The 141,302-nt window shown below is 49.3% G+C and overlaps 3 protein-coding genes and 1 pseudogene across 4 annotated transcripts; 2 read left to right on the forward strand and 2 right to left on the reverse strand.

The window, feature by feature from the left end:
- The first annotated feature begins 4,924 nt into the window (after positions 1-4,924).
- Positions 4,925-93,698, forward strand: Pitpnm3 (PITPNM family member 3). Of its 2 annotated transcripts, none has more exons than XM_029484174.2 (20): positions 4,925-5,036; positions 20,754-20,849; positions 28,871-28,978; positions 48,819-48,866; positions 66,319-66,395; positions 66,710-66,945; positions 69,787-69,976; positions 70,365-70,487; positions 70,886-71,070; positions 74,076-74,251; positions 75,699-75,869; positions 77,033-77,227; positions 78,023-78,171; positions 79,691-79,807; positions 82,335-82,451; positions 82,748-82,896; positions 83,112-83,261; positions 84,966-85,149; positions 89,237-89,365; positions 89,842-93,698. In XM_029484174.2, exons 1-20 carry the CDS (start codon positions 5,015-5,017, stop codon positions 90,145-90,147), a joined length of 2,928 nt encoding a protein of 975 aa, XP_029340034.1. In that variant the 5' UTR covers positions 4,925-5,014; the 3' UTR covers positions 90,148-93,698. The 2 variants fall into 2 exon arrangements, with proteins under 2 accessions (XP_029340034.1, XP_021032370.1); XM_021176711.2 differs by having other exon boundaries at positions 74,079-74,251.
- A 679-nt stretch (positions 93,699-94,377) lies between these two features.
- Pimreg (PICALM interacting mitotic regulator) lies at positions 94,378-98,157 on the reverse strand. Its single transcript, XM_021178250.2, has 5 exons — positions 97,843-98,157; positions 95,949-96,226; positions 95,465-95,560; positions 94,845-94,898; positions 94,378-94,548 (listed from the first exon to the last, which is right to left on the reverse strand). The coding sequence occupies exons 1-4, from the start codon at positions 98,128-98,130 to the stop codon at positions 94,865-94,867; spliced, it is 696 nt and encodes a 231-aa protein (XP_021033909.1). The 5' UTR covers positions 98,131-98,157; the 3' UTR covers positions 94,378-94,548; positions 94,845-94,864.
- Positions 98,158-103,673: 5,516 nt separating this feature from the next.
- Positions 103,674-112,036, forward strand: Aipl1 (AIP like 1 HSP90 co-chaperone). The gene is made up of 6 exons (XM_021177953.2): positions 103,674-103,769; positions 104,341-104,520; positions 109,499-109,687; positions 110,507-110,683; positions 110,762-110,903; positions 111,834-112,036. Exons 1-6 carry the CDS (start codon positions 103,674-103,676, stop codon positions 112,034-112,036), a joined length of 987 nt encoding a protein of 328 aa, XP_021033612.1.
- Positions 112,037-118,448: 6,412 nt separating this feature from the next.
- Positions 118,449-118,551, reverse strand: LOC115032716 (U6atac minor spliceosomal RNA; annotated as a pseudogene).
- Positions 118,552-141,302: the final 22,751 nt, after the last annotated feature.

The following is a 141,302-nucleotide window of genomic DNA, read 5'->3' on the forward strand; positions in this document are numbered from 1 at the left end:
CAAAGCACAGGCCCACCTGCAGAAAAACATGAGGGGTAAAACTGTGGGTGTCATTCCATGGTCAGGGAAGAGGGGGTCCTGGTATAGCCAGCTGGACAGCTGCATGAACTAAACTCTCTCTCTACCATCCTTCAGTTTATGTCTGCTGCATCCCTCCACCCCTCCACCCTCCACTCCACCTGTCTCCCCGGATACCCTCTTGTTTTGAAAAACTCACCCATCACCTCTTGAGACCTCCTCTCCAAAATCTTATCTACCAGCACCACCCACTCAGTCAGATGGAAGACCACTGATGTGGGGGGAAAAAATCCCAGTTCCTGAAGTCAAATCCTGACAGAGCACAGGTGAGATGGGTCATCCATTACTGGATGCTTGCCAGGGATGCTGGGTGACCTCAGTGTGATCCTTGGACCCAGCAGAGTGGTGGAAGGAGAGAATGCTCAGTATGCTCGCCGTGGGTGTGTGGCATAGGCCATGACAATAAAGAATATTTATGTGAAGCGTCTTACACTTACTTACTTTATTTCATGAGTGTGACTGTTTTGCTTGCACGTGTGTATGTGCACTATGTGCATTTGTGGTGCTCACAAAGATCAGACGCGGGCATCAGAGTCACTGGAACTGGAGTTTTAGTTGTGAGCCATTATACAAGTGCTGGGGACCTTCTAACCTGGGTCTCTGGTTAGTTATATAGTTAGATAGCATATAACTATATATCATATAGCATATATGTTTATTATATATTGTATGTTTATTTATATATATATTTAAAAATCTGATAAGATTCAGCTCAACAGGTCTGTCTTCCTCCCCTTTCTCTTTCTTCCTATTCCTTCCTTCCTTCCTTCCTCCTCCCTTCTTTCCAGCTTTCTTTAAATTCTTAGGATGGTAGCCACATTTGGCCAGTTCAACAGATTCAGCAGGTTGTCCCCAGCATCCTTTGAACACACAAAGTGTGCATGTAGCTTCTAGTGTCTGCAGCCTTCTCTGGTGGGAACAGTGTGAAGGAAGTCACTAATCAGAAAATACATTTGGCTTCTCTATGAGGTAGGGGTCTGTCTTGCCTGCAATCCTCACACACCGGGATCTTGGTGTTGATATTAAAAGAATCTTTCTACTTCTTCAGGAGCCTCTGCATGCCACAGGCCTTCCTTATGGTATCTGCCTTGAGGGTAAGGCCATGGACGCCCACATAACTAGGGAGATGGCCCTCACCATGGAAATTAGGACAGGCATGGTTCTATCCTTCTTGGGATGAAGGTGGACACACACAGTCAATAGGTCCTAGTTGTCAGGAAGGAGAGGAAGGAAGGACACAAGGATAGGATGCACTACACTTTGCCCCGGACTCCAGGCAGAACTAGGGCAGCCTAGAGTGAGAGATGAGGACGAGAACAGGCTGGCTACTCCCAGAGCTGTCCCAGGAGTCCCTAAGAGCAACTCGGTGTGGAGCTGTTCTGTGACTGAGGCAGTTCCTGTAGGCATGAATGGCGGTTGAGGGATCTGAAAGTCTGGGGAGTAAGTAGTAAAGAGAAGCTGACAAGGGCTAAAGCCAGCCAGAAGCCCCTGAAGAAGGGATCTGCCAAGGGTAATGATGCGTTAGTGGCAAGGAAGGGCACTGGGGGAGATGAGAAATGGGGCTGTAGAAACTTCCAAGTGGCAACACAAGCTGGGAGCTTGGGAGAGACATGGAGAAAGGGTACCAGGCCTCAGATGTGCTTGCCCAACTTTGCTCATCTCATCTTGGCTGTGGCTCAGAGTCCAAGTTTCCATGAACCTGCCACATGGCCCCCTGCTTGCTGGTCAGGTATACTTTTGCTAACAGGCATGATGGGGCCCCAAGGCCACCACCCAATAGAGTCCGTTCCAGGGTGACAGAGACACAGTGGCTCTATTGAGTGACTGACTGTGTTGTTTTGAGAGTTGCCATTGGAGAGTTGAGCAGACGCTGTAGCCAAGCCCAGATGGTGTGGCAAGGCCCAACTCTTATCAGCCTTTACAATCAAGTCCAGAAAGAAAATGAGCTGGGCCCTGCCTGCCTGGCTTTCCTTGTGGTCATGCTGGCTCCCAGCTCTTGTTTATTATTCCAAAGGCTTGAATACCATTTCTCCACGACTGGTAGTCAAGCCTAGGGTCTGGCTAGTGAAGGGATCATCCCGACACCAGACCCCTCTGCCTACCTACCTGGACCACATCTGTGCCTAAGCCTAGTCTGGCCCCTGTTCCCTCTCTCCAGTTATCCAGGTTTTAATATTTGCCTGGGCTGGCTGTAAAGTGGTTGGCCACTATCATGGCAGAAGCACTGTGAACCCAGAGAAGGAAGCCCAGAGACAGTCACAGCCTCATTAGGAGCTGGAGGCCTAGGAGACACCACAGGCTCCAACTCCTCCCTCCACCAGGCAGTGAGGTCAGCTGCTGCAAATTGCTAGTTATTCTCTTCTTCAATTAAGGACAATTCTTCTGATACAGGAAGTCAACTCCCACCAGCTAATCTAACAGCCTTGAGTCCCGATGTGTCTGCTCTGTCTGAAGGCAGACCAGAGCCGCCTTGACAGTCACTCCAGGTCTGTGCAAAGAAGCTGCCTGAGAGAGGCCAGGCTGTGCAAGCCCTACTGGGCTCCATGCCCACCTCTCAGGGGAGCCTCACACTGGGTGGGGTTGCAGGGAAGGCTTAGAGGGGGAGTCAGGTAGCTTGCTTATAGAATGGGAAGGGTAGACTGTGAGCTGCTTTGCAAGTACCTATCTGCTTGGCACCTCACCTGTATGGTTCACCCACCCCTTCCCAAGGCCAGTAGTCTAGGATTTGGGATGGACAAACTCAGAGAGGAGAGTCTTAGGGGCGCCTATCACCAGCAAGCAGATATGTTTTCCTGGGTCTGTGTCCATGTGAATATGCACACACTACACACACACACACACACACACACAGAGCTATGCCAGGAAACAGGACTGCTGTCAGCCTGTGGTCACTGTTCCTGCTGAGAGCCACAACCTGGGGAGGTACTTAGGCCTAACTGTGTTCCTTCTGTGACAGGTTCATTATGTCTTCTGTAGTCAATGGTGTCCACTGTCACTACTTATGGACCCACAGACCAGGTGGCCAAATGGAGACATTATACAAACTGCTAAGCTTCTGAAATTCCCAGAGCCTCAGGGAAGTGTAAGGAAGAGGAGACCCAGAGGGACAGAGCTCAGGCCTGAAATGGAATTCTGTAGGACAGTGAATTTTCTTAGCCTGTTTCCTCTGCATAAAGTGGGGTGACACAGTACACCCCAGAGGGTACATCCAGACTTAACAAAAGTTCATACAGAAAGCCATATAGACTGCAGTTCCAATATGGGGGAGCACTCCAGAGTTAGGGGTAGAAAGGTGGTATCTGTGCCCTCCCTGCTAGTAGCCAGTGGCCTGAGATGGTGAACAGCGTTGGATCCAGGACTTTGGGGCTTCTGAACTTCCATGTCTACAAGATGTGCTGCTGTCCCATTCTGGAGTCCTTGGGACTAAAGGGTTTCTTGAGAGGTAAGGCAGTCGTAGCTAAAACTAAGATGGAGAATCTTTGTCAAAGCATGCTGGCTAGCTGTCGTGAGTGAAGGCACGTTGTTCAGTCTGCACAGAGGACCCTAGGAAAGCCTGGTTTGGAAGATGAGGCATCAGAAAGCAGGGAGAGGTCCATGAGTAGGTGATACAGACTTCCTTCCGCTGAGGTGAAGAACTTTGTTGCTTCTAGCTCTGTGCAAAAGTTTCGGGAAGACTCTTGCCTGAGGCTGAGCCTTTGATAGAATCAAGAGGGAGTGTAAGGCTGATTAACCTGGATAGACTGAAGGAGTCAAAGCCCAGAAATGGGTGTGTCCCGTAGAGGCCCCTTGTGTGCTTTGTTTCTATGGGGCAGTGGATGGGACACTTAAGTCCTGGCTGGCCCAGGGGTGGAACTGTCTAGTGCACAGGGTGGGTGCTTGGCTGCAGACTGTGGGAGAAAAACAGGCTTCAGGGAAGGCCCAACAGTCCTTTAAGGAGCCTAGCTCTCACCCTAACCGTCAGCAGGGAGGAAGTGGCCTTGCCTGGAACTGAGCTAGGGAGACGACTGTTCTCTCCAGGACCCTACTTTCTAGGCCCCATCTAAAATGACTGACCATCTCCTGTGGATCCCCTGACTGCAGTGGGCAGAAACCACAATTTAAATGTCTCCGGAGGCCTGCTAATTAGAATGTCAGCACTTCTGTGAGAAAGTGTTAGGGGGACACACTGCTTTCTGCCAGGCTCCCCACAAACCCTGCTTTAGCGTGGACTGGCAGGTGGGGTTTGCAGGTTTAACAGATCCTTTAGTGCTAAAGGACAAAAGCTCTCCTCTCTTGAGACTAGAGCAGATGCAAGCATCCAGCACCCCTGGAGTTGGGAGCTGATGGAGAAGTCCCCTCTCATCTCTTCTAGGTTTCTCGGTCTCTTGGGTCCTGGTCTTCCTTGCTCTTTCTGTCCTCACAGACTCTAGCCAGCTCCGATTTCCTTGAATTTCTCTCTCTCCCAAGGGTGTTTCTGCCCTAGGAGCGTCTCTTTCTGGTGCCTTGTCTCAGGGTCACTGCGCCCCAGGCTCTCAGTCCATGTCTTCATCCCTGCCTGGCCCGCAGCGTCTCCGAGCTGTAATCCGGAGTCTGTCTACGTCTGTCTTTCCGCGAGGGTCGGGGTCTCAGTGGCCGCAGTCAGTGGGCTGCGCCTCCCGCGCGCTGCGGTGGCCGCGCGGCTCGGGGCGGGGGTGCGGGCCCGCGGGGGCGGTGTCGGGCGCCTTCCGTCGTCAGTCCCTCCCCGGCGGCGCGGAGGGGGGGCGGCGCGGTCGCCGCTCGGCTCCTTTAAGGGAGCGGGAGGGAGCGGCGAGGCGGCGGCGGTTGCGGTGGAGGCGGCCGAGCGAGCGGGGCGGGGGCGCGGGGCGCGGCGCCCGGAGAGTCCGCTCCGGCCGAAGGCGCCGGGGCCGGGCCGGGAGCGAGCAGCACGGGCAGCACAGCGGAGCCCGCCGCCCGGGACATGGCCAAGGCGGGCAGCGCAGGTGAGCGCGGCGCGGGGCGCTCGGCGGGTGGCGGGAGGGATCACTCGGCCCAGGTGAGCCCCCCAACCAGGTGGGCGGAGGCACAGTGACCGCGGCGACCCGCCCGGACCCCGGGCGTGCATAAGGGGCTCCGCGCGCCCTGCGTCCTTCCCGCGCCCCCAGTCACCTCGTGGGACACCGCATCCCGCTTGCCCCGCTGCACTGGGTCAGGTCTACGGCTCCTCAGTCCAGTCGGCAGTTCGGAGCTGTCACTGCCCTCCGGGAGACCCGGGGAGTAAACCCGGGCACCGGAACCCAAAGGGGATGTCCCGCGGTCGCTGATCCATCCCACGCCCAACAAACCAGGACGCGCCCCCTTGTCCTGTCACTATCTTGGATGCGACAGTCCCCCGCCCCTGCCACCACCTGGGTAAAGAGACCCAGATTACTGGTCCCGTCGCTGGAGGGGTACTCTATGGCTGGGGAGCCACCCCGCCCCCCACCTGACCCAGAGGCAGAGCCTCAGGTGCCGGGCTAGGCAGGCGGGGCCTCTGTTGGGGTCCCATGGGCTCGGCTCTCCTGCAAGCTCAGAGCTGTAGCCCAAGGTTCCCAGGGAGTAGGTGTTAGTCTCCCTTCATTCATCCAGTCAGGCGTTCATTCACCAGCATCTGCTCTGATGTCAGGCCCTGTGAGTTGGCTAGGACCTGGAGGGGACCAGGTTTAGCCCCGGACTCCCCACTCTGTGCTCTGGACCCCTACAGTGCCCTAAAAGGCCAAGTTGAGGAAAGCCTGTGTGCATAGGGCTGGCCACAAATGATGAGGCTGGTCTCAACAGTCCTGAGCTTGGGAGCTCTGGCGTGTGAGAATCTGCCATGAACTCACTCCCAGCCTGTGACGTTGGCAGGTGCCATGCCATCCCCGTGGGGCCTGGTGTGAACCCCACTTCTCCACCCATAGGCATGGCAAAGATGGAATGAACATAACTACCTGCCCTCACTCTAGATGTGAGTGCCATTGAACTGCCTGCGACCCTGGGACAGGTCCCAATCCTTGGCATGGACTGGCCTTGTGACTCAGGTGTGGCAGAGGAATCCTGTGAGGGAGAGGCTGGTTGTGTGAGACAGCATAACCAAATGCATCTAAACACCCCCTTTCCCACTTCCCTCCCCTTCCCTCCCGAGGGAGGCACAGTGAGATGACACCAGGAGGCTGGAAAAGGCTCTCTGCTCCCTTCTTTCTCCTGCCTTGGTCCCTCCCCACCCCTGCTCTTCATAAAGGAAGAGCATGCGTCTCTGCTACCCATTCTACATGTGCTCATGTGTGAGCACAGGTCTGGACGCCCGGATCCAGGTCTCTTGCCAGGGCACCACAGTAGCAAGAGTAGTTAGAGAAATCTCTTCTTGACCTGTGTACCAGGTAACATACTCAAGCCCTTTACTGCCCCATGATTCTGAGAAGTAGGAAGGCACTCCCCTTTTAGAGCTCTTGGAAGCAAATAGCTCCCTGAAGATGCCTGGGAGGGTCCAGGTGAGCCTGGATGCAAGACCAAGGTTTTTTGTTGTTGTTGGTTTGGTTTGGTTTTTTTGTTTTGTTTTGGTTTGGTTTGTTTTGGTTTGGTTTTTTTGGATGCTAAGGAATCTTTCTCCTCCCCTCCTCATTCTGGGAGAAGGGCAGCCCCGGGTCCTATGAATTGGATTGTGGGTCTTTTGGTCCCTAGCTGAGATCCATGGGGAGAGTACCCTGCAGAAGGTGAAGAAATGGCCAGGCCTCCCAAAACTGCTGCCTGGGGCTACAACTTTTCCATTTCACAGTCTCAGTCCTTTCCCTCAGAGCAAGCCAGACTTCCCTCCTCTGTGACCACCTGCCTGGTGCCTCTCTGTCTCTTACTCAGCTGCCACCCCCAAGGAGCTCTGCAGATGACCTCTGGCAAGATCTGACCACGCTTCTCAACTCTCCTGGGCAACGTGGCACCCTGCAAATATCCCTTCTCTTCTTTAGCTGCCTTAAACCCAGTGACTTAAGGATGCACACTATGGAGGAATGCCTGGCCTCTCTCACCAAGCACATTTACCTTGAATTATATAGTTTAAGTTTCTCTACAGAGGCGGCCAAGTTCTTCTATTCATAGCTGAGGAAACTGAGGCCCAAGAGAGAAAGATGGCAATTCAGTACCATACACAGCCTAAAAGGCAGAAGGATCAGCCCTGTACCCTGAGAGGTGAGAGGAGACTAAAGGGAGGTTGTAGGAAATCTTGCCTGCAAGTGAGGGGGTCTGCTTCCGGATTTGTGTGGGATTTCTTCTGAAAACCGGCCAGTGGTCCGGCTACTGAAGGAGGAGATGGGCTTTGGGTCCTGGCGCTGTTGTAACCGATGCCAGGCTGTACACTGTACAGTTCCACCATCACGTCGTCGTGGTGAATGGTGGTGCTGGAGCGGCACCATGAACATCCTGAGCAGCCAGCCAAGGCTACAGCAGCTGTGCCAGGAAGGCAGTTCAAGGACTTTCATGTAGCTCGGAGAATCCAGGCACAAGAGAAAATGTAATCAGATCCCAGACAGGATGAGATTCATTTGCAGAGAGTGGATCCAACTTGATTATTACCAGCCTTCAAGCTTTGGGACAATCTCAGCCACACAAAAATCAGAAGAGTTGACTGTCTCAATACTTGGAAAGGAAGAACGCTCCTTGGTCTTGTTCTGTGGACAAGAGAAGACAGGATGAAAACCAGAGGAGGAAGGAAGGAGAAGAGAACTGGAACTCTATAAAGGAAATGAGAAGTCTGTGCATAGAGCCACCCATGGTCATAGGGAGCAGCAGGTTGGAGCAGCGAAGGCTGGGTTCTCTAGCTGGATCTTCAAGGCTAGCAGAGTTTAGACAGAATCGTGGCAAAAGCCAGGCTGCCTGGTTCTGCAGAAGCTTAAGCAAAGGCTGGGGATATGGATAAAGGGGAGAGAAGGGGCTGCGACAGAAAAATCCAGCTGGGCTGGGGTGCCAGGTTCCTAGAGGCTTGGTGCAGAGGTCAGAAGGAACTCCAGAGAGCACCGGGGCCAGAAGAGAGGTGGTAAGGATTGTGTGTTTGGATAAATCCCTCTGGCACAATGTGAGGGCTCTGGAGGCTGGAGGGCTGCCAGCATGGGAACTGCCTCTGTTGGGAAGGGCTTGCTCTGCCTCTGCCAGCAGCCCTGCCCCTCCCTTCCTGTGAACCTTGCAATGGCCCTTCTCTCTGTCCCCCAGTGGGACAGCAGGGTGGGTTTGTCCCCAGCCAAGTGTAAGTGGGAGACCTGGATCCTTAGTTGGGTCAGGCAGAGATGTAGCAGACAACCAATAGAGTTTGTAGAGCTCTAGGAGAAGGGCAGGGATGTTTGGAGAGCCCAGAAATCATTGCCACAGGGCTGGGCAGGAATTCCAGGCTGGAGGAACCAGTTTATGCCATTTCCAGGTGTTGGCCTCTGCTCTCCAGAGGAGGAACTGGCTGAGGGGGACAGAAAGCCTAGTCACCAACAGCAATTAAAAACAACAACAACAGCAACCAAAAAAAAAAAAAAAAAAAAAGAAAAAGAAACCCAAAAAACAAAAAACAAACAATCTGATGTGTGGGGGCTGGGCAGGGGACTCCTCATTTGCAGATCCTCAGGTTCAAAGCCTTGATTACCAAGGGGGACACTGAAGGCCTAGGTGTGTGCTCAAGGTCACAGGAAATGGTAACAGCAGGCATGAGTGCTCTAGGAGGCAGCCCTGCTCCCTCTGGCAGGGACCAGGGATCTGTGACCCAGGAAAGAAAACAACCAGAAGTTAGGGGAAGGGACCAGGACTGGGAGTCTCTGCACTTTGGAAAGATGCCAGAAGAATTGAGGCACATGGAGAAACTCCCAGGCCTAGGATACCAGGATACTGTCCCTAAATATCTTGGGAACGCCATCACCTCTGCAAGAGGACAGCAGTACCCCTTTGCAATGTCAGACTCCAGGACTTCCTCAAACTCTGCCTCCAGGAAGCCTTCCAGGACTTGCTGAGGTCAGGCAACACATAGGTTCACAGCGGCTGACACACAGGCTGCAGTTTGAGACCCTTCCCAACCTCTTGGTTGTGGCCCTGCTTTTCACATATGACCATGGGCCTGGAGCTCCTTACTCCCACTGGAGACTCCTGTGCCTTGGTCTGCAGAAAGGAGGCCAGGACTAGGGGTTTGCAACTGGCATTGCTTTATGGAAGCCCTCAGGATTATTTCCCTGACAGCACTTCTTGGCAGGGGTGGGGGTGGGGATAGGAGGGGTCCGGACGGAGGGATGGATACACATACAACCACAGTGTTGTTCCTATTGCATAGATGGGAACACTCAACTCCAGAAAGGTTGAGTGTCTGGTGGACTTGGAGGCAGACTGGAACTAGCAAGTAGGACTCCTCCATTCGTGGCTAACTTGGCCTAGGTTGACCTTGAACTGCCCCCTCTGAGACTTAGCTTTTGCATCTGTAAGAAGGAATGGGGAAGGAAAGTGTGGGTTCAGGAGGGACTGGAAGTTCTACGCAGCTCTAGCTGAGCTTTTTTTTTTTTCTACCCACCCTTTCCCTGGGGTCTGTCTATCTTTGCTGCTCTGGAAAAGGGCCTCGCCTCTCACCTCACGTGGATGGGATTTGGAAGAGTTGAGGATTAAGGAACCCTGGGGGAATCAAGGACTTTCACAGCCTAAGTCTTCTAGGGGGTCTCAGACTAGCTTGTCACCAGGGCCTCATGGAAGGGTGTGGCCAGCCGCCCTGTGCCCCTAGGGAGAGATTAGGGGTGGGGGTGGGGGCTGGTAGGAGAGAATGCATAGCAAATAAGTTTGGAAATCAAATGAGATCTGAGCTCCCCACCCACTCCCTCAAATCTCTCTACTCGCTCTCTTTTAAAATTCTTGTTTTCTAAAGAGAAAGAGAAATGCTAAATTGCACCCCCTTTCCCAAGGAATGGGAGTCTTAGTGAGTCACTCCGGAGGTAAATGCCACCTCCAAGGTCCCACGTGTGCCTGTGGAGGCCTGCACAGCTGTGTGGTCACAGCCCCCAACTAGGGTACACATGTGGGTAGGGTGACAGGGACCTCCTGCTTGTCTTGGCTCTGGGGGGTGGGGGTAGGGGGAAGGGAGCTGGGTCTCTGCAGGGGAACCTAGTCAGTTGGCCTGCTTCCTGCAGTATAACCCAGATGGGACCAGGCTTTGAGCCAGTGTGGCAATCAGCATTCAGTTTGAGGCTGGTGAGGTGTGTTTGGTGGCATGGTGGGGCTGGAGTGGGTTGCAGTATGGGTGCATTCGAGGCGCCAGGGGATGAGAGATCAGCCCATGTAGCTGGCTGTGGGAGGCTGCTGGGGGGCTCTCCTGGTATCAAGCTGGCCTCAGCGGGAAGGTCTCACGTCAGGGTGGGCGGGGCCAGTGAGGAGGTGTACCATCTCCCTGTGACCCATTATTCTGGAGGGAGCAGAAGTAGTCCGTCTGTTGGCTGGGGATGCCAAACAAGGGTTGAAAGCAAAAATAGAAACTCACTGGGCCCATCTGGGAGGGGCGCTGAGTTCTGGTGGCTCGAGAGTCCTCCTCTGAGCCGGCTGTTGCTGACGCTGTGTTTGTTCAGCTCTGGGTATTTACAGAGTACGTCACTGCCCTGCTGCCCTCCTCAGGGATAGACTTAGGTCTGCAGACTTTGTGACCGGGAGCTTAAGGTGGGCTGGCAGCTGGAAGGCTCTGAGCATGCTCTAGGATCTGTCTTCATGCCTGTGTTGGTTACACGTTTGACCTTTCTTGGACTGTTTTCAGATTGGTCCCCAGTGCCATCCTCCTGGATCAGAACTCCCCTTGTCTCTGCTGTGGCTTCCCCTCATGAGCCTGGTCTGAGCTAAACAATTCTGGAGTCACCCCTGGTAGCATAGAGAGCTATTTTTGAGCCTCCCGTTAGGGCCTGGTGTAGGGAATGTGTTTATCTTTGCGGTGTTTTGTTTCTTTCTTGTGTATTATAATCTGGGGCAGGGATGGCAGCATTATCCAGCCTGCTGTCAGGGCTTCCCTGTCTCACTGGCAGTTCCTGGCACCGTGATTTGGCACCAGATCGAGGGGCCTGAGGGCAGAGATCACCTTGAGGTTCATCTTTGACAGTCTGGGGGTTGCAGGTGGAATGGGGTGTCCATGTGAGGTCACATTGGTCGTTACTGGGGTGTGGTAGAGAGCTGGTCTCTCCTGCCATCTGCTTGATGCTGAGGGCAGCCTTTGATGGATACCCTTACCAAAAGCTCACTGAGGTGGTGGTCTCTGTAAGGATGTGCAGCATCAGAGTCTCTGGCTCTGCCCTGGCCTCCTTGTCCGCTGGCTTGGTGCATAGATGTCAAATTCTTACTCTCTGGTCCCCACAAAGGGGTCCTGGGATGATTAGGGAGGATGCCATCTTCTGTGTCAACACTCCAGGGTGTCCCATGTCCTCCCACCCGTGGGACAGTGGCAAGTGCTGTGGAGGGTTTCCTGTGGCTTAGAGGAGACAGCTTCTGCCTTCTGGAGCAAGAATCTGGAGGGACATAGGGGGGGACATCTGGGCCTTGGGGAAACTGTTCCAAAGAATTCAGAACTGTTGGGAGCCTAATTGGCAGAGCAAATGAAAGTACAATAGATAGCCAAAGCTATTAATCACTCATTATCTCCTAAATAAGGTAATTAAGGGGTATTTAAATGGCATATTTATAAGATACCAGCAGGTCTTCAAAAGCACATCGTTCCCAAAGCAATTGGTTTGGCCAACTAGGCCAGGCACAGAGACCAAAGTTCTGGTCCTCTCATTCTTCCCACCCTCCCCCTTCCTCCTGAACTTTAGGGATCCTAAGTCCCTCTGCAGGGACATACCTGCACTGTGGGAAGGTGATAGGTCACAGAAACCCCTGCAGTTATGAAATGCAGTATAGCATCCAGAGTGTGCTGCAAAAATATTCTCTAGGTATGTCCAACCCTAACATGGTGGCATGGTATTGTCACTTACAAAGTTAGAAATCTGTGCTTGCGATCTATGCAATGGAGTTACAAAATAAAAATCTCCTAATACACTTACAATGTAGTGTTAGAGCATAATCATTGCTCTCAATTGGCCACTTGTGGTCTGTGGGCCACAGGTTGGATATGCCTACAAATTATTTGATATGGCCCTGGATCTAGACTGGATGCCATGGCCTGGGCTGAGTTTCTCCTGTGTCTGCGATTGTCACTTGTCATGTGATTGGATTCAGACTGGGGATGCAGTCATGGTCTAGTTTGAGGCTGGTCTGTGTTAATGACGGAGGTCAAGGTTTTAGACCATGGTTGGTTTAAGGACCTCGGTTGCTATCAGGATGATTCTGTATCTTGAGGGTTCAACTCCATTCCTTGAGCATGATCCCCATGGACTGGGTCTAGTTGGTTGCCCTGAAAGCCGTTCCCTCCTTGGGTTCTTCAGGATGCTGGCTCCCGTGCCTGGGTACCATAGCCGACAGTCCCTTTGGGGTTCCTGGCAGTCCCCTGAAAGAGATCAGCACATAGCTCATCAGTGGCACATCTAGCATTTTAGGAGATAGTTAGGACTGTTTCTATAGCAACCAACCCCCGACCAGCACTGGCTTCCTTCAATAATGCCTTTTTCTGGAAGCAGCTTCTCTTGGCCTCTCATCCCTCCCTGGGTGGCCACACAGCCCCTTCAAGGCCATGCATGAGTTGGTTGGCTCTGGATTGCATGGTCCCCGTTCTTGCCCCGACCCACAAAGGGCATCTGAGGCCACACCTTGGTTTGTGCTCTCCAGAGAGCAACCTTCCTCAGGCCCTTCCTGTGCTGTTCCATGTGGAGCCCCAGGAGAATGCTTACCGTGCAGCAAGAGGTGATGGGCCTGGAGAGGGTTCCTGCTAGGCGGCTGCTTTGGGGGAACCCGTAGTCCAGAGGGCAGGATGACAGAGGTGCAGACATTAGCTGCCATGGGATGCTGGTGAGAAATCAGGCACCAGTCTGGCCTGGGAACAGGGAACCCCCCCTCATCTAGCAGGAATGAGGTGGAGAATGGAGGCCCCAGAAAAGGCCTGGAGGAAGAGGGAGATGCATGGAAGGTTCTGGCTGGGGCCAGATGGTGGGAGGATGGGCTGGGAGCAAATGGAATGAGGGGAGGAAGAGAGAGGAGCAGCTCCCATTCCAGGGGCCCCAGGAGAGTGGCCTGCACTTAAAAGTTTCCACTTAAGAAATAAGCAAAGAAAAGCCCTTTGGATAATCACGATTTCTTATTCCACTTAACACACTCCTTTACTTATTCATTTTCTTCTTATTTATAGTGTGTGTGCCTGTGTGTGTATGTCTGTGTGTGTATCTCTGTCTGTGTGTGTGAATATGTGTGCGTGTGCATGTGTATGTGTATGTGTATCTGTCTGTGTGTGTGCGTGTGCATGTATGTGTGTATCTGTGTGTCTGTTCATGTATGTGTGTGTCTATGTGCATGCATGTGTGTGTGAATCTGTGAATGTGTTTGTGCGTGTGCATGTGTGTGTGTGAATGTGTGTGTGTATGTGTGTGTGTGTGTTTGATGAGTATAGAGCTCAAAGGATGATTTGCAGGATCTGGTTCTCTCATTCCACTATGTAGGTCCTGGAGCTCAAAAAAGAGTCACCAGACTTACACAGTAAACCAAGCCATCTTGACAGCCCCTTAACAAGCCCTGTTATGGCAGCAATGGAGACTGGGTACTGTGTCGTACCCTTCTCAAGTCAATGAATATTCATTTATTGCCTTTATTACTTGTGATGTAGGTATGGCCATTATCTCTGTTTTACAGAAGCAAAACTGAGGCACAGAGTAATTGGTAAATATCTAACCTTGGAACCAGGCCAATGGAAGTGGGCAGGTTCCCTGGAGGGAGAGGAAAATAGCAGAGAAAGAAGAGGATGGGAGGAAGAGGGGGAGGAAGAGAAGAAGGAAGAGGAAGAGGAGGAGGAGGAGAAGGAGGAAGAGGAAGAAGAGTAGGAGTAAATGGTAGCAGAACCAGTGGTAAGGAGGCAGCTTCCTTGGAGTTAGTCACCTGTCAGTCTGTGAAGCCTCCCCCAGGCCATACTCCACATGCTGCCTCTTGACTTTGAGGCCCCAGGGCTGTTGTGAAGATCAGTGATGTGTTTCTAAGTGTGTGTGTGTGTGTGTGTGTGTGTGTGTGTTTTCCCAGGCCAGATCATTTCAGACACACTGATAGCCAGGAGTTAGACCATAGCACTGACTTATAGAGCCCACCCATCTCTGTGTGTATGGTGGTGGGGATGCGTGTGTGTCTAAACCCTGTAACATCACCTCCCTGACACCTTCTCTGCTCACTCACTGGTGTCCAGTTATCAGTGCCACCAGGACAGTTTCAGTTGCAGTGGGGCACTAGTCACAGGCAGGCAGGCAGGCAGGTGTGGGTATAGACAGGCCCAGGGCTGTAACCCAGGCCATGGGCACTAACTTCACCCTGGGATCTGGGAATCATGCATGTTATTCTGATACCCTCGCAAATGCCCATAATCCTTCCCTTATTCTGACATACTGACTTACCTGGGAGTTCTGTGTCCTCTTTGCCTGGAGATGGCTGTCACTGTGGCCATGCCTTTCCCTAGCTCCACTCTGCCTCAACTCACTTCTTCCTTAGAGGTTCAGCTTGGGACTCCTCCCCAAGAAAGAGCACTATGTCTCTTCTTGGGGTGTGGTCCACCCCTGTGTGACCCTGCCTGCCCAGAGACTACTTATATGGAATCTGACCCAAGGACCAAGCACCTTGCCCTGTGCTATGTGCAGGGCAGAGCAGGGCTGAGCCCTGAGCCAGAACTCCCAAGGGCCAGGATGGTTCCAGTTCCTCTCTTCTCCCCCTCCCTCCCCCCAAACACCATCTGGCCTAAGGTCTGTCCCAGGAAGCATTGGCCTATGCTTCTGCCTCCTTCCTGTGAGGTGGCTCCACTTGGACAGGGCTCCTAAGTATGAGGCAGTGTATCCTGAAAGAGGGGCTTAGGCAGGGCTGACCTGAGGTCCTTAGGACAGACCAGAAGGCTCCTGTCTGGCTGTGTGTCTGCCTGTCTGTTATAGATGTGGAGCCTGAGATGGAGCCAGTGATCTGACTTGGTGTCTGGCTTCACTCATGTAAGAGAAACCCTGTCACAAGTTCTAGAAGACCACACTGGGCCTGCAGTAAGGGGCTGATGAGTCTGGAGGCAGATTGGAGATGGTTCGAACAGCCCTCCCCGCAACACCTGCAGGGCCAGCTCCGGCCTGGGAAGCAGCAGTACTTTCTCCATTGGCAGTGCTTAGGCAGTCTTTTCTTGATGCTCATTTTGGGGGTTAGGTAATTGTGGTCCTTAGACAGAGACAAGTCGAGCCTTGGCAGACATAAGCCTGAGGAGTCCCCTGGCAGCAGCTAGAAACTTCTTGGGTATTCTTTCCCTGCCTCAAGCCTTGGTTCAATGGATAACAAAGGCCCCCTGTAGGCAGTCAGCTAGAAACTCTGGTGGCTGATATTAAAGTTAAACCTTATAATGGTAAGGTAAGGGTAATGATACCCATTTTAGAGATGAGAAAAACTGAGGATCAGAGTGGTTCATTTGCTTTGAATCATAGAGGACTGAGCGAATGCAAGGTCTTGTCACTCAAAAGGTCATGTTCCAAGCTCTGTGCAGAACTTTTACACACACATACTTTGTGTGTCTGGTCTTTCTCATCGTTCAGCTCTCAGCTTGTCTGATCTCTTTTCCAAGCAGTCTCCTCCACAGATGACCTCATGGGCTTCCCCCCCCCCCCCCGTCTTTGAAATATCTTTACCACTTGCTAGAAGTCAATGTATTGAGGGTCAATCAAAAGACTGTTCGCTCCCATCCGGAAGCCAGTTGCTTCTTTTAAGTTTACTTATTTATTCATGTGTATATGTGCATACACAGGCATGCACATATATGTGTGTAACATGCATTTGCCATAACTTTGAGGCAGGAGATTCTCTTCTACTGTGTGGGGGTCTAAGACCAAATGTAGGTCACCAAGCTTGATGACAATCACCCTTACCTGCTGAGCTATCTTGCTGGCCTTGCTGGCTGCTTCTTAACATGTACATTGTTCTAGGTTTATTTTTTTTATTTTTTTAAAGACAGGATCTCTCCGGGTAGCTCTGGCTGGCCTAGAACTCACTATGTAACAAACTGGTCCAGAAATGACAAAGATCTATCTACCTGCCTCTGCCTTCTAAGTTCCTGGATTAAAGGTGTGCTATCACACGTTTAATTGTCACACAAGTTACTTTTATATTAGGTATATATAGCTGGGGTTCCCTGTTGCTTTTACAGAGGTTGCTCTGGGTAGACACCCACTAGGAGAGAAGAAAGGCCTGGTGTCTTCTGTAAACAAACTTACAGCACACATTAAAAACATGCAGGCAGTGCAGTTTGAAAGCAAAGTGGGCAATCATAAAAAGTCAGAATGTGCAATTGGAAATAAGCCCAGAGACGTATTTTGAACTCAGAGGAGGCAAAAGACTCATCAGAGAGGAGAGTTGCTGTAAGCTGCAGAAGAAGGAAGCTGCTGGGTTGGTTCACATGTAGAACTAGCAAGGGCCACCAAGTGCTTTTGATGAGCGAGGCTAGGTGACAGACCCATGCATTTGCCAGCCTGTTTCTCAGGCACCGATGGCACTGTTAGAAACTCTTGTGGAAGGAAGACTTTAAAGGGACAGCTCTAAGTTGGTAGTACCTTTTCCCACCGGGGTGAGCTTTGTTCCTTAGGTGATCCAGGTGGCCTTTCAGCAGCCTCCGGAGAACTTGTGTGTGGTGGAAGTCCCATTTATTTATCCCGGCAGACAGCAGTCCTTGCAGTGCCTGTGGGAGGGGAGCTTCCTTTGATGCCCACCAGCCTCTTCATTGCTCTGTTCCAACTAGAAGAACGTGCCCCCTCTGAAAGAGCCTCCCTGCCCCCACCCCAGTGCTGACTGGGGACCTTCAGAATGGTGCCGTGACCACTGATGATATGGCTGGCGCAGGGGGCTGCTGTGATGATGAACCCTCTTCTCTTTTTTTCTCAGGCTGTAGCACACACTGGAAGCAGGGGGTTGGCAGGAATGCCCATGCCTGTGCACTTGTGCATATGGTATGTGTGTGAGAGCCTCCGTGTGCAGAGGCAAATCACTCATCTCTGGCTATTCAAACTCAAGGACCACAAAGACCCTAGCAATTCTCCAGATGGTGATGTCACCACACAAGCTCGTAGTGTTCACTGTTGCAAGTATACAGGAGCTGAATAGACAAGGCTGACAGCACTTTTCTTACCGTCTAAGCAAACTCTTGCTTCTTAGGAATAAAATAGACTTGGATAGTAAGAGATGTTTGTATATCAATATGTGGTATGTATTTATATGAGCTATAGGATAATTTTAATAACTCACATCTGTTTCTTGAGAAAACTGCATTAATTAACTTAATGTAAGTTTGGGACAAAATTCAAATGATTTTTTTTAATTAAAAATTTCAGATTTATTTTTATTTTCGTGTGTGTGTGTGTATGTGTGTGTGTGTGTGTGTGTGTGTGTGCACGTGTGCATGAGCGCGCACATGAGTGCAGGGCCTTTGCAGGGCAGAGGAGTCAGATTCCCCCTGAGCTGGAGTTATAGGTAGTTGGGAACCTTCTGATATGGGAATAGAAATTGGGCCCTTTGCAAGAGCAGTATGTGTTCTTAAGTTCTGGTACATTTCTCTAACCCTATTGGTTGTGTTTTGGAGTCACCAAACTCTCTGCATATATTTGAAGATGAAAAGACATTTATCACATCACAAAAATACTTAGGTACAAATGAAGTTCTAGCTGTTCATTATTGGAGTATAGGAACACAGTGGATTCTTGTGGACTAATCTCTATTCCTGCCATTATGCTGTACACTCGGGCATTAACTCTAGCAGATTTTCTTTCTGTAGACTTTTGGCTTTCTATGTAGACAATCGTGTGATTTCACAATAAACACGGGTTTGTTTCTTGTTTTTCAATTTTTATTTTCCACTTTTCTTGCCTTATTGCACTAGCTCACAACTTGCACATACATTTGGAAAATAGTCTCATATCCATGGTAGAAAGTCACAGTTATGGCACACCTATATTCAGACCTCCTCTCAATAAACCCAGGGCTTAAGGGTGGGAAAATAAGTGCCCCTGCCCTGCTGAAGTTTCAAGGGGCTCCACAGAAAGTGTGGGGCGGAAATAATTTTGCATCTAGAGGTGATCCCACACTGGTGTTCCTGTGACCTCTGCCCTTTTGTGTTGTAGAATGTTCTCTCTCTTTGCTGCAAACCATAGAGCATAACTCGGGTATGTGTCTGGGAGTCTGTGCTGGGCAGGGCAGGAGGGCTGGCCTCTCCTGAAACTGTTCATGCACACTGTAGGAAGCGATGCTAGCATCCTGCAGGTTGGTGGGTAGGGTGAGCTGGGGCTGTGTAGCAGGTCTCCACAGACTGCATCATAAGATGCCCCCTGCCTGAAGCTGGGGAGATGTGCACCTCTCACAGTTCTTGGTACCTACTGTGTGCCAGATGGACTCCTCAAGATCCAGAGTTTCCGCCATGGAGGAGCCTCTGTTAGCTTTCTCAACATACAGATGGGTAAGTGGAAGCAGAAACATTGTTGATATTAGCACCTAAGTCTTTGTGGGGACAGGATGTGAGAGACTGAAGGCCAAGGCCTCTACCTGAGGGAAGATGTACCCAGGTGCATGGCGATTTCTCTGTTTTTGATTGAACGTGCCCTAATGGCAGGATGCAGCCTTATTTGAATACCAATGAGGAGAAGGGATAAATGACGCTACTTAGCTTATGATGTACCAGTACCTAAGTCACCACCCAGTTCTGAAGATGCTAGTGTGGGGAAGGAGTCTCTCAGAACGGATACATTAGACCAAAATCTTGGTAGGCATATAACATTACATATGCAGCGTCAAGACTGAGTTTCCTCTTTCCTCTGCCTCTTATCAAATTCCACTCCATAGAGATAATGTTTATAAATGGCATCTTGTGTGTGTGTCTCCCAAACATGTTAACAGCTTGGGAAGTATATTTATGTATTAATTACTGTTCCAAACACTTTTATCTTTGCAAGACACGATGCTAAGCTTTTCAACGCAGTTTGTTTAATCTTTGCAATAAGCTCCTAAGGCTGGCATGGGTTAGCGCCACAGCCGAGATGAGGAAGCCAAAGCACAGAGAGGAGAGGCAACGTACCTGACATCACACAGCTTCTAAGAAGCAAGGCCTGAACCTGAACCAGGCCTAAGCTCTTAACCAAATGTCACACACACCCCTCAGTATGCAGGTCTAAGTTATTTAAAACAAAACAAAACAAAACAAAACAAAACAAAACAAAACAAAACAAGGTCACAAAATGTTCTGGAACCTTCTTGTGTGTATTTTTGCTAACCATACTCCATGGGCATCTTTCCATGTCAGTGCCTAAAGCTCTACTTCATCTTTGCAACCGTTGCTGGGAATCCTCTCATATGACGGTATATGATGTGTGTTGCTCAGCTCCTGCAGACGAACACTGGGGTTTCTCTTGCAACGTAGGTATCACTGAAACACTATGACAATCAGTTCACACCTGTGTCTTTTAGAACTTCCCCAGGAAAATTACCAGGTAATTACCAGGTTGTTGGGGTTTTTTTTTTTTCCTACCTCTTCCATTGTTTTCATTGTATAATGAGATTGCAGTCTCCCTGGCATCTCTTGCATCTCATACACCTCACAGTCTCTGCATGCATGGTGAGCCCATGTGATTCCCACAGTGCTGAGTAAGGAGGACCAGAGAATGGGGGTGGGTACCAGCTGTGTTCTTGGTCTACCTCCCTTCGGCAGTAAGTTGCAGCAGAGTTTGGTGTAAGGGACCACACTTGGTGTCCATGTTTCCTGCCTGCTGTGGAGGTCCCTGAACCCCGCACGCTCTTCTCTGAGCCCCACACGCTGTTCTCTGAGACTAATCTAGTTGCTGCTGCCATTGCTGAGTCTCCTGACATGAGACATAACTTCTTATCCATTCAGCTGGAGATTGATTGTCTCCAGGGGGAAACTGAGGCTGGGATGGAAAAGGAAGGGCTTTTCAGATTGCTGGTGACAAAGACAGGGCACATTCTCAATCATGCCCTTCCTCACTTGGATGTGTGTAGTGCTGAGTCTTGCTGTGGCCTACATGTGCAGTGTGTGGCTGACCTCTCTGGTGGTCATCAGGATGTCTGGTCTTTCCACGTGGCTTGTGTAGGCCAATGAAATGTGGGCAAAGCATGACATTTCTGGGCAGGAGAGTTTAAAACCAGGCCTGACTTTCCATTTCTTTGCTTCGTCGGACCTTGACATCTCATTTGGAGATGGTGACATCATGAGGTGGTGGCCCCTCCGAGGGAGCGTGATGAAAAGAGCCTTCTCTGACCCATGAAGTGGAAGTGAATCACTGTTGCTATAAGCAGCTGAGATGATTTCTTACCACAGTTCAACTGTGGACCATTACACCATCCCTTTGGCTGAGTCTCTTAGCTACTACCCCCAACTCAGTCCCTGTGGAGCTTCCTCAGAGAGAGCTTTTGGACTTAAGTGAAAACACGGTGGTGAGGGGGATTAGTGTGGTTGGAGGCTACAGAGCGGGAGAACTCAGATATGGAGGATGTAGCTGACCTTTGTCTGAGGGGCCTCGGCCTGGCCCCATCATATTGGGACACCCTCTCAGCCTTGGCTGACACTCATGTTTTCTTTGTAGGTGGCCCTTCCCCGGGTGGTGGCGCCCCCTGGCACCTTCGGAATGTCCTCAGTGATTCGGTGGAGAGTTCAGATGATGAATTCTTTGATGCTAGAGGTAAGTGAACTTCATCTCCACCCCACCGGCTGGGGGATCTTTCTAGAAGTCCTGCAAAGTGAATCACTGTTGAGGACTAGAGCAGTCTCCACCCACACTTGCAGTTTCAAACTCCATAGACAGTTGATGGGAGTGGGGGCTCAGTACCCACCTGTTCACTCTTTGAAATATTTTCAAAGCTCCGAATATGTGCCAGGTACTTGGGATACCATGGGATACAGTGGGTTTGTTTGATGCTCTCATAAGCAGATAGTCTAGCTCGAGAGCGAACATCACAAGAGGATGCAGAGGAAACCCAGTCACTGGTGAGAGTGATGTCATCTAGCCCAAAGTACCAGAGGACATGGGAGAGAATGTAGCCAGGGCACTGACTCTGATGTGGGTGGGATCCCCTTTCTGTAGAGCCAAGAGGTAGGAGCTTGTCAGGTGAGGAGAAAGAAGGGCCTTCTGGACAGATAGGGCAGCAGATATGGTGGCTCTGACCTAGGAAAGACTGAAGACTATTTCAGGCTCTGAAGGGAGACCTATGTGGTGGGGGTGGTGGGGTGGTTTCCAGGGGGAAAGGAAGGATAGATGAGACTGGTCTAGGATGCCAACAGTAGCTATGTGGCTTCTAAGACAGGCCGCACAGATATGGAGAGAGCCACCAGTGATACTCAGGGGAGCTGTGACAGAGAGTGGGGATCCAAATGGTACCCAGAGGGACCCCAAGAGTGGTATTTCAGGTAGAGAGAACACAGGAGCCAAGGTGTGATTACACTAGGCAGATGCAGAGGCAGGACGTTAGTAAATCTGGAGTTAGGAGAGAAGACAGGGTAGCCGTGCTGAGCTAGGCTCAGTGGACAAAGAGATCCTGGTGCCTTCTAGCCTTGTGGGTCATCACCAAGATTAGGAGGTTGACTTGTTTGAGACGGGGCTGGTTTGCAATACTCGGTAACTATGATCTTAGGGACAGACAGATGGTGATAAGCAGCCTGTGGACCCAGGACAGGCCAGCAGGCACTAGTCTGAACATGACCTCCACTTTGGCTTCAGGCATGGTGTTCCCTTTCTGGGGTCTGAGTTTTTTATTAGCTCTGTATGTTCCCAGCTGGAGAATATTCCCCAAATACTGGGGTTCAGGGGATTTCTAGGGAAGCCTGACTGGATGCCACTGGGCAGTCCCCACTTAGCCTTCCCCATTCTTGGCTCTGGGCAGAGAAGTCTCTCCCCAGTAAAGTCCCTAAACCAGCCCGTTGGGGGCTCATTTCCCATCTTCCCTTGGTGTCTGATTGGAGTGGCTGCCAGGGCTGCTATTCTCCATAGCAACTAACCCACAGTGTGACAACACAGCTTCAATATTTTGATACGCAGAAGAGTTTCATTTCAATATTTCTGCAGTTCATCAGGGCTGTTTGTCCTTAGCTGCTATGACGGCATGCTGCAGGAGGCAAGCATCTGTGGGGTCAAATCTGCCTTGGGCCTGTCTTCCCTGCGAGCAGCTGAAGAACCTTCCTGCTCCCATGCCTAGGACCGTTGTCTCTCTCAGTCTCCCTCAGCTGTGTCTGCCCTCCCTTCCTGAGTCTCAGAGAACTTGGCTTTACCATGTGTTCCCGTCTCCACAGTCTGGACACCTGTTTGTTCCTCCTCCCTTTGCCTCATCATCTCCTTCTTTGCCCTCTCCATTCTTCCAGAACACTAGGCTTCTCCTCAGGGTGTGGCCTCAAACCCAGATCATGTAAGAGCTGGGATGTCCCTCAAGAGTGTGTTCCTCCTCAGGTCCGGGATTATAAGCTACCCAGCATTTTATGTGTGTTTTGGGAATCAAACTAGGTCTTCATGCTCACACAGCAAGCGCTTTACTGGCTAAGCCTCTTCCCAGCCTCCATCCCATTTCACAAGGTGAGAAGCTACAGTAGGGCAGGGATTTTTACTTAGGGCTGCAGACTGTGGCAGATCAGGGGTAGAACCCTGCTTCACGTATCCCTTCTGTCACAAGCACTTATTATCTGTGTAACCAGGGTTAGGTCCCATCCTCAGTGTGGAGACTGAAAACAGGTCTCATTCCTGTCCTCATGGGGCCATGGCTTGGAAAGCAGGTTGAGAAGAAGACAGCGCACAAGCAAATGACACATAGTGAGAACTGCTATAAAGACAACACACAGCAATAGGCATTTCACTGCAGAGGACGTTTGAATGGCAAACAAACATATGAAAAGCTGCTCAATACTACCAGTCATCAAAGAAAGGCAAATCAAAACTGCAAAGAGGGGCTGGGAGGGTGGCTCAGCTGGTAAAGTGCTTGCCTTGCAAGCCCAGGAACCTGAGTTCAATCCCTAGCACTCACGTGAAGACACTAGGCATTGTAATCCCAGAACTGGGGAGGGGCACGAAGGAGTCCTCAGTGCTCATTAGCTAGCCAGTCTAATTGATGAGCTCCGGGTCCAGTGAGAGACTCTGTCTCAAGAAAATGGATGATGGTGTTTCTGAGGACAATGCTGAGGCTGTCCTCTGGTCTCCACACGCACGTGTACATACATGCAGACACTAGAAACAAAACACGACGGTAAGGATGGGTTGGTGAGACGGCTCAGCAGGTAAGGGTTGCTTGTTACCAAGCCTGAGTTTGATCCTGGGAACCAGGTGGTGGAAGTAGAGAACCAACTCCTGAGAGTCGTCCTCTGACCTCCACGTGTGTTTTGTGGTATATGAGCACCCCTCCTCCAGATACATACAAAATAAACAAGTATAAATATAAGAAGTTGTCTGAACTGTAGTGATACCACTATGTACCTATTAGAACGATTCATTAAAATATCTGGCTGCAAGGTGGAAGAACAGGGTCCTTTCACACTATTCTTGGGGACAATGGACAATTTCAGAAAATTGGTGGTAGTTTCTAAAGAAGGGTGGGAATGTAGCTCAATGTCTAGTCTCCCAGAATGCACAGGGGCCTAGGTTCCTGCTGCCCCAGCCCCTAGTCTCGTGACCCTTATATTGCTAAGTGTTTATTCAAATGAAGCAAAATGTTATCCCAGTTTGATTTATTCTAGCCTCAGTCTGAAAGCATCCCAAATGAAAACCAGTGAGCGAATGGGCAGGCAGAGTCTGTTCTAGAAGACAGGAGTGAACTGAAGCATGCAAGAGTGTGGACAACATCAGAATAAGTCACTCTGACAGAAAACAAGTCCGACCGAAGCAGAGCACACTGGGTGACTGCCCTGACAAAAAACTCGAGAAAATGCCAAGCAGCCCACGGGGACAGGAGCAGATCAATGGTCTCAGGGTGGGAAGGAGAGCAAAAACAACGGGAGAAAACTGGGTGTGATCACTGCCTCACAGCATCTACAACTGTCAAAATGTTACATTGGGTTTCATTCACTCATTCATTCATTCATTCCCCTCACATTTTTATTAGGAGATTTAAATGCATACAACACAAACTAATAAAAGCTGAAAGGCATTAAGATCAAAATAAAAATGGCTAGGAACTGCCATTCTTGTGGCCCATGAAGTCCTGGCATCTTCCGTCACTGTTCCCTTTGGTTCTAAGTACCCACCCCTCTTTCTATGAATATGCATGAGCAAGCTGATCTTGGCTAGTGACTGGGGAGGCGAGGGGTCTGGAGCCTGATTATATTTAGGTACACTGGCACTGGGAAGTCTGACCAAGAACAAAGCAAAGGGACGCCCTCCTCCTCACTGGTTGCCAACCTTCTTTATCCATCTCTGTTCTCTTTTTCTTTGGTGCTCCTTTCCTTCCATAGCAACTTGGAAAAGATGGTGCTCAGATTAATAACCCGGATTGTATAGAAGACTAAGGCAAAGTCAGGTCCCATAGCTGATTAGAGGCTTAGACTAGATCTTCTTTCCTTGGTTGGGCTTCTGCTATGAGCATATGGCCTCCCAGAGACTTCAAGTCGGGACAAGAGGAAATAATATAAAGTGGAGTCTGAGGGCCCAGATCTTCATCATGGTAGTGCTATTGAATGGCTGCCATCTGAGCTCAGACCAGTCTCAAATCCCTGGCTGGAGTTCTCCTCTAGAAGATAATAAGGATGTAGCCGTTAGCCCATGGGTGAAGAAGGAGAGGAGTGCAGTTGCTGGACAGAGGAGCTATTATAGATGCAAGCCTCAGCAGTCTCTAAGGTCCTGCCCTCATCTCGTATTAGGGGAGGTGAGAGAGGGAGTGCCTTTAAGTTTCTGGGAATGGGTGGAGTGGGGACCATTCTCACTGTGAGAGAGAATTAGTAGAGTTAGAGAAACCCAGGGGATGGGGTCTATGTTAGGACAGAGTGAAGGTGAGGACCAAGCAACAAGCACTCAGGTCCTTGGAAAGACTGGTTCTGTGGGCCTGATGTGGATGATATTGGACAACCAACTAGAAAAGGTGACAAATAACCTGGTCTTTGAGCTGGAAGCACAGGAGAGTCCCCAAGCCCTGGGAAGGAAGACAGGCTCCCTGATAACCCTGGAGGCTGGGCTTGCAGGGCTCTCCCGGGCTTTGGCTTAGAGCAGAGTCATGCTGGGTTAAGGTTAGAGTTGTACTGATGGTGAGTGAGGCTCCGCATGGAGCTTAGCATGGGGAACAAAAAAAAAAAATACCCCAGGCAGTCATCCAGATGTTCCCTCTGGGGTTCTGTGTGTGCAGTGGGGAGGCAGCTCTGCTGGGAGAGAAAGCGGAGGGAGGCTAGGGTTGGGTCTTGTGGCCCCTCTGTTAGGAAACACTTTAAGTGGAGCAATTGTGCATGCTGTGCACTCCCTCCGTGTGTGTGTGTGTGTGTGTGTGTGTGTGTGTGTGTGTGTGTGTGTTTGCATGTGTTTTCTCTGTGCCTCACAGGGGACAAAGCCTATTGTTTCCAGAATGAAGATCTGAAGGATGAATGTGAAGAGTGGGGGACAAGCCAGAATTCCAGAGGGAGGGAGAGACAAAGCATTTTGGAGGGATGAGCTTGAGCAAGTGGAGAGGGAGAACAGAGTGAGATTCCAGGAGAGATTCCAGATAGCAGAGGGAAAGGAAGCAGGAGGGAGAGAGGAAAACACACACACACACACACACACACACACACACACACACACACACACACACGCACACACGGAGGGGGGTGCATGGGGGGAGGGAGGGAGGGAGGGAGGGAGGGAGGGGGAGAGAGAGAGGGAGAGAGAGAGAGAGAGAGAGAGAGAGAGAGAGAGAGAGAGAGAGAGAGAGAGAGAGAGAGAGAGAGAGAGAGAGAGATCAGCCTCACACTCCTGGGATGGAGCTCCACGAATTGTAGAAATCACTAGTTTGTACTGAGCACCTACTGCCTAGCACCAGACCTTGCACCCTGCTCTTTGGTCTTCCCACACTGGAGTTCTTTATAATGGTGTCCTTCACATCACTGGCTTCCTGTGGGACAGAGGTCACATCTTAAACACACATTATGTGCTTAGGAGTCCCTTTGCTGCAGGATGAATGTTGGAATGGGCAAAAGAATACCCACTTGCTTGGGTAGCCAAGTGAGCCAGAGTCAGAATTAAGGCCTGAGCCCCGATGCCTGGCTTTAACCTCTTTGTGGTTCTTTTAAGGATAAGCCACCTTGTATTTTGCACACCGTTTTTAGCTTGTGTGGTTCTTTTGAATCTATGATATTATTTGTCCCTGTGGCAGCTTGCTAGAGGACTTAGAGAGCTAGACATTTTATTGCCATTTAAGGGACAAGAAAACAGAAACAGCAATGGAGGGGGAGGGGGCATGAAAAAACAAAGCTCACAGCTTGTACAATCTGCACGGTGACCTGGTCAGATCTCTGCCCAGTGTTGGATGCCACTTACAGGTGTGAAATCATCCCCAGAGAGGGCTCATGTGACTGAGGAAGCCCTTCAGGGTGTGGGGCCAGCCAACACAAGGGGTACAGGACAGGGTATGGGAGGGTAGAATGTCAGGGCTTTCTCTACTCTTTTGTGAGACAGATTCTCACTGTGTAGCGTAGGTTGGCCCCAAACTTATTGATCCTCCCACCACAGTCTTCCCAGTGCTGCAGTTGTAGATGTATGCCACAATAGCAGGCTTAAGGCTATCTGAACCTACCCAGTGCCCAGAATCCCATTTGCTAGGCAGAACTCTTGAACAAAGATTTTTCAACTACAGTCTGCTTCAGTTTCCTTGTCTACAAAACAAAGATATAGCAATCATTGTTCCTTGAGAGAGAGAGAGAGAGAGAGAGAGAGAGAGAGAGAGAGAGAGAGAGTTATGTTGTGTTTGTGGCATGTATTTGTTATTTGTTATTGTGGATTTGTTCATATGTGAGCATGTGGAGGTCAGAGGTTGACGTTGGGTGTCTTCTGTGACGACTCTTTATCTTTACTGTCTGAGACAGGATCTCTCACTAAACCCGAAATTCCATTTGACAAGGCTGTCTGGTTAAACAGCATCAGAAAGCCACCTATCTCTGTCCCACAACTCCCAGCACTGGGGTCGCAAGCATGGGATGCCATCAATTTTTGTTGTAGGTCCTGGGAATCTGAATTCAGGTATCTACACTTGTGTCGCAGGATTTTACTGACAGAGCCATCCCTAGCCCCATTATTTGTCCCATTTTTATGAGAATAGAATTAATGTTTGTTTTTTCTTTATGTGGTTTGAGAGAGGGTCTTATGTAGCCCAGGCTGATCTTAATTCACTATGTAACCAATGCTGCCTTGAACTTCAGATCTCTTGCCTCCACCTCCTGAGTGCTGGGATTACAGACATGCACTACTACATCTGGCTTATGAATTAGTATTTGTCAGTCACTTATACCAATCTCACTTATAAAAGTTTTATAAGGACTGTTAAATCAATCAAATAAATAACACAATAAGACAGGAGGCGTTGTTAGAGATAGGATCTGGACTACTGAGCACTGGTGTGAATCAGAATGCTGGACAGCTCCCAAAGTTTTTGGTCCACCATAGTGGTTGCTGGAGATACCCTCGGCCAGAGAGCAGATAACAGTCTTTATTCTTCACTATCCCAAACTTGGGGATTCTCTTCAACATCCTTGCCATATGTGATGTGAAGGAAGGCACAAAGCTCTTCACCAGGAGGGCTTATCTTGAGGTGGAAGGTAGAGTGAGAACCATGTCCGATCCCACAAGTATGCTGTAATAGAAGCATCCTTTCTCTGGATGAGGGTCTGTGTCTCATGTGTGGTGTTGGAGACAGGGAACCCTGTCTGGTGTGTAGTATGGACAGGGGGTACGGCCCCACCAATTCTTCCCAGAATAATTGTTAAAGACAGAGGCACAGATAGGGGGAGTTGAGCAGGCAATAGAGGCATTAAAAGGTTCCTCTAGTTGAGATGGAAACTAAGGTCTCCATGTAGCATAGACAGCTTAGAACCAGAATGCTTTCTCTACGCTTACCTCAGAGCTGCTTTTGTGCCCATCCAGCTCCAACCAGCCTACTGATCTGCTGGTGAATTACTTGTCAGGAGAAGAACTGGGCCCAGTGGCCCTTATCTTTGGGTCCCCTCTGTACCCTGAGGCTCTGACACACTTCATCTCATTTGATCCTTCCCAGAACTCTATGAGTTGGACATTGCCTATCTCATTTTACTGTTGGGAAAACAGAGGTTCACAGAAGTCCAGTCACAACATTCCTAAAGGGAAATAATAGGAAAATAATGAGGTTTAGGTTTTGGTCCTTTCTTTCCAAGAAATGCTAGTTTCAGTGTTAGCAGTGATGACAGCCTCCTTCTCACTTTCTCTTGCTATAGCATGCAGGACCCTGGTGACTCACGGCATCAGGCCCTTATTGCAATGACGCATTCTTCAAAAGTTTAGTCCTCTTACTGAAGTAACTTTCAGCAGTCAAGGTCTTGGGTGGAGGATGTAGCTCAGGGGTAGAGCACTTGTCTGGCATGTCAAAGGCCCTGGGTTCCATCTCTAGCACTGCAAACAAAATGTTGAAGTCTATTTCAACTTATGGGTGAAATGCATACCCCACCTCAGACACCAGCTCTGCTTAGGGCTACCTAACCAGCTCTGTCTGCTAACGCCCATCTCTCCCCATCCCACAGAGGAGGTGGCTGAAGGAAAGAATGCCATCCTTATTGGAATGAGCCAGTGGAGCTCCAATGACCTGGTAGAGCAGATCGAGACCATAGGGAAGCTGGATGAGCATCAGGGTGAGTCTTGGCCTCTCCCAAGCCTGGGCTATGCATGTGCGTTACAGGTGGGGGTGGGGCTGCCCATTGTGCCTGGGACCTACAGGAACTCCCTGGATGGCAGAGGGTCGGGGAGGGGGTTGAAGGGGTGAGGCTCTATGGGGCTGCCTGGTTGGGGCAGGGGGACAAAACAACTCCAGGGCACTTCCATAGGACACCTCCTTTGTTCATCAAGTGGCATTCAAGAGCATGGATAATTAAGGGTAATGGAGGCCAAACTGTTACATTCCAGGTCTATGGGACTGAGATCATTTAGATAAGATAGGCTCCAAGGAACTAACCCACTCACAAAATTTGTACAAATTCCTTCCCAAGGCAGCCATAGCTCAATCACTTCCTACCAGGCTCCATCTTTAAGAGGTTCCACTGTCACCACGCTATTACATTCAGTGCCCAGCACATGAACCTTTGGGAACAGACACACCCAATCCATAGCACTCTTTTCTTTTTCTTTTTCTTTTTCTTTTTCTTTTTCTTTTTCTTTTTCTTTTTCTTTTTCTTTTTCTTTTTCTTTTTCTTTTTCTTTTTCTTTTTCTTTTCTCCTCCTCCTCCTCTTCTTCTTCCTTCTCCTCCTCCTCCTCCTTCTTTCTTCTTCTTTCCTATCCTTTCTTGGCCTTGACACTAGACAGTTTTAGTCTGTGTCAGAGTAGCTAAGTGGCTATAGCCGTCCTATCAGGGGCTGTCTAGCGGACGTAGTGCTGACCCAGCTCAAGAAAATGATCATCTTGCCCAAGCACCCAATCCTTTTCTTATCCTCCAACCTCTTCACTTTTGGGCCAGAGCTTGTCCCATGCAGAAGAACCCATCCTGAGAGATGGGTAGGCCCAAGCTGCTGTTTTCACTTTATGAATGAAGAAGCTACGAGAAGCTGGATCTGAGTCTCACTTAAGGTCCTTCTAGTCTAGGACACCATCTCTAAATTGGCCTTAGGGGCCAGATGCAGACTGTCCCCTTCCTTGAATGTGACAGTGGTCCAGGGAATGTTTAAAGACTGGGGCCTTCTCGGTTGACTTGTGATCTGGGAGATAGTGCCCCAGCCACATATTTGCAGATGGCTCCTCAGTCTGCTCTTCGCTTCACATCCCCAGGGGCTCAGAAGGAGTTCAAAATGGGCCATATATTCTGGATCCTCCTCTCCAACCATGCTCGGTAGCCACAAAAAAGACAAAGCCAGGTTTATAGTCACCACTCAGTTGGCCTCCTCTCCTCCCGCCCACCCCCACCTGTCTGCTAAGGCTTGTATGACTCAGACTCAGTGTGAGCTCAGCAGGGGTGGGGGGAGAGGCAGGGTGAACTGTGAGGGTGGTATGGTGGCTGGGGGAAGGGTGTAAGGAAGCAGAAGGAAGGTCTGTTGGACAGGCAGAGGCTCAGAAGTCTAAGGTCTGGACAGGAGCTTCAGACCTGCTGTTTCTAGCACCTCTCTGAACCTTGGTTTCTTCAGCTGCAGTGTGGGGTACGAGTATTAAGGGTGTGAGAATTATGAGATAATACTTGCAAAAATGCACCCAGTCACAGGCCGTTGTAGTGGTGGAGTGAACAACCTTGCATACGCATAGCTGTAGTGTAGCAAACGCCTTGTGCTGGCACAGGATCAAATGAGGGAAGTGAGTGGTCTGACTGCACGGGCTGATGCCACGGCGCCCACCCACCTGACCCCCAATACAGAACGTGGAGCACGGAGCAGAGAAGGAAGAGGGTATTCAGAAGGGCAAGCCAGTTGCATTTCTGGCTCCCACTTTCCCGTGGATTCATAATGCGAGCTGCCATAGCACGAAGGGACATACATGTGAAATAATGTCACTTCAGACATCAATTGTGGGGCCTCTGCAGGAACCTAGCCTTGTGCTAGATTCAGAGGAAACAAAGATGGACAAAATTGCACCTTCATCCTTGGGCCTGCCCCACAGTGGCAAGATGCTGTGTAGTGAGGAAGGCTGAGCAGAGGGCTGAAGAGGGAGGCTCTGGGGACTATTCCAGGCAGGATTTCTGAGTGTGCTTGCTGGAAAAGAACTGATGATCTAAAAAAGCTGATGCTCCTGCCTGCTTCAAGCTTTCTACCCTTCCCCTCACAGCTCATCCCAGGGTCCACCTTCAGCTAAGACCTCTTAGGAGCTCTAGACTTCTGACTGTTGGTAGCACCCTGTCTGAATGACTCAAAGACCCACATGCTCTTCATCTTCAGAATGCAGTTGACTTTCCTCTGCCCCTTGAATTATCTTTTGCATTTCATCTTTTCTGTCCATCACAATTTCTATTATGCTACACAGGCTTGCCTCACTCATCCAAACATCCAGTCCTTGAGGGCACTGACTCTGAGGAGAGTGCAATGGTGTGCACATGCTCCTGGGCCATAGTTGTTTCCTCCTTCCCTCCTTTCTTCCTTCCCTCCTTCCTTCCTTCCCTCCCTCCCTCCCTCCCTCCCTCCCTCCCTCCCTCCCTCCTGTCCCTCCTTCCCTCCCTCCCTCCTTTCCTTCCTTCCTTCCTTTCTCCCTTCCTTCCTTCCTTCCTTCCTTCCTTCCTTCCTTCCTTCCTTCCTTCCTTCCTTCCTTCCTTTCTTCCTTCCCTCCCTCCCTCCCTCCTTTCCTCCTTTCCTTCCTTCCTTCCCTCCCTCCCTCCCTCCCTCCCTCCCTCCCTCCCTCCCTCCCTCCCTCCCTCCCTCCCTCCCTTCCTTCCTTCCTTCCTTCCTCCTGTCCCTCCTTCCCTCCCTCCCTCCCTCCTTTCTTCCTTTCTCCTTTCTTTCCTTCCTTCCTTCCTTCCTTCCTTCCTTCCTTCCTTCCTTCCTTCCTTCTTTTTGTTTGTTTTTGGTTTAGAGACAGTGTGCTCTGGCTGTTCTGGAACTCATTATATAGAACAGGCTGGCTTGAACTCACAGAGCTCCTCCTGCCTCTGCCTCCCAAGTGCTGTGATTAAAGGTGCGTGTCACTGCATCTAGCTGGTCTTTTTTTTTCTTTCTCTGAACTGGAGGGTTTCACTCACCTAGAATATTCTTTTGCTAAATTTACAGTTCACAGTGTCTTCTCCCTATGGGTGGTGCAAATTTAGACCCCACACCCATATGTGGCTCAGGCTTAAGGTGTTAATTACTCATGGGTGACTTTTTCTTTCTCACTGTCTGTGAATGGTTTTTTTGCTGCTGCCCCAAAGGAATGGTATCTGAGTGTACATGTATGTGTATGTGAGTTTGTGTGTATTATGTTTGTATATGTGCTTATGTATACATGTGTATGTTTGTGTATGTTTATATTGTGTACATTTGTGTATGTGTATGTGTGTGTGTTTAAGTGTTTGTACATGTGTGTATTTGGGTGTGTATGCACATATATGAGTGTTCCTTTATGGATATCATATCCCTTCAAGGACACACTTTAGCCCCTCACTATCCACAAACTGAGGTCAAGTCTGGAGTTGGCAATTTGTACTCAGCCATTAGCCTGGACCCTCGAGCCATGGGCTGCCAGGTTTGCTCTTTGCAGCTGTTGTCTCCTTTTCCAGTGCACCCCTGGGTTTGCTTCTGTCCTTTATCAGTCACCAATCTTTATTGCAGGCCCAGCTATATAGTCACCTACCTGGTGATATGTATTCCACTAAAAAGACACCCTTCAGCATTAGCCCTGTTCAATTTAGTTATTATTTGACTGTTACTTGTCCTGTTTTAACTTAGTAATTTTTACTGTAATAGAAGCCACATAACTTGAAATATACTTTTAAACATACATTAAGTATCTGGTTCAGAAGTGCTAGGTCACACTGCTGTCTGGCTGTCACCATGCATCTTAGGAACTTTGTTACCATTCCAAACTAATGCTGCATTGAGCACCAATCCCCACCCCCTGCCCCTGACAAGTAGCAGGTTGCTCTCTCCTCCAGGTCCCTCAGAAGCAGGCTCATGCAGCATTTGTCTCTTCGTGTCTGGATTTTTTCATTAGCATAATGTTTTTTAGATCCATCCATGTTTAGCATGAATCAGGACTTTATTCCATTTTATGGCTGAATAACTTTCCATTGTATATGCCACTCAGTTTGTCCACTCATCTGTTGCTGGACTTCCAGGTTGTTTCTGTTTCTCACCTATTGTGACTAATGTGACTGTGAATATTAGAGTACAAATATCTGCCTTCTTTCTTGAATACATTCTTGTTGTAAGGAAAATCCAACAATAAAAACAAAGCCAATGTCTTCCTTCCAGTCCCTTCCATGGCAGACCTCATTGAACAGCTTTCCAGTGTGCATAGTTCAATGGCTCAAATTAGACATTAGTGCTGCAAATCACTTTTTCAAAACTTAACAGTAGTCTGGAAGAGCTTTTCATAAGGAAACAGATTCATCCCATTCTTTTTACTTTTTATTAATCCTATTCTGACTCGCACCGTTGCATGACTGTCACTTGCATACACATTCTGATGCAATAGACATTGACATATTTCATTATTAAAGGAATGCTTAAACTTTATTTAAGGTGATATATACCTGTGTATGTCTCTGTGTATGTGCGCATGAGTGCAGGTACCCATAGAGGCCAGAAGAGGGCATCAGATCCCCTGCAGCTGGAGATACAGGTGGTTGTGAGCTTCCGGACTTGGGTGCTGGGAACCAAAGTCAGGTCCTCTGCAAGATCAGTGTGCACTCGGAGCTGCTGAGCCCACTCTCTAGCCCCTCTTCTGAATTATTGTTGTCGTTGTTATTAGTGTGTTTGTGTGCATGTTTAAACAGGGTCTCTTTATGTGACCCTGGCTGTCCTAGAACTTACCATGCAGACCAGGTTGGACTTGAACTCACAGAGATCTGCCTGCCTCTGCCTCCAGAGTGCCTGATTTTCTCTTCCTTCCTTCCTTCCTTCCTTCCTTCCTTCCTTCCTTCCTTCCTTCCTTCCTTCCTTCCTTTCTTTCTTTCTTTCTTTCTTTCTTTCTTTCTTTCTTTCTTTCTTTCTTTCTGTTTGTTTTTTCAAGACAGGGTTTCTCTGTATAGCCCTGGCTGTCCTGGAACTCACTTTGTAGACCAGGCTGGCCTCAAACTCAGAAATCCGCCTGCCTCTGCCTCGTGAGTGCTGGGATTAAAGGCATGTGCCACCACGCCCGGCGCCTGATTTTCTTAAACACAATTTTTTTTTGCTCATCTTTTATTAGAATATCTGCCCTTTGCTTCTACTTATAAAGAAGCCTTTACATATCCTAGATGTAGCTCATTTTCTGTTATTGAGTAGTTATTGTTCTCATGAGTGTGACCCATTACCAAACAAGAGGCAACCTAAAGGAGGAAAGATTGATTTTGTGTCAGGAGATGCACTCTATCATGTCTGAGAAGGGACCATCTCCCTCAGTCAAGAAACAGAGAGCAACATGCCTGGACTCAGGTGGCTTTTCCCCTTCCTTCCCTTTTTAAACAAATCAAATCAAATCAAATCAAAACAAAACAAAACAAAACAGGTGTATATATGTGTGGTATGTGCATGTGTGTGTCTGCATGTTTACATGTGTGCATACACATATGTGTGTGAGAGACCAGAGTTTGATTTTCAGTGTCTTCCCCAATCATTTTTCTGCTTTCTATATTGAGGCAGGGGTTCTTGAAGCTTAAACTCACTTGTTTAGTCTGGCCAGCTAGATTGCTGAGGGCTGCCATACAGGCTATCTGCCATACCCAGCGACATTTCTGTGAGTGTTGAGGATCTGACACAGGTACCCACACTTGCATAGCAACTGAGCCATCACCCCAGCCTCTCTTTTTGTCCTGTTCATTTTGTCTGGAACCCCAGTCCATGGGATAGTGTTGCCCACAGTTGAGGTTCATCCTCAATTAATCCTGTTTAGAAACCCTTCATAGAGACCCTTAACAGATCCAAAATTGTGCCTCACTAATGGCCTAGACTTTGTAGTGCACTAGAATTGACAATCAAGATTAGCCATCACAGCTGTGTATTTGAAATTTTGCTTCTTTGAAAGCTTGCACCAGCACTAACAGTTTGTCAGCTGACTCTTTTGGGTTTTTCAATATGCCATATCATTTAGAAATCTTAGCAGTTATATTCTTGCCAATATTTATACTACTTATTTTTCTTTTTAAATTGCATCGAGTATCTGTCTTAGAGTTTGCCTCCATATTTACTCCCATCTCCATGATAGGGTAACCCACTTTAAAAGAGGCTTGTTTATTTATCTTTACTTATGTATATATGTGCCTATGTGAATTTATGTGCAATACGTGCATGCATGCGCTTACAGAGGCCAGAAGAAGGCATCAGATAACCTGGAACTGGAGTTACAGATGACTGGAAGCTGCCATGTGGGTGCTGGGAACTGAATCCAGAGCCTCTGGAAGAGCAACACAGCACTAAGCCATCCCTCCAGTCCCAGGGATCCATGTTTAATGCCAAAAATCACAATTCACAATAAAATTGTTGCATGTATGAGGCTGGAGAGATGGCTCAGCAGTTAAGAGCACTGACTGTTGTACCAGAGGTCCTGAGTTCAATTCCCAGCAACCACATGGTGGTTCACCACCATCTATCATGGGATCTGATGCCCTCTTCTGGTGTGTCTGAAGAGAGTGACAGCATGCTCACATACATAAAATAAATACATCTTTTAAAAATATTTTTAAAATATTGCATATATGTACAATAGGCACTTGAGTTGTTGAGCATCTCTAGGTCATGACCTGGGAGCAGAAATGCTGGCAGGCTTTTGTTTGATTCTGACTGCAGTGAAGTATGGTACTGTCACCCACTTTACCAGTAAGTACAGCCCTAGACTTATGGTTTCAGAAATGTCCATTGGGTTGAAAAAAAGAAACTTTCTTAAAAAAAGTCATGTTTTTTCCCTGTTTCCTTTGTTATGCACCTATTCCTCCTTGTCATTCTTAATCTTTCGGGCAAAGACTTACCAATTTTGGTTTTTAAAAAAAGGTTCTTTGTTTTATGTCTAATCAGCTCCACAATTAACTCCTTTTCCTATTTAATTTACATAAATCAATCTTACTTTTATTTCAGGACATCTCCCCTCTTACTCTCCATGTGATTCGACTTAGAGAGAGACTAGAGGACACTCACTGGTCCTTTCTGAGACTTTGGAAGAACTATTTTTCAGTGGAAAATTAATTTTGCAACTATCAAACTTTAGACGATTTTTTTTTTCTTAAAGGGACCCCCCAAACTGTACAAGTTTCAATCACCACAAAACATGTATCCTGCCTACTGGTCCATTTCACAGCCTGAATAAGGAGTCTCTTCAGCCAGTTATGCCCAAGGGGTTCAAAGCCTCCATCTTCTTCTTCTTGATCTGAGTGTTGAGCACCATTTATAAAAGTCTCCGTGAATAGATCGTTTTGACTGTTTGTGATTTTTAGTATCTTGTGGTTTAAATGTTTGGGTATTAAGTATTATTCCTATGAAGTTCTTTCTTCGCTAACATGTATTTCCCCTCTCTGAATATTACATACAATTTTTGGTTTTTGAGACAGGGTCTCTCTGTGTAGCTCTGGCTGTCCTGGAACTTGCTATGTAGACCAGGTTGGCCTTGAACTCACAGAGACCCATCTGCCTCTGCCTCCCTAGTGCTGGGTTTCCATACATGCTTTTAAAAATAAACTTCCTCTGCTTGTAGGTTCTAGTCTCCCTATTTATTAGGTCAAACATATCAATCACTACAGTTTTCTCCTTTCAATTTTTAAATGCCTTTGATTGACATAAATAAATTTTGTGTATACCCTCTTTTCTGTATTTGTAAAATTTTACATTTTTAACAGTTATTTGTGTGTGTGTGTGTGTGTGTAGACCAGGATACAATTTCTCTGAGTCTGTTTTTTTTTTTTTTTTTTTTTTTTTTTCCCCACTGTGTGGCTTCTGGGAACCAAACACAAGTTGTCAGGCTTGGTAGCAAGCAGTATGGCCCCAAGACATCTAGCCTGTTCCACAAGTCCTTGTGCTTCTAAGCATACCTTTGTTTAGCCTTTGAAAGCACCGGCTTTTCTTACGTCCACCAGATCCTTGTCAGTGGCTTCTTGGCGTGCAGTATCTCCGATGAGCAGTTGGAGGTCAGTGTAATCCTTAGTCCTGTGTGGATAGCCCGGAGTTCTGTTCCAAAGCTGTCACTGCTCCAGTGTCTTCTCTTTATGTTCGGCTTACACTGCTCCTGAGTGAGATTCCCTGGCACCCGGATGCACTCATCCCTGCTGGGAACTTTCCTTTTCACTGTTCCTTCCATTCAATCACATCTTCCCTGTTTGTTCTTCCAGTGCTCACGCTAGACAGATGCAGAGATTCTTGCAGCAGCATTTCAGCTTGTCCTTATATCCCCTCCCTACCCTTTCTGCCATTTTCAGAGACAGGGTCTCACTATGTAGCTCTGGCTTTCCAGGCTGGCCTTGAATGCACAGATCTGCCTGCCTCTACCGCCCTGTGCACCAGCACACCCGGCTAACTTGACTATATTCTTATTTCTTGGTTCTGTTTGGATTCTGGGCATTTTTCCTCACTCTAAATGACAGCTTGTCCGTTTGTTTCTCATCAGCGCTTTCTATTTTTCGGGTCAGCATCCGTGGCGCTGGTTTTTCTTTTGGCAATCATCTTTCTACTTTCTTCTGCTCTCATCAGTTTTGTTGCTTAACAACCCGGCATCGACTCAGAGAGAGCACAGGTTCATTCTGTGTTTTCTGAAGTCCCCCTTTGTCTGCTCTATTCCATCTTAGGGTTTTCTGTTGATTGGAGCTGGGTGAGAACAGACCACACACTTAAGGCAGGATTAATTAGCCTAGGATGGAAAGTGAGATTGCAGCACAGGGCAGTGGTAGATATCTGATTCCATTATCTAAGAACGTGCAGCCACTGTTAATGCTGCCCAAGCAACCATCTCTGGCCAAGTTCTATTTTTAAATCGAGGTATAGCTGGGCGGTGGTGGTGCATGCCTTTAATCCTAGCACTTGGGAGGCAGAGGCAGACGGATTTCTGAGTTCGAGGCCAGCCTGATCTACAGTGTGAGTTCCAGGACAGCCAGGGCTGGAACCCTGTCTCGAAAACAAAAACAAAAACAAAAACAAAAAACAAATCGAGGTATAATTCATATGCCATAGAATTCTCTCTTTCAAAGCGTACGTCCCAGTGGCTTTCAGAGGTCTGTGTGTAGCCATCACTGTTACCCAGTTCCAGAACATTGTTCACCAAAGAAACGCCATTCAGGTCAGTAGTCACTGCAAGCCTTGTCAGCAGGATCCAGGAGAGGTGGCCCTTTGTGTCTGTCTGCTTTCCTTTGTGATGTTTCTGAGTCTCACCTATATAGTAGTACTTAACGGCTGCATGTTACTCCGTGGTGCAGATACGCCTTATTCTGCTTATCCACTGATCAGCATTAAAATGGTTTCACTTTTTGGCTATTGTGAGTAATTGTTTCTGTGTGTGTGTGTGTGTGTGTGTGTGTGTGCACACGTGTGTACATGTGTGTGTGTGCATGATCAACTCTCTTGATACAGACTCTCTCTTAGAATTTCTTAAATTAATTTATTAAATTAATTAATTAATTTTTATTTATTTATTTTTTTTACTTACTCACTTTACATCCCGTTGACTGCCAGCCTCCAAGAGTTAGAATTTTTGTTCATTTTGTTTAACCTTTTAGAGCAGCCCCCGTTTCACATTACCTGGGGTGAAAGTGCCCCGGCTCTCCAGCCCCTCATTGATGCTCGTCTCCTCTGCCTGTTAGGTTATAGCCTCCTAGTGAGTACTTAAATTTTCACTTCCCTCATGTTATCATCTTTTCATGTGTTTATTGGTCACTTGCTTTTCTTTTTTGAGAGCTTTCTATTCAAATCCTTTGCCTACTGGTCGTCTTTATACTGTTGATCTGTAAGAGCTCTCCATGCACTGGAATCTTGCCAGATACATGAGTTACAGATATTTCCCCATCTTACTGGTTGTTGTTTCCTTTCTCCAGTGCTGTCCTCTGAAACACAAATATGTAAAATTTTCTTGAAGTCCAACTAATCCATTTTTGTTGTCTATGCTTTTGGTCCTGTATCCAAGAAACCATTACTTAACCCAAGAGCATGAAGATTTATGTATTTTAAGTATTTTATAGTTTTAGTTCTTATGTTTAGCTATTTTTTTTAAAAAAAAAAATCAATGTGCTTGGAATTTTTTTTTTTTGGTTTTTTTTTTTTTTTTGGTTTTTTTTTTTTTGTTTTTTTTTTTTTTTGTTTTGTTTTGTTTTTTGAGACAGGGTTTCTCTGTGTAGCCCTGGCTGTCCTGGAACTCACTTTGTAGACCAGGCTGGCCTTGAACTCAGAAATCCGCCTGCCTCTGCCTCCCGAGTGCTGGGATTAAAGGCGTGCGCCACCACGCCCGGCGGAATTTTTTTGTATGATATGATGTAGGAATTCAACTTTATTCTTTTTTTAGATTTATTTATTATTATAAATAAGTATACTGTAGCTGACTTCAGACACACCAGAAGATAGCATCAGATCTCATTACAGATGGTTGTGAGCCACCATGTGGTTGCTGAGATTTGAACTCAGGACCTTCAGAAGAGCAGTCAGTGCTCTTACCCACGGAGCCATCTTTCCAACCCTCAACTTTATTCTTAACTGTTTCTTATTTTTAAAATTTTACAGCCGGGCATGGTGGCGCACACCTTTAATCCCAACATTCGGGAGGCAGAGGCAGGCGGATTTCTGAGTTCGAGGCCAGCCTGGTCTACAAAGTGAGTTCCAGGACAGCCAGGGCTATACAGAGAAACCCTGTCTTAAAAAAACAAAACAAAAAAAATTTTTTTTACATGTATCTCTGTGTGAAGGAGGCTAGAGACATCAGGTCTCCTTGAGGTGAAATTACAGTTTCTTGTGAGCTGTCTGGCATAGGTGTTGGCACCCAAATTCAGGTCCTCTGTAAGAACAGCAAGTGCTCTTAACCACCAAGCTGTCTCTACAGCTATATTATTTTTCATATAGGTAACTAGCTGTCCCAGAACTATGTACTGAAATGACTTCCCTCCATCGTGAATTGTTTGGGCATCCTAGTCCAAGTCAGCTGGTCGTAGGCATATGGATTTAATTCTAGATGTTACTTCCATCTTACTCTGCTTAAATATACATGTGCCAAGAAATTCTGTATAACTATAAGAAGTTTGAAATCAGATGTGAGACACTGACAACTTTGTTTTTCTTTTGCAAGATTGCTCTGGCTAGTCTGGAGTCTTACCTTCATGGCATTATCAGTCCTAACCTGTTAATGTGGACCGTCCTTATATTTACCTAGGTCTTTCTTTCTTTCTTTAAAGCTGATGTGTGTGTGTGTGTGCATGTGTGCACATGCATGTATAGGTGAGAGTGTGGTGTATGTCCACGTATGTGCACAGAGGCTGGTGGAGGGTGTCAGGTGCCCTGCTCTGTCATTCTCCTCTGTTGCCTTGAGGTAGGGGCTCTCACTGGATCTGGAGCCGGGCTGGTTATGGGCAAGCCCAGATTCCTCCTGTGTCTGCCTCCTGCAGCACTGGGGTACAAGCACACACTGACACTCTGGGTTTCCCGTGGGTGCCAGGATTTGGAATCTGGTCCTTCTGCTTGCACAGCAAGGGTTCTTACCTCCTGAGCCATCGCTCCAGCTCCCTCTTCTTTAATTTCTTTCAACGATGTTTTATAGTTTTTAATAAACAAGTCCAAACACTTGTATTATTAAATTTCCTTCTCAGTATTTTCTTCTATTGTAGCTGGAATTGTTCCTTAATTTCATTTTCAGACTGTTCATTGCAAGTACGTAGCAATGCAACTGACCTTCTATGTTGATCGAATATCCTAAAACTCTGATAGACTTACCTCTATGTGTAAGTGTGTGTGTTTGTGTGTATATGTGTAAAAGTGTGTGTAATAGCAGAGGTACTTCTTAGTATTTTCTGTACATAAGATCCTGTCACCTCCAAATAGAGGCAGGTTTTGCATCTTTCTTTTTCCCCAGTCTGATTACACTTTATTTCTCCTCATTGCCTTGTTTCCCTGACCAGGTCCTTGAGAATAATGTTAAATAGAAGCAGAAAGAACAGGGTCTTCTTGTCTTATTCCTGATCACCTGGGGGTGTTTTCAAGCTCTTATCGTTCATATATTTATTGCAGTATTTTCTGGATTTATTTTTAATGTGAATGAGTGTTTTGCTGCATGGATTTCTTAGTCCCACATTTGTGTCTGGTGCCTGCAAAGATCAGGTCAGGGGAACTAGGACAGGAGTTGTGAATGGTTGTGAGCCTGTATGTGGGTGCTGGGAATTGAACCCAGGTCCTCTGCAAGAGCAGCCAGTGCTCTTAACTGCTGAGCCATCTTCCCCCCCCCCAGTTTTGTTTTTTTTCCCTCACATTCCTAGACTTTTGGGCGATTATTACTATTTGTAGGCATTGGGCTCAGATGTTGAGATGCTGATAGGGTTTCGCATCCTTGGATCTGGCTCTTTGGTATATTTGACTTTTTAATACATCGAGCGATCTTTTGAGTTCCTTGACAGCTTCTGCCATATTGCTGACCTCTTATGCTCAGGGTTCCTATCGTCCAGAATCATTTATACTGACAGTCTTTGAGATATCCCCAAGGGCTACTCATGCTCAGAGCTCTTTCCATTCCTAAACAATCATATCATCACGGATGACAAAGAAGCAGTCAGTGCCTAGGTATCCTGATCAATTTTTCTGCCTCTGCCTTTGCAAAGAGCACTTCTCCCCAGCTGTTCACTCCCTGGTTTATGTCCCTGCATCTAGACACATGATTTCCAAAGAGTTGTCCCTGGGCCAATAGCATTAGCATCACTCGGGGAGTTGTCAGAGATGTGAGGGAGGGAGTCCCACCGAGCCACACAGAGCCAGCCAAATTTTGGAAGAGCTTAGGAGCTGCTTTAACCAGTCCTCTAAGGGACTCTGCTGCTTGTTCAAACTTAAGAGTGATTAAGGCTTATGATGCTGAGCTGGTTCTGGGGATGCGCCATTTCCCTCTCCCCACCTTGCTTCAGTCATTGAGTTTGATATCTTTCTTGCTCAGCTTTGGCTCCCCTTTCATGTTTAGCAATATTTGGCTTTGTGTTCCACTCTGTTTGTAGCTGCCTGTTAGCAGAGTTCTGAGTGATGGAATCTGTCTATCCAGCACAACCTGCTGTCATGTGATTATTAGGGAGGGCTAGAAAATGCCACCGGGTAGCTCAGCTCCCGATTTATTCCGCCTGCTTATTTTCAGCCTCTCAGGGTGCCCTGTACCTCATCTGTCCATCTTTTCTCACACATGGGGACGGTTGTCTTTGCTTGGCACATGCAGGGGTAATGGAAGGCTTGTTGCACTGGTTTATCCACTGTGGACGTCTGACTTCTTGCAGAATTCCCTGGTGCTTCCTCTGGAGCCTGCTGTGTTCTTCGAGCTTCCTCCATATGCCTCAGTTCTTCCCCTGCAGAGCTGAGCTCAGGTCCTCTTTCTGCTGAGCTGGATCTCTGAGCATTTGGCCTTTGTTGTCACTCAAGGCTCCTTACTGAGAAGGGTGCACAGTCCATGTTATGCTCCACCGTTGCCATCTTGAATTCTTTAATGATTTTTGAATCATAAAGCTCTAAGCTTCCATTTTGCCCTAGGCTCTGCCAATTCTGTAGCCATCCCTAGCTCCATCCTTCATAACTCTCTGCCTTTTACTCTCTCTCTCTCTCTCTCTCTCTCTCTCTCTCTCCTTCTCTCTCTCTCTCTCCTTCTCTCTCTCTCTCTCCTTCTCTCTTTCTCTCTCTCTCTCTCTCTCTCTCTCTCTCTCTCTCCTTCCCTCTCTCTCTCTCTCTCTCTCTCTCTCTCTCTCTCTCTCTCCTTCCCTCTCTCTCTCTCTCTCTCTCTCTCTCTCTCTCTCTCTGTGTGTGTGTGTACACTTGTATAGTTTGGGTTTTCAGAGGACATTCCTTCTTATTTTCCATTGCTGCTGGAGATTCATGTGGAAGTAACTTCTGTCCTTTGTAGAGGTTTGGGGCAGAGGAAAAGTCTGGGTCATGCAATCAATTTACTGTCTTCATTCTCCACTACTGTGACGCTCCTAAAATAGAAGAGCAGTGACATGTGCTGCCTCGGCAGAGTGGAGCACAACGCCCCAACCTTGGCATGCATGACCATCCTTGCTCCCCACAGTTGTCATTTCCCAGGGTTAGTGAGTTCTCTGTTACTACAGGGATTAAACATCCTTGGGCAACTATCATGAAGGACATTAAAAAGGGAACATCAAACTATTGCTAAGGCCTGAGACACAGATCACCTCAGACGTTCTAGACATTTCTCCCCTACTCCTCCAGCTAGGCTGGGTTTCTAGTTCAGTGGAGATGGGCAGGCTTGTTGATACTCAGGTCCACTTGGAGGGCCTCCTTGCTTCATTTCTAGATCTCACTATGCTGGGCTCTTCCTCCAGAAAGCTGCTCTGAGATCCCAGCCCCCCCCACCCCCCCCCGTCTTTCCTGCTCAGTACAACAGTCTGCCCCTCACCTACCAATTTGACCACAGTTTTGTTGTTGTTATTGTTGTTGTTGTTTTCTGGCTTGTACGTTCCTTCCACAGCCTGGTATATGAGGCCACTATGACCCTAGAGCAGTCAGTCAGGTGTCTGGATCCATCCCTCACTCACTCACACGATACTTCGTGTCAGACCCAGTGCTAGATAGTCTGCTAGATAATTTGGGCAGGGACTCACATCTGATTGATTGCCTATCTTCCAGCCCACTTGGGGGATGTTACAGTTCACTTAACCAGCTGCTCTAACAAGACAGGGGTGAAATAAAGAGGGGGCAAAGAGGACACAGAGCCAGAGCAGAGACTCCAGAGACTAGGGAAGCTTTTCTGGGATCAGGAAAGATCAAGGGGGACACACCAGGTGGAGGGAACAGGTGTAGAGGCAAGGAGGAAGGTATGAGAAGCTGGGAGGTTTGAGTACATAGAGTCCATCTGATTTTTCTTTCCTGATATTTTGAGATTGGGTCTCACTAGGTAGTTCAGCCTAGCTGTGAGCCAGAGACCCTCCTGCCTGGGTTTCTTGAGTGCTGAGATTATGGGTGTTTACCACCATGCCTGGAGTTCATTCTCACTGAAGTTGGGGTTTGAGGAATGAAGATTGGGAATAAAAAGGGATGGGGGGTGGTTTGGGGAGGAGGCAGGAAAAGAAGACAGAAGCTGGAAGCCCTGTATGTAGGCTGAGGAATTAGGGACTTTCTCAGGACTGATTCTTAGTCTTTGAAATGATCTAAGCCAGGTCACGATGAGCTAGTTTTGTTGGAGCTCATTATGAAAAGCAACTTAGAGAACTAACGGAGCACACCAGGACCTAGTCACTATGAGCCAGGGATTGTAGTAGGTAGTGAACTTTACTAACCCTCAGCTCAGCAGTGCTCAGCATTTGGGGAATAACCTGTTTAGGAGGCACAGATAGGCTTTCCACGCCAGCCTCCTTTATGAACTGAACTAACTGAGCTGTCCTGAGCTTGCTCCCAAAGCCCAGAAACAGGAGAATGTAGGGCACACAGGGGCTCCAGGATTCCCATACCATGGGAGAACAGACGGAGAATTCTTAGAATCTTCTCCAGGTCTGAAACCCTCCCTAGCAGCCACCCAATCTCCCTTTGAATGCTAGGAGCAGCTTCTCTTGTTCAGCATCTTCACTGAATGCTAGGAGCAGCTTCTCTTGTTCAGCATCTTCGCTGAAAGAGATCAGTTCATAGCTGCACACTTTGCTTCTCTTGATGGAGGGAGCTTGTGGTTTTCTGGAAGATGGATGGAAAAAGGAAAAAGATTACTTGGAAAGTCATTAGCATCATTATCAAGGTTTGGAAGTGTCTTCTTTTGGGGAGATGCTGTGGCCAAACTCCCCAGAAGGTATAAACTCGAGAAAGGCAAGATTTATGGGATTACAGCCTGGAGCATCAGTGGTCCCATCTCCTAAACTCCCAGTTCCCAGACTCCAACCCTGAGCCCTAAACCCTAAGCCCTAACCACAGCCTCTAACCCCAGCCTCCAGTTCTCAGCCTGCAGCCGACTTTGCATAGCTATCCTGCTTATTAGAGCTTCTGACAGCTCCTGTGATAGAAGAAAGCTTAAGCTGAGGCAAAGTGGCTGGGCCCAGGGGCCCTGGAAAGCTCCAGGCCAAGTGGGGTCTCATTTAGGCAACGCTGAGCCAGCTGCACATTTGGTTAATGGCCCATGTCCTGGGAGCCTACTAATCAGGAAACTGGGTTTCCGCAGCTAAGGTGATTCCTCTGTCACTAGGGGACTCTGAGGGGAGATAATGCTAGTCTAAACTGAGAAGGCAAGGCCGGCCTGCTGCTGTGGCTGCCTCCTCTGTATACATCATTTATGATATGAATAGTAGGCTCACCACCATGGTGACAGTTCTGTAATTAGAGTACACTGGGTGGTGGGGTGGCTAAGCAGGAGGATTTGAATTCTAGGCAAGCCTGGGCTATACAGTGAGACCCTCTTTTCAAAAACCAAGGGGTTGATCAGGTTGGAGGGACACAAGGTAGAGAGGTGATAAGAATAATCAGAATGCATGGTATAGATCTGTAAAATAGCAAAGAACAACATTGATAATCTCCATTGTTAACATTCCCTTCTCCAAATCTAGGCACATCCTGTGCACTGGCATCTCAAGGCCATGGGCCTCCTGGCTTCCCCAGGAGTCTCAGACCCTTGGGCTATTTCTTCGTTAGATAATCCTGCTGATGAACATTCTGTCCCAGCTCAAAGCTTTACTTTCTCTGTGGTCAGGAAATCAGCACTGGGACCAGAAGCTCATACAGGCTCTGGTTGTGAAACTTCTGTCAAGTGGCATAAGCCAAAATGGCCTCCCTTATCTGGTAGGCGTATAAGAAATGCCAGTGCATTTTTACTGTAGTCTGAGCTGCGGTCAGTGCCCTAAAGAGTTCTTGGTTTGGGCTTTACTGTCCCCAGTTCTAAATTGTTTTATCTCCTATTTTGTAGTTTGTGAGTGAAGTCTGATAGCTCATGTGCCCCAGGCTGAGGCTTTGCTGCATATTGTCCTGCATTGAAATACCTCAAAGGCCTCCCGAGATGGGTGCTTGGCCTTCCTCCGTCCCATCTGGCTGTCCTGTCCCACCTCTCCCCTTCCTCCAACAGGAGCTTGGGCACAGGCAGAGCAGGGGACTGATGCTTCCATCTGCTGTGCTGTGATTCTCTAGACTGGCAGTGTCACAGTGTACTCTGAGTGAGCAAGCTATTACCCATCGTGTCCACGGAAGCAAGTGCTCCCTTCTGAGAGGACTCTTGTCAGTCCTGGATAGGGGCAGCAGGTACATGGGAGGGCAGGAGTATCACTCCACTCCCCAGTCCATTATGCAAAGTGGCAAGCGGAGTCTAACAGTGGAGGACTTGGGGGATGGTAGGCTTCCAGTATGTGTGTTCTAAGCCAGGAGGTGGAGGGTCCCAGGCCACTGAGAGTCACTGCTCTGCTCACAATGAACCCAGAAGAGGAAGGTGCACACACTGGCATCCGGAAGACCCAGGCTGAGAGTCTCCAGAGCGAAGTCAGCACCTTTGGTGCTCTTCTTGCTTTCCGGCACAGCCATTGCTGCTCCCTTTGCCCAGAACCCAGTGAATTATGTTGCTGGTTTCTGGGTGCAATAGCAGCAGGAGCTTCGGATGTGGAGATGTGGTGAGTCGCTGTTGCACCGAAGCTTGGCTTTCTTACTTATTATATTCATATAAATGGGCTTCCTGCCCAGGGTCACCCGCCCCCGCATCCTGTCTCCCCTGGACTTGGCATGCCTTGAGCATGATGTTTGCTGACCACTTGAAACACCCTGTCTTTTTCTCTTCCTTTGGAAGCTCCAATCATGGCTCTGCTGAAGGCTTCCAGGGACTTCAGCTGAAAATGGTCCCCTGCTTCCCATCCATCATGGCTGACTGCATTCAGCACCGTGCTCCATGCAGACATTTTTTTTTTTTTCTTGCCTTGTGCACTCTTTGCTCTTCATTTCTATTATCACCCCCAGCCCTTGGCACCACGAGTGGGGAACAGAATGTGTGTTTGGAATGTGTGACCTCATTTCTGTGTTAGGGAAAGGATTTCACCCAGGCACACCTACACTCTGTGGCCTTAGGTGATATACAAGAGTGATGCCTGACATTGGTGTCTGATGCTGGGCCTTCCCCGGTTTCTGTTTGCATCTGGGTTACGGTTACTCTCGTTCCTCTGATGGAGTTTGTGGCCACCTCATCATGCTGGCTCATAGCCACTCCATGAAGGCTCAGACCTTTCTTCTCCAACTGGACTGTTGTAGGACACAAACTCTGTCCTGTGTCTAATATGTACTGTAGCCTTGGCTCCGGGGAGTACTCTGAGTCCCCCCCCCCCCCATACACACACACATTAGCCATAGGCTCTGTCCATCTGGCTCTGCCTTGTGTTGTGATGAGGACAAGAGATCACGAGCTAGTTGTCACAAGTAAATCAGTAAGTAAAACACTAAGAGCAAACTGGGCATGGTGGCATGCACCTTTGATTTCAGCATGAAGGAGGCTATAGGCAGGCAGATCTCTGAGTCCAAGACCAGCCTGGTCTGCATAGAGTTCCAGGCTAGACAGGGATACATAGTGAGTCTCTGTCAAAATAAACAGCAGCAGCAGCAGCAGCAGCAACAACAACACCACCAACAACAAGGGTGAGCCTCATGAATCGAGTGTTGGTTAGCTGCCTGCCTGTGTTCTAAGAGCACTAAGTACTCACTTCACATCCTCTGAGCAAGGTACCAATGCAGCCCTTGATTCTAGAAGTCTGTGGCATAGAAGCTATATAACTGGCTCCCATAGACACAGAAAGTGAAAGACAGCAGGTGTCTATTCATCTGGCTTTCAGTACCCAAAGGGTCTCAAGAGGGCATTGGGCTCATAGTGTTATCTAGGAATGAAGCTCAGAAAGGAAAAGGGAGGTTCATTGGGTCACACAGTGGGTTGGTGAGAACCAAGTCCTAGCCTCAGACCCCAGCTGGATGCAGTTTCCATGCACAGACCCTTCTGAGGAGGAGAAACTTGGATGCAGGTGACATGAAGTGTGGAGGTGGTTGTGACAGGCAGAGGGGCTGTGGAAACAGGGGCTCTGAGGATGGTGTCTTACATCACAAATGTAGAGTCAGACACGTTTGGAAAAGGAGTCACAGCAGGCCCTAGAGGACTGGCTGGGAAGACAGAGGCATTTCCTGGATAGCACTGCCCTGGAGTCCTTTGAGGGAGGGAGTCCTGGAGGGGTATCCCACAGTACTCCGGCATTTGCTTAGAGAACCAGGGTTGCTTCAGATGCATTTTTGGGGGTCGGGTAGGGAGCAACACAGAATTACTCGGGAATTCCTAGTCACGGCGAATGTGAAGTGTCTGGGAAGTTTCAACAAGAAGCCATAGGCAGCAGGATGAACAGATCACAAACTGAGAAGTCCAGTTGGAGAGAGGCTTAACTACTGTTGCTTAAACACAGTGCCCAGCTCAGACCCTTATAGGACAGTGAGATGGGAAAAGGAGGGCAGCATCTAGCAGCTGCTTCATAAGAGAGGAGAGGTGTCAGCAAAGATAACCCTGGGAAAGCTAAGGTCAAGGGAGCTAGCCAGCACTCAGCAATGGTGTCATGTGGGGGCTCAGGGCTGGGTCACACACGAAGGCCAAAGGCTAACTCTGAGGTGGAGGGGGCAGGGTGGGAAACTTGGGTAGTAAGTCTGCCACCCTCAGCTCTGGAGGGGTAGTGGGACTGCCAGCAGCTCCTCAGGGGAGTGCAGCATTGGTGCAGTAGAGCAGTGGCCCAGCTGCTCATGTCCGTTTTGTTTCCACAGGAGATGGGGCCACAGCGTGCACATCCAGCATCCTGCAGGAGAAGCAGCGTGAGTTACACCTGGCTGTACAGAGGCCTTTCCTTCCATTGGATGAATGGTGGCCCCTGGGCCTGGTCCCCTCTGAGGCTTAGAGTTCCAAGGGTAGAAGGCTCTCTCCCATCTTATTCCTGGGTGGGAACAGAAAGCCTGGGTTGAGGCAGCTTTTCAGAGATGAGACCCCAGGCTTCTAAGCCATCTCTGCTGGGCAGTTCTGCTGTCAGAGCTGGAGCTAGGGCAGGAGGCTGATAGGAGCTAGGGCAAGAGGCTGATAGCCCTGCTAGAGGATCGGGCAGAGCAGGCAGGACCACTGAAAGTTTGGTGACTGTCTTCATGGGGATGGAGACTGGGAGGGACTGATTAGGTAGCCTTCTTGAGCCTTTCTGGCCATCAACATTTGAATGCCGGCTTCCAGCAGTCATGGTTGGCCCTGTGCTGATCAAGATCTGAGCGAATGAGGTCATCCAAGACTGTGTGCCTGAACATGGTCCCTTTTAAATACACAGTTTACTTTTCAAATATTTGTCATTGTATGTGTGAGGGTGGACAAGTGTGAGGTCAGACGACAACTCTCGGAAGTTGGTTCTTGCCTTCTATCACGGGTTCTGGGGGTGTGTGTGGTGTGTGGTGGCGTCAAACTCAGGCCCAGGCTTGCAGGGCAAGTGCCTCTTCCACGGAGTCATCTCAGCAGCCCTGGATGTGCTGGGCCTTACACTCCCCCCACCCCGCCCCTGAATGATTGGCTCTGTAGTCAGGCTCCTAGGATTGACTTTGGTGGTTTCTTACCCTTGTCTTTTTCCCCCCTGTGTCACACCAGCCTACCTTGACTTCTGCCAGTTTCCTTAGGAAGATGGGTATGGGACTGGTTATACTATGGTCATGCCAGCATGCTGGCCACATGTTCTGTGGACACACCAGGTGGACTCGGTGGGCAGCACCTGTGCCAGGTCTTGCCCATGAGCAGTGTTGACTTCCATATGAGGCTAGGTTTGGGGCAAGGGCTCAGAACTCTCCTCATTTCCTGCCTGCTGGTCTGCTTGTGGCTACAGCTTTGGGGAGGTTCAATCCATTTTGCTTCCTGGCTCCCCAGGCCCCAACTTGAGGCCTTCTTTCAAGCTCTCCCCTCCTCTGCTGAGCTTCTGTGGAGGGTGTGTAAAGAACAGCATCTACAACTCTGTGGCCTGGGCCTTCAGCACAGCTTCCCTGATGCCCGATGTTATAATGCACAGGCAAGAGCATTACTGCTCAGAAGGGCTGGTGGCCACCTCCAAGGTACCGACAAAGAGAAAGGAGAGGGTGCCAGGAAAGAGGGGCAGACAAATTTGTGCCTGCAGGGTCTTAATTTTTGGAGGTGACAAAGTGGTGACACAGAGACTCAGGCCATTAATGAAAAGATTGGTTACAGACTTTGCAAGAGCTGAGCCATTACACGAGAAAGCAGGGAGTAAGAGAGGCACCAGCCCTGGCTGCAGCTGTGAGTGTGTTTTTGATGGGTGGGTGGAAGGTCCTTGGATAATGAGGGCAGGGGGACATCTTGGGACTGGTGGTTTGAATAATGGCAGGGTTTTCACTCTGCTGGTCCCTAGTTCCCTGGCACCTGGCCCTGGTTCCCTCGGGATAGAGGAAGACAGGCTTGATGGGTGAGTATTAGCTACAATAGGTATCTGGGTGTGGATTGGGTTGGTTTTGAAAGGCACATTCATGGGCAAGTTTGGTCTCTGTTTGAATTAGTCCACGTAGGATTGCCAGCATCTCACTGACCAGGAAGTCTCCAATATATTAAACTGCCAAGAAGTTAAAAAACAAAACAAAAAAACAAAACAACAACAACAAAAAATCACCGAGGGAGGGAAGAGCCCTGATTACCTTTTTATTTTTAATATTTATCTTAGAGACAGAGTCTCACTGTGTAGTCCGAGCAGACCTCAAACTTTTGGCAATTTCTCTGACTCAGCTTCCTAAGTGCCAGGAGTACAGGCATGTACCATTATGACTGCTGCTGCTGCTGCTGAGCCTTTAGCAGTAACTTGAAGGTGAAAGCAAGCCACCTGAAGCAGGCTTTGTCACCAAGAGGCAGGTCACAGCTCCCTTCCCCACAGTTCCCACATACACAATTGAATTGACAGAATGCTTAGTGTCTCCTGAGCCTCCCTGGGAAAAAATTGCATTTCAATAGCAGCAAAGTCTTTTTTTATTTTGCGGTTATAGATTTTGGTCAAAATTATATTGCTGAAAGCTGTTATTGTATCCTGCTCCTTGAGGATATTTTTTATGAAGGAAAAAATATCAGTTGATGCTAAGAAGAATTTTAGAGCCATAAAATGTGTGTCTTGGTGGCTGTCTGGGCTGATGCTACCCAAGTTGAAACCCAGTATGTTTGGCAGGGAGGAAAACATACACGGTAACCTCCTTTTCTATGATGGCAAAAGTCTTTAACTGAGAGTAATGCTTTTCACATAACTCTATAATTATGTCCTGCCTACAATTTCAGACATTAAAATCATTTTTCTTCTATGAAGTGGTGGTGGTAATTGGTGGTAATGTGTTTGTTTATTTTTAAATCCTAAATGGGCAAAATAAACGTTAGTGACCTGAATTTAAGAAGGCAATATCCATGGCTTACATTTAGACTGTGCTTTTCCACTGGGTATTTTAAAGCTCTGAAAATAAGATATTACTCTGGGTGAGGAATCGGATCCCTGCCACCAGGGAGTGGCGCTGTGATGTCTGGGCTTTAAAGGGAGAAAGAAGGTCTATGTGTTATATTCGGAAAGATGGCCAAACTCCCTGCTTTCTGGGTCAGCTGAGGGTGTCAGAGGCTGTATAACAGATGCACAGAAAGGGTCTTATACCTTGCATTTGCATAAGGCTTCACAGCTGGAACCTCTGGGCCAGATGTGAGCATGCATCTCGTGGAGCTCCATTACACTGACTCTCTGCTACCATCATGAAACAGTGTTTCTCCTGTTATGGTTGAGATATGAGGTATCCTCTGCCCTGCCCACCCCTGGTCCTGGGATCACAAGAAGAAGCCTTGGTCTTCAACTGGAGGGTCCAACCACTAAGAACTGATAGATTCATAATTTGACGTCACCACTGGAAGGTGGCAGCAATTACTGGAGTCATTTTCTTGGTGATTATATCTTGTCTCTAGCTCCTTGTCCTGCCTCTGCTTCCTGGGTACCTTGAGGTGAACAACTTTGTGACTTCACATCTTTCTACCATCTTTCACCACACCACAGAAATACCTGAACCCCAATAAACCCTTACACCTGACACTGTTTCTCTTTGACATTTGGTTACAATGATAAAACGCTAACTAATGGGTGCTGGGAGGTTACTCAGCCTATGTCTAGCAGCTCTGGGACTTGTGTGCCCAGGACTCCCTGATCCTTGGTGGCTTCTACAGAGTCCTGCATTTGTCTGCTACCGGACAGACGGCCTGGAATCCCAAGACCACTTGTGCTATTTAGAACAAGGTGGGAAGAAACTGGGGGAATAGTCAGGTGTGAGGATAGGGAAGGGGCTTGGATTGGAGAGCAGGGGGCCTGGGCCGTTTCTTCCAGCTTGCCTTGCAATCATGACCAAGACTGGGGCCCAGCCCTTTCTTCTATTGGCACATGGAGTCCCTGTGGGTCTGTTATTCTAGGTGTTTCTGCTGCTGCCTCTTTGTTCTCTGGTTTCCTTTGTCCGTATCTCTTTGTGTTTCTGCCTTTCATTGCTTGGCGATAACAAGGACATTTTCAGATACTTCCCATGTGCCTGAGTGAGCCTTCCTCTGGTCCTGCAGGTCCTAAGAGACCAAATCTCACTGCACTGTTTTCCCCTTCAGAGAGAAGAGTATTGTTCTCCACAAACCCAAAGTCCAAACCTGGGCTCCTTCCAGACATCACCCCCACCATTTTCACCACCACCACCATCACCACCACCACCACCACCACCACCACTACCACCACCACCACCACCACCACCACCTTGCCAAATTGGCCCACAGGGCAGTGCATTGCCTCCAGCAGAACTCAGGTTCGCCTCCTCTTCTTCTCTCCCTCATCTATCGGAAGCCTATCCTTCTTTTGACTTCCCTACCCATGCTGGCCTCTATGGCTCCAGTGTCTCCCACTCCTGTCCTTAGGAGTGACAGGGAGGTCTTTGTAGGAAATCTTGCCCTTCTAACCCTGCCTGTTTCACTCGCTCACTCGCTGCCTAGTGCTTCCTGTCCTCTGTCTCCTTTCATCTGTGTGTCTCTGCTGAGTCAGTTTGGATGTTAACTGTGTGTGTGCATGCAAGCCCCTGTCCTTTCTAGAGAATGATCTCCGGTAGCGCGTGCTTCTCATGGGACAGTGGAGAGGCCTGAGATCCCACCCATCCCAGCATCCCAGTGGAAGGGCAGAAGCATCCTCCTTCCTAGCAAACAGTAGGAAGGACGCAGGTCCCTGGGGACTCTCCCCTCACTTTCCCCTCCATGGCTGCACAGACTGGATGTCATGCTACGTGTAGAGAGTGGTCCTGTCCTTGCCATGGGCTTCTTGCATTGTCCACTGCCTCTATTCACACCCCACGCAAGTGCCCCCAAAGGCCTCCCCTATCCCTCTGGCTCAGTAGCTGTTTGGTGTGGTAGAAACTGCCCAGGCTTTGCTCTCTGATACCCATTAAATCTCGAGTGTGGAAGGGCTGACACCATGATTTCAGGGTCACAAGGTAAAAACAAAGATGGACAGGAGCTGATGGCTTCTGAGGAAGGCAGCCATTCTGCCAGCTCCACTCCACTAACCTCAGAGGTTACCCGTGCCTGGCCAATTTGGATCCAAGTTCCCTCCTTTCCTGCAGCTTCTCCTTCTCAGGTGCCCCAGGTACCTGGGGAAGTGCTCTGTCTGTCCTGTTGCACAGCTACTTTCTGAAGGAAGTCTCATCACCAGCCATCAACCCCTAACCCCACAACTCCACCCTCAATCCTTTGGGTCCAGACTGTTCATAGGAAAGGGACACATAAGAATATCTGGAGTTTCCTCTGCATGGAAAGAGTGTCCCTCTTACCTTTACCTACTGTGTCCCTCAGGCTTGGGTGGAGCCCACATGGCTTACAACAGGAACTTGACACGCGCTGGCCTCCCCAAGGGACAGTACGGTGGAATAGCCATGTTTTCAGATCAGAGTGCGGTGCCTCCTCTAACTTTCTCTAGTTCCTGGACCAGAATCTGACAGTAACCAATGCTAAGCTCCAGTTTTCTTACCCCAGACCGACCTTGTGTCTCCACTGATACCCTAGCTTCGGGCAGAGCCTGACATATCCAGGGCCTGAGTACAGGCTCCAGGCCCTGGCTCTAGTCTGAACTTGGATCCTCAGTTCAGGTGTTGAGGGCAGCTGACATCACCCTCTCCACTGGACAAGTTTGATGCCATACCCCATTGCCTAGGCCTCCTTCCCTATAAGCCCTCAGTTTGTAGTCCATTTGGGATGACCCCCCCACCTCCCAGCACGGTGTACAAAGCCCCTTTCCCACAGCTGGCCTTCCCCTCCTCCGCCTGGTAACTGGTATCTTTTCCTGGCCTGTGTGGGCAGCTTGCTGAGCACAGCTGCAGACAGGCTATATTTAGCCGGCTTTAATGAGCTCAGGGTGGCAGACGTCCGCCTTGGGAGCACTTTTTCTTGCGTGTGTGCGTATGTTTGGGCCTGGCATGCTTCCTTTCTTTGTGCTCCTGCATGCATTCGCACCCCCTACCCCCGTGGTTGTGTGCACTAGTGTGCACTGGCTAGCATGTGCCATGGGAGCAGATGCAGTTCTCCCCACACAGCGTCTCTGCTGTGTAGTGGCTGGGTGCAGTTCTGATGCTTGTGGTGCAGAATGGGAGCAAATCATTAGTCTGTTGGCTTGTTTGTTGAAGAATATTTAATGAATACCTTTATTATCCGGGGCTGTGGTAGTCTCTGGGGATAAAACAGAGCAGAGCCAAATGAACACAGTCTATCTCCTAAGGGTTTTACAGTCTGGGAGCTGGAGGAAAGAGTCCTCAAATAACTAAAAAATTACAATTGTGGGTTGAAGAGATGGCTCAGCAGATAATGGTGCTTGCTGCCAAGGCTGACAACCTAAATTTTATCCCTGGAACGTACACTGTAGGAGAGAATCAGTTCCCACAAGTTGTCTTCTGTTCTCCATATGTGTGCCATGGGGCATGAGTGCTGATATTTGTCTGCTTGGACATGTGTGTGTGTGCACACACACATGTGAGCACACACACACACACACACACACACACACACTGAAAGCATTTTTGGGCTACAGAATTGGCTTAGCAGTTAAGAGGACTGGCTTTTTTCCAGAGGACCCAGGTTCAATTTTCAGAACCCACATGGCAGCTAACAACCATCTCTAACTCTAGTTCCAAGGCATCCAGAACCCTCTTCTGGCCTCCACAGGCACCAGGCATGCAGTAGTACACAGACACACATGTAGGCTGAATACTTATACATATAAAACAAAAATTTTTTAAAAATTAAAGACAATTGTAAAGATTTGTCCCAGGAAAGAGAGCTATGCTGCTTTGTGTGTGTGTGTCTGTGTGTCTGTGTGTGTGTGTGTGTGTGTATGTGTGTGTGTTTGTGTGTATGTGTAAGGATGAGTGGATGGGGACATTCCCACCTCAAGGAGGAAGGAACATGGATGTTTCTGTAAAAAATTGTGTTACATGGGCAGTATAAAAATGTCCAGACCTAGGAAGCAGAGATGCAAGGGCTCCATGGTGAGAGGGAAAGGGGGATGTTTGCCAACAGAAAGGCAGAAATGGCTGAGTTTGGAAGGAAAGAGGAAACAAGGGAAGAGGTAGGTAGAGTGGAGGCTGTGGACAGACTGTGGTTGTCAAAGAAGTGCAAAGTCAAAGGTTGGCCTGGAGGATATGGTGAGCTCACAGCTATAGAATGTAGCCTGGGACTCAGTCCGAGGTCCAGCAGATAGAAGGCTCCTAAACTACATGGCAGGAGGAGAGCCTTGCAAAGGGACCCGATGCCCAGCTGACCAAAATGGCATCCATAGCTGGAGCTTCATAGAGTACATGGCACAGGAGGATCCCTCCTCTTCCCAGTTCTTCTAGTGTCCCCCATGGCTTAACTTTACCAGAAGCCATGGAGCCTCCGCCTTTCCAGAGACAGGGCCAAGGCTGTGTAGTCGGTGGGAGGGGCCAATGGAGACCACTCAGCGCAGACCACTGACTTGATGCAAGGAACCACACTCTGTTTTCCTGAAAACCGGTGTGACTTTGACCTTGGGTTCCCACCTGGCTGAGCAGATGAAGGACCCCTCTCTGTGAATGCACAGCCGTCTCCTTCCCTAAGTTTCCTGTCAATGTCCCTGAGGCTCTACATATTACCCCACACAGGTTGGTGTGTGGAACCCTGTGCTGCACACATATGGGCAGGATCCTGTGCCCACACTGGATCATAGAGTGTCCTTTAACCCAGTTCCTCGTCTCCCACTTGTCTCCTCCTATAGCTCCCAGTGGATTCCTGGGTCTCAAGGGTAGCTGGGTCTTGTGGGTTCCCCTCCCTCGTGGGATTGTGAAGGGTTTGGCCTCTGTCCTCCCCTCAACTGGAGTGGTGAGGTGGGAACCTTTCATTTTTTTCAACTTGAAAGCTTCTCTTGTGTCTTCAAATCCTCTTTTCCTGGTAACAAAGGAAAAACAAGAGCCAGGGAGCTTTGCCACAAACCTTGAGGCAAGGAGTTGGAGCAGGCAGAAAATATAAAGTCAGATCTCAGAAAAGACAAAAAAAAAATCACCTTGTTACACGCACTTTGAAAATAGTCTTAGTTTTGATCTGTTTTTTTTGAGTAGGCCGTGCATGAACAAGGTAAAAGTCTCAAAAGGCATGAACGATGACGCACGTACCTCCCTCTTCCCGCTCCGTGCCCGGCTCAGCTCACCCAGCCCTTCTTCCCAGACGTGGAGAGGATGACGAGCATCTCATGTCCCACTCCAGACTCTGCAAACATGAACATATCCATAAATATTCACTTCCATATATATTTTTATATCTACCCCACACAGATGGGAGCGCTCCGAGTGCGTTTCCCCCCTTGCCTTCTGTGGATGATATACCACGATTCTCTTCCTGTCTCTGAACATCTACAACACTCAGGTTCATTGATCTCGGCCTTGAGTGTGCGCTAGATCTCTGTGATGCACTTTATTTAGCCTGTCCCCTGTAAGTTGCCTCTCACCATTCAGTATTGTAAACAGCATAGCTGTGGTTGATGGGGTACATGCAGCATGTCTGTCACATGGACTTGGCCTGGCTGGGTCATGGGTGCTTGGTATTTTTAATGGCACTACCAGATGGCCCTCCAGGGAGCTTGTATTGGTTTTTACTCTCACAACAAGGAATAAAGAAAACCTGTTTTCCCACGGGGTGTTGATAGTGGCTTAACCGAGAAACACAAGCAAGGGATTATGGGTGATCTCATGGGTAGACTTTAGCGCCTCTTTGTGTGTGAGAGTCATTTCCTGTCCCTTGGCTGGGAGCCACTGAGATTGGAAAGGATGACTGAGGGGGGTTTGGGCTGGATGAGGTGGCTGCATTCCATTGTGAGAGTGTGAACTTCTGGGTAGGCAAGCCCAAGATGACTAAACTGGGAATAGTCAGGCCCTATTGTCCCAGCAAGCTCCTGTACCCAATGACAGGGTCTGCCTGCCTTCCCTCACAGCCTGTTTCTTTGTGAGAGGACAGAACTGTGGAGTTGGAGGCATTTGAAAACTGAAGAGATCATTCCTTTCTAGTCACTTCCTCATTTTAGATAGAACGATTCCAGGCCTGACCTGCGGCCTGGGTTCAAATCCTTGTGTGTATCAGTTACCTTTCCTCATTACTGGTACAAATATCTGTCAGGAACTTACAGGAGAAAATGGCTTTGTTGTTGTTGTTGTTTGACTCAGTTTCAGTTCATGTAGTAGAAGGTCTGGCCAGGAAGGCCTTGACCTTAGAGGCTGATATCGGCCACCTACACTCCAGGTCAACAACCTCCCCAAAACAATACCACCAGCTGGAGACAAGCACAAGCCAATGGGGGACAGTCTACATTCAAGCCTTCCACTTCCATCTGGAGAAAGGGTCCCTCAACCCTTCCGAGACTCGGTTGTCTCTGTGAGGCGTTCAGAAAAAACATGAAGATTGCCCTAGACACAAGGTGATGACTGGGCACTCGAGACACAGATGAAAGGACCTGTGTTCATATGGAAGGCTCAGTGGGGACACCAGGTTGGGGTTGTCACACTCTTCTGGCCATCTTACCAGCCTTGGTTCAAGATGGTGGCTTTCTGGCCCTGACATTGGTTTCCTTAGCTGAGTTATCTCTCTAAGATATTCCCATGCTCATTTAGAGTGACCAACAGTATGTTCTTAAGAGGGTCTTTCTGGGTCCCAGACCCTAGTAAGGGGCAAGGTCAAGCTTTTGTCTGGCTAGTTTCTCTTTAAAGCCACTGGTTTACTAAAGACCTCTACCTGTTAGCTAAAGTCAGGTGGGTGCAATTTGATTTTGACTTTCAGAAGGTAAATGTTAATGTTAGACACAGGAGGAATTTCAGTTTCTAGATCCTCCTAACCCTGGGTGAAAATCCCATCCCAGCATCCCTACCAAGTGGATATTGCATAACTTGCTTGCATAACCCGGGTGGAGGAGAGTTGCCTGTCTACAGGCCAGCACAGGCCACTGTGGACAGCTGTAAACACCACAGGCACAGGCCTGAGCTACTCAATCCACCGTGACATGCTGTTGTCCTGCCCTGGACTCCCTTGGCTCAAACATGGCTCAGCATGCATCTGTAACTGGATCTGCATCGTAGATCTGTGCGGTGGATCTTCACTGTGAATCTGTGGTGTGGAACTGTAGTGTATATTTACTGAGTGATCTGTACTGTGGATCTGTGGAGTGTGGCTGTGGTATGGGCCTATGGTATGGATCTGCAGGGTGTATCCATAGAGTAAGGAGATCTGTGATGGGGAATCTGTGGCATGGGTCTGCATGTGCATCAGCCACATTAATTTGTGTTGAAAATCTGCTATACAAACCAGCATGGCTTCTATAGCGTGGATCTACAGAGTGGATCTTCAGTGTGGATTCTGCAGCCTGGGCAGTGTGTATCTGCAGGTCCACTTGGGTCTGCTTTTCTCTGGGCTGGACCCTTCCCTTTCTACAGTTATCAGGCTCTAGGTATGTCCTCAATGTGGCCTGAAGTCCTCATTTTGAACTGTAATTCTGGTTTGGACAGTCTCATTTTGCAGCCCTGCATTATGTGACTAGAGCTGGTTTACATGGCCTACATACTTCGACCTGGTCACATGACTTGGTTTTATTCATCTGATCCTCCAAGCTTCGGATCTTTATAGCCTTATACTGAATTTGCTTGGGTGTTTTCAGCTCTGACCCAAGTTGGGTGATGACCAGCAAGCAGAATAGAAGTCAGAAAGGGAGACTGAGTTATGTGTTAACACCAAATACAAGATTTAAGCTTGTTACCAGCTTGTAAATGTAATAACACACGTTTATAGTGTTCACCCAATGTACATATTCATAAATACTCTGAGACTAAAATAAATATGGGCTAACTAAAGAAATGATAGAAAAATCTAGAAAAGTAGAGACCAGGGGAAGATCAATCTCTGTCCCAGCATGCAGAAAAAGTTACACCATTTAGGTCATTTGCGTTGACTACGAGGCTCAGACCCCTGCCCCACCCCTTCTGCCTACCTAGAAAGCTATTTCACAAGGCTGGAAGCTGGGACACCTGTAGGGGAGGTGACCTGGAGTCTGGATGATGACTGAAGCTTCCGAGGAGCCTTCAGGGACTGCCTAGCAACAAGACTGGGCTAGAGTGAGGAAGAAAGCTTGTATTAGTCAACTTACTGGGAAAAAAATCCAAAACAAACTACAAACAAAATCCCATAAAAACCAACCAAACAACCAAACAAACACGACTTGATACAATTACTTTTAAAGAAAGACAGGTTGAAAGCTCAGTGGAATCCAGCCAGAGCTAGTTCATTTTCAGTGTTCAATAGTTGCCAGGCTTTCATTGGACAGGAAATCTCCCTGTTTTTTGAGAGCCCAGGAACCTCTGGAAAAGGCCTGTTATTTTCTCTGCTTCCCTCTGTCTTCTGTGCATTCTGCTCTTGGAGATCAGTCCCCGCCTGTAACTTTGGCTCCGAGTTTCAGAGGTGTCAGTCCACCATTGCTTGGAGCCTGGGTGGTACAGTGTGAGGGCCATGTCATGGAGAAAACTGTTCATCTCCTGCTGGCCAGGGAGCAAAGGAGGGACAGGAAGGGCCTGAAGTGCCCAGAGACACTAGAAGGCCACACTCCTTCCTCCTACCAGACTCCATTTCCCAGCAGCACTGCAGCTTGGGAACCAAGCCTTCAATATTTGGGCACTGGTGGGGCATTCAAGATCCAGTTCAGAGCAAGAGAACAAAACCATGGGGTTAGTGCAAAACTGGGCTTCTGCCCATATGTGTGCTTCCATGTCCTGCAGCCATTTAGGTCCCTTTCAAGATGGCCTACGTGGTCCTAGGCTGGGCCAGCCCCACTCAGTTCACCCCATGGGGAGCTGGTAGAGGTGATCATCAATGCCAGGGGACTGGTAGGAAGGAGAATATAGCCAAGCAATAAGTGTTCCCTCCTGCGGGGCCCCAGCAGTGAGTGGCAAGGGAGGGGGGGACAGTTGGGCTCTCCTGCCAGGCTAGGGTAATGCTTTGCTTGGGGAAGCGAGCACATGTGTGGTGACCTTGGCTTTTGTCTCTGTAGCAGTGTGGCGCACGGTAATTAGAAGGGCTGATCACGATCTGTGATTTCCAAGCCTGTGATTAAGCAAAAATAGCCTCTATTCTTCAGCCATCAGAAAGAGCCATGGTGAGCTGGGTGGGTCACCAGCCCAGAGCTGGGGCAGGCAGGGTGCTGGGAGCAGGCACTGTGGTAGCTGCCTGCCTCAAAGGCCACCAGAAAACAATGCCACAAAAGCAGCTTACCTACCCTAAGTCTGGGCCTAGTAGGAAGCCAGCCTGAACAAGGCCATGCAAACAGAAATGAACAGGAGGTGGGAAGAAACCAGTTGCTTGATGACCAGGTCCCTGGGCCCCTTGCGGGTGGCTTTTCACCACCCAGGATTCTTTGCTAGCTTCTCATCACCGGAAAAACCTGGGAATTCCCCAAATGTCAGGTCAGGAGGTGCTAACATTCCCAGAATATCTAAGAGCCCAGCTCTTCTAAACACTTGCTCAGGGAATTATGTTTCCCAGAGGAAGAGGGGCTCCTCCCTGAACCTGGGGTCTCAGGGGACTTCAGCAGCTCAGAGAGGCTATGTAGCCGTGAACACCTAAGGTCATCACTTCCACAAAAAAAAAAAATGCCAGCCCCTGAAAGCTGATAACTCTGCTTTTAGTTTGAGGGAAACAAAGTAACCCTATACTAGCAAGTCATACCCCATTCAGCAAGCTGTGAGATAAGCATCCTGGTCTAGGTAGAACTGAGGAGACTTGCCAGCAGGAGTGTCTATGGAGTAGGATTTTGCAGCATACACAGGAGTTTTCAAGTTTGCAAAGGGAGGAAAGGCTCATAGGCACAAAGCTCTGCATAAGCAAAGGTGACAAGGGATGGAGAGTTCTGTCTTGTGGGAGAATCAGAATCCAGTGATCTTGGCTATTGTGGGAGGTTCTTAAAAGGACGAGGCTTTGCTGGGTGTGGTGGTGCCTGCCTAAAATCTCAGTATGCAAAAGGCTGAGGCAGGCTGGGCAGTGGTGGCTCACACCTTTAATCCCAGCACTCCAGAAGGCAGAGGCAGGTGGCTCTCTGAGTTTGAGGCTAGCCTGGTCTGCAAGGCAAGTTCCAGGACATCCAGAACTACATAGAGAAACTCTGTCTCCGAGGTGGGGGTGGGGGGAAGGCTGAGGCAGGAGGATTGCCAAGGATTGGAAGCCTGGGATACATAGGAAGATTTAGTCTCAAAACAGCAGCAGCAATAGTAACAATAGCAATGAAGCCGTAAGACAGACAGACACACAGACGGACAGACGCCTCTATTATACTGTGGGTGACTGTGGTCCTGGCAGGAAGTACTCAAGGGACCAGAATCTGCATCTACCAGGCAAGGTCTCCTGGTGGCTGAGTGTACAACTTCTGTGGTCTGTGCATCCAAGGAAGCAAGGCTCCGTCCCCAAACTGCAGAGAAAGTGAGATATTTCCTGGGGATGATGCAGGGGAATCGATGCTGCAGATGACCCTATCCTGCCTCTCCCCTCAGCTCAAATCTCTACTGATCTGAAAACTGCTTCAGCGTCAACTATGGCCAAGATGCCATGCACATCCACCAATTGCATGAGTATTGTGTGGGCCAGGGTGGCTGACCCCAGGCAGTTGGAGGATGTGGGAGCTCCTAGGATCTATGTCACCAGTGAAGATGCAGGATTTAGCTTCCACCTAGCAGAGGGCATGGTGCCTGGGAGACAGCAGGACCCTCATGTCTTCTCCCCGAGTTATTTATAGCCATGCAATGGTAATTTGTGGCAATCACAGCATTTAATCCTGTAATCACACTGCAAGCAGGCACCCAGCCCAGTGAGGTCGGTGAGCCTGCCAGGGCTGGGGAGGGACTTGGCGGCAGAGCAGTGGAGGTGGTGATGTCCCTACCAGCCTTCACCCCATTTTGTCAGCCATGCCCCTCCCCCTGCACCCCAGATAATATGAATAACAATAGCAGCTAACTGGATCACAGGTGTCATATTCCATGCCTTGTTCTAAAGCCCCTCACCCGTAGGGGCTCATTGGTCCTCACTGAGGCTCCATAAGGGAGTTATATTATTGCTGTGGTATTCCTGCACCCCAGGTGAGAAAACAGGCTTAGGTCTCACCACTGATAAGAGTCATGTCTTGAACTCAGGCCTTCTGGTTTCAAAGCCCTTGGTTTTGGAGATCACAGACTCAGAGGTAGGGCTGTCCCATTTATCCCCTCCCCACTGCTGCTATTGACCTTGGCCAGCTCCTCCCTGCACCTGCTCCAGAGGGGCAGACATGCTCAAGAGGCTACAGGCACCACAAGGCTACTTTTTACTTCCTGCTGGTGCTGGCTTCTCTCCAGCTCTTTCCCTAGGGACAAATGGTTTCATGTTTGTAGAAAGAGAAGACTTGGGCAGCAGATCTGGACTCAATTTTCAGATGCTCTCTGCATTTTGCTTCTGCAGGGAGGGCTAGCCGTCAGCTGGCATCAGAAGGGCAGAGCACCACCTAGCTAAGTGCCATCTTCAATGAAGGTGGGGCCCTCTAGCGGGGATTTCTTGACCTTATTTGTTTATATGGCAGGCCCAAATGTCCTGGGTGTGTGTTAAGGAAAGACTTTAGAGTTTACTCATCTGTAAAATGGGACCAAAGACAAGAGCTGTCTAAACTGAGAAGGCAGCTGAGGAAATGGCTGACTTGACACATGCCAACCCTTAATAAGGCTCAGTGAGGTGGGCTCATTCCTATTGCTGTTTATTGCCATCCTGTCCTGAGTGCAGAACCTAGGCCTCCCCTATCCAGACTCAGGGCCAAGTCTTTTGTAGTTAGAGACAGACAGATGGGCTAGGGGAAAAGGGTGACATTAACTTTCAATCTCAGCACCCAGGAGGCAGGGACGGGAGAATGGACAACTCCATGCCAACCTTTGCTACTTAGGGAGACCTTGCCTCAATAAAAGTACAGAGTGAAAGCAAGAAGCCAGGGTCGAGAAGATGGCTCAATAAGTAAAGCACTTGCCATGCAAGTGTGAGTATCTGAGTTCGAATCCCCAGAGCTCAAGTAAAACTGGACACAGTAAACCATGTGTCTGTAATTCCAGCGTTCTCATTGCGAGATGGGAAATTGAGAGAGAATTCCCAGAAGTCTGCAGGTAACCCTGTCTCAAACAAGATGAAAGTGAAGACCAGCGTCTGAGATTGTCTTCCGACTTCTGCATGCAGGTTGTGGCAATTGTGCACGTATACACATACATAGCACACATGCAAATGCATGCACACACACATGCATGCACTTACTCACCCTGTATAGACAATGACAGAAACAGATAGGAGAATTAGAAGGTGGCAGGGAAAGCCAGGCCTCGGGAACACTTGTCCCGGCCTCCTCCTCATAAGGAACTGCCCCATTCAGGAAACCATTTTCACCCACACTGAAGCAACTCTGAGCTCACAAAGAAGCTGCCCCTAGCCCAGGGTTGTGTCTGTATGAACCCAATAGTTCAGAACTGCTCTTCCCAAATGAGAACAATTCCTTGTTTAGAATTCTTTACAGATAGTAATTCTGCCTGGACCTTGCTAGGGAGTGTTGACTCAAACCTTAGTTGGCTAGGGATGCCTACAGAGCCATGGGAAGGAACCCCACAAACCTCGAAGAGGTCAGAGGAGGAATAGGAGAGGGTTATCATCATCTGGAGTGGGCTTCTGAGCAAAAAGGTGAGTTCCCCATCAACAGAGCACATGAGTCCAGCGGTGAGTTTCAGGCACACAGAGGCCATAGTATCCATCTCCTGGGTGGGAGAGAGGAGGCATGGTGGGCTGGATGAAGGAAGGACCCTTGGGGTAGCAGGCATTGTTTAAGTAAACGGTTGTTGTGGGATGTCTGAGATCTCTTTCCATATGAGAGTCTGATTAGTCTGATGCAATGAGGAACATGGACCTTAGATCAAAGGTTGGCACATTGTTCTGGAAAAGTCCAGAGCATAAATATCTTAGGGTTTGAGGGCTGTGAGTCTGTTGCCACTATTGAAGTCAGGTGCTGCAGTGTGAAAGTAGTCATAGATAATATGCAAATAGATGAGTTGCCAGTGTTTCAAAGAAACTTTATTTTCAAAAACAAGTGGCAGATTCTATTCTTGGTGATAGACCCCTGTATTAGAGCAACGGGAGCTCAGGGGCCCCAAGAAACCATTCTTGGAGAAGATGTTGAGTTAGGCAGCAAGCAGGAATGGGAAGAGCAGTTCTGAGTGATCCCAGAGCTCCTAGCATCATCCCATGTGGTGGCCTTCCCTTTCTGAGTAGTCACCTTCCCCTGGACATGGTCCTATATAGTTCAGAGCCTTGCTATCTCACTAAAAGCATCAGCCAGGCTTGATGATTTTATTTATTTGTGGTGGGAATGCAACATATTAGGCAATTTGCTCAACCTCCGAGCCACATGCCCAGTCCCAAGCAGATATTTTATATAAGAGGGCTGGGACTGAAGACTTGACACTTGTTCAAAGTGTTCACAGAGCACTTGTTCTGGTAGAAGAGTTGGGTTCAATTATGAGCATCCACATGGTGGCTCATAGCTGTTTGTAACTCCAGTCCCATGAGATCTGATGTTCTGTGTTCTTCTGACCTTCATGGACAACAGGGACACACATGTTACACAGATATATACATTAAGGGAAAACACTCATAGATATTAAAAACAAAAGAAAACAACAACAACAACAACAACAACAAAACAACAACAAAAACCAGATTGGTAAAATAGTTCAGCATCAGATAAAGGTACTTGCTACTAAGCCTAATGACCAGAGTTCAATCCCTGGGACACACATGATCAAAAGAGAGACAGTTGACTGCTGTGGGATGTCCTCTGTATGTGTGTATGTGCACATGCATGCATACAAACAAACAAATAATATAATAGAAAAATCAGCAACAACATCTCCCCAAAGCAGGAAAACAAAACTAAAAATGATAGATTTCTAATGAGTGCTTGGATTTGCGCAGCAGTAAGGGCTGAGAAGTCCTGTGACCTGCCAGTCATACAAGGCCAGTGAAATATAGTAATAGAGTTTTTGGCTAAGCCCAGAGGCTTGAGCTTTAGGGAAGCCAGGGTTGTCAGCCCTTAACTCCAGCAGGAAGGTGGAGACTCAGAAACATACTATCCTAAAGCTAACACTGTAAGCATTCCAACCCTTTGGCTAGGTTCAGGCCTCAGAGGAAGAGATGATGTCTGTCTACCCCAGAGACCAAATCTTCTTAATCCAGCCCCTGGCATCAGAGCTAAACCCTCCTAGAAGCTTCTCAATGGCCCATCTAGGAGGCACGGGACATCTTTTAGCTTGGTCACACTTAGACTAGATCAACCACAGCAGCTCTTTAACTGTTATCAAGGGACATCTGCCTCAAGTTTCCAGATGTCACAGGATTCTAGTATGACTGCCATTACCGGTGAAATAAAAAGGACCGCACTTTCTTAGGACATCCTGTTCGTGATGGTTGGCCTCAGCTGGGCTTCTTTTCCTTAGAAGGGCTGAGCCATTTTGTGTTGTATAGGCTCAAGAACTGGAGGCCTGGACTGAGGGATATGCCCTAGCTCTGGACTCTAATTCTAGCATCCCAATAAGCCAGGACTCCTCCCCCATGCAGCCAGCCACACCCAGGGAACACTAGTGTCGTGGGAGCCTGCTGCATTCTCTCTCTCTGTCCTCTCTGCAGGAGAACTGTACCGGGTTTCCCTCAGAAGGCAGAGGTTCCCAGCCCAAGGAAGTATCGAGATTCATGAAGATGGCGAGGTGAGCTGCGTTTTGGAGGCATCTGGCCAGCATCCTAAGAAGAACCCTAGGAGGCTAGACAGGCTGCCTAACTTCCACCCTGTTCTTCTTTGCTGTATGACCCTTGGGTAGCTCCCTGCTGTTCTCTGGGCTTCAGGCTCCCATTGGCACAAGAGTCGATCTAGATTCGTCTTGTCCGTGCTGTCCATTGAGGGTCTGACCCTGCTAAGTAGCTTTCTGGATACACCAGAGTCCCATAGCCCCACCCACTCTGTCCTTGAGCACCCTGGATGCCTGCTGCTTGCCTGTCTCTATCCCTGCTGTATCCTCCTCAGGAAGGCTGCTCACAGCGCTCCTGCAAGACACACGTCCTTCTGCTGGTGCTGCATGGGGGCAACGTCCTGGACACCGGCTCTGGTGACCCTTCCTGCAAGGCGGCCGACATTCACACTTTCAGCTCTGTGCTGGAGAAGGTCATGCGTGCCCACTTCCCTGCTGCCCTGGGACACATCCTCATCAAGTTTGTCCCTTGTCCTGCCATCTGCTCGGAGGCTTTCTCGCTCGTCTCTAAGTGAGTCATTTTGGCTTGTTTGCACGGTCTGAGTTCGGTGTGGGAGGTGTAAGATAAGGGATACCCTGCCTTGGGGGCACCTGCTGAGGCCTGTTTGGTGTCAAGTCAGAATTGCTGAGAGCATCTCTAGTGGGATGTGGTCATTAAGAGTCGTCTGAGACCTGGGGATGCCAGGATCCCTGTGCTAGCCCAGATCCACTTCCTGTGAGTCCGTTAGAATGAAACAAGAAACAGGCCTCGAGCAATTATCCATTTCCCCCAGCAATCCAGAGAATGGAGCTGGGCGTCACATCAAGGCAGCCTCACTACAGAGAACAGCCCTGCAGAGGTACACACTCTAATGGAGGTAGCCCAAGGCACGCTGACACTCATTCAAAGAAGACTTCCCAGAGAATTTGACTTGAATTTCGTAGTGTGGCTAAGTGAATGTCCTCTTTGGTCAGCCTGGTCTTGATCCTGGTTGTGTGAGCTTGGGGAATTGTGTCACCGCTTCCTACCTCAAGAACCCCATCTGCAAAATGGAGGTAAAAGTGTTATTGACTGGTTCCGAGAGGGATGTTGGTGTTGGTCTGAGGGTCTAAACCCATACACATCACGGCACATGGGAAGCGTCCATACTGATGGGGGCTCTCACTGGCTGCAACAGTGACATCCTAGGGCCACACTTAGCCTCTGTTTCCTGTTGGTGGAGAATGTCTTGTCCTAGCTCACAGCAGGGAAAGGATGCTACAACAGAAGCACAGGCTGAACACTGGGCCACTTCTTGCAAGTGCCAGTATGTTCTTCCCATCGTTGAGTGAGAAAGAGTGAGGGATGGCAGAGAGACCAAGGGCTTTGTGGGAACTGGGTCCTATGGAGACATTCCATCCACCATGCCAGGACTTGAGGGCCCCAGTGCCCCAGTGCCCCAGGTGTCACTATTGAAGTAGCTGAAGGTGGGTACCTGGAGCCAGTTGGACACCTGCTTTCTTTCCAATTGTCTGCAAAACAGGCTTTGTGCACCTGCAGGGCCCATGTGGCCTAGAAGACACTTAGTACATTGTTGCTACTAAAGCAGGGAGGCCAGACTCTTCTGCTGGTGGGGCAAAAGGGAGCTATTGGCACCCCTCCCTCACCCTCCCCTCATGACCTCAGAAAGTCCTTCCTTCAAGTGCATCCTCTAGGCTTTCTTCCTTGGTGTACACTCAAGATCTCAAGAGAAGGGGAACTTGTGTGTTTCGAGGGACTCCAGTGTGGGATGGGCCCACTTCCAGTGGTCCAGGATCTAGCAGGTGTTGGTCTTTTCTCCTCCTGCTCATTTCCCTGAATGGTGCTCAGAGGCTCAAAGGCTCAGAGGCTCAGAGGCTCAGAGGCTGGTGTTCCTGAGTTCCCAGGATGCCCTCAGGTGGATCTCCATCAGAGACAGTAGGCAGGAAGCAAGTTAGGTCTGTGGCTTCCCAGCTTAGTCAATTGCCCCAGTTCTCCTGTGACCCATGTCAAAGGCAAGATGTGCAGGGTTCCCGTGGAGCAGCTGAGTGGGTGGAGCAGCTGAGTGGGTGGAGCAGCTGAGTGGGTGGAGCAGCTGAGTGGGTGGAGCCCTGGAATCTGCTTCTTAGACAAGGGCTTGCTACTGCTCTTCTGCTGTAGGATTAAGGAGCAGTCTAGCTGGTGGCAGGGCTTCAGTCCCTCACACTCACAGTAGTCACGGAGTTAATCTTGTTGGCCCACAATCCATCTCAAGACCCCTGCCTCTCACCCCAACTCCCCAGGACAGCTGACCTCCAGAGCTGGGTCATCCCTATCTCCAGGAAGATAGATGGCCAGACCCTTTGAGGGGGCAGCAGGAGAGAGCTTTCCTCTCCCCCAGGCAGCTCTTGCCAGGCCCATTAATCACCAGTAATCACTGCTGGGAGGGAGCTCCTTCTCGGCTAATTAAAATCTCTCTGGCTGCAATCGAGGCCTGTTTCCTCTAATTTGTGTTCTTTGGAGATGAGAAATGGTTGGTGGGAGAACCTGCCTTGCGCTCTGCTAGGACTCTGCCACCTGCTGCGGGTGCCTGAGTCCTGTCACTTGTCCTAGATTCTGTTGGTTCACTCTGCTCTGAGCTTTACGCACTCTGGAACTAGTCATACGGGGTTAAGGGCAGGTTGATGGCCTTGGGTAGGATGTTCTCAGACTTCCTCTGTGTCTGTTCTAACCAGTCAGGCCCAACAAAGCATCAGGGTGAAGGGTGCCAGAGGACAGAGGCAATCTGGGTAGGGATGGGAAGTCAGGTGGGTCTGAGCTGCCCAGAGAGGGAGGAACTTCCTAGGAGGAAGATGGAGGGATACAGTGTCCTGTGGGAGTGGAGTTCTGTAGCGTAGGACACCAACCCTCTCTGTAAAACCTATGAAGCAGAGGCTCTGTCCCCGGAACACAGAACATAGAACACACCATCATACACGCAGTCAGGTGGTGCCACCTCTACACCAGAGCCGTGCTCCCATCTCCCTTCTCAGCTTCCCAAAGCCTCTCTTGAGAGTCTACTTCATCATCTTCCTCCTCCAGGAAGTCTACCATGCTTGCCCACACTGTTCTACATTAGCTAATTCTCTAATTTCTTTCAGAACTGGGATGCTTTTAGGCTCCTGACAGATAGAATGGCTTTGGCACACCACAGACTGGATTGGGCTGGCATATATGGGGTCAGCATAGCCTTGAGTCCTCATCTTTTTCCCCCCTTGCCCCATTGTGATTTGCCTCAGTAGACCTTTCCCGGGTCCTTACATTTTTCTGGAGCTGAGCATGGTGCACGGAGCCCAAAGGCCCATGCCACCCATTTCTTGGTCCTGGCTAGGCTGACTTTGGGCCCCCTGTCTTCAGCCTGAACCCCTATAGCCACGACGAGGGCTGCCTCGGTTCCAGCCAGGACCACGTGCCCCTGGCTGCCCTTCCCCTGCTGGCCATCTCCTCCCCACAGTACCAGCACGCTGTTGCCACTGTCATCGAGCGAGCCAACCACATCTATGGCGAGTTCCTCAAGTCCTCTGATGGGATTGGCTTCAATGGGCAGGTAGGGGGCACCTTGTTCTCTCTCACTCTGTGCTAGCTGCTACCTAAAAGGGGATGGGATCTGCTGCAAGGGTTAAGGCAGGCTAGACTTGTAGCATCCGAGACTGAAGGAGGCGTTTGATGGGGAGGAGGAGGGTCCCATTGCCCTGACTTAAAGTCTGTGCTAGTCCTTAGCTAGTCTGACTCTTAAGCACGGCTGGACCATTGACCTCTGGCTGACTCCAAAGGAAATCTATTGTCAAGATGAGCCTACCCTCCATATGTGCTTATCTAAGCAACTCATTAGGACAGATTCCTTATTCTCTCATGGGAACATGTCCCTACTGGGACTGGATGTGGGGTGAGAGTGCTTCAACAGGCAAGCCTACCACCCTGTTGTACCTCTGCAGGTGTGTCTCATCGGGGACTGTGTGGGCGGCCTCCTGGCTTTCGATGCTATCTGCTACAGTGCGGGACCCTCAGGGGACAGCCCTGGCAGCAGCAGCCGGAAGGGGAGCATCAGCAGTACCCAGGTGTGGTCAGGCTGGGGGATGGTAGAGGGCCGGGCACGTCCCTGTGTGTATCTCCTAAGAGCAGAGGAGCAGGTGGCTCCCCAAAGGAAGGTCGTTCCAGGCACTCGTGTTGGCATTATGATGTCTGTGGTACAAAGGATTATATGAGAATAGCAAGAGCATGTTAGCACAGACCAAGAAACAGGCCTAGAAGATGCCTGCTAGTGTGTATCTCCCTAGAGAGCCGCCCAGTGTCTTGACTCGGTGGCCCATCCCTGTGGCCACAGGAAGTGGCCTATGCTTTGTAAACCACCAGCTACCACCATGAGCGCATGTTTGGCAAAAGGGGGGGTTCACTTACACCAAGGGGAAGAGGCAGGGCCCCAGGACCCCTGTGATTGCTATGTGTTCTGCTCCAGGACACCCCTGTGGTGGTGGAAGAGGACTGTAGTCTGGCCAGCAGCAAGCGGCTCAGTAAGAGCAACGTCGATGTCTCCAGTGGAGTGGAGGATGAGGACCCCAAGAGGCCGTTGCCTCGGAAACAGAGTGACTCCTCCACATATGACTGCGAGGCTATCACCCAGCATCATGCCTTCCTCTCAAGGTAACCCTCTCTACCCCCTAGCACCCGCCCCCCACCCCTGGCTGCATCACAGCAACACAGCATCCGTGGCTCACCAGCAGGGCTTGTGACCAGCCAGTCACCCTAGACCCTTTTCCAGGGACTCATAGATAGCATGGGATTTCTGGAACCAGCACCACTTGTCATTGGCCTTATACCCACACCAGGGAATTTTCAGTTTGTCTCTGCCCCCGTTCAAACCTGCAGACACAGGGGATAGTCTATTGCACCTCTCTGGGCTTTGGCTTCCTCTCTGCGAAAGGATAGGGCTGCCCAGTTCCACTTCTTGTATAGATTGGCGAATCTAGTGAAGTTACGGAAAGGGGTGTGCTTGGTGGACTGCCCCAGGGTTTCTACTGACTGTTTCTCAGAGGAGAACTCAGTCACAGCACTGGGTCCTGAAGAGCTGGGGCAGCCTTCTGCTCTCCTTGTCCTCACCTCAGTGTCTTGGATGTGACAAACCCTACAAACTATCCTTTCAGTTTCTAGGAGAGATGGCTGATGAGAAGCTAAACAAACATTGAATGAGGAGAGAAATGAGCACTGAACAGGGACCCAAACTGGAGGCTGGGGTGGAGGGAGCTTTTTTCTTTCCATTTCTCTTCAATTCTCCCCTTCCCACCCCTCTCCACTTCCCCTCGTTTGCCTCCTAAGTGGCAAGTATCATGGTGTCACCAAAACAGTATTTTTCACGTAATTTATATATAGTTTTTCTAAGATACAAAGAACCCCAAAGCCTCTTATACTGTGACCTTCCCCCAATTAATTAAAAATATTTGGTAAATATTCTTAATGTAATATAAATTTGAATATGTAACTACTTCCTTAATCCAACTAATTGGATATTTTGGGGCTTTTCAGTTTTTTTTTACTGCTATAAAAAGCTCTATATTTGATATCTATATCTACATATCTATATCTATATGATTATTTTTAGTTTTACTTATGTGTCTGTGTGCCTGTGTATGTATGTGCAAATGCTTGCAGAGGCCAGAAGAGAAGCACTGGGTTCCCTGGAGCTGGAGTTGCATGTGGTTGTGAGCCACCTGATAGAGAGTGCTCTTGACCCCTGAGCCAGCTCTCCAGCTCCTACACTAGAGACCTTTGTGCACAAACATTAATGTCCATGCTAGACTCACAGTAATCTTGCCTTCACCCGTGGTTTGTATACTGTGGTTCCATGTATTGATGATCAACTATGGTCTGAAAATATTAAATAGAAGTAAATCCGTTCTAAATTGCATGGTGAAGTCTCATTCTATCCTGCTCTGGGCATGAATCACTCCTTTGTCCAGTGTGTCCACTCTGTCTACGCTACTTATCCGTTACCTCCTGGCCGCCAGGGTACCACAGTGCTAGAGTTAATATGACCCTCACTTTACTTTGGGATGGTCCCAAAGGGTAAGAGTAAGTAACTATGCTGACAATTTAGATATGAAAAAAAGAAGCTTCAAGGTATCCTCTCTAAAAGAAAATGTGAAATTATAATATTTTGCAAGACACATCCATATAACTTTTATTACATTATGTTGTTATCATTGTTATTTTATTATTAATCATTCTCTTAATGTGCCTCACATATAAATTAAATTTTATTCCAGGTACATTGACTATAGGAAAAGCACCCTATGAAAGGATTTGGCACTTTCACTGAGGTCTCGGGATATAGCCCTATGGATGAGTGTGGACCTCTGCTCTTCCTGCAGATGGATTCCTGGAGGTGGGATAGGATAGGAGGCTGTGGGTTCTGTAGGGTTAAGCTTTGAATGCTAAGGCTCCTCTATCAAGTCAACCTCTGGAATAGCATCCAGGTACAAAGGAGGGTTGAGAGGTGAAAACCTCAACATTTCTGGTTCATCCTTGAAGCATCCTTTAGGAAAGCCCAGATCTGAAGAGCGATCAGCTAGACATCCAGGACTTTAAGTAGTGAGCACAACACAGCCAGCTTTCCCCTCTGGTGCAGGAACAGATGGCTGTTTCTCTGGCAATTAAGTAGTTGGCAAGTGTCTAGGGACATTGCTGTACATGGAATATACATAGTTAAACTTCGTCATCATTGGCTGAGAGAGCAGGAGGCAGCACATGAAGACTGCGTGCTGGCTCACTCCTGAGGGTGGACCCTTGCCTGCAGCATTTTAAACTGTTACTTTGGAAGTTTTTTTCTCTAACTTGAATATTTTAGATGACTTTGCCTTCAGAAGGTGCCTGATCCATCTTGTCATCCCCTGTCACAGTTTAACCACTTACTGGATCTGGTGCTTGTTGGAAGGCCAGGGAGGCAGCCTTGGCTTCTCTCTGCTCTCAGTGCCCAGCTCTGTATCTGTGGCTAAACACAGGCTAGATTCCTTGGGGTAGATCAGGCTCTTGGACTGAGAATGTGGGATACTGATCTTACATATCTGTTAAGTGGAGCGGGGAGGCCAGGCTATTTGCACCTGTGTCTGCCTGTTGTCTGGAACATGAGTTATGGTAAAAAAACAAAAACAAAAACAAAAAAACCCTGCTGCTAACAGCGCCAGCAGCAGCCAGCTGGCCCGTGTGCTGACCAGGCTCCTCCTGTGGAAGGTGCAGGGATTTTCAGAGTGGCTTTTACAAACAGCATGCAGGGAGGGCAGGTGGTACAGATGCTCACAGGTGCTCAGCCAGGTTTCACAAGAAGAGTTGTAGCAGATCCCAGCTACACAGATTGCTTAAGCATGATCTACGGCTGTCTGGCATGGCAGAAGAAGTCCAGGCGGTGGGTGCAGGTGGCCTATAAAGTCTTGCAGACTCACCACCTGGCCCATGCAGAATATGTTTGCTGAACTCTCTGCTCCAGCCAAATGATGGCCTGGGTGGCCAACGCTAAGTCACGAGTCTCTGTGGATGGTGTCAAAAAGTGCTCTCTGGTTCCCAGTCCCAATCCAGTAATGGACGGTTGGGCATCCTGCTCTCAGAACGCATCTGTGCCTCCTGGCTCTCCTCTGATCTGCCATCCCTCCCTCCAGCAGCATCCACTCCAGTGTGCTGAAGGATGAGGCTGAGGCTCCTGCAGCTGGCACCCCCCAGCTCTCTGAGGTCAGCCTGGGTCGCTTTGACTTTGATGTGTCTGACTTCTTCCTCTTCGGCTCACCGCTGGGCCTGGTCCTGGCCATGCGGAGGACAGTGCTGCCTGGGATAGATGGTGGGTATGGGCGGGCCAATGGCTCAGGGGATCAGGGCATGGGAAATTGGGAGGGCGGACAGAGTGACTGAGGCAGGTTAGATAGAGAAATTATAGAAACTGGGGGAGAATATAGGTGGCTTGCCAAGGCTTGACAGAGATGAGGCAGCTCGGTGGACTTCACTGTCCCTTCCATGTCTCCTCTGTCCTGTGGTCATGCCCCATGAGAATGTAGGCCCAAACATTCACCCTATCATAGAAAATCCTCTCTCCCTGTGTCCAGCAGACTTTCTGCAGCCACATGGGTCTCCAAACCTCTCTACCCAAACTAGCACTAGGGGCCTTTGCCATGTAGCAGCTGAAGTTAAAGCTCTTTCCAGCAGACACATGATGTCATTTGCCCAGCATGCGCCTTCCAGAGAGTCTGAGGACAGGAGTGCAGACTGTCATTCATTGCTTTCTGTTGGAGCTGCAGCAAGGAGAGGCAGGCAGAGCTCAGGGCCACTCTCCATGTTGCAGAGACTTTAAATTCCCAAGTGCAGCAAACTCAAGCTCCTGACCTAGGACTGGTGGAAGGCACGGGGCCTCCATGAAGACACCTACTGGCCAGTGTAGGAACTGCTTCACCTGTTCTGACTAAGCTTGAGAGCTCCCGATCAAGGATTCATTGTCCTAGCTGAAGGGACTTGGGTTGGCTTAATAAATCGGGGAGTGGCTGAGTGTTGGTTAGAGGAACTTAAAGAAGTATCCCAGTGTGAAGAGTGGAAGGAGGGCCTTGTAGTCTGAAGGAAGTCCTGTTTGAAGACAGAGGAAGGAAAGCAGCAAGCTTGTAGGTGTTCGCCAGGGCTGTAGTGCTGTTTATTTTCAATGGTGCCCCTAAGTGGGGCAGATTGGCAAGGCTTTCAGGGCCAGACTAGGCATTTTGTTTCTGGGTTGTGTGATGGCTAGTTTTCTATCAAACTGACATAAGCTAGACATCTCTGAGAGGGCGGAACCACAATTGAGAAAAATGCCTTCACAAGATTGGCCTGAAGGCAAGCCTGTGGGTCATTTTCATAACTGATGATTGATGGGAGGGGCCTGGCCCACTGTGAGTGGTCCTGTTCCTGGGTGGGTGGTCCTGGGGGTGTATAAGAAATCAAACTGAGTAAGCCAGTAAGCAGTATTCCTTCATGGCTTCAGCTTCAGTTCCTGCCTCCAGGTTCCTGCCTTGAGGTCCTGCCCTGATTTACCCCAGTGATGGAGTGTGGCCTGAGAGTTGGCAGATGGAATAAACTCTCCCCCCCCCCCAAGTTGCTTTTGGTCACGGTGTTGTAGTACAGAAATAGAAACCCTAACTAAGATTGGTAGCAAGGACCTAGGGGAGGTTCTTGAGCAGGAGAGAAGGCTACTGAAGGCTGCATTCGAGGGAGCTCTTTAGAGCCATTTGAAAGGGGCTTCTGCATGTGTCTTCTTCCCACTCACCCAGGTTTCCAGATGCGTCCTGCCTGTAGCCAGGTCTACAGCTTCTTCCACTGTGCAGATCCCTCTGCTTCACGGCTTGAGCCACTGCTGGAGCCCAAGTTCCACCTGGTGCCTCCTGTCAGCGTGCCTCGCTACCAGAGGTTCCCCCTGGGCGATGGACAGTCTCTCCTGCTCGGTAGGTCCTGAGGCTATGTGTGTGTTAAATTGGAGGCTGCTAGGTTTGGGAATGTTCTTTCTTGCTCAGCCTTTCAAACTGTCAGCAGTGGGGTGGCTCCCGGGAGCAGGGCTGTGTTGTTAGAGGAGTGGGCAGGAAGCCAGCTGGCTTCAGTGCTCTAGAGTAGGTGCCTGTGCCAAGGACCTTCTCTTTTATGGGCATTTTGGTGCCACCTCAGTCGCTGGCAGGCTCCCATTTGAGCTTCTATGACTAAGGCTGGAAAAACAGTGGGGTTATTGATCTGAGGGCAAGTCAAAGGTGCCTGCCCAGGACTGCTTCCCATGCCCATCCCAGACCCTGCAAAGACATAGCAGAGCGTTGGCCGGGGCTTGGAGGAGGATTGTATTTGGATAGGTAGAGAGGCATTGGAGGGACAATAAGAGCTGTTGGTTAGTTCAGAGAAGAACCAGTGGTTTCTGGATTCAAAGGAATATGTGTGTGACTGGGTATGATATGACCAAAGGCAGGCCCAGCATGGACAAGTGGGTACTTGGCAACCAGTCTTGGCTCCATAGCTCCATATCACCATTGGGGAACTCTAGCCTAATGGTTTTAGAGGTTTTTGTCAGAGATGAGGGAATGCTGTACCCATAACTCATTTCAGGATTAGAATTTACCCGTCTTTGTTCCTCATGTCAAAGGGATATATTGGTTTAGGACTTCCACGAGGAAGCAAGGCTCCAACGTCTGCTTCTGCTACTTTGATGTTCCCTCTAAAAGTGGGATTCCCCCAACCTTAGAGGGTCTCCCCCACCCCCAGCTTGCTGGATGATGTCATTTCCATCTACTTTCACCTCAGCCATGTGTCTCTGTGGGTCAGGGGAGGGATCTGATGAGAGGCCATGGTTAGCCATTGCATCATGACTATAGCTAGGCTGTAGGGCCAACCTCCCAGGCTTCCCTGTAACGTTTGTGAGATAGGATGATGTTGCGCTCACCACCTATGTCTGTATCACTCACAGTTTGTACTGTGTTTGTGTGTGGGTATAGGGTGATGATGGCCTGCTAGGCCTGGGCTGGCTTCTCTGCCCTTCCAGTCTCTTGCCCAGCATGGGAGCTGTCACTAAATAAGCCACTCTGCTGGATACTCAATGCTTGCCCTGACCTTGCAATTCCCCCTCCAGCTGATGCCCTGCACACCCACAGCCCCCTATTCCTGGAGGGAAGCTCCCGGGGAAGCCCCCCGCTTCTGGATGCCCCTGCCTCGCCCCCTCAGGCCCCAAGATTCCAGCGCACAGAACGGAGGCTAAGTGAAGGCAGCTCCCATAGCGACAGTTCAGAGTCCTCGGACAGCCTGGCACCTATGGGTGCCTCCCGCAGTGAGTGAGGCCCTATGGGGGCCCAGCTTGCATTTGAGGGGCAGGGACTTTCTCTGGGGGGGTGGGCCCACACAGCAGGGCTGCTGTGGGCAAGCTCTTGGGTTAGAAGGGGTTGTGAAAGAACTCATGATGACATTCCTGCCTTTGGGGAAAGGGATGGGAATGGGGATGGGGGATGGGGTTGGGTGGAGGGAAGACTGATCGGGTTTCCCTTTGAGTCCTCACTGATTTCCTAAGCTGGCCAAGCTCTGATCCAGGAGAGAGCCCTAAATGGACCAGCTAGGACTATGTTTTCCCCATCCCCAAACTCACAGATGGATATTAAGCCCAAGGGCCTCCCTCACACACTATCAGCTTAGCTCTATTTCCAACCTTTGAGTCTGAGTTCTGATTTTGAATGGGGCTTTGACTTCTGACCACGGCCCATGACTGAGATTTGACCTCATGTATATTCTTGACCTCTGACCCTATACAGGCCTCTGATCTCTGGTCATACACTGTGCCCCAACCTTTGCAGGCACAGACTAATTTGTGACCTCAGAGAGAGCCCCTGGGAAGTGCCCTGGGGTGCGACTCTGACCGTCTTCATGTGGCTGGTCCTCCTTCTTGTGACTAGGTGGGAGCCCATGTCTTAGTGGTGGATGATCAGAAGGGCAGGTGAAAGGCCAGGAGTCACCTCCCATCCTGCTCATTCTGGGCAGGTGCTGTGACCCTAACCTTGCTGGCACATCTCCACTGAGTCTGTGCCTGCTGGCTTTTGGCCATTCTGTCCTCACCTTCCTCTTGGTCCCACAGTCACAGCCAAGTGGTGGGGAACCAAGAGGATTGACTATGCCCTGTACTGCCCAGATGTCCTCACCGCCTTCCCCACAGTGGCTCTGCCTCACCTCTTCCATGCCAGCTACTGGGAGTCTACCGATGTGGTCGCCTTCATCTTGAGACAGGTACTATGGCTCCCTTATTGGCCCAGCCTGTTGGCCCCTCTGGGGAATCCCAGGCTTCTCTTGTGACCATGTGGAGCACTTGGCCTGTGACAGTGGTGGGAAAGCACTGGGGCATGGATGTCAAGAGAAATGAGAGGCCAGAGAAGGGGTTCCTTTAAGAACTCTGACTTTGTAGATAATTAACTAGATAATCAGCCTGCAGATGAAGCCATGTCTCTGTGTCATGATGGAGGAGGTGGAGCAATGCATGCCTGGTCCCTCTGGGTCTTAGTGTCTTTGCCTTTAAAACAGAACAGCAGGAAGTCCATAACCTGGAGGTAATGGGGGCAGAGAGTTGGGGACAGTTCTGAAGGTCTGGTGTGGTTATACCTGGGTATGGCAGAGATGTAATCAAGGAAGAGCTATCAGCTGACCTGTGCTTTGAGAAGGAAGCTTTGGGACTGCTATTATGGGATCCAGGAGAGGAGGCCTGGTGTCCCTAGGAAGCAGAGATAGTATATGAGCCCCATCAGGACACAAAAGCTTGGACTAGGTGCCAAGGGGTGATAACACGTGGACTCAGTGCCAGTACTTCTGAGGTCTGAGCTGAGGGAAGGAGCTAGCTAAATGGTCCTGTCTTTGATTTCCTAGTACTTTGACCAGAGGGGATCTGGGCAGGGGGAGTCAAGGCTGTACTTCTGCAGGGTAAGACCCATGGTAGGTGTTGGGGGGCAGTGAGTCTGAAGCTTAGGGAAGGTATCAGGACTGGAGACAAAAATGTGCTTGTCATCAGACCTTGGCTATTCTAGAAATCCCATAAGGATACCAATGAGGTCACCACAGATAGCAGAGACAAGCCAGGAGCTCCCTGGGGAGACAGGGAAGATCCCTTTGAATGATGGAAGTGACCATCCCCATAGGTTGGAGGAGAACCTGGATAAGTAGACAGGAGAGGTGGAAGTCCCAGGGACACAGCAGAAGTGGCGTCAGTGGAGTGCTAGGGACAGAAGCTGTTGGGGTAGCCAGAGGAGAGGAGGCAGGTGAGGTGTGTAGAAGACTTATGGAGGACTTGATGCCATGAGGATCTCCAAGGAGAGGGTGGTCTATATGAAATGAGCAGTGGTAGGCATTTTTGGATGTTGAGAAGAATGACCCAGCAGAAAAGGTCTGGACCAGAAAATGAAGTGATGGTCTGAAGAAGGGGACAGAGCAGAGTCAGGAGTTCACGGCTCCCACTGGCCTTAGGCAAAGGTCACCTGTAATATTGGAGGGAAGGCAGAGAACAAACAAATGATAACTAGGTATCTGCAGGATTCAGGCATGAAGGTGAGAGGCTGCTCCCAAAGCAACCAAGGGGACAGTTCTCTGGTTCTAGCTGTCCGTCCAGACAGATGTGAAGGGAGACAGCACCCAGGGTTGAGGCAGGGTCCAGACAATGCAGGAGGGAGGCCAGAAGCAGGCCCTAGCTGGCAACTGTTTGGGGAGGCAGAAGGACAACACATGAGAATGTGCCACCAAGCCCCTCCTCGCTCTTGGCCAGGTGATGCGTTACGAGAGTGCAAGTGTGAAGGAGAGCACTGGTCTGGACCCCACAGCTCTGAGCCCTGCTAACCCCCGTGAGAAGTGGCTGCGTAAGCGAACCCAGGTCAAGTTGCGGGTAAGCTTGCTGTGCTGCAGTTGGCTCTGTTAGGCAGCTGACCTTGGGGGCGTGGGCAGTCACTCGCCAGATAAGAACTCCGGTTTGCCTGGTAGAGAGCTTGCCTCCCTTCCAGCTGGGTATGAGGGAGCAGGTGTGGGCTTCAGGGTCTGGTTCCATGACTCCACCTGGCAGTCCAGGGCTCCCGGGATGGTAAAACTAGGGCAGTTGTGGAATGATGGCTCCATGCCAGGCTTCTGAAAACATGGACTTGACACAAAAGGTCTTGCCTATGCCCAGGGCTCTCAGCTATTAAGTAGGATTTGGGGTGATCCTTGCTGCAATGGGCATGTATACACCAGGGTGAAAATGGGTAGGATTGGCAGGGTAGGCTCCAGCAGGCCACTGTAAAGATGGGGTTCCTCTGTAGGGACTTGGGGATAAAGAGGAAGCTGGGAAGAACACATACTTTTATTCTCTCAGCAAACTGTCATCGTGCCTATGTCTCAGGCCCTCTGCAGGGAGGTCGCACAGTCTGAGACTATAGTGACACAGAGTTGCCCTGGTGAGCAGCCCCTGTCTAGCGAGAAAGAACAGTAAGCAAGGTTCTAATCAGTCCCAAAAGGCAGAGTGACTAACTCTTCATGAATCGACTTTTTGGGGGCATGAACATACTGAGATAAACTTCACCTAGCACGAGTCATACATTCACAGTGTCAAATTCAATGGATTTTAGTGTATTCACAGTTGGATGCGACCCGACCCATGGTCAGTTTTAGAACATTTTGTCACCTCATAAAGGAAACCCCTTTCCCTGCAGCCCTCTTCCCTTCTGCGCTGTCGCTAACTCCTCCCTGAGTAACCAACCAATCGTCTAGTGTCAGCCTCTGCAGACTCACCCGTTCTCAGCATTTCATGCAAATGAAGCCACACATGTGTTTGTGTCTGCCTTCTTTCACTTAGCATCTTAACATAGGATCACCCATGATGTGTCACGTATAGGAACGTTTCCTGACTGGATACTATTCTACTGTATCCATATGTTCTGTTCACCCAGTTGTCAGTTGATGGGCATTTGGGGTGTTTCTACCTGTTGGCTATTTTGAATAATTTACATATTCATCTGCATCTTTTGTAGACACATATTTTCATTTCCCTTGGGCATAGATAGGGAGTGGTGATTCTATGCTTAATCTCTTGAGTGTACCTTCCACAGTGGCTGCCTCATTTTGTTCCCACCAGCAGTGTTTGAGGGTTCTGATTGTGGCACATCCTCCACTCAGCATCCATTGTTGTCTGAGTCTTTGACTCTGGGTATCTTAGTGTGTGACGACCCCACTGCTCAGGCTTACTTCCAAGCACCCATCCATCCACTGCAGTGTTCCACAGGTGCAGGGCTTAAAGGAACCTCCAACCTAGGGCAGGTCCGATGAGGGGGGTTTTATAAGGACTGGTGTCAATGAGTTCTGTAGGGGTGTACTGGGGTGAATCACATGGCCTTCAAGTTGAGAGGAGGTGGACTTCACATTTTGGGGGATGGAGTTGAGTCTCTTGCTGGGGGATGGGCTGCAGTTTGGGGAAAGGAATGTCAGAATAAGAGGGTGGAGGAGGGGTACCAGGAAAGCAGAATGCAGAGGCACTTCTGCAAGGCTTGGCTCCCCCTGTGCTACACTCAGGATTTGGAGTTCAGTGGAAGGTATGGGATGCCGGCCAGGTTGGGTCAGATCTGTATCTTATAAAAGACTCAGAGGATCTGTCTGGAGGCAGCCCTAAAATACAGAGTTCATTAAGAAGTTTCTAGCAGAGTCTAAATGACACTTGTGGGCAGGGAACGCACAAAGATTTGACCAGTATGAGGTATAAAGGTCACCAGATTGACGGACCAGGATCTCAAAGGCTAGCCTGTGAGTGGACAGTTGGGACCAACACAGGGCTTGGAGCTGCAGAATGAATGGGGGCAGAACTGAAAGACAAGGGCACTGAGATATCAAGGGAGGGAATGAGTCACCATCCAGGATCCTATGAGGGAGGGGCTGAGGCTTCAGGGAAAGGAGACTTGGATGGCGGTCAGCCAATCAGTGAGGATGCTCTGGTCAGGCTCACAAGCTTGTCTATATTATTCTTTCTATTGTTGTGCATTTAAAAAACTTAAAACTCACAGGCTAGCCTTTGAGGTCCCATTTTTAAACTTTCCATTTAAAAAAGGAGCTATGTACATGGCTGTTTATGCAGAAGGAAGAACCAAAGGTGACTGGGTAGATTCCAGCTCAGAAATCTGAAAATGATTGTCAGGCTGTAAAGGCCAGGCATCAGTCACATCAGGGGGTGTGCAGAGGCAAGAGCACTAGGCACAGCTCTGTGGGCTGCCTAGGGAGCAGTTTGGTATTTCACGGTCTGCTTCTGGGATTCTAGTGGAGGAAGCTCACGGGACAGCTGATTCAGTTGGGCCACACCCTGGAAGCCATTCTAACAAGGCTTTAATGACAAAGCAAGAGTGAGTACCTTATCTGCAAAAGCTGAGCCAGGTTGTTTCTTTCTGTCCTTGCAGAACGTTACTGCGAACCACCGTGCCAATGATGTAATTGCTGCTGAGGATGGCCCCCAGGTCTTGGTGGGGCGCTTCATGTATGGCCCTCTTGACATGGTAGCTCTGACTGGAGAGAAGGTACCCCAAGGGTTGAGCATCTCCTCCTTGGCTCACTTGCCCCACGTGACTCAGGTCCACAGGGCAGAAAGGGTGATAGGACACAGCACAGGGTACACTCCTCATTAAATCAAGGGATAAGGGGAACGTGATACCTCCAAAGAGGTGGGGAAGCCAGCGTGGCTGCCACATGGAGGGAGGGTGGTAACAGACTCTAGGATACAGCAGGCACTGTGCCCAAGGGTCTGCTGTCTTGGCTGTTAAGCATGCTGTCCTGCAGTCTGCAGCAGGTTCTTTGCTCCCTTCACCGGCTGCAGGTGGACATCCTGGTGATGACCGAGCCGTCGTCAGGCCGCTGGGTCCACCTGGACACAGAAATCACCAACAACAGTGGCAGAATCACATACAATGTGCCCCGGCCCCGGCGTCTGGGGGTTGGTGTCTACCCTGTAAAGATGGTGGTCAGGTAGGATCAGGATGTGTGTGAGAACATTCATGTGGTGGACTTTCGGGGTGGCTTTCCCATCCATGCTTGGCTAGAAGACAGAGTTTATTTCTGTTTGCATGGAGCGAGGAAAAAGGAGGAGGCCATCAGCCATCGTACTAGGAGGTGCCACCAAGACCCTGACCCCAGGCTGACTGATTTCAGCTGCAGGCTGACCTCAAGTTGATACCTTCCAGGGGTGACCAGACCTGTGCGATGAGCTACCTCACGGTGCTTCCCCGAGGCATGGAGTGTGTTGTGTTCAGCATTGACGGGTCCTTTGCCGCCAGTGTGTCTATCATGGGAAGTGACCCCAAGGTCCGGCCAGGTGCAGTGGATGTTGTTCGGTGAGTGTTACCTCCCCCCAAGGAAGGTGTCTCCCAGGGCAGGAGCCAGAAGTTTTGGAGAAGGTACATTAGGTCGTGTCTCCCTCCCCCCCCCTCCTTTAGGATATCTGTTGGTCTCTGCCCCTAGGCATTACACAGTTCTGGCTCTGCCTCCAAGTCACTGGGGACCTTTGGTAGGCTCAGTCTCTTTTGTAGACTTTAGCTCATTCATTTGTTCCTCCAAGTTCGCTCTTCTCTTCTCTTGGCCATCCCTTCACCTTACTCTGAGGTCAACTCCACACCAGGCTCTAGTTTGGGTTCTGTGTTTAGATTGCTGCTGGTGGAAGGAATCTGAGACCAGTGGAGGAAAATAAGTCACAGGGCTTAGAGGTGATCAGTGGTGACAACAGAGGCCCAGACCCCAAGGCTGGATAGGAACGCTAGTTCGTGGCAGCTGACATGGGGATCATGCTGCCCAAGAAGCTGGGCTGACTTCTAGGCTCAGAGACAGTTCTCCTCCAGCTGCTTTCTGGCTCCTAGAGGAGGCCCTGGATAGCCTGCTGAGAGGGTAGCTGGTCAGTGGGGATGGGGGCTGCGCTCTCTCCCTCCGTGGCCCCTGCCTCCTTCACCGCAGCACTGACACCTTGCTAGTTTCCAGAAACGGCTTTTTATGAACTCGGCACAGAGCCGTGTGCCTGGGGGTCCATCTGGGGTCTCCCAGCATCCCTCTAGCACCCGCATTGTGCATCTTCAGTTTTGCAAGCTGTTAGATCACCATCTGGCTTTAGAAAGCCCACTGTGGCATCCAGTTGGTAGCTAGTGCCACAAAAATACCTACCCAGGTCTGGGCTTATCCGTACCCTGGGCCATCCACAGAAAACAGTAAAGAAACAAGAGTAAAGACTCTGCCTGAGAAGTGGGGAGAGCTTCCTGGAAGAGGGATCTAGAAGGATGTTGGCTGTCTAAGGAGGGTCCTGAGTCAGGAGTACAGGGCTATGACAGGGGTGACAGAACACCCCCATGTGGATAGGAAGAGCCCACTCACCAGGACAGTGTCCAAGAGCAAAGGGAAACCTTGAAATGTTATTTCAGCACTAGGGAGCCAAGTATGGTTTCAAGCAAAGGAGCAACAGGGTTGGGTTTGTGGTTTATAGAAATCTCCATGGAAACAGTCAGGGATGATAATGAAGCCAACTCTGCCAGGCAGACTATGTCGAGCTGCTTTGGGATCAGTGTCTTTATCCTTGGCATAGCCCCATGGGGGTGTTTGGATGATTAACCCATCTGTAAGATGGGGAAACTGAGCCTGTGGTGTGTGTGTGTGTGTGTGTGTGTGTGTGTAGTTCAAGGTTACACAAGATCAGATCGAAGTGGGAGGACCAGGGAAAAAGTGGCCACTAAGGACTTTGTAGTGGTTCAGGGGAAAGATGGCACCCAAGGTAAGGACCAGGCACTGAAGGTGGGCACAAAGCCTCTGGTCTGTGGGTATTGGAAGTTGTCTTGTTAGTGGAGAAGATGGAAGCAGAAGAGAGAAAGGGGAGGTATCAGATAGGGCTAGTCCTCACAGGCCATCCAAATGTCTGCCACTCATCAGGGGCGAGGACTTGAGGGTCCCCTTACCATTACTGCTGGCTTCTCCGGAAGGCAGCAGCTGTCAGGGCAGAAACTTGGGCAGCGGGTGGCCTGTGGTGGGCCGAGCTGGACCTAGTGATGCCATCTCGCCAGGCACTGGCAGGACCTGGGCTACATGATCCTTTATATCACGGGGCGGCCGGACATGCAGAAGCAGCGGGTGGTGTCGTGGCTGTCCCAGCACAACTTCCCACAGGGCATGATCTTCTTTTCGGATGGACTGGTGCACGACCCACTGAGGCAGAAGGCCATCTTCCTTCGCAACCTCATGCAGGAGGTGAGTGTGAGCGGGTAAGGAGGTATGGAGAACCATGTAACCCTGTGAAGGCAGGGCCTTCATTAGCCAGCAGAGGGGTTAACCCAAGGACCTCCCCTTCTCTCTCAATGTCAAGAGACTGGGCATCGAGGTCCTCAGCTGGCGTAGGGAGGAAAGCACAATTTTGTTGATTGAGTGTGTGTCTCTTACTGGGACATCTTAACAGAGCTGGGAAGCAGGTGTTATTGTCACTGACAGATATTCATGCTTTATCGTTTCCTGACTCCAAGGCCTAAATTCTTGTCTCTACATCTGGTTATTTCTTCAATAGATATCTCAGTGCCTATTGAAACAGGCCCAGTTGTGTTCCTTGCTGCCTGGTGCTGGTGGTTCTAGCCTGCTTTTTTTGAATCTGCCACCCAGAGCTGTAATTCTTGTATTCGCACCTGGGAATCATTAGATAGGCAAACTCCTGGGCTCAGCAAGGCAGCAGAAACTCGGGTGGGGGGGGGGCGGGGGAGGCTGGGACATCTTTGTGTAAAGCCCTCCAGGGCTCCAGAGGATTCTGATGCTTTGGCTGGGGGTTAGGGGGATAGAAGGGAAGGAGGGAGGGAGGGAGAGAGAGAATGAGAGAGAGAGAGAATGAGAGAGAGAGAGAGAGAGAGAGAGAGAGACTCACACATAGAGAGCAGGAGCAGACAAATGAAAACTACACAAGTTCAAATTTTGGTGTCCATAAATAAAGTTTTCTTGGCACACAGCCAAGCTCATCTGTTTATGTATTGTCTGTGGCTGCCTTTGCAATGCAGTAGAAAAGCCGAGTCGAGTTGCTGTGGCAGAGCTCAAAGCCTAAAATATTTACTATTTGGCTTTTCAAAGAAAAAGTCTGCCAATCTCTGATCTAGAGAAAGAAAGGCATGGAAATTGACAATTACTGGTGTGTGGCAGAAAAGGGGCAATATTGGCAAACAGAGGAAGGTCTTAGGTCCGCCTGGGGAATCCCGAGTAGCTGATAGTAGGTAATAACTTGTGGGCTTAGTCTTGACATATGAGTGTGAGTTGTCAGGTAGACAGCAAAGCAGCCTGTGCTGGACCTGGGGAAATATAAAGAGGTTAAGACGGATGTGAAATCAAGCTTTATTTGGGAACAGCTCTGTGGGAGGATACATGTGCCACAGTGGTTTATGAGACTATCCAAAGAGATTGAGGCAAGGGGAATTTTTAAAGGCAAAAAAAAAGGAGGGGGATGACAAAATATATCCTAATACAATACTGTTGGTCTGCAACAAGCAGTAACAATGATGACCTCATTCTGAGGGTGAATGGACAGGTACCGAGCAGATGTGCTTGGAGACATACTGCTTGTGTAATATTGAAGTTGACTTTTTACATTTAAGGTTTTATATTTTAGATCATGTCTCACTGCCTAACCCTGGCTTGCCTAGGACCCCCCACCCCCAACATAGAACAGGTTAGCCTCAAACTTACAGAGATCCATCTGCTTCTACCTCCCAAGTGCTGGGATTAAAGGCATGTGCCACTATACCTGGAGGCTGAAGGCTTTTGTGTAAGGTTGTGGTCCTGGCAGTGTGTGTGTGTGTGTGTGTGTGTGTGTGTGTGAGAGAGAGAGAGAGAGAGAGAGAGAGAGAGAGAGAGAGAGACAGAGACAGAGACAGAGAGACAGAGAGAGAGAGACAGACAGAGAGACAGAGACAGGCAGAGACACAGAGAGAGACACAGAGAGGAGGAGAGTTATCATCAGGCCATCATGACTGGGAACACTTGTTTCATAATCTCCTGGCTTTGTATCTTTGATGGGGTTGATGACCCAAAGTGATTCCACTTTGATTTTGACAACTTTCACCAGATGGAAAAGTAGCCTAGGATGTTCTCAGGATTGCAGAGATACAGAACAGGGTTATGTGCAGGTGAGAGCTGAGGCTGTAGATATCATGAGACACCAAAGCTTGGTAGGTCTTATAACTCTGAAAACCAGATCAGCTCTTGGGATCTCTGCTGAGGGCAGTGCGGAGCAATGGGTAAGTCTAAAGTAGGGCAGTGACAGCATCTAATTTGGGTTGTAGAAAGATCCCTCTGGCAGCTCACGGGAGAACGCACTGGCAAAAGGAAGGGAGGGGGGGTAGTTAGGAGGCTGTTACTCCAGCAAGAGACAGAAGTCTAGAATCCAAATAGTAAGCGTGAGACCGAGAGAAAGGCATGGAGAAAGTCAGGAGAATCAGTTGGTGGCATTGTCAGAACTTGGGAATGATTACGGGCAAGGAGCTCTCAGATGCCCCATGGCTTGGCCAGAAGAGATCAAGGTGCCATTGGGTTTATTTGCATTGCTCAAGGTGTATCTCCAGGATCTGGGGGTAGTGGTGACACACGATAGGTGCTCAATAAGTGCTAGTGGAATGAGCGCACAGATGAATACATGGATAAAATGAGAATGGATCCAAGAGGAGGAGGAGGAGGCAGTGGCAGGGAAAGATGAGGTCAGACATGAACACGAGGAACTTGGATCATGAGCCATGTGGCTTCTAGCACATGGATCAGGGCAGTAGTCTGGGCTGCAGGCTGAGGCTGTGTGGGAACAGGCATCCCCCAGGAATGGCTGGATCCAGGCGAAGCTGTGCTGGGCTTCTGAGAGCAGAGTGAAAAGCCAGCAGAGAAGAGGGAGGATAGGGAGGGTTCCAGCAGAGAGGGAGAGAGAGAGAGAGAGAGAGAGAGAGAGAGAGAGAGAGAGAGAGAGAGACCCTTTCTTGTGAAGGTGGGACAGTGACAGCTGTCTGCCAGCTGAAGATTGGGCAGTGGATGATCTTGGTGTGGAAAGGACAGTTCTAAAGGCCAGGAGGATAGAGCAGGCGGGTACAGAGTGAAGGTAGGTCTCATCCTGGAGCAGGTCGTAAGGGTGGGAGGCCTCAGGCTCTCCATGTGGACAGTGCACACCACCTCTCTTTCTGCCCTTGTGACAGACACCTGAGAAGTTGACTTGAAAGTCTTACTCAGCTCATGAGACCAGAGGTGTCAGCCTGTGGTCTGCTGGTTCCATTGCTGTAGGCCTGCTGTGGGAGTGGGTGGCAGAAGAAAGCTGCATGCCCGGCGGTGGCCTGGAAACAGAGCAAGCCAGAGGATAGCTTCCTCTAACTAAGCCTTCCCTAAGTCCATCTAGCTATGAACTAACTCATTAATGGATCAGCCCCATTAGCACACACCAGCTAGTCACCTCTCAATGGCACCACCTACTGGAGACCAGGCTTACTGCATATGTGCTTGTAGGGTACACTTCACATTTGAACTATAGCTGACAGTAAGTCATCCCAGTGATGACAGTGCATTTTAAAGGAAGGAAACTGCAGCTCAGACTTAAGTCCCCTGTTTTAGCTAAGGTTACTGTTGCTGTGCTGAGATACCACTACCAAAAGCAAGTTGGGGAGGAAAGGATTTGTTTATCTTATACGTCTGCTTCCTAGTTCATCACTGAAGGAAGTCAGGACAGGAACTCAAACAGGAGTCTGGAGGCAGAGGCTGATGCAGAAGGCACTGAGGGGTGCTGCTTACTAACTTGCTTAGCCTGCTTTCTCATTGAACCCAGGACCGCCAGCCCAGGGATGGCCCCACCCACAATGAGCTTGGCCTTTCTCCATCAACCACTAATTAGGAAAATGCCCTGCAGCCAGATTTGATGGAGACATTTTCTGAATTGAGGTTCCCTCCTTTCAGATAACTCTAATTGTGTCAGATGAACATGAAACTAAATCAGACTTCCTCAGTGAACACCATAGGACAAAGGGTGACACAGATAGGAGACATACATCTCTACCAGTTGGGTGAGATTAGGGTGATGAGCTAAAAGAAAGCACCCCTAGAACAAGGCGGGGGAGGGGGGAGCTCACCAGACCAGCTATCAGGAAGCACATAGCCTAGAGCTTGCCTCCAGTTTAGGTTCCATAATGCAAAGAGCTCTCTAATGTGAGGAACTGGGGCAGGGAAGGGGCAGTCATCTGGGGGTGGCTTTATCAAAGGTGTCTGAGTGCAGATGAAGGGTTCCTCAGCAGGGGCTTCCTAAGTCTTCCTCCCTCTTCACCAGCCTGCTTTTGTGTTTCAGTGTTTCATCAAAATCACTGCTGCCTACGGCTCCACGAAAGATATCTCTGTCTACAGTGTGCTGGGCCTCCCTGCCTCCCAGATCTTCATTGTAGGCCGGCCCACCAAGAAGTACCAAACCCAGTGCCAGGTGTGTGAGGGCCAGGGAAAGGGGTTGGGGCAGCTCCCAATCATTCAGTTACCTGCTCATCCTTTCTTTTATTCATTCATCTCTACTGAATAATGCCTTGGGCCAGGCCCCCTGCTGGATGCATGGGAGAATCCAAGTGGTGGCCGATGTAATGGCATCTAGGGGAAGGGAAAACAGCAATGACTTGTATAGCAGTGCCATTCTGAATGACAGAATGATGGGGCTTTGGAGATGAGCCGCATACTTAGACTTTAGGGTAAAACTTGCTTCCGGGGAAGTGGGTGGAGTGGGGACGAAAGACAGTTAGGAAGAGCCTGGCATACAGACATAGGGGAATCCTGTTATGGTAGCGAGCCTCCCTGCTACTGGTTTTGGGGTCCGGGAGAAGCTGCAGACTCTCGCGGAGGATGTCTTAGGGAAGTGGTGGTGCCGGGAGACAGGGTCAGATGCTAACCTGACGCTTGTTGCCTCCACAGTTCCTGAGCGAAGGCTACGCAGCACACTTGGCGGCACTGGAGGCCAGCCACCGCTCTCGCCCCAAGAAGAACAACTCGCGCATGATCCTGCGCAAGGGCAGCTTTGGGCTGCACGCGCAGCCAGAATTTCTGCGCAAGCGCAACCACCTGCGCAGGACCATGTCGGTGCAGCAGCCGGACCCACCGGCCGCCAACCCCAAGCCCGAGCGGGCGCAGAGCCAGCCCGAGTCCGACAAGGACCACGAGCGGCCGCTGCCGGCTCTCAGCTGGGCGCGTGGGCCCCCCAAGTTCGAGTCGGTGCCCTGAGGGGTGGGCGGTGCTCAGTACCGTGGGCGCAGCTAGGCGGCCTGCAGGGATGGGAAGGGTTGCCTTCTCCCCGACACAGGCGTTTTCCTGCTTTTTCCCTCCCGTGTCTGTCCAGCAGTGTCCGACCAGAGCAGGGAGGGACCTTACCCTGACATTGGGGAGCTCTCTGGGCTGAGATGGGGTGAAACCCGGGGTGTCTCAGTGAAGTCGCCGCCGCCTCCCCACTCCTGTGCCCGCAAGCTGGAGTCAGGGGTAATGTTTGTGTGTGTGAGACCCTGGGGCCAAGCCTGCCTGTGCCAGTATTTGGATAAAGTTGACCATCTTTTTGCGTGCTAGGTTTCTGTAGCCGCACTAGGCAGGCTCTAACAAGAGAAGCCCCTAGCGCTGGCTGGGCACGCGGCCAGGCAGGTGGCCGATTGCAGGTACAGCAACTGTCTGTAGAGGAGAAAGTGGCATTTGTGTCTGCCCTCCTTGTGATATCCGGGCACCACTTTGGGGCTGGCTGTCTTATGACACAGAGAGATCGCTTTATGGGAGAAGATATTCCCTGGGTCCAATCTATGTATGTGGAGTTTGTCCACAATCCTGGGGACTGGGCCTGGTGCTGACTGTTTGTCTTGCAGCTGTCCTCTGTCTCCTTTCTTGTTCTCAGTATCCTTATTCTCCTGTGGCCCTTGAAGACAGTCCTCTTCCCTGAATCTTGCCTTGGACTCCTCCCACTTGGTCTGGCTGTGTGCCCTGGAGTCTGTAGCATATCTCACTCTTTGGGCCCTGCCTTTTTTTTTTTTCTGTAACTAGAGAGGGGGGCCTTCTGGCTGAGATGGGTACTGGGTTTGACTCCTAGGCCGCCCAGCGTTTCTGCTCTATGGGGCTTTTCAGGATGCCCTGTGGGCCTCCTCCTTATCCCACCCCACCCCATCCTTGGAGAAAGGTTCTGGGGGTGGGGCTGAAAGGGAGTCCAGCATTTCAGAGGAAGACCCTACTTCATGGAGAACAAGTTGATTTGTGTAACACAGAGGGAAACAGAAACTGCTTCCCTCCACTAACAAAAGGTGACAGCATGGCTGCCCTTCCCATAGCTCTGTTCAGACTCACAGTTCCCTTTAGGTTTCTGGATTGCACAGAGCTGAGATCTTGGGTTCTGGAGGTTCATGGAATATTGGCTCAAACCATTGTATTCTCTTCCTCTCCCTGGCCACTCAGTTTGGTTTGAGCCTAGAACCTCCTCTAGGGTAGGTAGACCCCTTAGGGTGGTGGCAAGGGCGGGCATGTCTCCTTGCTGCCAAGCCCTTGGCCTTGGCACAGGCCTCCTTTTGCTCTCTGGCCCAGGCTGATACCTGTTGCATGGTCACCTGGGTGTCTTGGGGCCCTCTGGGCTGCCACTGAGGCCAGGGCCAAGTACCTGTGTACACTGCAGGCACATGCCAGCCCAGTGTCGCTTCTGCTCAATGTCTACCTCTTGCAGCTCCCATGCAGCCAGTGGTGGCTGCCGATGGGGGTGACTGGCACCATGTTGTGAGTTGCCCAGCAACCCGGGTGCCTCCCTGAGGCTGGAGGGGTGGGGTGCGGGCTCCCAGTACCCACTCTGCCCTTTCCACTCAAATGTCTTCTCCAGCCTGCCAGCTCCTGTTCCCTCTGCCCATCCTGTCCCATCTGCCAGCTCTCCACTGCACCATCAGCACTGCATTCAGCAAACGAAACCCAGCACTGCCAGGGGGGCTACAGAGCAGACAAGAAGGCGTGGGACCAGCTTCTGCTTCCTCCTCCACATTCCTCCTAGAAGTTCATACCTGTCCCCAGCCCCCCAAATCATCCTTGCCTCTCTTTTGGTACCAGCTCGTATGGCATAGGCACCTTAATCCCAGTCCTTTCCCTTAGTGCTGTGATTTGAGTTCGGACAGACCCGTTTCTCTCATCTCCGCTCAGCAGGAGCCACTGAGTCTAACTTTCAAATGATAAATATTCCGCCTCTCCCTTCTCTGAGAACCCCCCAGGCTGAGTGCATGTGTGAGTGGGGAGCCCCCAGGGAGACTAGAGCCTGGGACAGGGCTCTGTGTGGGCCAGAGCCAGCCAGAGGCCCCACCCCTCTTTCGCTTGGATGACCCCTTTTGTGAGATGTCCCTGGAGTGCAGGTGTTGCAACCACCACCCTAGGAGCTATGGCGGCCTGCGAGGTGCGCTTCCTGGCAAGTACTCTGTGCGTGATTCCTACTAGTGCTTTGTTGAGTTGAGTCAGAGACAAAAGGAACCTATTCCCAGTGTTCTCCAGGAGGTGTGCTGGCGCCTCCTCCAGTATTCCTGTGACCCTCCATCCAGCTGTTTTTCTAGTTACCTCTAGCTCCTGGTGTGCCTGCTCTCCAGCTGCTGGAAACACGTTCCTGCTTGACCAAAGTTCCCGTATCTGAGTGGCATGTTTGTTCTTCCCGTGTGGTGGCTGTCCTGCCCCGGCTGAGGGATGCCTGATAATTTCCTTTATCCCTTGTCCTGTTGTGGGTGGCTGGAGTCTGTTCTTCCAGCTTCATACCCCCCCCCCCCCCCCGAGACTGACCTCTCCCTTAAGCACCATGAGATATTTTTAAAGAAGTAAATTATTTTCATGCATTCAGACAAACAGCCTTCCTGCCTGGGTGCTGGGCTACAACATATGTATCTGAGCCCCGGGATTCCTGAGATTACTGGGGTGCTCCTCTGAAGGAGGGGAGGCTGTATCTAATGGTTTTTAAACTGTACTTTGGGTACTTTGCAACCCAGAGCTATGCCCGGGAAGTGTCCTGCAGACAAAACATGGCACCTATAGAAGACTGGACCCTGCCAGACCGGTGCCCCCAAGTCTGGAGGAGGTGCCACTTTTGCAGGCATGCTCCACATTTGGCTCAGGTGAAGCCCCACCTGGGAGGGGCACCCCTGACTGTAGGAGCGTTGCAGTTGACCCCGCCTTAAACAACCAACTTTCCAGTGGAATTCCCAGGGTTCCATTCCAAGTGCTCTGGAAAAAAAAAAGTCCCCTTTTCTTTCCTTCTGGGCTTGGGAGGAATTTCTTATATACCCAAGTTAAAGGTTTAGTACAAGTAGCAAGGCCCGGTTGAGTTCTGATCTTGTTGGGAAACTATCAGGAAGGTTAGGAAGAAAAATCAGAGTTTGAGTCCACGCTCTGGAAGAGATGGGGGACACCAGGAGCGGGAGGCCAGGAGGGTGGCCAGCGAAAGACATTCCCCCTCAGACTCAGACCCACTGTCCCTTTCTCTCTGTTTACTCAGTGGTGGCAGCCGGTCTGACCTTGTCTGCGGTCTGCCTGTCCCTGTGTGTAACTTCCAGTCCACTCTGTGGTGGATGGTCCTGTGATAGAAAAGGCTTATTTTAGTCCTCATGGCTGCCTTGTACAAAATCTGTTAGAAAAGAAAATGTAAAATACCCGATTTCTAACAAGACAAAAAAAAAAAAAAAAACAGCATTACGGAGTTAAAAGATTTTTACAATTGGTCTTGATTTTGATGTGAGCTGTTTTTAACTCTGAAACATTGTCACTTAAATAAAAACCTTATTTGCCTTTAAGATGCGCTCTGTTTTGGGCTAAGGTGAAAAAGCTTTTCTTATACTCTGGTTCCCTCTGAGAGAAGGACGGGGTGGAGGGGATGGGGGGGGCACAAGGAGGCGCTCAAGACTTACGGTGTCAGTGTGGGGTCAGGGTATGTGCAGATAGATATCTAAAAACATGCCAAGCATCGAAAGCGAGCTTTTATTACGAAAAAACAATGTGATCTACAAATGACACACTGGTATCTTTTTAATAGAATGACATAGCAGATGTCTTAAATAATTTACAAAGAGAAGAAACTGCTTTCGAACAGCATTCCCCTCCAGGCACGCTAGTGCCCCTCCATGGAGAAGATAAGTAGGCTCCGTGAGCTGAGGCCTGCAGTCTGCAAATACCTCCTCTCTTCCTGTGGGGTCCTGGGGGTGGGGAGCAGCAGTGAAAGTGGGTCTTCCGGAACATCTGCCCTGGGAATACGGGGGAGGGTTTGTGGGATGACTCCTGCAGGTCCTTGGTCCTAGCTCCCAGACTCAGAACTGTCTAGCATCTTCTGGTACAGTCCTAATATGGATGGACAACTATGAAGCTGGAGAGCCAGACGAGTGTGCCCGAGTCCAGGAGTCCCCTGGGGGAACATGGGCAGTTCCCATCACCTCTTCAAGGTCTTCCTAAATAACTCTCAGGCTGTGGCTAGTGGTTACCAGTGGGCCCAGATACGACTGAAGTAGAAGAGTTCTGGACCCTATGTTAGTCAAATCCTTGTTAGCAGTGGCCTGGGGATGCTGATAAACCCAAAGCCGTCTCCAGGAAGTTCATGGGTTGGGTGGCATGGACATCCTGGTGGCTTGGTGGTTGGACAGAGCCGGCTTCCTGTAAGACAGAGGTTCCACTGTGCGTCTCTATATTCTCAAGGCAGGGGATATAGGATACTATAGGTCCCTTCTCCCAATTGAGAGGCTGAGAGTTGACTTTCAGTCCTCTGAAATCACAGGGTGTTGATGTGATCAGCTTTGGCTGAGGGAAGTGGACGACTCTGTACCAACCTACGCTGTGGTTTTCTTACTCCATTCACTTCTTTACACTCCTGCAAGTGTGCGTGCAAACTCACATGTGGGAAAAGGAGAAGAAGGAGGAGGAAGAAACTGAGAAAGAAGCAGGGTCATTACCTGAAGGATGCTTGCTGTCCTCATTCACGGATAAGGGAGACGGTCATGTCACCACTAAGGACAGAGAAGGGGGAAGGATTGCTGACCCGGGATGCTTTATGTCCTGAAGGCACATACTATGTTCTAAAAGCACAGACTAGACAAGACAGGAACCTGTAGGAATGGTGGGAACATGGCCACTGGGGACATATGGCCCAAGAACCCTTTGTGGGAAAACAGTTTCTAAGTTTGGGCAAATTCAGAGTCATAGCTCTGGCCCCAGATTGGAGTCCTGAACAGACAGACCAGGGACTCCAGAGCAACCACGTTGCTTTTGCCAAATTATGGGTAGACAGGGTATAGAGGAGCCATGAAAGGTGTTGGAGGAAGGGGAGGTCTCTCAGGAAGCAGGTACCCAGCCACATGTGAGGTTCAAGGTGACTGGAGAAGGTGGGAATCTATGACCTGGATGATTCCTAGTACATCCTTCACCATCATCCTAGGAGGCAGATGCACAGATGGACAAGGACTTGGTCTTGGTCATGAGACAGGTTGGTATTAGAACCAGCACCCTCTCTAGAAATACGGTATGGCTCAAGGAGCCCATGGCCATTTTACCCTGACCCCAGGATGCAGCTCACCTCTCTTCAGCCTTGATGGCTCTGTCCAGCCTTTGAGACAGCTTCTGAAGATGCTGGATTCCGGCTCCCACAGGCTCAAGGTCACTGTCAGACTCACTGAACACAAGGAGATGTCACAGCTGGGATTAGAAAGAGCCCTGAGCAGGGCCCAGGTGACCCCGGGGGACTGGGAAAGCCCCACTAGAACCTCCCTTTGGGGTGTGACATGCAAGCCTGAGAGGCCAAGCAATGGGCAGTTATTTTATAGCTCAATGAGGGCTGCTGCTGGTCTTGCACCTGGGCCTCGGTCTTCCAGATGTCTCCCATCTAGAAGGGAGTGATACTCATCTCCTATGCCTTTTACAGCTTGGCAAACTGAGGCTCAGAGATTTTTTTCCCCCCTCAGGTCCTCACCAGCTTTGGGGCAGGGCATACTTGTCCCAGGTGACTGAGGAGACTTGTGGGACAGAAGGGGAGGTCCTGCTGGGCTCAGACAACTACTTGCCTGGGAGAGCAGAGAGGTTCTGTGGAGGAACAGGGGCTCCGGAGGGCAGCCTCCCTCCTTAGCCGCTGACGGCGATGGGCATGCGGACCCATCTGGCCAGAGAGGCGAAGATGTCCCCCGACTCTAGCATCCCGGTTGGCCCTGCATAGCCGAGTGTTCTTCTGGCTCAGACTGGGTGGTGGCGACCCTCTGTCTTTCTGGGCCCCTCGCTTCCTCTTCACTTTCACCTGTGTCTCCATCAGCCACTTGGTGCCACTCTGACAGGACTCCTGGATCCTCTGTGATGGGTTCATGTGCGAAGGTTGGCACAGATAGGACCAAGGTGGGCTACCAGGCTCTAGCCATTCTTCCAGCCCAGGGCCGGCCCCACAAACACAGTCTGCTGTTAGTAAGCAGCAGCGACAGTAAGCAGCCAAGAGCAACAACATGACTCTCCGTGAGATGGTACTCTCCTGCAAGACCTTCCTGAGATCCACTGTGGGAACTCAGCAGGTAGCAGCAAGACCACTCTACATCTGAGCCCCCCGGGCAGAAACTAACTCAGAGAGTGAGGGAGGCTCAGTTTTCTGGATACCAGCTCTGGATCCTACCTTAGTCCTATTCTTTCTCTTCCCTCCTCCATCTCAGTCTAAGATACTTCAATGACAGGTCTGGTCATAACACTTCATTGCTCTGAGCCCTTCCATGGCTCCCAATAATCTACAGGGCTGAGTCCCAACCCTTAAATCTTCGACATGTGGCTGGGTCAAACAGTCTTGCTAGATTGTCTTTGCCTTGGCAAACCAGAACCCAGAAGTTGGAGCAAGGCCCGAGATAAGTTTTCATGAGTTGGGTGACCTTAGACAAACTGTCACATTTCATTGTTCTGAGCTATAGCGATGTTGAAAGCAATCTTAGGACTCTTCCAAGTTAGAGATAGACTTTGGCAAGGAGACCTCTCTGCTCTCTCTCCCTACACCATCAGAATGCTAGCAAGATGCCAGGGGCCATTCCCCCTTCTCTTCTTAGAGGTCTGCTCATTCTCATAGCTTCTGTCCTGTCCAGGGGACACCTGCCCACATCTCCAGCTCCAGGTTTAAAGACCTAGGTGTGGTCAACGTGATATCGTGACAGGTACATTTTCTTGCCACCAAACCAGGCAATTTGCCTGACTCCAGAACCCACATGGTGGAGGGAGACCCTATTCCTTCTCTGACCTCCAGACAAGTACCACTGCCTAAGCGCCCCTCCCATAAATAAATATTAAACCATTAAAAAGAAGATATCTGCTCGAAGGCTCTTGGACACACCACACACAAACACCACCCCTCAAATCTGCCTTCTGAACCGCTCAGGAAGTTGCCCCTTTCTGCAAGCCCTGCTCCTCTGCCTTTTTCTACCAAATAGTTGACAGCCAAGGTGTAAGAGTGTGACTGGGAGAATTTAAATGGGGGTCAGCACACAGGACTGTGCTGACTGCTTAACTTCACACTGGGGACTCTTCTCTTCAGCATCCACGCTGGACTCACTCACAGCATTCCACTGGCCCTGTGCCTACATACACCTCCCCTTTCCTGAGTGATCTTGGAAGAGTCACCTATTCCAGGAAGTCTTTATCCACTAAGCTTGAGACTGGTATCTCTTTATAGATAGCCATTTCCTGCAATTCTCTATCACAGGACATGGCAGGTCACCTTGCATGGGGAACATCAATTTCTTCCATGACTTTATTCACCTACTGATTTGTTGGGAAACTATTATGTGCCAGAATGACCAGGGTTCTGGGAAAAATGGCAAGAACCTAATCAAACCCCAAGACCCCATGGAGTCTATATTCCTAGGGTCTCCCTGAGGATAGGGACAGTCAACACCAAGGACCCTTCTGCAAACAGACGGCCGGTGGTGTCATTGTTACCTGGGACATGGCGCCCAAGGCACTTTTGGCTGAGCGAGCTGCAGCCTGAAGACCTTGCTGCTCTGGCTCTGGACTTTCCAGGCGTTTCCAGGAGGGGCCATTACCGAGGTTCAGGCTGACTGCTCTCAGAGGCAGCCTCCTTTGGAATTGTCTGCACAGGGAGCCCAAGGGACCGGTCTCCGGATGACCCCCAGCAGACCGGGTCACCTCCTTCTTCTCTAGCTGTTCCTCCTTTAGGAGTGATCTTCTGCGCACAGAGGTCCTCATGCCCTGCCACTGAGACGCCATGTGCTTGGTCCAGTTTCCGCTGCCCGCTAGATCCTGGGGAGGTCAAAAGGTCATCAAAGTACTCCCTGACCCCATTCCAAGGCTCCAGGGACCTTGGGAACTGGTAAAGAGATTAAGTGGAACCTCGCGGGGTAGGCCTGTTGGGCAATTGTGGATGCCAGAAAGATGACCAATGGCATCATGGTCAGCAGCTGCCTCCGTTGCAAGGCGGCAATTTGTCCGTCTTTCCATCCTAGCCTATTCCCCATAGGCTAAGTGGAGTGGCACACAGGTCACGGAGCCTCGGCGCTTACGCAGGGCACCAGCAGTATGCTGTTTTCACAAATTTTCCTCTCTGGAGCAGATTTAGCAATCCAGCCATGGCCTCGGATCCGATGGGGCGTTTGCAACTCCTAGACATTCCCTTTGTCTTGTGGGTCCTATCCAGAGCTCCTGACCCGTTTCCCATTCAGAGCTTCCCGTGAGACCGTCCCCCACCCCCCTCCTTAAGCCCCTCGGTAACCCGGCATGCTCACCTCCCTGCTTGATACCCGGACCCGAAGATCGGCACCCTCTCCTAGCACACTGCAGCCGATTTGAAACTCCGCGCGGCCTCGCCCCGCCCCGGCGCTTGCAGCCCATTGGCCCTATCAGCCATCCACCACCGCCGCCCCTGGATTTCGATTGGTCTTTTTCTCTCGTGACTGTAAATCCTGCTTTGGGATTGGCCTGGCCACGCCCATACATCGTTCGGGGACCCCCGCCTGGCTCGCTGCAGAGGGGTCCAGATCGCCACCGGATCACTGTTAACGCCCAGCCCGACTCCCTACATCCCGGCTGCTTAGTCCCAGGCGACCGCGCCTAGTCCCTCGTTCTCCCAGGCTCTCTCCCTCAAGCCTGCAGGTCAGGGTGCAAGATGCTGCGGGGAGTTTAGGTCACCGCCACCCAGGGCACGCACCCTTTTCAGTCCTTCACCCCGCCTAACTTCTCTCCCACGATAAGTAGTTTTGTCAGAGCGATAGGCTGGGACTGCTGAGCTTTGCGATCCCTGGGAAGTTTTGTTTCAAATTCCCCGCGTAATTCTCTTCCTTCCTGCGAGATGGCCCTGCCCCTGTCTGTTCCTCAAACAAACACCCAGCTGGCGGCGCCCAAGAAAGCACATCTCAGAGGAGGGGACAGACTGTAGATCACCCTCTCCACAGTTAAGTCAGTTCCTCTGCCTGGTCTTGCTCTAGGCATCTTTCAATCTTTCTTTCCTGTAGTCTGCCAGCAAGCTAAAAAAACAAACCAAGAAACAAAGACGACGACGACAAACAACAACAACCCAGCCTGGGTCACTTTCTCCCATGCTTTCATTTTTATGGTTTTGACTTTTTTTTTTTAAAATTATATTTAATTATATGTCTCTGTGCATGTAAATGCCTGCGGGGTGGGGTGGTGGCGACACAGAAGAGGAAGTCAGACCCTCTGGAGCTGGAGTTAGAGGTGGTTGGTTCTAACTGGCCACACTCAGCCTCCCCAAGATTAAAATCAAGGGGCTCGGTGTGCCACAATAGGGCCTTCTTATCGGTCCTCCAAAAAGAATTTCTCTTCTCCCTCCTCTCTCCTTTCCTTAGCCTGGAGTGAGACTCTTAGAGACTCTTCAGGCCTCTTCCTGGTGTCAGGATTGTCTGACCCTCTCCTTAAACCTCAGTGTTTACCTCCCAACCCCCTATAATAATGGTTGATTTGTGTGTAGCACTTGCAAACACTCCCTTTCTATCAGCAAGCCCCTTTTATCCCCAGTGCTCTGCAGCTCTGTGAGGTAGCTGGGGTGTAGAGAGACTGGCCGTACAGTTCACTCACTAACTGTAGCAGGGTGAAGGACCCAAAGGCTGTGCATGCAGGGACGTTGTCTGTGTGACCAGGGTTGACCCTCTCACTGTTGCTCCTCAGATCCCACCCTTTCCCAGCTGGGGTCTCTCCCTTGACTCCTGAAGCCAGCACTCTTCTGGGTCCTGTCACCTCCTGCTGGCTGCATAAAGCCAACAGAGCCAGGGGGAGACACTCTGGTTCCCTGCTCCCCCAAAGTCTCTCTAATCTCACCTCACCAGGGGGAACTTGTGACTTATTAAACCCTGTGCTTTCTTCTTTCTTACACCCATGGCTCTCAAGTTCAGCATGTGTAGAGAGACAAGTATTTCCAGACCAAATCTCCAATAATCAATCAGAGAACTGTACCGTTACCTAAACATGAGACCTTGGCAATGAGCTGGCTAGGCAGAGGATATGTTTGTAGGCATTTATCTCTGTGACTGTGTTTTGTTTTGTTTTTGCACAGGGCATATCATGTTTAAGACCACTCTTTGAAAGAAACCACACACACACACTCACACACACACTTCTCTCTCTGTCTCTGTCTCTGTCTCTCTCACACACCCATACAACCCCAAACAAATCTCCCTGAATGACTGTGACTGTTTGATGTGCTCAGAGAAACTCCATTGCTGTCACCTTGGGTGACAGTGGGTATAGGCTGAGGTTCAAGAGCCCATGAGCTCTCTTTTGCTCGATGATTTTGTTCCCCAGCCCCTCTCTCCTCCATGGGATTGTTTACCAGGAATCAGAAATGCGTGCTTCTCAACCTGCTTGTGTTAGGCCACTCGTGTTTGTGATCACAATCAGGAGATGCTTGCAGTGAATCAGAGGGAGGAGGAGAGTGGTTTCTATGAAGACGGAATTCAAAGTGTGGGTATGACTCAATGAAGACGAAACACTAGGAAATGAATCTCTCTCTGTCTCTCTGTCTCTCTGTCTCTCTGTCTCTCTGTCTCTCTGTCTCTCTCTGTCTCTCTCTGTCTCTCTCTGTCTCTCTCTCTCTCTCTCTCTCTCTCTCTCTCTCTCTTTTTCAGCGCTTTCCCGCACTCAGTTCCCCCAGCACCTGCATCAGCGCCTGGCGTGTCAAGGCATCCATAATAAAAGCTTATAATTTCTGAGCCCTTAACCACTCGTCAGATACTCGGCTAAGAGCATCCACATTCTTGCTTCTCCGTTCTCACTGTAGGTCTAGGGAGTCGGATCTATTTTTAACTTCATTACTGATGACGACACTGGAGATTCAGACAGGCGGAGATCCTGGGTCTCTGACTCTGAGCCCGTGTTCCTCTCTTTGGGTCACACATCCTTGCTAAGCATCTAGAGTGTGTGTGCATGCATGGCGTGTCTGTAGAGAGACTTCTGAATGCTTGCAGCCCTCTACCCTTTTGCCACTTGGAGCTGTAACTGGCGGACCAGGTTAATGAAGGGAAGTCTCCATGGCAACGAAAGAAGGCAGAAGTATTTTCTTCTGAATGGGAAGCTGCTCCCTTCAGCCATGCATAGAGAGAGGCTGGGGGGGGGGGCTCCACGCAGGTGTAGCTCTTTGATGGGGGCCAGGTGCAGGGTCTCCTCAGATGGAGGACAATAAAGCAAGAAACCCAAGTGAGGCTCAGCTCTGCCTTTTCCTCTGCGGAGGAGGAGGGGGTAGAAGAGGGGTGTCCCAGCAGCCCCCTCTCTCCTGGCTTCTGCTTCTGCCTCAAAGCTTTCACTAGTTCTCATCCACACCCAGCAGTTACCATGTGCAGAGTGCCATGGGTACAAAGAGCCAGGGACTATGGGAAGTACACGGGGCACTGGGACCTTAGCTTGGTTGGAGGTTGGTTTTCCCAAATATGTGGCATTCTACCGGAGGCACTGGGTGCGGGGTGACGTCAGGAACACTGCCACATTCCAGGACTGACTGGAGTAAGGCTAAGAGAAACAGCATACCTAGGGTGGAGACCAGGGCCAGAGACTTGAAGGTTAGGACAGGAGCTTAGAACAGATCTGAAGAGAGTGGGAAGTCATCTGGATTTAAAGAGAGGAACAGGTGACTGGAAATGTTTTCCAATGAGACCTTGGAAACCTTTGAAGCTATGGTCTAAATAGGCAGTGGACCAGCACCCCCTCCCCCCTTCCTTAGCAGTGAAGCCTGACCTCTGGAATCCCTTTGCTGTGTGCTATGACGCTCTGCAAAGTAAGATGTGGAAACAGTAACCAAGGGTGAAGCATCCAGATGGGGCATGAAAGTCCTTTTCTGCCATTGTGCATCTAATCAGGAGAGAGAAATGTCCCAAAGAGAAACTGCATTATAAGGAGTCATTATACAGCAACTCACAGAGCACACGTCAGGTCGGGAGAATACAGCAGGGATCTCAGAGTCAGACTGCATTATAAGGAGTCATTATACAGCAACTCACAGAGCACACGTCAGGTCGGGAGAATACAGCAGGGATCTCAGAGTCAGTACCTGACCCAGGTGTATGTGGCATGGCAGGCACTGGTTTCCCTGATGGTCCATTCTTCCTCCTCAATGACATGCTCCTTTAAGCTACTGTGTGGCTGGAGAGAGATGGAACAGGAAAAAAGTGTCTACACCTCTCTAAGGCTGGGATGGAAACAGGCCCGAGTGGGGCCGCTGGCACTCAGGGAGAGCTTTCTATAAAGCCAGGTTGCATCCTGTTTCTGACCGGTTGGCCTAGGTTTGTGGCCCTTTAAGGCAAGGACTTCTCATGGAAATCAAGACTTTTGAGGGTGCTGGATATCCCCAGGATTCTGGCCTTCCTGGAGAAGGGAACTGCCCAAGGCCATGAAGCCATTAATGTAGGAATCTCTGGTTGGCTATTAGCCAGCTATAATGTCCCCTCATGGCAAGGTCTGTTACGGTCAATGCCCGAAAGGGACTGGTGGTGGTGTGGTCAGAATCCTTTATCTACCTTAAGGCTCTGGGAAAAAAGCATGAAAATTTGAGCTGGCCACAAGGTGGCGCCAAACACCAAGCCGACACATTACGTTTTCTCCTCTAGCTCCCCAAGGGGGTTCAGTGGGCTCCGCATAAGCTCTGCTTGTTTCTCTGAACCCAGGACAAAGGCCCTCTAAAGGACTGGGGAGAGCCCGACCCCTCAGCCAGATCTTAGAGTGGAGGCAGAAGCTTGACACTAGGAATTTATCAATTTCCCCCAGAACTGGGGTAACTCTCTTAGTCACCCCAAAGTTAGAAACCTTCTCCCAGACCCCAGGAGGAGAGGAACAGGGGAAAGTGGAGATGTTAAAGGTCAGAGACTGGGACAAGGTTGGCACTACAGGTACAGGACAGGCAATAGTGGCTTTGGGCCTCCCCCCTTTTTCCCTCGGATGGCCCCAGCTGTCTACTGCTGCCTGCTTTCTTCTCTCCTTCTCCACAGAAACATCTGTGGACCTTTTTTGTTGAGGTGGCACAAAGGAAAACCTTGATGTAGTCACTATGGGTGTCAGACAGGGGATCTGCATCTGCTGAGAGATCCTGAGGAATGTGGACGGTGGGGTCTGTAGTGCCTAGACTACCTTCCTTCTGCCTTTCTTCCTTCTTCCCTCCCTGTCCGGAAATCCCCTGGGTGTCGTCAGCTGCTGTCCTCCCCTCTGGTGGGATTATCTAGGCTTGCACAGGCCTCTTCCCAGGTATCAGCCAGATTGTTCCCTGCTTTGGTAGGATTATCTAGGCCTGAACAAACCTCTCCCCTACCTGCAGCATGGACGTCTCTCTACTCCTCAATGTGGAGGGTGTCAAGAAGACCATTATGCATGGGGGGACGGGAGAGCTCCCCAGCTTCATCACTGGCTCTCGAGTGAGTATCTACTCCCCGATAGGACCCCATGGTTCTTTTCTCTGTTTCAGCTGGGCCTAGGGCATTGCAGGTATCCCTCCCTACTGCAGCCAGGCAGGCCCTTGCTGGACTTGCCTGTCCATTACCCAGGCTCCCTTGCTTTGGAGTTTATAGACAGGTCTTTTTGGTAGTTTTCAGGGTAGCTTTAGCTAAGAGGAGAGGTTAAGGAAACTTTCCAGAGCTCCAAATGTCAACTTAGTAGGAAGGAACCTCAGGAGTTGTGGAGTTTGTCCTCTTGTGTTTGATGGGTCTCTCAGGGGTGGAGGAACACACCCCTGGACATTGGAGCTTATAGGAGAAGGAATTCCTGGCCCTTGGCTGTGAAAGATAGGCATAGGGTTTGCTGGAAAGCAATGGGTTCCTTGCAGGGACTTGTAGGTATTTCTTGAGGGGAGCTGAGGCATCTTATCTTGTGAGATGCGGGCGAGCTGACCCCCAAGGACAGCCTCAGTAGCCTGCGGTGGTTGGGTGACACGGCTGCTGGAACTGGGGGAGATATGTCCACACCAAAGCCCTCTGTTCTGGGGACCAGGTGACCTTTCATTTCCGCACAATGAAGTGTGATGACGAGCGCACGGTGATCGATGACAGCAAGCAGGTGGGCCAGCCCATGAGCATCGTCATCGGCAACATGTTCAAGCTGGAGGTGTGGGAGACGCTGCTGACCTCCATGCGGCTGGGCGAGGTGGCTGAGTTCTGGTGCGACACCATTGTAAGTAGTCTCGTGGCTCCCTCTGCCCTCTGTTCCCCCATGCGCTTCCCAGAGCTGTCAGGGTTCAGGAACGTTAGGGTAAAACAAGACACTGCAGGCGAAGACACCTCCATCTCTATTCTCTGCCATTACAAACATGACACCCAGCCCTTCAGATAAAGCAGGCCTTAAAGTGACGTGGGGTATGTGGTTGGCTCAGGGGCTGTGGGAACATGTGACCTCGCATGGGAGGAGAGGGTCCCCCTTTCCTTTTTGCTCAGCATCGTAGATCCTGGAGACTCAAGCCACCTAGCACATCCTTCCCCTCCCCCATTCCTCCCAACTCTATGACTCACTTCATATTTATATCACATAGAAAACATCTTTACAACTTCTTGTTTCGTGCTTGGGAGGGATAGGTATTTCTTAGAGAAACTTTCAAATATGCAAAAGTCAAGGAAAAAACAAGTTGTGAGTTCCTGCCACCTATCAATGCATAACCCTCCCTTGTATCCACTTCTGTCCAGGGAACTTTCTTCAGTATCCCACATGGTATGGGCAAATTTCAGACATCGTGCCAGCTCATGTAGACACACTAGAATTTGAAACTCTAAAAATACAAGACATTAAACACACACACACACACACACACACACACACACAGCATCCTTGTTACATCTTCAGAAAACCCAAACAATCTCTTCATGTTCTCTAACTGCTTGTCACAGTTAGGATTCTCTGACCATATAATTTATTCCATTCTAAAAGTTTTTATTTTTAAGTCCAGGTATACATGTGTGTATCTATGTGCATTCGTTTACAGGAGTGCAGGTACCCAAAGAGTGCGGTAAGAGGGGGTTGGGTCCGCTGGAGCTGGAGTTGCAGGCGGCTGTGAGCAGCTTGGCATAGGTTCCGGGAACTGAACTTTACTCCTCGGAAAGAACAACAAATGCTCTTAACGGCTGATCCATCCCTCCAGCTCTCTCATTTGTTCTTTATAAACGAGTGACATTTCTGTGCTCAGGCAGGACCCAAATAAGGTCAATGGGTTAGGCTTTGGCAGTATGGCCCTGTGTCTCCTTTCTCTCTGGGGTCTCCTGCCTCTTCTGGGTCATGTCGGGCCTGAGTTAGCAGTCCTGGAGAGATGCACACACATTTGGATTCAGCTGGTTGCTTCTGAATGTAATTGTCTGACATATTCCTTTATTTCCTGTACTTTTGAAAAATGGGCTTTTAGCCTCAAGGGCTTGAAAAGATTCTAGCTCTTTCTTTCCTCTCTCCTTCTCACCCCCCCTTGTTATTTTTGGGCCAAGTTTCATGTAACTCAGGTTGGCCTCAGACTTCTGGTGTGGCTGAGGATGACCTTGAAGTTCTGACCCTCCTGCTCAGTTTCAAGGGTTACAGGTATGCACCGCTACCCTTGGTTTATTTAGAGAGCAAACCCAGGGACCTGTGCATGCTGGGCCAGTGCTCGACCAATGGAGTCCCACCCCCAGCCTCTGTTTAAAGTCACAGATAGCTCTGTTAACTTCTCACAGAGGGCCCCACTGTGCCTGCCTATCTCAAGATTGAGATTGATGGGTGAGTTCAGGTGTTGACAAGCTGAGCTGTCTATCACAAAGCTCCCCCTGGATTTTCACAGCGGATGGTAGATAGATACTCTTTATTTCATGGGGAGCTAATGACCTTTTTGAAAGAGCAGTGTGTAAGAGAGAGAGACTGCATTTGAGATGTGTTCTATTAGTGTGGAGTGACCCGGGAGGTCCTTTCTCCCCTTGCCACACTCTCTCCTTATCTGTAAGTGAATGAAGACATGCCCAGGGCTATTTTGGGAATCACAGAATATGATATAAATAAATGAGCAGAGGTCACAGTATTTATAAGGCGGTTAAATAGTAGAAGTTATTATTTTGAGCTGGAATGTTGACGATCCACACTTTCATTTTACTGAGGAGCCTTGCTGTGGGTAAGATTCTGAGAGAGGAAGTAACCTGCTGTGGTTCAAACAAGTTGAGGGGCAGGATCGAAATGGGGTCCTTAGCCTTCCTGTTGGATACATGCATCTTTCAATAAGGCCAGACTACAGTGCCAACCAATAGGAGTGCAGTGTAACACATTACACCTGGGTGTTCCTCAGTACACAGGAGCCCAACGTCTTTTCTTTGCAACAGTCTCTGTGTTATAATTTTTATCTTAATGTCCTTTAAATTGAAAAAAAAAAGTGTGTCTGTCAGTTCAGGACTTCATCCAGTTGGCTTATTCTGTGATAGGTTAGTTTAGAACTGTTTCTCAGAGGCCCCCTGACCTTGTGAGACCCCTGCGTACCAACTTCAGGCTTTCTGTTCTACAGGGCCTTGTCACCAGCAAGAATAACTACTCCCCTCAAGTATGCTCCCCGGGGTGCATATTTGATAACATGGTAGGCTGCAAGAACACAATGCTGTCAATAAGATCTTGACTAGTTGACTGATTTGCTGTTTGCAAAGTCCCGAGCTGCTGCTCCCTCCAGGAGTTGTCCTGTGACTCTGTGGTCTTTTGGCTTCTTCGACATCTCATAGTGGGCAAGCTTTAGACATGGTGACTGTTGGTTTTCCCAATGCTCATGGCTTTCACGAATGTGCACATGAGTCACTTGTCCACGTAGACAGCCATACTTTATCTATACATCCATCCACCCCACCCTCATCTGCCCAGGTATGATTTTATTTATCCTTTTAGTCAACCAGTGTTCAGTCAAAATCCAGACTTTCATCACTAAACCTCCCACACATCCATCCATCCATCCATCCATCCATCCATCCATCCATCCATCCATCTATCCAAAGTTCTTCTACCCAGGTCTCAATTTAATCAGTGTCCATTTACAATCAAGATAGGTTTTTATTTTTGTCTGTGTGTCTGTATATACATGGTCAGAGGTCATGACCAGTCTCAGAAGGTCAGCCTCACCTTCCACGGAGTACACCAACTGGTCTGTGAGTTTCCAGGGACTCTTCTGTCTGCTTTCCATCTACCCGTAGGACCGCCAGCATTACAGATGCACTTCCTATCAACACCTGCTTCATGTGGACTCCAGGGATCTGAACTTTGGTCCTCACACCTGTGCAACAGGCACTTTCCCTGACGTACCATCTCCCTGGCACCCATCATCCAATTTTTCGCCACTAGATCTCTACCTTATTCTGTTTCCTCTTATCTCCCCAGGATCTCTTCTTCCTCCCCCTCCTCTCTTCCTTACATCATCAAGCAACTCCTGGGCACCCACTGGGCCTATTCTGTGTTAGAAGTGATGCAGGTGGACTCCAATCCTGGAGGAACTGAATTGTGGGGAGCAGACCCTTAGCTTGTTAGAGTGAGAGGCAACCAGGGCATGGCATAGAGAACAAGGGCAGAGCACTTTGGGGTCACAAAAAGCAGAACACTAACTGCTTTAGAGTCTTTGGGGGAACTTCTTCAAGTAGGTGACATAGAGTTGGGTCTTAAAGAATACCTAGGAGTTCACACGGTGTGCTGATTAGTTCTACGTCAACTTGACACAAGCCAGAGTCATTTTGGAGGAGGGTTCTCAATTGAGGAAATGCTCCTACTAGATTGGCCTGTCTGGGCATTTTCATGATTGTTAATTGTTTTGGGATGACTTAGACCATTGTGGGTGGTGCCACCCCTGAGCTGGGAGTGGCAGGATTTTGGGTTCTGGACTCCAATACAGCTCTGCGCTCACTTGTTTTTAAATGCTGCCAACCAATTTAAAAAGCAGACCTTCAGACTCAACGCACTGTTTGTGGGCAAGTGATTGATATGCACAGGTGAAAATCAATGAATGTGGCCTGAGACGCTGCAGGTGGCATCTTCCAGTGCAGACAGGGCCTTGGCCTGCACCAGGCTCTGGCCACAGAGCAAAGAGGAAACCATAGTTCTCGGCTCCCTGATTGCCTGAGTCCTCAGATATCCAGAGCCCATGAGTGACAGCTGCTGTGCCTATAACCTGTTGCTTGGAAGGAGGGCTCTAGGATCCCTCTCTTTCTCAAAGTTGCTGCTAGGAGACTAAAGACCTGCCTTGTCCCCAACCTGTCCTTGTCTCTCGGGATTCTATCCTGTTCCTGATGTCATTTTATAACCCCAGGCATGGGATTGGGCACTGGGCCTTCCAGGTTGACAGGTGTCTAGCAGAATTTAGCCTTTGTATGAGGTCCTGCTCAAATGGCGCCCGTGGGTCTCTCCTGGAAGCAAGTTGGTGGGAGCTCGGTGCTCCCTCCCTTACCCTAGCCTTAATCCTCAGGCACCTGCCATCTGGCCTTGCCTCTCAGAAGTCAGCCCAGGACATCTGGGCTAATCCAGACCAGTTGGGGTGGGGAAGGTGACCTTCAACTCTCAGCTTCTGTCTTTCCTACCAGGAGCAAGGGACTAGAGTCACTTTGTAGGGCCCTGAACTGGGCAATTTCACCTCTGTGGAGATGGGCTCCGAGGCTCAACTGGAAAGTTGAGGCTTAGCATGGAGTAGGCTGGATCAGACCAGACATACATTTGCACTGTCACATTTGATGGCTGTCTCAGTCTAGGACCCTGGTCCCTCCCACTGCTGCATGCTGAGAGCCTTGGGTTTGTGAGGCTCAAGGGTTTCTTGGGGGAAGAAATGTGTTATACTAACCACAAGGCTCTAATGAGGCAATACGTGGTTAAAATCACAGCTTGGGGAGGCTGGTTTGAATCTTGTCTGTGTCATGCCTAGTTGTGCAGCCTTGAGAAAGTTGCTTAGCCTCTCTCTCCAGGCTCTTGTTCTACATCTGCAGCCCAGGGATATCCACAGTAGGTCCTTGGATGGGTGGTGACGAGGACAAGAGGTGCAGACAGATATAAAGCAGTTGGTGGTACACTGAGAAATATGGTTATTCTGGGGGTGTCCCGGAACATCAGCACTCTGTTGTGAAGGGTGTGGCATGGACTAGGTGTGGCCTGGTAGGCTCTGACAGCTGAGACATCCCTCTCCATATCTCTACAGCACACAGGGGTCTACCCTATGTTGTCCCGCAGTCTGCGGCAGGTGGCTGAGGGCAAGGACCCCACAAGCTGGCATGTGCACACGTGCGGGTTGGCTAACATGTTTGCATACCACACGCTGGGCTACGAGGACCTGGATGAGCTGCAGAAAGAGCCACAGCCTCTTGTCTTCCTGATTGAGCTGTTGCAGGTGGGAGCCAGGTGTGGGAGGGGCTGGCCCAGGTCAGGAGGGATGCTGCAGACCCCCTATCCCATGCCCACTTCACATGTTTCTGTAGAAAATAAGAGGCTAGTCAGGGACCCCAGGAGAACTGAAAGTTGCAAAACCAGCCCCTCCCCCCACCAGGAAAAGGCTCATTTGGAACCAATGTTTGAAAACGCATTTAATTTCATTTTTGAAGCATTTTTATTTGATCGGTCATCTGCTTCCATTTCTGCAAGATTTAGAGTTGCGGCCTCTTCCTTGGTCCCTGTGATTTGTGGGTCTGGCATAATAAGAGATCCTCCATGGATCTGGAAGAACCAGGCTGAAGGTCAAGGCCAGGTCAGGACTCAGCTCATGAGCAAGGTTGAGGCTCAACCTGAGGGCTGCATGGGGAAGTAAAAAAGAACAGTTGTGTCTGTACACTGAGCAAGAGCATCCCTTCCGAGATGCTTTCTGTAGAGACTACATGTTTGTGTTATTATGATGATAAATTCCCACCAGATGGCAATAAAAGTGCCTTGTGCTAACACAGTGAGTACTCATGACAGTTTTCCAACGATTGAAAGCAAACTTTCCTAAAGAAAGGAACATTTTCATAATCTGCCCAAAGGCACTGGCTTGCTTAGGGCAGGGCTGGGCTTTGCTGCTTCTTTGCTCTGTCCTCAAGGTCTTAACCAGTGAGCCTTATTCTGGTGTGGTGCCTCACTGTGGGACATAGGGAATCCCTTCAGAAGGACACTGGGGTGGGGGGGTGTCTTCTTGTCTGGTTTTCGCCTGGTGGCTAACCTGTAGCTCCTGGGCTAGGTGGAGGCCCCAAATGAGTACCAGAGGGAGACGTGGAACCTGAATAATGAAGAGAGGATGCAGGCGGTACCTCTTCTTCATGGAGAAGGCAACAGGCTCTACAAGCTGGGCCGCTATGATCAGGCCGCCACCAAGTACCAGGAGGCCATTGTGTGCCTGAGGAACCTTCAGACCAAGGTGTGAGGCTACCTCTGGCTGGGTGGGCTGGGACAGAGCCTTTAGCAGCAGGTGGCTGAGCTTCTGCTCCTCCTGCAGGAGAAGCCCTGGGAGGTTGAGTGGCTGAAGCTGGAGAAGATGATCAACACTCTGATCCTCAACTACTGCCAGTGCCTGCTGAAGAAGGAGGAGTACTACGAGGTGTTGGAGCACACCAGCGACATTCTACGACACCACCCAGGTGCAGCCCTGGCAGGGGTGAGGGGGTAGGAGTGAGGGTGGGGGAGCGGGATGGGGGTTAAAGAGACGGGGCAGCCAGGCCCCAGGCACCTTGGGAGCCCTTAGTAGACCTTCCCCACCCCATGAGGCATGGAAGCTTGTCTTCATCCAGGGGATTCCCACAAGCCTGCAACTGCATTGTATGTGCATCTGGGTGGATGATATTTTATGGAGGGAGGTGTCTGCTTCTGAATGAGGCCGGCGATCTAGTCCAGGCTCACTTGGAACTGGTGATCCTCCTGCCTCAGCCTCCAGTGCCATTACACCAGGCTTTAGGGAGGTGGTTTTAAAATCGTATGTATTTTATGTTTTTCAAGTGTGCATATGGCTGTGTGTTCCATGAGCCATTTGGGAGGAGCAGCCAGGCTTTGAAAGGAGGCCAGCAATCCAGAGAAAAATATGAAGTTGACACTTTTCAGCAGGTCTCTGGCAGTATTTGAGAAGGTGCTTGGCTAACGATAAGAACAATTAACCAGCTCCAAGCACCTCCACCCTTAAAGCACTGAGCCTCAGTCACCCAGACTGGTCAGGTGTGAGGACAGGGTCTGATGGTGACAAAGCTTGCGTCCTCCGTGGGGAACAACAGTAGATTTCTTTCTTTTTTTTTTTTTTTTTTTTTTTTTTTTTGGTTTTTCGAGACAGGGTTTCTCTGTGTAGCCCTGGCTGTCCTGGCACTCACTTTGTAGACCAGGCTGGCCTCGAACTCAGAAATCCGCCTGCCTCTGCCTCCCAAGTGCTGGGATTAAAGGCGTGCGCCACCACGCCCGGCTTAACAGTAGATTTCTTAAAGTGAAATTGGTCACAGGATTTGGGAAGAAATGGAGGCTGGGTGGCCGAATGCTGGGGGCTTTCTGGGACTAGCTGGGTGGGTGCTGTGCACGTCTCTCCACAGGGATCGTGAAGGCCTACTATATGCGCGCACGTGCTCACGCGGAGGTGTGGAACGCTGAGGAGGCCAAGGCGGACCTGGAGAAAGTGCTTGAGTTGGAGCCATCCATGCGCAAGGCGGTGCTCAGGGAACTGCGGCTGCTGGAGAGCCGCCTGGCGGACAAGCAGGAGGAGGAGCGGCAGCGCTGCCGGAGCATGCTGGGCTAGGCTGGGCTGGATTCCACTGAGTTAGACTGGGTTAGGTTGGGTGGGAGCTGCGGGTTGAAGCCCTGGGGCGAAGGCTGGGGCTATGGACTGGGTATCTGTAGCCACGCTGCTCCTCTTGCTGCAGGGTGCCCCAGGGGAGGTGTTCTTGGCTACCAGGAGGCTACCAGTGACTTCTCTGCGTTCCCACAGCCTGTGCCCGTGCAGCAAGCATAGATTGGGCATCCTTGGTTCAATTAACCAGGACTTTGATGTCACTTTTAAGCACATATCTGTATTAAATCACATTAAGACTAATGTCTTAGGGCTGGGGATATAGTTCAGTGGTAGAGAGCTTGTTTAGCAAACCTGGAGCCCTGGGGTTGATTTCTGACACATAAATAAATGCATCTTGTGAGTTCAAAGTCATAGATGCCCATGGAAAATCAAAGCCCCTCCCCCAAACCTCAAAACAAAGGGCACAGGACAACTACCATTCCTTAGCTCAGTTGTAATAAACAAACTTTAAAAAAAAGATTTATTTGATTTTATTTGTGTGTGTATTCGTGTCTGCGTGTCTGCCACATGTGTACAGGCACCCAAGGAGGCCAGGGGAGGATTTGTGATGCTATAAACCTAGAATTACAGGTGGTTGTGAGCTGTCCTACTTGAGCGTTGGGAACCAAACTCAGGTCCTCTGGAAGAGCAGCAAATGCTCACAGCAGCTGAACCTTCTCTCCAGTCCCAACTTAACAGTAGTTTTACTTAGCACCCACAATATTTTCATTATGATGTTTTCAAACAAAATTAGCTTTTCTTTCTTTTTTTTTCTTTTTCCTTTTTTTGGGTAATTCTCCCCCTATTCTTTCCACCATGCCTATTTGTATTTTTCTGGTAGTTTCTCTCTCTGTGTCTCTCTGTCTCTGTCTCTGTCTCTGTCTCTCTCTTTTTCCCTCTCTCTCTCTCCCTCTCTCTCTACACAAGTCTCCATTGCAGCCACTTGTATCATGTACCAGTGTTGCTTACAAATGGGGTTCCACTCTTTCCTGGGCTTGGGTAGCTGTATTTTGGGATTTCTGATTCTCTTGGTTCCTTTTTGTCACTTCATCGATAGAACCTCTCTGAATGTCATTGACCTTGGTGACTCTGGGGACTCCTGCCAGCCATCGTTGTGCGCCTCTCTCCCTGAGGGCAGGATGTACTTCCCTTCCACCACGCTGGTGGTTAACATCCACTCTGAGCTCTGCAAACAAATGAGGTCTGCGCTCTGTGCTCAGGTTGACTGGAACCTCTGAAAAATCAATAAACAACATTTACATGATTGTGGCTGTGCGGGTGTGTTCCCCGCTGGCAGGCTTTGATTGCAGTTATCCCAATTCTTTGATCCCCTGATCCCCGGGCCACCATAATGAGGATGCTCCTGGCATCTAGGTCTCAGTGTCAGCCTTCCGAGCCCAGGAGAAAAGGTCGGGCTTTTTAAAATTGACTTGGGTCTGAGTCTTGTAGATGACCCGTGTCTAGGGTGAGCAGGAGGCAGGAGAGGACAGAGGAAGGGACCTGCAGGAGCACACGAGGGAGTATCGTGAGGCCATTGAGCCCTGAACTGTGGAGTGGGAGGGAGGACAGAAGACCTTCACCACCTCCTCCAGCAGTGCTGCCTCAGGAGAAGCCTGGATGGTACACACCACCAAGTACCTGCATGGCAGCTCTGAAGTGGCTAAGGGGCCTAGAAAGGAGCATTACTGAAGGGCCAGGAGTAATAGCCCCAGAATTCCCCTTTCCTCTCCTCCTCTCACACCTTAGGGATGGAGAATCAAGAACAAGCTGTATTTTCCCTATAGTAACTATGGTTACATGATTTTCTGGGGTGCATAAACAAATGTCTATTCACCCCAAATAGAGATAATACTGGCCGACTAAAGAGAGGATTCTGCTTTGTAGACCAAAATGAGCATTCTGAGGTTACTTAGCAAGGGGCACTCAAAGGCAGCTTCTCTATGGGGAAGTCCCCTGGGCATCTATACCACTGAAGAGTCTCAATCCATTCAACTGTTTACCTCAGGGAAGGGAGGGGCCCTTGATCTCCTGAAGTCTGTGAGTCCCTCTCCACCCAAGATGCTAATAATTCCAATCTTGTGAAGGTCTCTTGGGAGTGAGTGACCACAGTTCAGATTCAAGATAGCAGTGGTCCCATCCAACCCGGAGACAGCTCACACACGCACACACACACACACACACACACACACACACACACACACACCACTAGATCCTTCCCATGCAAAGCTGCTAAATCCTGGCATCATCACAGTATCGCGACAGTCTTGAGGAGCCTGGTTAGTGTCCAGTCTTACTTTGTTGAAAGCAGACATCTAGACTCTCCCTCCCAGGGCCTTGCCTGGGTTTGTAGCTGGAGGCCCCATGTTGAACCTTGATCCACTGGTCTGTGAGTGGTGGCATCAGACTGTCTGGGAGGCCATTCGGAGCTCTCCCTCCCCCTCCCACCTCTTCCCTGAAGGCAAGCACTCAGGCTTATTTCCCATGCCCCGAGTCTGCGCAGCTCTTGGCCTAATTTCGACCGCTCCGTTCCTTCTGCTGTTCTCATTAGTGAGAGACTGTGATGAGCAAGGAATCTCACCTTCCCTCTCACCACCAATAAAAATATCATCTGAGGATCAGCCTGAGTGCTTGTGTTTCCTCAGCCATGTCAAGGCTGTCGGCTCCCACCATCAGCAAGCACATCTTCAGGATAGAGGTGGCGTGTGTGTGTGTGTGTGTGTGTGTGTGTGTGTGTGTGTGTGTGAGAGAGAGAGAGAGAGAGAGAGAGAGAGAGAGAGACTGATATGTCTTCCCCAATGAGAACCATGGACACCCCTTGAAAAACTCATAACCATGCTGCCTGGTGAAAGTTAGTAGTCCAGCCTGCTGCTGTGCAGGAAAGGGAGAAACAGTGTCTGTCTGGCTGGGGTCATGACTACAGGCCTTCTAGCCCCTTCTGGTGTAGCCAATGAGGCATCCAGACCCTAGGTAGGGAAGGCAGAGGTTTGTTTTTGTCTTTCAAGACAGGGTTTCTCTGTATAGCCTTAGCTGTCCTGGAACTCACTCTGTAGACCAGGCTGGCCTCGAACTCAGGGGCTTGTCTCTGCTCTCTTGCCTGCTAGAATTAAAGGTGTGCACCATCACCAAGAAGGTGGAGGAGGTTTGGGTTGAGTTCCACAAAGCTTAGTGGTGGATGGAACCCGCTAGCTCCCTCTTTCTGCAGATGGCTGTAAATACAACTTCTGCAGCTCTGCTCAGCCTATTAGTGAGCAGTTGCTGTCCACAGATGCATTCATGTTCATTAGAAGAAAAAAAAACCGTGTGACCGTAAATGTCTTCTCACCATCCTCGGAAGGACACAGGTACCAGAATCAGATGGCCAGGAGCTTTGTTTGCTCTACCTCCATTTGTGTTCAGCTGGGTTCTGCGCTGTAGGATTTGAGATGTCCTTCACCAAGGCTTCTCATAAGCCAGCATGCAGACAGTCCAGGCAGGAGCTGACGTGCCCATCCCTCTTTTCTGAGCATCTATCTCGAGTCTTCCCTCTCTTCAGACTTTTTTTTTTGTTTTTGTGATTTTCAAGGGCTCTCTTCATGACAAAGGAGGTAAGCTTGAGACCCAGGGAAGACAGGGGTATAGGGCTGCTCCAAGACTGAAAGTCTGGGAACCGGGAGTGTTGCTGTGTAATCCAAGGCCTGGGAGTCAGGACAGCTGGAGTGTAAGTTCTATGCCCCAAGCCTGAGACAGGCAAGCAGGAGGGAAGGTGGACTTGCTTTTTCTAGTCAGACCTTCAGCTGACTGGCTGGGGCCCACCCACAGGAGGAAGGTAATGTGCTGTGCTCAGTTGGCTAATTTAAATGTCAGCCCATCACAAATGCCCTCATATAGATGCCAGGGATAATGTTCACCAAACATCTGGGCACCTGAGGGCCCATTTAAGTTGATACGAGAATGTCACCTATCAATTCTGGAGGCTAGATGCTGACTATCAAGGTATCAGTGGGTGGAACCTCTAAGGTTTAGAGTGAGAAGCTTGGTCTTGTCCCAGGCCGGTCCCCTGAGTGCTTGCACTCACTAGTGTCTTGAGTTCTAGACACACCACTGTCTCCACACTTTCCTTTTAGAGCATTCTGAAGGCCCTCACCTGAGAGGGTGTTACTGTCACCAGACCAGGCATTTGTCTTTCATGCTGCGTGGGACAAAACAGGACAGATTAGATTCCGAGTAGGCTGGGCATGGGGCTGGTCTATGGTCTGTCTAGGTGAGGACAGGGTTGGGGTGGGGTGGGAAACCTATATAGACCAGGATGTCTTAGGAGAAAAGCTAGGTGCTCAGACAGGATCTTGGAAACCAGTGAGGAGTCTCTGAGAAGGGGAAAAATGATCAAATCAGCTTTCTAGAAAGATCTTTCTGTGGCAAGTTTGAGCTTGTATTGAAGGAAAGAAGCATTGAGACTCCTGCAGTAGTTCAGGCAAGGAACAGTGCTGTCAGAGAGGAGACTGGTGAGGTGGGTGCAGCTAACATGGCAGAGAGGCTTGGAACGGGCTGTTGCAGTTGTACACAACACCACGGGTAGAATCCCAGCCTTCCCACCCTTAACCTCATTGTGTCTACTTTAGATATGTGCAGTGCTTACCAGTTCCCAGTAGGTGGCAGGCAAGGGATTGAAGAAGGCACCTCTGTCTGATTTGCATAGATCCTATGCTGACCAGGTCAGAAGCCAGAGTCATCTCAGAAATCCCATGGATTTGATTTTGAAGGACAGGACTTGAAGACATCCAGTTCGGACTCTAGACAGTACCAGGGGACAGAGTCAGTGACAGCCAGATGATCTTGGGACCCTGTGCCTTTCTCTCCAGCTGAACACTATTCCATTAAAGCAGTTTATAAAACAAAGGGGCTAGGGCTAGGGGTCCCTGGTTAAGGTAGAAGGATGGGAAGTGTCCTTTGGGCTGGACATCCAGACAGTTTGGAAGGATTGATTTTCATTCTTGGTGTCCTGGACAAACGAATTTGTCAAGGTTTCCCCGGGGTTCTGTCTTGTAGGCAAAGAAGAGGCTCCCCTTTCAGCTGCAACACAGGCTTTCTGCTCCTCTCTCTAGTTTATATTTTATTTTTACAAACCTCGATACTGATTTCTGTAGTTTCTGTACAGGTTTAAACTCCCACCCCATTTGGCTGATGACAGTCATTCTGACTGGGGCAAGAAGGATTCTCGAGGCTGTTTCAATGATCATTTTCCTAATGGCTGGGGATGCCGAACGCGTTTCAGTCGTTATGGACCGTTCGAGTTTCTGTTTTTGAGGAGATGTGTTCTTTTTAGCAGCTCATTTGTTCACAGGGTAATTGTGTTTCTGGAGCTTTTCTGCTGAGCCCGCCCCCCTCTCCCCCCGCCCCCCGCCAATCATGTTCCTCAAGTAGCCTGCAGGGGGCACTGTTGCATGCTGGCATTTTGGACCTCGATGAAGCCTGAACTGTCACCATTCAGCTGATTTTTATCTTTTCAGTTTTTTACAATGTATCTCCCACTTTGCAGTGAGAGGTCTGATGGTAACCCATTCAGAGCCAGGGTTTATTGCAGCAGGCTTCCTGGCTTCAGACTTGAGCTGTCATTCCTAGCGGCCTAGTCTCTCACAACTTGACCTGTAGCATTGTGCTCCCAAACTCTGCATGGTGACATGCCGGTGATTTCCAAAAACTATGTATAACTGTTCCTCTTTGTTTCTCTTGGCTGTCCCCTTGCCTCCGACAAGGGGGGTCACTGTTGCCAGTCTGTGTTACATTGGCTATAAATCACTGATGATAATGATCAGCCAGGGGTCCCCTCAGATACCACCTGTCCTGTCTCCACATCTAGGGCCAGAATAGAATGGAGGCTAAAGACCAAGGAATAGTCAGACAAGCCTGGGTTCCTAACCAGCTCTCAACATTTACTAGCTGCATGGCCATGTGCACACACACACACACACACACACACACACACACACACACATGCTCAATTTAAAATCTAGATTCCTTAGGTGAAAGAACACGGTGTGATGTTTTTCCTCTCCAAGTCTGGCTTGTTTCAATTGGCATAATGATCTCTGGCTCCATCCCTTTCCCAGAGAATGTTATGATTTAATTTATTACACCATGCATATGGGCCACATTATCTTTATCCAGTCATCTGTTGACGCACACCTAGGTTGGTTCCATTTCTTGAGTAGGGCAGGAATGAGCAGGCTCCTTGTCTGTTGAGGTGTGTGTTTACCCAGTGGCATAGCTGGGTCATGTGATAGTTCTATTTTTAGCTTTTTAAAAACATGTATTTACTTCAGATGGAAGAAGGGACTTGCCACAGCACATGTGGCAGTCAGGACAATTTGTAGGGGTTGCATCTCACCTTCTAGAAGGCACCACAAAGCCGACGGCAGTGCCTTGCTGGTCCATGTTATTAGGCCCAAGGGCCTCGTCCATTCTTGTGAAGGAGTGTGTTGTCTTTCTCCCCTTTCACACAACACAAATGTTTACTTTTTTTCCTCAGAAACTTCCATATTGACTTCTATAATGGTTACATGTGTTTACCTTACAATCAGCTGTGTGATTTTGTACAATTTGCTTAACATCTCTGAGCTGCTGTCTCCTTTGTACACACAGGAGCCTGATTTCTGCTGTTTCATTGAAGTACCTTGATAGGCTGAGCATTGTGATGCACAGCGTCTGCTTCGGTTACAGTGACCTTTGTGTACAGACTCTGGGATCACTCGTGAGCTCACCTTGCCACACCTAGCATCCCTAGCCCTCTGTCTTCTCAGGTGTCCTCTGTATTCCCCACTCCTTAGCTTTAGGTGAGAGCGAACATCTCAGCTCCCTGCTCTGCCAGCTCCAGAACAAGGGAGCTCCAGCTTCCTGGCTGTGGAACCCGCTGCCTGCTCTGTCACTGTGCAACCTGTCACCATTGTCCCCTCTCTGTGATAAATATTCCAAGTGGCCAGTGCACAGCGTTTGGTTCTTCCATAGCTTCTCTTTAGGACCCCTTTGGGGGAAATCGAAGCAAGACAAGTGACATGGACTCCTAGCTTGGTATTCATTCTGTTAGTGACTTCACATCTGTCTCTTAGAAAGGCCGCTGTTTCCTGTTCTGGGAAGTCACAGCTTTGGCTGACAGTGTGTGTGTGTGTGTGTGTGTGTCCACTGCATAGGAGCTCCCAGAAGGCTGCTATCCTGGGATGTGCAACTGGCCTGATGTTCAGAGGAAGGGAAGATCCTGAAAGACATCCTTTGGCCCTGCAAGAGCAGGAGGCTTGGGAGAGGGTGGTGGCAGCTGCTTCCCACATTGTGAAGCAGTCACAGGGAATACTTGGGCCAAGAGGACTTATTTGATGGAATGGCCCTCCTCCCCAGGGTATGGTGGTTGCTCACTAGCAACTTCTTCTCCTAAGGGGACCACAGTGAGGCTCTAGAGCCAAGTCACCACAAGAAGGATGAATTTATAAATGAATGCATTGTTAGGTCTATGTAGATCAGGCTGGCCTCAAATGTGCTATGTAGCCAAAGGTAGTGCAGGACTAAACCCAAGGCTTTTTGCACTTTAAGTAAGCTCTCTGCCCACTGAATGTTGTATGGAGCCCCTATATGAGGCTATATATATACATATATATTGCCCCTATATGAGGATATATATATGTATATATATATATGTGTGTATATATATATATATATGCATACATATATATTGCCTATCTGGTCTAGGTATGGAGGCTTTGGGTGTATCAGGTGAGAAGGAGTGAGACTGTTTCTTGGTCTCAGTGGGACTGTAGGATCCTGTGAGGAACTGGTCCAGGTGAATAGCCCAGCATGTCCCCATCTGGAGGGGAAGGTAGCTTTATATGAAGCCATATACACAGAAATGTTATCAAGACAGTCAGTTATCCTAGCCATCAGAGGTCAGGGCTAAGAATATTAGAAGTTTGAATTCAGCCTGGTTGACACAGCAAAACCAAATCCAGAACTCACAAAGAGGGCCAGGGAGAGTCAGAGGCATCAGGGCTCCCTGCAGAGTACATGCGAGTGATCTGTAGCAACGTCAGAATGATAGAGAGTTTAGGAGGCAGAGTGGAAGTGCTGATAAGCACTGGAGGGAGTGGGGGGAGAGGATGCCATGGGTTTGTGGATATCTGTCCATGGAGAAGGGGAGCTCTCAGCCAAGCTAGTCACGTTGTAGGGCAAACTTGCTTGTGGGGAGGGAAGGGAGGCAGGGGGACAGGGAAAGGAAAAGAGAGTAGGGTTAGGAAGGGCATACTCGAGTGATCTGATCTTTAACCATTGTTTGATAAAAGGGGCCTACTGAGTACAAAGCATCTGCTCACCCACAAGCCCCTGGGCCATTCTCCTGTGCCCACCTCCCATCTCACCATAAGGATGGGAAGGTTACAACACTCGCACTTTCTGTGCGTTCTGGGTTGTCAGGCTTTTGGTGGTCTCTACCCACTGAACCATCTGGTCTACTCTGCACTCACTTCTTGAGATGCCTCTTACCTTGTGAGGTGCTGAGTCCCCTTGCCAGGCCCTCCTTGCTGGAAACACCTCTGTTATCCGCTGCTGGAAACCCTTTTCTCTCTTTTTACTATCTGGCTCAGCTACTTCTTTGGGAGCCCAGCCCTCGTTATTAAGGAATAGTGAAGCTTTCTATGGTGATTGGAATGAAAATGGTCCCAATGGGCTCATAGTGGCACTATTAGGAGGTGTGGTCTTGTTGGAGGAGGTGTAGTCTTGTTGGAGGAGGTGTGGACTTGTTGGAGGAAGTATGTCCCTGGAGGGGGGCTTTGAGGTTTCAGATGCTCAAGCCAGGCCCTGTGTCATTCTCTCTTCCTGCTGCCTACCAATCTGGATGTAGATAGAACTCTTGGCTTTTTCTCCAGCACTGTGTCTGCCTGTGTGCTGCCATGCTTCCTGCCATGATGACAATGGACTAAACCTCTGAACCAGTAAGCCAGACCCAATGAAATGTTGTCCTTTCTAAGAGTTGCCTTGGTCATGGTTTCTCTTCACAGCAATAGAAACTTTAACTAAAACACTCTGTGATGCGCATGAATAAGGTACAAGCATTGTCCACATACGAATCCCTAGTATCTGTGAATTAGGACATCTATAGGAAAAAATACGTATTGGGTTGTTAATGAGCTGATTTTAAAATGGGAATATTTCCCTGAGTTTTCTAGCTGTGGCCAACATGCATTGAGAGTCTTTAAAATGGAAGCGGGAAGGAAGAAGTAGTCACATGGAGGCATGGGAAAGACTTGGCTTTGAAGATGGAGAAGGGGTGTAGCCAGGCTCTAGATGCTAGACAACCAAGGAAAGAGTTCGCTCACTCCAGCACACCTGGGTACCAGTAGGAACCCAACTCTGTCAGTACCTTGGGTCCTGTCTTGGACTTCTGAGCCCCAGAACTGTATGACAATAAATGTGTTTTGTTTTAAGCCACTGGTTGTCAGTTGTTATACCAGTCACAGAAAGCCAACATGTCTCAGTAGTGTATGAGGTTTCTGTCTTGAGGAGAAAGAGTAACCCGCATGGATCTCAGATGGGGAAGTCTATCGCTGAGCTTCCAGGATGTTGATCCAAAGTTTAGCTGGCACTTAGTAATCAGGAGCATCCAGAGTCAAGTCAGGGTGAAGGTTGGCTTAAGTTTCATCCCACAGTGGATTCTATTCTAGTTTCTCTATCTTCATGGACCACAGAAACAGGTCATCTTCATTTACTTGACCTATCTGCCTCTCTTCCTGCCCTCCCTGAATCTTTATTGCCTCACTTTTCCCTTCCTCTTCTTCCCTCTCCTTCCCTTCTCCCTTTTCTGCCTCCTCCCCTCCCCTTCTCTTTCCTTCCCCTCCCCTTCCTTGTCCTCAGCTTCCCTCTCCCTCTTCTGCCCTCTCCTTACTTTCCCTCTTCCCTTCCCTTCTCCTCCCCTTTCACTTCTCTCTCCCTCTCCCATCCCTTCCTCCCTCTCCTTCCCTCTCTCCTCCCTCCCTTCCCTTCTTCTTCCTCTTCCCTTCCCCCTTTACTTCCTTCCCCTCTCCCATCCCTTCCTCTCTCCCCTTCCCTTTCCCTTTCTTTTTCTTTCTCTCTTTTTTCTTTTTTTCCCTTTCCCTCTCCCCTCCCTCCCCCTTTCCTTCCCTTACCCCTCCTATCCCTTCCTGTCTCCCTTCCCCTCCCTTTTCCCTTCTCTTTCTTCCCTCCCCTCGCCTCCCCCCTTTCCTTCCCTTTCCTGTCCCTTCCTCTTCCCTTCCTTCCCTTCTTCTTTTAAGACAGGATAGAGTTCAAGCCATTTTCTCTCTGTGTGGCTCAGGCTCTGGCCTCAAACTCACCATCCCCCTGTCTCAGCCTACCATGTGCTGGGATGCAGGCATGCATTTTCACACCAGGTTTTGTATTTGTATCTCCCTTCTTGTCCGTTCATTTCCTAGCTGTTCGTCTATGAACCATTTTACACCCCCAACGTGAGTTTCCTGACTCTATTCAAGCCTGACACTTTCTGGGGAGTTCTGACATTTGCACTCAGGCTGCCAAAAACTCAGATCAACAAAGCCACTTAAGTGCCAGGCACAGCAACCCAGTCATCCAGGATAGAGTTGTGTCAGTATCATGGTGACAGGAAAGCTGCTGTGCACCGTTCCCCACCCCCTACATGTCATCCAGGTTCCCTTCACAGTCTAAAACCTTAATTTCCATTTATCTTTGGAGCACTCAGGGCATTTGAAATAAAAAAAAAAGAGAGAGAAGAACGGCCATTGTGTTGCCCAGGGGACTCTACTGTGCTCAGTCAGCACTTCTGCTTGGTAGCAAGAAACAGTGACCCTGCCTTGAGTCCATGCTGGCCAAGGCCTTGCAGCCTACCCCAGGGTCAGCACAAAGGTCAGAGCCATGACATTGCCTTAGGCAGTATAAAGTTTGTTCATTGACACTGTTCTTAGCTTTGGGAGCTGGAGAGATGGCTCAGCAGGAAGAGAAGCTGGAGAAGAAAGTAAGTTGCTCTGTGAGTAAATCTGAGTGGAGAGGAGGAAGCATCTAATTAGAATGATAAGGACATCCCCAGCCCACTCCCCCTTTGTGCCGTGTTGTTCAGACGGATTTTATTTTTCAAATTGCCAGTTTAAAAAGACATCACTTGAAAGGTACACAAAGATCAGCCCTCAGTTTTCAATTTTGGCTCCAATCTCACTGTAAGGGAGCATCCATTGCCAGTGGTGTTTTTTTTTTCCCCTCTCTCAGTCTGCTGCAGCGGCGTTAAAAATCCACTCAGGGAGGGAATACATATTCAGGTTTGTGTGAAGAAAAACCAAAATGACTAAGTGCAGTGCGAACCATTTAGAGAGAGGAGAAGCTGGGCCAGAAGGGAGGAACCTGGGTACCTGCTGTTGCTTACAGAGTGGTGAATCACAGGTCTGAGTCTCCTGCAAAAATGCCTGCCAGGCCTTCGTCAGGATGGTTGAAGCCTAAGTCACAGGTGGGCTTGCTGTGTAAGTGTGAGGCCTTACGTGCCATGAGCAGCTTGTAACTCTAACCACAGTGTTGGGAACGGGGAGAAAGGGGGATTGCTGGGGGTTCTGGCTTCAGTTGAATTGGTAAGTTTCAAGTTCAATGAGAGACCTGCTTCAAAAAATAAAATGAGAATTGACAGAGGAAAACACACACACACACACACACACACAGAGAGAGAGAGAGAGAGAGAGAGAGAGAGAGAGAGAGAGAGAGGTCTTTGTTCTTGAAAGAGTGCAGAATTGCAGAAAAAAATACTACATTTATTTCTAAAATATCCAACCTGGCAATTAGCGTGTAATAAAAGAAAGGGTGCGTTTAAACTGAAGCAGCTCTATAAACAGATACTCAAACATTAATTCTAATTTAATTGCTTCACTGTGGGCACCGTGGAGATTTCAGCCCACGGAACAAGCACCTTCTCTACTCTCGTTTAGCTGAGCAGCATGCCAAGCACTGCCTTGGCTGAGTGACTGATGCACACACCACCCTACCTCCAACAATATACCCTCTGCCAGGCTCGAGATCCCCAGCTTCTCCTGGGGCTTGGGCCAACTAACCAATGCTGTGGGCGTGGCTGCAGAGGCCAGGTAGCTAGCACACAGAGGTAAAGAATCAAAGCTGTCTCACCGGGCATCATTTTAACCTCCTCCAATCCAGTTGTCAGTTTTGTTAGCAAGCCTGGAGCTGCAGACTTCAAGCGCTGTCTATTCCTGTCCTGCGAGAAGAACAGACTTTTCTTCCAGACCCTAGGTCCCAGCTCCTTCACACTCCCATCCAGCTGGCACAGCGGGAGTCACCATTTTGTCTGTTGGTACTTCCTGTTTGTGCCATTATGACTCATTTCTGAGCTAGAGATACAGGGCAACCCTTCTTTGCCTGTCTGTGATTGGGGCTTTCTTCTTCTGTTTCATTTGATCTCATCATGTCTCCATAGCTTTGAATAGTGGGATAAACTGATGGGTCCCACATTGCTATCTCTAGCTCACGTTCCTCCTCCAGTCTCCAGACTGCGTGGATATCCTGTCATCTACTCAACACACCCATCTGGCCATCTACTCAGTTCCCAATTTCAGTACTATGAAAACACCACCTTTTATCCTCTGCCCACAATCTCCGATGCTCTCCTCATCCCAGTTCCCAGAGCTCCACCTGCTGGCTGTACAGAAGCATGGGGGTGCGGGGCGGGGGGCTCTTTCTCCCCTGGCTCTCAGCTCCTCTACATACCCATTCAGCTTCTGCAAACACCACCCATTATCTGTCTATCACCACCTCTCTCTGCTGTCCCCTCAGTTCATGTCCCATTGGCTCTCCTTGCCAGATATCACAGAGTGCCCCCATAACTGGCCTCTCTCTTCAACACTACTCCCTGACAGTCCATTTCAAGACAGCAGTTGAGCGGTTCTTTTGGAATATGAGTTCAAGTACAGCGGCTCCTCTGGGTTTTTTCTGTGGCCATATGAGTCTCCACACTGATGCACAAGGCCAAAGGCATGGGGGGTGGGGAGACCTTCTGGCTGCTCTCCTGTCTTAGTTAGGGCTTCTATTGCTGTGAAAAGACAGCAGGACCGCAGTAACTCTTATAAAGGAAAGCATCAAGTTGGGGGAGGGGCATGCTCACAGTTTCATGGTGAGGAGTACACCAGCATGCAGGCAGACGTGATGCTGGAGAGGCAGTGAGGAGTCAGCAAATGGAACCTCAGGCAGCAGGAAGAGAGAGACACTGGGTCTGGCTTGAGCATTTGAAACCCCAGAGCCCACCTGAGCGGCATGCTTCCTCCAACAAGGCCACACCTCCTAATACCTCTTAAATGGTGCCACTCATCAATGACTACCAACGTCCACTCCCTGGCCCCTATAGGTTTGTAGATATATCATAATACAAAAATGCCCCCAGTCCAACTTCAAAAGTTCCCATAGTCGATCGCAGCCTCAACATTGTTTAAAGTCTAAAGTCCACCTCTCCCTTCTCAGAACTTCCTCAGCCACTCTGCCCTACTCCTTCCAGATACCTACAGGGCTTCCCTGTCCTGGGTTCAGGACTTTCCCAGCTGCCTTTTCTGATCACTCTCCTTGAAGCCCAGCCTCCATCTTCCCCTTGCACTCCCATCCCCATGTCATTGTCCCCCTAACACTAACATTATCCCTACTATCACCCAAGTTCTTGAACGGTGGGTCATGCAATCAAATATGGGTGCGGGCTGCAAACAATTTGGCAACAATAAAAGTTTCTGAATATTCCACAGTCAAGTTTAGTTCAGAATCAAATGCTCATCGAATCTGAGGTGCTCCTGGCAGTGTTCAGCCGCCTTGCCCACGTGACTTGGCTCTGAGCACATAAGAGTTGTAGTGTTCCATGACACCAACCAACACTACTCCACCCCTGGCTCAGATCTGAGACTGTTGTAGATTCTGCCCTGCAGTGTTTCAACTGTGCATACAAAGGGGTCTGACTGCTCTTATGGAAGCACAGAGGTTTGCTCACAGAACACAAAGAATTTTCACATTTTCTGATCCTCTTTCCTTAGCATGTGCTAAAGTAGTGTGGTTTGGAATGTATAGAGTTAGAATGTTTACCTTAAAAAAAAAATCTCTCTTTGAGTGGTTGAGTTGAATTCCGTTAAAAAAGAAGTTGTCGGATGAAGTTTGGCTTCATTAGGACAGAATTCCCAACAATCTTTGAGGTGTCCTTAAATATTGGCATTTTGGGCTATGTATTTATGCAAAGTGACATTCTCAGCATTGATTGTAAAACACTGATCAACTCTGAAAGATCTTGAAGACGCCCTGTGTCCTGCACTATCAAAAATTCAGCCAAGATTTCCTTGTGTAAAAGTAAGCCACACATCCATCATCAGTGTGCAAGCTTAAACTGTACACACCAATAGGTTGCCTTAGAATAAATGTCTTTATAATGCATCATCATCAAATGCCTCATTTGCATACCTATTTTACATGCCTATGGATCTGGCTCCTATCCAAGTTTCCTGGGTGAAAAGAGGTCATGCTTTGAAAGAATTTAAGAGCTCTGTTCTGATGTGCTGCAGGGCCCGCTGGCTTCCAAACTGCCCAGCTTGTTAGGAGGTACATGCAGGTAGATGTTTTGTTTTATGTACCTCTACATTCCCTAAGTGCTCAGGATGGGGTCTGGCTCTTAGAGGGGGCTCGGCAAATGATGGCCAAGAAGGGATTTGCTGAGCTGTGGAGACAATCTATCGGCAACTCTTACCAAATATTTCTAAATACTCTGCATGGAGAAAATCCAATGTGATACCCTGCATGTTCAGTAATTCAGTAATCTTCCCGTTTAAAATAAGTTCCACATGTAATTTTTTTTATTATTTCTATATGCATGGGTGTTTTGCCTGCCTGTATGTCTGGCACCGTATGGGTACAATGCACCCAGAAGCCAGAAAAGGGCATCAGAATCCCTGGAGTAGAGCTGCAGATGGTTATGAGCCACTGTGTGGGTACCGAGAACGGAACCCTGGTCCTCTGGAAGTTCAGCCCATGCTCTTAAAGACTACCAAGCTCCTTCTCCAGCGCCACGGGTGAGATACATTTTAAAAATCATTTTTATCTGCGTATATGTTTGTTGTCTGTGTATGTGAGTGCAGTGCCTACAGAGGCCAGAAGAGAAGGCGTTAGATCCCCTGAGCTGGAGTTACAAGAAGTCGTGAACTCCCTGAAATGGGGACTTGAACCAAACCCACATTCTCTTTAAGGACAGTATGCACTCTTTACTGCTGTGCCAACTCTCCAGGCACTGGGTGAGGTCTAAACAGTTGACTATGGTTTCTGCAGATGCAGGGAGCTCACAGTGACAAAAGAATCAGGAATAGGGGCTTAGCCATAGAATAATTATAGAATAGGGTTAGGGTTGGGGTCTTCCAGTGTCTGCATCTTATAGGCTTCCTGTCCTAGGCTTTTCAGGTTATGAAGAGCCCTGCCTGAAAGTGTGTGTGTGGCTGGCAGCAATTGAAACAGTGGGCTGGGGCCTTGCTCGGGATTTAGTGTATGGACTTCTCTGACCAGCTGTCTTTCATTGCAGATGGCCTTTTGTGTGCATCTCCCTAATCAACCACCTCTACCTGCAAGTGGAAAGCGCCCTGTTGCTGGGGTGAAGAAGGCCTCTGACAGGCCTGGGCATCCTTACTTTTGTCCACCATCTGTGTTTGGTTCAGGATGGTTCCAATGATCAAAGTCCCCTGGGGTATCTTTGTATCTAATTCCTGAAACTTCTCGTGTGTGGGCGTGGTGGGCAGCCCACTCCTTCCCTTGTTCTGGGTCACTGTGGCAACGCGGTCTCTGTCTCCCTGCCTTACTAACTGTTTCAGTCGGCCTGCCCTCTGTCAGCATCACCTTCCTCCATCCTCACTCACTGCCTGCTGATTTCAGACGGTTTGGGGAGCAGCAGGGATCACTTTAGTGGGATAAGTGTGTGTGTCCCTGAGACACTTCCCTTCATGTGGGGCTTAGCTATTGCTGCCTTTCTGATGATTTCAGCTCCCCTTTACTGGCTGCTTTTCTCTGTATCCTGAGAGGCTGTATGTCTTGGGTCACAAAGGTCATGCACTTTTTGGCTTTCAGTTTGGCTAGACAGAGGCTTTGGGAGGTGGAATGGGGAGAAAAGCCTTGTCCGTCCCCCCGCCCCCATTAGTTTCTTTCTCTTATCACACTGGGTTAGTTGTTGGACCTCTTGGCTTGGCTTGCAGCCCTTCCTCCCTGCTTGCTCTCTCCCATGTTCGTCCTCTTCCAGTAGCAAGAAAGCAAGGGCAATCCCGGAGACTGACTGGTGGAGTCCCTACTACCGCATCTTTGTAACAAAGCGCTTTTCAAGAGCTATTTCCTCCCCTGGCTTCTGCTACTTGTTTCCAAGGTTGTTTCTTAATAACCCCTTCTCCTCCTAACTCCTCATTTCTCCCTGTTCAGCCGTTGTTATTCCCAAGATCAGTTTTTGTGTTTTATTTCCCCTCTTCTTGCCCCTCCAGGGAACTTGGGGTGGGATGGGGGGTATGTTTGATCTTTTACTGTCTTCTCCAAAAAGCTGGCTTCTAGACTTCTATTCACCCTTACAGAGCAGCAGTAAAGCTGCTGCTCTGAACAAGTGATGAGAAGACTACTTTCCTAAGCCTTCCAGGATAATGTCTCAGCATCAGTGGTCCAGCACCATGTATCTTGTATACTTTGTATCTTGCTCTGTGAATGCTGGTGGCAGCACCTGCTGCACGTCCCTGTGTTAAATGATGTAGCAATTTTCTTTTGAATACTGTAGGTGCCCAATAAGAAGTTGAGCAGTAAATAATGCCTGACTACATGGTTTAGAGATTGACTTTGTTTATCTGGGGCTGGAGAGCAGATGCCCTGCATGGCTTGTTCAATCATTATTTCCCAGTGAATCTTTTGTTGTTTTATTTCAGTGTTGTTTTTCTGAAGGGCTCTTTCTCCCTAGGCTTGCTGAGGTGGCTTTGAACCAACTTGATCAAACTCCTAGCAGCTGTGTGAGGTGAAAACTCACCACCCAGGAGAGAAAGAAGCTGGAGCCAGGGAAAGCAGGCACCATGGAATGAAGAAAATCCAAGAATATTATTACTGCAACACCACCACCCTGCTGAGTGGCACCAAGGTAGAGCTGAGCTCTCAGTTAGAATTACAGTTTCTCTGGGGAGGGACAAGGGCTAGCAGGGAACTGTTTGGTCAGGGCCAGGTGTCAACTGCTCAGCTGTCTCTGGCCTTTCTATGTCATGCCACCCCTGCAAGCCAATCATCTCCACACTTCTCCATTCCTTCCTCCAGAGGCAGAGGGGTGGCAAAGTATCTTGGGTTTGGGGACAGACAGGATGGTACGGAGTGTCTAGCACTTAACTCTAATCTCTCCAAGCTGCAGTTCCCTCACTTGCAAGGCAGGAAGCACAAAACTGCTTGGCGCTGGTGGCCATGAAAGCAGGAGCTTATTAATGGAGATTAGCAGTTGGGGCAATACAGAGGGATTCTCTGCTGCAGGTAATGAACCTCTGGTGCTGGAGGTATGCAAGGCTTGACTTTTTGTGGTGCTTCAAGCCCTGCACGGGGAGAGTGAGGACTAGTCTGGTCAGCCTGAATTAATCCCGTCGGTAGCAGAGGGGAGGTTTTGATTTTGTTAAACAGAGTCTGGGATTTCATGTGTCAGCGTGCTGCCTGGCAATTAAAATCAGGAGAGTTTAATCTGAAGAGAGTTCCAGCTCTGTTGTTTGCCCTTTTAATCTTGTCTGTTACCATGGGAACGGCAAGTGATTGCAATCACCACTGTTTGTATTGTGAGCCTGCTCCCATCAATGTGGCTTTTGAAAAACAAGAAATAAAAATCTTGACTTCTGCACACCACTCATTACTATTCAGAAGGAACCAGGAAGTTCCGTCAAACGCTTCCTTCCCAGCAGCCCCATTTCTGAACTGCTTTCTTCCTGCCCCTCTAGCCAGGTGGCTCTGCCACTTGCTCAGAGCATCACCAAGCAGGATGAGATGCTGGGTGAGCTGGGGACCCACTGCTGGTGAAGAACTGGCGACAGAGCTTCCCTTAAGGAGTGACGGATATGCAAGGGGTTGTTTTAGTTCCTCCAGATTATGGATGTTAGTTTTTAATGTTTACATTTCTCTCTCTCTTTCTTTACTTTGTATGTGTGTGGTTGTGCACTCACAGGGGAAATCTTGCCACAGCCTGTGTGTAGAGGTTGGAGGATAACCTTTGGACTTTGCTTTCTCTCTTGTTTGAGATGGAGTCTTTCTTTTGTAGTTCTCTGCTGTGTGGTCCAGGCTTGCTGGTCCCGCAGCTTCTGGGGATTCTCCTGTCTCTGCTTCCATCTCATTGCAGGAGTGCTGGGATTACAGATAGGACCATCACTCCTGGACTTTATGTGGATTCTGGGGACTCAATCCCAGGTCTCCACACTTGCGCTGCAAGCACACTACCCATTGTGCTATCTTCCCAGCTCCTCGTGGAAGTTGTATTAGCTGCTCATCATCTCTACTGTGATCGCTCCCTGAAGGAAGAGAGATGCTGTCCAGGACTTGTGCCTTTGTGAAATGCAGAGTCAGGACCAGCGGTTCCCAGTGTATTGGTCTGAGAAGTCTGTGATTTTTTTTTTAGGGGCCTACTGGTCACCTGCAAAGTTACAGCAGTGGCCCACCTGTCTCTGGCTCCTGCTGGCCTTGAGATCCGTGGTCTAGAGGGAGATGACTTCAGCCCTCTTTCAGAGGACTCCAAATGCCTCTGCCTCCTCTTACAGCTTACAGAATGGTTTATGGTGAGAATGTGAAAATGTTGGCCCAATGCCCAGACCTAATTGATTAAAGCATTTTTCTTCGAGTAGAGAGAGACTCCAGTGAGCATTGATCCCACTCCGTTGTGTAACAGCTGAGAATAAACTGTTGGGTGAGGAAGGGACTTGCCAGAGGTCAGGGGATAAGAGAGCGTCTCCCAGACCCGGTGGCTTGTTTTGCGTAAATCCGACCTCATTGCAAGACATGCCTTGGGGACTGCTTCATTTCATAAACTTTGAAAAATTGAAACTCCCCTTTTTATTTGAAATACATACATGCCTCATATCATGTCTTTTTAGAGAAGATACAAGCTGATTCAATGCGCATTAAATTCCAGAAATGCATACTGAATGGCCACAATGTTTTCAAGTTAGAACCACAAGTTAGGCTAGGAGAACGCTGAACTCTCAGTGATTCCAGCATTAGCTCTGATCTCTAGGTCTTCTAGTCATGTGATCTTGAGGGACCACTTCACGTCTCAGGCCTTCAGTCTTGTTCTGTAATATGAAGAGACTGGATACTTTGGTTTTTATGTGAAAGGTTCCCAAAGGCTCATATGTGGTGATGTGTGGGAGGCAGTGGAGTCTTCTGGATGTAGGGATCTCCCTGGTGGAAATAGACATCTAGGGGCAGGTCTTAGGAGGTTACATTCACCCTGGTGACCCTCTGCACTCTCTGCTTCCTGGCTGTACCACATGAGGAGTTTGTGTCCCCAGCTTAGTTAGGATGTCTACTCTGTAATAGTAATAGTAATAGTAATAGTAATAGTAATAGTAATAGTAATAATAATAATAATGACCAAATGTAACTTGGGGAGCCAAGGGTTTATTTTGTCTTGTAGTTTGAAGTCTACCATCCAGTAAAGCCAAAGCAGGAACTTGGAGGCAGGAACTGATGCAGAGGCCATGGAGGAAAATGCTTACCAACTTACTCAGTCTTCCTTCTAAGAGCATCCAGGACAACCAGCCCAGAGATGGCACTGTGACGTGATCTGAGTCTTCCCACATCAATCATCAATCAAGAAAACACACCACAGGCTTGCTCACACATCAGTCTAGTGGGGGCATTTTCTCACCTGAAGTCCCTTCTTCCCAGATGTGTCTAGCTTGGCTGGCATAGAACTGGCCTGTGTGGTCCCACACTCCTGCTGCCACCACCTTCACCATGTTTTCCCATCAGGATGAACTTGGACTCCTTTGAAACTGTGAGCTTGAAGTTGTGTCTGTCAGATGTCATGGTCCCAGCATGAATACAGCAATGAACACAGCAATGAACACAAAGGGCTTGCCTGGTCCACCTTGAACCATCCACGAGGTTTGGCATGAGTTTATGACCACAGATGCACTTGAAAAGCAATGGAGAATGATGTGTAATTACCCTGTGGCTATTGTCAACACAGATCCATTAGACTTAGGTCTTCTGGCTCTCAAGGGGACTGGAACTCCTCAGGCAGATCTGGAGTCTAGCTGATGGACCGAAGTTTCAGCCCTCCCTTGATGTTTTCCTATTTATACAGACTGAGTCAGATTGTAGCAAAACCCAGAGTGAAGTCCCTTCCAGGTACAAACCAGTTCAATCCTCTCTGCCTCGAAGCCTCCCTGAGGCTGAATCTTGAAGGATTCTGCATCTTTCACTGATGGCCATAAGCCCTGACCCCTCTGACTATGTCTTGATTTTTCTTCCTTCAGAGCAACCTGGCTTTTTTGTTTTTTCCTTCCTCCCTTCCTTCCTTTTCTGTCCCCACTCCTTCCCTCTCCCCCTTCCTTTTCCTCCTCCTTTGACCAAGTCTTACTATGTATCTATATCCTGCCTGGAACTCACTATGTAGACTAGGCAGGCCTTGAGCCCACAGAAATCCACCTATGTCTGTCTCTGACATGCTGAGATTAAAGGTGTGCACCACCATGCTCAGCTTGCTTAAAAGCAAAACAAAACAACAACAACGACAACGACAAAAACCCAGGGTGTTACCCAGATGCCCAGGCTAGTCTCTAACCCTGTGCTCCAGTTGTTCTATTCCCTTCTCCAGAATGCTGAGCCCACAGGTGAGCACCGCTGTGTCTTAGGTGTTCTTAGGCATAAACAGCCACTCTGGTAAATAAAGTGTTGCTAGGACACGGCCGCTTCCACTTATCTCTGTCCTGTCTGTAACTGGATTTGCAGAACAATGGTGGCGTTGAAGCATTGCAACAGAAGCTGTGTGGTCCATACAGCATAACGTAGAAATACCTGGCCGTTTACAAGAACAATCTGTCTCAAGGGTCCTTCCCTGCCAGATGGCAGCCACTTTGCCTTGCAGTTGTGCTGCCCACATCTGGTGCAGGACTGCAGCAGGGGTCTAAGAAGCGCCTTATTCTGTATCTTGTAGCTGAGGATGGACGTACTGCTACTCATCTGCTGAGCCCTTCCCCTGCCCTCTCCTGCCTATCTGACCATTTGGTGACAAAATACAGGCACTAGAACTCCCCCCTTGGGATATGTTTCTAAGAGTCTTGCCTTTTACTTTGGTAGTTCTAGGGGTCAAGCTTAAGGTGTCCTACATGCCAGCTAAGTACTCTATTATAAGCTATACCCCTACATGCTGAGTACCCTATCATCAAGCTACACCCACTTTGTGTGTCGGTGCTCAATCATCACCCCACCTACTTACCCGTGACTTCTTTTTAAGTCACTGGAACCTTTCCCACAATCTCTTGAGTGGAAGCCCAATTTTCAAACAGATAGAAAGAACTCTCTCTGTGTGTGTGTATGTGTGTGTTTGTGTGAATATGTGTGTAGTATGTGTGTGTGTATAGTATGTGTATAGAGTATATATGTATGTGTATGTATGTGTGTGTGAATGTATGATTGTGTGTGTATGTGTGAGTGTGTAGTGTGTGTGTATGATTGTGTGTGTATGTGTGAGTGTGTAGTGTGTGTGTATGATTGTGTGTGTATGTTTGAGTGTGTAGTATGTGTGTATGGTTGTGTGTGTGTATAGTGTATGTATGTATGTATGTGTATGTATGTGTGAGTGTATGCTTGTGTGTATGTGTGAGTGTGTAGTGTGTAGTGTGTGTGTATGATCGTGTGTGTGTATATGATATGTGTGTGTATAGTATATGTATGTATGTGTGAGTGTATGCTTGTGTGTGTATGTGTGAGTGTGTAGTGTGTGTGTGTTGGGATCCAGGTGCTTTGTCTATCCCTCTCCCTTTGTCAGCCTCATATCAATGTCCCTAGATCCCAAGGATTTCATAGAATATTGGTAAATTATGCCTGGACAGGTGTATAGCAGAATTTGACAATAGGGACCATTATAACCATCAGTGTCCCCAGCTTAGGCATTCCCAGGAGAGTGTGAAGGGCCTTTGTGTTTTCAGCAACTGCACATGGGAACCTCTGTATGAGATTGTGGAAAGCCTGAGTTCCTGCTGCTGTGTGTGAGGGTGTCAGTCTGCTGCTACATATGCCCATGGTGGGGTTCATGTGTGCCTCATGTGTCCCTGAGGTGGACAGACATGCAGCAAGATGGATTAAGATAGAGGAGACACTTCAGTAGCCAGTGGTAGGAAGTAAAGACCCCTCCCTCACTGTGACAGCTGATGCATCTTTCAGTGGGATGGAATGGGACACTCTGAGAGCTCTGGGAAGAAGGTGTTTCAAAACTGCCATCCCTTTTAGCGTAAGAGTGGAACCCCTGGCTTTAGCCCTCTCTTTCCGAGGCAGACAAGCCCCGCCACCCTGCTAATCTCAGAATTATATGTGTCTAGAAGACAACCAGGAAGAAAGTTTATTGTTAAAATGACCAAGTTCACTTTGGGCACATTGAAGAGAGAGAGAGAGAGAGAGAGAGAGAGAGAGAGAGAGAGAGAGAGAGAGAGAGCTATTTCCTAGTGTCTAAATCTCATTAAAAAAGCAATTTTGCAATCAATTACAATGCAATTTAGCCACTAACTGTTTAATTATATATTTTAAAAAAGCAGAAACAGAATATGTAGCCAGAGTGAGTCCATTCTTTCTGTCCTCACACTATGAGCCAGGCCGAGAGAAACTGTCTTTGGATGAGGTTTGGGCAGCGGGATAAGTAGCTGGCTTTCAAGTCAGTAAGTTATACTAGCCTGAGGAGATAGCCGCACTCAGAACGCGCTGCAGCCAGAGACATACATTTTTTTTTTCTACAAGAGCTTGGACCTTTCTTATTCTGTCATCCACTATAAAAATTGTATAATTCTGTGTGGCTTTTATTAAAGGAACGTTATTTCTATAAATTATTTTTTAATGCTGTGGAAGAATTTGCCTTCTGGAACCATCTTGGTGAAAATAATCTGCAGATGAAATAGAGACTCGGGCCTTTGGAGTGCTGGAGATAGCAAGGTCTGGAAGAGAGAAGTGACTCACTCCTTTAACCCCAGCACTTGGGAAAGGCCAGCCTGGGTCTACATAGCAAAACTCTGTCTTGACAAAGAAAGAGGACAGTGCTGGGATAGGTCTAGTTATCCTCAAGGGGAAAAGGACAGGGGATCAAGTGGGCCAAGCGGGGTCTGCAGTTGCTTGGATGGAGGTGGGTACTGATAGATCCACTCCTGCCTGGAAGACAAGGGGGGCCGGGCCCCAGGGTCTTAGTGCATCAGTCCTTCCATCCCAACTCTCATCCAAACAAAGAGGAAGGTCACTGAGCACACCCAGGAATCCTGTTGGGTCACATCTTGGTCCATCCTCTGTGGTTTCTGCTCAGTGCTTTACTTACTTCTTGTAGTCCTAGTCTCTCTCTCTCTCTCTCTCTCTCTCTCTCTCTCTCTCTCTCTTTCTCTCTCTCTCGTGTGTGTGTGTTCACACATAGACCACAGAACAACCTCCAGTCCCATTATCCAGGAACCACCCACTTTGTGTTTTGAGACAGCGTCTCTCATTGGCCTGGAGCTCACCAAGAGGCTGGCCTGAAAGCCCAGGAGATCTGCCTGTCCCTACCTCCCTAGTGCTGGGATTACAGGCATATGCCACCATGCATGGCTTTTTGAATCTGGGTCCTGAGGATGAAACTCGGGTCCTTGTGCTTGTAAGACAAGCGCTTTGTCAACTGAGCCATGTGGGGCTGTCCTCTCTTGGGTGGGATACTGCATGTAGAGGGCCACAGCCCCTACCTTGTTGGATAGAGTCAAGGGAAGGCTTTTTTTTTTCTTTCCTCCTGTCCATCCTGACCATAGGGAACAGAGGTAATTCTACTGAGTGTGCCTTTTTGGGAAGTTAGTGGCAGAATATATATGACTTTACTGAGAGAAACATGACCAGTATCAGCCTACCTGTTTTTAAGCTACATTCCTGCTGCATGGGGGCTGGCAGATGTAGTGATATTATTCAGGGAAATGTTGGCATTTCAGCTGTAGCCTGGCTATTGCTGGAAGTCCACAGAGCCTTGGTCGTGGGTTGTATTCACAGAAGTTTTTCAAGAAGCCCACAAGAAGTTCACAAGAAGCTCAATGTCAGGAATCTCTATTCCCTATTCTTGGGCCAAGAGTCACATTGGCCCCAGGCTGGGCTGTAATTCTGGTTGCAGGTCAAAGATGAACCCCAGAGATAGACTGAGTTCTGAATCCCTTTCTAAACTGAGTTCTAAACTTGGATCAAATGCCATACCCAGATGGAGCTGGGAATCCTCAAATCATCTGAGCTAGGAGCTAGGTGCAACCACCTCTGTCCTCACCTCCCAAGCACCTCCCAACATTATGTCCCAAGTGAAATGTCCCCCACCCTGAGATATGACTTGCATCTGGTTCTGGGTCCAGAAACCTTGGAGCCTCTGGAGATGGTGCTAGAGGGCAGCTGTATTCTAAATGCTGCGCTGGGGAAGGAAACGCCTGAAGGAGGGCTGATTGGAGGAGGATGTTCTGGCTTTAGGAATAGGGATGAAGGGAAAAGCTGAAGAGATGAGTTATATGGTGCCTACAGCATTCTAGGCCCGGGAAGAAGTGTTCAGTCCATGTTATCTCACTGATCTTCACACACAGTGTTGGCAAGTCAGGATTCTAACTTTTTTTTGCCACTTCTCAAAGGGTCCACTGACCGGGCTGGCATCTTGCTGGCCCAGGCAAGTCAAACTTGGGCCTCTGTGACTTTGTTCGTGCAAGACCTTTTAAACCTGAAGCTGCTGTGTTAAGAATGGCCGCCACAGGTGGTGACACTTTGGGAAGACGATTTGGGCGAAGTGTGTCCATGCTTGTTGGAGATTGGAGGCTGGAGGCAGGTGAGGGGGCTGCTGTGGATTCAGCTGTGGTTTCTGGTGAGGAGCAGCTGTGCAGCCAGTGGTCCCATTTGAACTCATCTGCAAACACAGATGTGTCAGGAGAAGCGAATACAGTGAAGGCCTGCAGTTGGCCCTCAGACCCAGCTTCTTCCCCTTTGGCCAGAATACACCTGCTGGTCCAGCCTTGACCACTCAGATTCCCCTCTTGTTAATTCCTGATCTGCTTGACTCCAAGCTGTGCAGCACAGAACACATAATTATGTATTGATTTCCTTCCAAAAGATGCACAGCCTTGAGTAAACGTGGAGATTTTTGTGGCCAAATGTAAACATAATCTGGGGAGATTTTGTGGCCCTACCTAAACACACTCTGAGGAATTAGAGGGTTTGATGGATGAGGGGGAAGTCAGAGGAGTGAGGTGAGGAAGGGGTCCTGCCAGCACAGGACGGAGAACAGCCTGTTAGAGAAACACACCATAGCCTCCTTGGGGATTCAGGGGCATCAGAAGCTGGCTTAGGAAGGGCGTGCTGTTGGGATACAGAAACCTGATCTCAGCCTCCATCACTGGCCAGGTGAGCAGAGAAGTCCATTTGCCCATCTGCCCCTCCCTCCTCCCCGGTACAGCTTTCTCAGATTTCTCCCAGGCGATTAAGCTTTGTGATATGTTGCCAGATGGCATGTTCTCCCACTTCCCCAGGCCTCCAGGGACTGTCTGGAACACGGGCCAAGCTCTCTTACCTCAAAATTATATTAAGGAGTTTAATTAACAGAAATGACTCCACAACCCATAGATCACACTGGGACGGCGCCTGCCACGTGCAGACACTGGCAGAGCCTTGGCTGTCTCCCTGTGATCCTGGGGACCTAATAACATCACCCACAATCATCAGATCAAGCTGGGACAGTCTCTTGTTGCTCAAATAAAATTGGAGGTGTGTGGGTGGGTGGGTGGGTGGGGGAGCTTGTGGCTTCCAAAGCTAATTCTCGAGGTAATTTCCAGGCCAGACTTTCTCGGCAGAGATGCCCGATTTCTTCTACCACAGCGGGGCAACTCTCCTAGCGGAGATTCCAAACAACTGTCCATCCGACACCTTCATGACCTCCTGATAGGGGTCCATGAGTCACCTTGGTAACATGGCTTGCTCCGTCAGTAAGGGGCAACATTGCTGAGTCCCTCTTGACTGTGTGGAAAGCACATTTCTTCATCGTCCCTTTTGGGTCTACGGATGCTTCTTTCATTGTCTTTCCTGACCACTTCCTCTGAGACACTCTCTTTTCCCCCAGAACCTCACTGTTGGTTCTGCTTCGTGATGCATCACCTCTGAAAATGCCCTAGAACCTTTCCAGGGAATGGGTCGATGGTATATAGCCTTGTTAACACTTCCTTGGCAGGCTGTGCGCGGGTGTCACTAGCGCCCCCTACGGGCCACCCCGAGAACGCCTAGTTCTGTGATCTCAAGATCCCTTGGCTTGCTGAACTTTCAATGTCCAGGTAGACTTTCTTGTGGGTGCACAACTTGTTCGCAGTTTTCTGAGTCTGGAAGGCAAGCCCTTTGGTCTAGTTTTTAGCCTGTGTTGACTATCGGAGGACACAGCTATGTAAATTAGGGGGAAATTCAGGTTTGCCTTTATTCTGACATTTTTAACAGTTGATCTCCCTTTTGAAATCATCACTGACAGCAATGATGCCCATAATGTCTGAGCCACCATTGTAACCCCCTGTGTCACTCCACACGTGCTGCCTGGCATATAAACACAGATGTTTGATTGCATCATGATGCTCCCAGGGCATCGAAGCCCAAGCATTTACATACTGAAATGCATGTTATTTTATTAGAAAGTGCTTCTCTTTCTTGTGTTTCTTATAGGGTGTGTGACAAATTATTTTTATTTTGTAGCTTTAAGCATTTGCAGTAGGCTGGCTCTATTTTCTGCACACTCATCTTAAGGGTAGTGGAAGGTGCTATAGTAGAGTGTGTCACGACTATGTAGTGCCTGCCCTCCAGGTATGAATCCCACTAATTTATAGGCAGGTCAAATCTTTTTAGCTTACTCAGACTTTCAGCTCATTAAAGGAGGGCCACTCACTTTAGGGAAGGCAATATGCTTTATTCACTGAATCAACACAGATGTTAACCTCTGTGATGGCTACTCTTGGTTGTCAGCTTGACTACATCTGGAATGAACTACAATCCAGAAATGGAGGACACATTTGTGTGAGATTTTTTTTTTCCTGGTTGGAAGTGGTTGAATCCACTTCTAGTCTGGACCTTTGACGTAGGAAGACACACCTCCGATCTAAACCTCGAGGCGGGAATTCACATCTTTAATCTGGGCCACATCTTCTGCCGGGAGCCTGTATAAGGACAGGGGAGAAGGAAGCTCTTGCTCTCTGCCTGCTTGCCCTCATTCTCATGGCAAGTCCATTCCTTAACTAGCATTACAGCTTATTTCTTCATGACTCCAGCATATACAGAAGACCAGCTGAGACATCCAGCCTTGTGGACTGATGAATAACTACTGGTTTCTTAGGCTTCCCACTCATATAGAATATATATATATATATATATGTATATATATATATATATTCTATATGCTCTGTGACTCTGGACAGCCTGGACTCATGAAACCTCCTTTAAACACACTCTGACAAAAATACCTAGAAGAACACTTGACCAAATATCTGGGCACCACACAGTCTGGTCAACTTGATGGGTAAAACGGACCATTAAAAGGAATTCCATGAGTTTCAAGACCTCAACACTTGTGTCCAAGGGAAGAATACTGAACCCCATAGTTAGATTATAGCCATGAAAGGGACCTGGCTTGGGATAAGGCAGACGCTATCACAGTAACTAGGACACAAGGTCAAAGCAGAAGAGGACCTCAGGCCTGGTTACCAGGGTGAGACAGGCCACCTTCAGTCAAGTCAGGCACACCACCAGCTCTCCAGCTTGCCAGCTCTAGATCTTGGCATCTGGCAGCCTTGAGCTGTTGAATGAGGGGCAGAGTACAGCCTCCTTCCTTGAGTTGTGTTTTAGTTACTTTCTTGTCAATCTAACAAGAATACCCCACAGAGAGAGCTTAAGGTAAGAAAAGGTTGCTTAGGTCACAGTTTTGGGGAATTTTAGTCTGTTGAGGTGCAAGGGGCAGGGTGGAATTCTTTCCATCCGAGGCAGAGAGAGGGTGGGGCAGTGGCTTGGCTCAGATGTGACAGTCATGAAGCAGGGTTCTTAGAACCAGAACCAGGCTTAGGTCTAATCTATGAAGGTCTTCCCACCAGTGGCCTATTGCTATCTCTTAAAGGCTGCAGTCTTCAGTATTGTACCATGAGCTGGGGACTGAGTGTTCAAAATGAGCCTATGGGGGAACATTCCAGTTTCAAACTGTAACAGGCATTGACAAATTTATAGTAAAGAAATACCAAACTCTAACATAAATATAAACCAGTCCCATAAGGTTCTGGTTTTTCCTACGATGGATACTGTCCTTATTTTATTTATTTGTTTCTTTTAAAGAAAGAGGATATCAGTTACAATAAAATTGTTTGAATTTATTTTCAGTTTGAAAACACTTTTATTTTCAGTTGTGGGTATGTGGATAGGTCTGTGCACTCGAGAGGAGGTGCCTGTGGAGGCCAGCAGTATCCGGTGCTCCTGGAGCTGGAGCTCGGCGCGGTCATGAGCCACCTAAAAAGGTGTTAGCAATTCAATGTGGGTTTTCTGCAAGAGATCCATGCTCGTCATGCTAAAACACCTGTCCAGCCCAGCTTCCAGTTCTGATGGTGCTTTATGTCAGCATATCTCTTTTGCAGATGGTAATTATGAGCTCCGGACAAAAACTACTTGTAGATGCTGCAGAGTGTCCTGCAGTGGGCAGACAATGAAAGCTATTCTAGCCTTGAAACGAAGGAAAACATTGGGCGAGATTGCCTGTTTTGAAAATGCAGACTGGGACCAGGACTTAGGCCGAGGATCTCTGTCTTACTAGCATAGAGCTCAAGGCTTTAACAGTGGATAGTGGCTGGCAGTTGAAGGCTAAGGTGCTACTGAGGTGCTACCAGATAAAAATAAGCACTCTCAAATCTCTGACTAATCTCTGAAATATACAGGGCCGAGGTCTAGAGCTCAGGAAAAACAAACAGCCAACAGGCTAAAGCAGTTGAACACAGATTTTATTTTTTTAGGGAAACGAGAGTGGGGTATGGATCCTGTC

Source organism: Mus caroli, unplaced genomic scaffold, assembly GCF_978045245.1.
Source record: "Mus caroli unplaced genomic scaffold, Mus_caroli_1 scaffold_13, whole genome shotgun sequence".
NCBI lineage: Eukaryota > Metazoa > Chordata > Mammalia > Rodentia > Muridae > Mus > Mus caroli.

Coding starts and splice junctions, on each gene's coding strand:
- Pitpnm3 (XM_029484174.2), top strand. CDS start 5,015: ATGGCCAAGGCGGGCAGCGCAG. Junction 70,488..70,885: donor GGAGCATCAGCAGTACCCAG/GTGTGGTCAGGC, acceptor GTTCTGCTCCAG/GACACCCCTGTGGTGGTGGA. Junction 77,228..78,022: donor ACCTATGGGTGCCTCCCGCA/GTGAGTGAGGCC, acceptor TTGGTCCCACAG/TCACAGCCAAGTGGTGGGGA.
- Pimreg (XM_021178250.2), bottom strand. CDS start 98,130: ATGGCGTCTCAGTGGCAGGGCATGAGGACCTCTGTGCGCAGAAGATCA. Junction 95,561..95,948: donor GAACCTCTCTGCTCTCCCAG/GCAAGTAGTTGT, acceptor CCTTGTGTTCAG/TGAGTCTGACAGTGACCTTG. Junction 94,899..95,464: donor GCCATCAAGGCTGAAGAGAG/GTGAGCTGCATC, acceptor CTCTGTCCTTAG/TGGTGACATGACCGTCTCCC.
- Aipl1 (XM_021177953.2), top strand. CDS start 103,674: ATGGACGTCTCTCTACTCCTCAATGTGGAGGGTGTCAAGAAGACCATT. Junction 109,688..110,506: donor TCCTGATTGAGCTGTTGCAG/GTGGGAGCCAGG, acceptor CTCCTGGGCTAG/GTGGAGGCCCCAAATGAGTA. Junction 110,904..111,833: donor CATTCTACGACACCACCCAG/GTGCAGCCCTGG, acceptor GTCTCTCCACAG/GGATCGTGAAGGCCTACTAT.